The sequence below is a fragment of the Hirundo rustica genome, chromosome 24, assembly GCF_015227805.2.
Source record: "Hirundo rustica isolate bHirRus1 chromosome 24, bHirRus1.pri.v3, whole genome shotgun sequence".
Classification (NCBI taxonomy): domain Eukaryota; kingdom Metazoa; phylum Chordata; class Aves; order Passeriformes; family Hirundinidae; genus Hirundo; species Hirundo rustica.
In genome coordinates, this window is record NC_053473.1 from 5,516,677 (window position 1) to 5,629,131 (window position 112,455).

The 112,455-nt window shown below is 52.5% G+C and overlaps 4 protein-coding genes across 15 annotated transcripts; 2 read left to right on the plus strand and 2 right to left on the minus strand.

The window, feature by feature from the left end:
- Window positions 1-1,232: 1,232 nt before the first annotated feature.
- CR1 (complement C3b/C4b receptor 1 (Knops blood group)) lies at window positions 1,233-68,151 on the minus strand. Its single transcript, XM_058423520.1, is given in 80 exon segments — window positions 1,233-1,434; window positions 1,829-1,977; window positions 12,147-12,213; window positions 12,895-12,921; window positions 13,225-13,416; window positions 13,542-13,730; window positions 14,253-14,435; window positions 14,976-15,182; window positions 15,541-15,626; window positions 16,254-16,350; window positions 16,539-16,730; window positions 17,583-17,996; window positions 19,821-19,900; window positions 20,157-20,232; window positions 20,378-20,407; window positions 20,760-20,939; window positions 21,157-21,339; window positions 21,613-21,795; window positions 22,011-22,058; window positions 22,479-22,658; window positions 23,417-23,502; window positions 24,020-24,119; window positions 24,366-24,557; window positions 24,772-24,954; window positions 25,466-25,657; window positions 26,439-26,621; window positions 26,714-26,896; window positions 27,031-27,213; window positions 27,853-28,035; window positions 28,512-28,706; window positions 29,219-29,304; window positions 29,440-29,539; window positions 29,941-30,132; window positions 30,227-30,406; window positions 30,765-30,959; window positions 31,874-31,959; window positions 32,306-32,405; window positions 32,651-32,705; window positions 32,707-32,858; window positions 33,225-33,443; window positions 33,703-33,885; window positions 34,018-34,197; window positions 34,372-34,554; window positions 35,054-35,236; window positions 35,369-35,548; window positions 35,723-35,905; window positions 37,034-37,213; window positions 41,002-41,213; window positions 42,092-42,187; window positions 42,449-42,544; window positions 42,782-42,973; window positions 43,202-43,312; window positions 43,474-43,537; window positions 43,637-43,663; window positions 43,763-43,822; window positions 44,786-44,980; window positions 45,227-45,312; window positions 45,468-45,564; window positions 45,769-45,960; window positions 46,442-46,633; window positions 47,783-47,914; window positions 51,460-51,585; window positions 52,376-52,482; window positions 54,611-54,710; window positions 55,757-55,948; window positions 57,135-57,317; window positions 59,713-59,863; window positions 60,132-60,301; window positions 60,401-60,580; window positions 61,323-61,511; window positions 61,887-62,069; window positions 62,693-62,890; window positions 63,277-63,465; window positions 64,031-64,213; window positions 64,644-64,856; window positions 65,240-65,325; window positions 65,804-65,903; window positions 66,478-66,669; window positions 67,153-67,372; window positions 67,987-68,151. Coding segments are annotated over 79 exon segments (11,775 nt in total). The 5' UTR covers window positions 67,247-67,372; window positions 67,987-68,151; the 3' UTR covers window positions 1,233-1,327.
- Window positions 68,152-68,788: 637 nt separating this feature from the next.
- PFKFB2 (6-phosphofructo-2-kinase/fructose-2,6-biphosphatase 2) lies at window positions 68,789-83,044 on the minus strand. Of its 12 annotated transcripts, none has more exons than XM_058423529.1 (16): window positions 82,905-83,044; window positions 82,155-82,280; window positions 81,979-82,075; window positions 81,566-81,632; window positions 81,351-81,425; window positions 81,169-81,225; window positions 80,594-80,718; window positions 79,924-80,131; window positions 78,300-78,446; window positions 77,617-77,721; window positions 76,857-76,986; window positions 75,872-75,934; window positions 74,797-74,870; window positions 73,345-73,551; window positions 72,736-72,846; window positions 68,789-71,948 (listed from the first exon to the last, which is right to left on the minus strand). In XM_058423529.1, exons 1-15 carry the CDS (start codon window positions 82,966-82,968, stop codon window positions 72,778-72,780), a joined length of 1,614 nt encoding a protein of 537 aa, XP_058279512.1. In that variant the 5' UTR covers window positions 82,969-83,044; the 3' UTR covers window positions 68,789-71,948; window positions 72,736-72,777. The 12 variants fall into 12 exon arrangements, with proteins under 12 accessions (XP_058279512.1, XP_039941748.1, XP_058279511.1 ...); XM_040085814.2 differs by having other exon boundaries at window positions 72,736-72,804; window positions 73,333-73,551; XM_058423528.1 differs by having other exon boundaries at window positions 73,345-73,574; window positions 74,796-74,870; window positions 78,300-78,461.
- Window positions 83,045-83,477: 433 nt separating this feature from the next.
- On the plus strand, window positions 83,478-86,340 carry YOD1 (YOD1 deubiquitinase). The gene is made up of 2 exons (XM_040085818.1): window positions 83,478-83,685; window positions 84,251-86,340. Exons 1-2 carry the CDS (start codon window positions 83,478-83,480, stop codon window positions 84,955-84,957), a joined length of 915 nt encoding a protein of 304 aa, XP_039941752.1. The 3' UTR covers window positions 84,958-86,340.
- Window positions 86,341-93,913: 7,573 nt separating this feature from the next.
- On the plus strand, window positions 93,914-97,833 carry C24H1orf116 (chromosome 24 C1orf116 homolog). Its single transcript, XM_040085817.2, has 3 exons — window positions 93,914-94,037; window positions 95,829-95,991; window positions 96,247-97,833. The coding sequence occupies exons 1-3, from the start codon at window positions 93,951-93,953 to the stop codon at window positions 97,377-97,379; spliced, it is 1,383 nt and encodes a 460-aa protein (XP_039941751.2). The 5' UTR covers window positions 93,914-93,950; the 3' UTR covers window positions 97,380-97,833.
- Window positions 97,834-112,455: the final 14,622 nt, after the last annotated feature.

Genomic DNA, 112,455 nt, shown 5'->3' on the forward strand with positions numbered 1-112,455 from the left:
CAGGGTGGTGTTTCAGGGATGGAATGATGGAAATCCTGGGAGCAGGGACAGACCAGCAGCTCGTGTGTGCAGGGGGGAATCAGCCAGGAGTGTCTGGTCAGTGCTTTTCTCCAGCTGTTTTGCCAGGTGTTTGTACTGCAGGTAGTTTTAAACCAAAGGCTTGTTTTCAGACGTCTGGTTTTAAAGCAGGTTATACTTCAGTGAACATCTGGCCGGGTTTGTTTTCTTATGCTCCTCCCTGGCACAGGACATTCTTTTGTCTCTTGAATGACACAAAAGAAAAATATGGCTTCCCTTGCCATTACCTGGAGGAGCTGGAGCGGTGGTGTTGGGGGAACACCATGTTCCTGAACTGACTGTACAAATCACAACAATCATCTCCCTGTGAGAGCTTTCGAGCCCTGCAATCAGTACTTTACATTCTAAAGTGATGCTTAGGTACAGGAGTTAGGAATAGAAAATGGCCTTTCTGCTTGCAGCTGCTTAGGTGGATCATTTGTTTGAGTGGAGGGAGTTTTGCAATGTGCCGCTCACTCAGGCTGTGTAGGGCTAAATTTGATGAGTTTTCATTCTTACTGCCCTTCCCTGACCTCAGGCATGAAAGTGCAGTGCTTTTCTTCCCCTGGGTGAGTTTGCCAAGTTTCATCCCACTGTTCTCTGTTGAACCCGGAATGCTCCACAGCATCCAGGGGTTCAGCAGCTCCTGCGCCCTCCAAACAGGCTGGGGGTTAGCCCAGGAACTCTCCTGAGAGCAAAGCTGGAGGAAAACTGGATGACTCCAGGCAAGTCAAAGCGATTTCAGATGAGCTGGGGGGGGATCACAAGATGGGGAACTCCAGCAGTAATATCTAAGCACAGCTCTAGCGGTCACCAAGCTAAAACGAACACTGCAGAGAGCTCTGGCAGATTCCCCTCAACAGGAATTGAAATCAGTGACTTAAAGGAAGCAGGCTTGAGTGTCCCATGGCTCACAGTTAAAAGGGACACAAAGCTCCACAGGCTTTTACCCCCATCCTGTCCCAGTGCTCAGCCTGCCTTGGGGTTTTGGGGGGTTTCAGACACCGTGTCTGGCTTTTAACTCCATGTGTACTGCAGTTGTAAGAGCAGGACTGCAAGGGTAGGACTAAAGGAACAGGCTACATTCAATTCAGGATTGTAATGCGGAGCTTTTATTGTGGTCTCAATAAAGGAAAAAAAGTATCTCCCTTATGCTTTAAACTCTTGAAGGAAGTTTTTGCTGCCCGTAAGAGCAGCGGCATCTCCAGAGCCATCTCCTAGGCACAGATACAGATTTTCCTACGCAGTGCAGCCCCTGCCCTGCCTCCCCTCAGCCCAGGCCGGTGCTGCCGACACACCGAGTGTTCCAAGCTGAGGAGTGGCTCCCAGTGCAAGTCAGAGCACATCTGTCCACAGCTGACCCACGCAGCACCAGACCTGCACAACAAAGAGATGCAGTTACAGGCTCCCCACGCCGAGGAGGCTTCTTTTGAAACCTTAGACGTTCACTCATTTCCATTTCCCTTACAGGTCACCACTTGTACTGTCACACCCCTTGTCCTGCACCTGGCCTTGGGCTGATTCATTCCTTCACTGGGAGGATGATGCATCAAAGCTCACATTCTCAGCATGTAAACCAGGGATTATTTTCACCAGGGGAGACCAGAGCCTGACGCACCACGAGTTTCACCCCGGTGATGTGAAAATGGAGGAAAAAAAAGAATTTATGATGCACACTGAGATCTGTTTTGCTTTCTGTAAAAGCCCCAGAACCGCCTTTCTAAAGAAGGTGTAGGTTGTGAGAAATCAGGTCTGTGACATCCAGGCTTGCCTTGTTCCTGCAGACTGAAGGCCTCAGGGTAGAGAGGAAGTTCCCTTTCACAGGGAAGGCAGGGATTCCCTTTCTGTCTTTGTCTCCTATGGAATCTATAAAGCACCGTGAAGTCCATGAAAGGCTTTGAGTTGCTCCCCTGAAAGAAACTACAGAACAGCACTGCCACTAAAACATCTGAAAAGAGGAAAACCACAGAATGATATCGTACTTTCCCTACTATTATTTACTGGAAAGTCCAGACCAGCGTGACAAAGCCAAGGACAGGTGACAGCATTTGCTGGACTCCACACAGCAAATGTTTGGGACCAGCACTGCTTCATGTTCTTCCCTGTGAGGGTGAGGAGGGGCTGGGATGGAATTCCCAGAGAAGCTGTGCTGGTCCTGCTGTCCCAGCCCTGGCAGTGCCCAAGGCCAGGCTGGACACCCTGGGACAGTGGAAGGTGTCCCTGCCCATGGCACTGGGTGAGCTTTAAGGTCCCTTCCAACCCAAACCATCCTGTGCTCCTGTTTTCCTGCCCATGTGCACATTCCCAGCGGGCTGCTGTGGCTCACAGCATCCCAGAGTGCTCCTTCCTCCTGCCCAGTCACTCTGGGAGCCTTGGAAAGGAGAGCACAGACAGATGAACCCTTCCCAAAACGTGCACCTGCACCTTGCCAAGAAGGGCTGACACCTTCTGGGGAGCTTGTGAAGGCAACAGGACAAACTCCAGGTAGCCTGGAGGAGGGGCAGCAGCATCTTAATTATGCTGAAGTGAAACCTGGTTTTATCAAAACTATAAATAATAAATGAGCCATTGGTCTTCATCTGCTGCACGATATTTCTGGAAAGGTTGGTCTCCTGTGCAGAGGTGTTCAGTCCTTCTAAGTCTCATACTTTGACACAAGTTCCCACTCTCAGCAGAGCAAAATTAACATTTCCTCTATTTTTCAAAACCCTAATGAAGGTTTCTTTGTAATGCTTACTACTGAGGCAAAGAAAAAAACAAACCAAAGCAAACCTCGCTGTGAGCCTGTTTCTCAGAGATGCTGCTGTGATTCCCTGATCTGTGCTGCACCTGCCTCTGCTCAGCAGCAACTCTTGGTGCAGCTTTTCAGGAGTAAATCTCACCTGATAATAGCGGGTGCCTCATAAATAACTGTGCCAGCACGGCAGGCACTGGGGAGGGAACCTGCTTTCCACTCGTCTTTCACCCTGTTGCCCCAGATAATGGATTTAGAAACGACAGTAAATATCCAGACACAGGAATCTAGTCCAGTTATTCCCCCTTCCTCCATCCCTCTTTCTTGGAAGGACAAGCTCCTGTCTCTGAGCTTTCCCTCTGCTGCCTGGGAGCCTGCATTAGGATGGAGGCACTGGAGCAGATTTTTGGATGTGGAATACACAGAGTTGCCAAAAAACCGAGGGCACCAATAAGTGAAACTGCTGCCTCCAGTTGTGCTTTGTTCCATTTCAGGTCGGCCTCTGCTCCAGCACAGGTCAGACACTTATCCAAGGGTTGATAGCTCCTGAATTATGCATGTGTGGAGCAGCTCCACACCCCCTCTATTCCCTCTGCTCTGAGCCCCGGACACTGCAGGTTAAGTGCACTGCTCAGCCCTGCTGCAGTTCCAGGAACCATCAGCCACTCATTTTCACACTCTCCTTCCTCGACAACTTCCATTGAACCATTTACAGTTCAATTTATGTGCGCTCCCTTTTTGTTCTGACCCACACTCAAAGTACTTTCAGGCCAATTTATTTTCATTCCGCCGGCGGGATTTAAAAGTTGTCTCACAAAAATCTGCAAGTCCTTGCTTATTTAAAGCACGGGGACTGCTGATAGAGGAAGTTCCATCAGGACACTCACATTTCCTTTTCCTGTCACAAAAAGCACCTGATCTGTCCTGTAATCTCTGACAGAAAGGCAGAACTCTCTCTGTCTTGGACAGAATGAGGTTTATAGCCTGGTTTCATCCGCAGAAAAATGGAAAAAAATGTTCCTGTACCACACAAACTTCCCACACTCTCCCCATCAGCACCCTGCTCTGCGCTAGCAAGAAATAAAACCTTGAGCATCACTTGCTGGGAAGAACTTGAGTGCATTCCACCTGGCTGGGGCAGGAAACAACACTCGCTGCCAGGCTGGGGGCTTTCCTCGCCACATATTTAATTCCTCCCACACCCGCCTCAACCATCCGCAAGATGCCACAAAAAGAAAGAAGTGTATCCATCAAGTAGCTAAGCCCAAGGTAACTGTCTTGCTGTCTAATAAAATTAAATACATGAATTTTTCTCCAGGTACGGTGGAGATGAAGGATTTTCTCCCTCAGCCTGCAGCCATGCACAAGATGTGTCTTCCTCTGGAAGCTGGTTTCACATGGTGGCTTAGATTTTCCCACTTTGTATCTAGCACCATTTGAAATCAGTGTTCTAGGAGCAAGAATTACAGCGTGGGAGGAGACCAAGCACCTGCTCACTTCAACAACATCCTCTGCTCCACAAATCAGCCCCTTTTCCAAAGGCTTTTTTTTTTTTTTTTTTTTTTTTTTTTTTGCCAGCCATCCACTTTGTAACATCATCTGATTTTTAAACACCTCTCCAACCACTGTATGCACCCTCCCAAGCCAGGGCCACATCAGCACAGCCTCCTGCTCGTGTACTTCTGCTTAATAAACAATGGATATGAGTTCAAGTTGTCCAGAGTAAAGTGATCCACAAAGTGCATGAAAATCAACGTTTGGTACAACGTGCTAGCTCTTGTACCTCGACAGGCAGAGTATGTTTGATACCCAAAAACCTAGGATCTAACATCTAATTTACTGCCTCAGAGCAAAAGGATTTCCAGCCTCTGCCTGGGGACTCTACCATCACAGGATTCTCATTCCACAGCTCTGCAAACACAGAAATTCCCTCTGAGAGTTTACCCTCAGCAGTCAAACACAGCGGTGCCTTCAGCAACCCCAGAATCCCAGACTGGTTTGGGCTGGAAGGGACCTTAAAGATCATCCTGTTCCAACCCCTGCCATGGGCATCGTGAAGACGCCACACAGCACAAGCAGAACCCACTCCTTTCTCCAGAATCATTCTCCAGCACACGCAGAACCCACGCCTTTTTTCCAGAATCGTTTTCCAGTTTGCTGCTGGTACCTCCTAGCAATATTTCACTTCTCCAGCCCTGCATGCCAACCTCTCAAACGAAGCTGAACTCTTTTCTGCCCTCGGAAAAGCCGATCCCTGTGCGGATGAAGGTTTGATCAGAGCACTGAGTAGTCGTCTCTAAAGAACGCATAGCTGTCATCTACAAGAGGATCCTTCTCTGGGCCAGGAAAACGTCTCTTACACAGGCTGACCGATTTCTCTTGGTGTTCAGAGTCTCAGTTTTTGTCTAGCACCATTTGAAATCGGTTATGATGTAGGGGGAAAAGCAACAGTAATGGGAAACTTCCTTCCCTCAGCCCCCAAGTCACAAACAAACACCATCCAGAGCACGACCTGGCCTCCCAAACACTTCTGCTTTGGTGCTCTCTGAAGTTCCCCCCACAGGCCGAGCATCCTGCACAAAAGGAGGACACTCAGCATCCCCTTCAAGTGAGGAGGGGATGCTTCCAGACACAGAGAAGCATCTCTCTTCAAACATAACTCGGCTTCTTCAACTCGAGCGAGCCAGGGCCTGGGTGTGTCAACACAGCCACCCAATCTTCCAACTTTTGCTCCATGTGCTGTTTGTTTGCCTTAACCTGTTCTTTACACAGATTTTTTTTTTTTTTTTTTCTTTTAAATAAAATTGTGTGCTCTATGCTCCTGGGCTCTGTCTCAGGGAGAGAGATCACCTGATTCCCTGTTGGACAACACCCAAGTGCTGCAAGTCTCTTCATTTCAGCCCCCAGCTCCATTTTCACCACCCTCAGAAGCATTCAGGGAATCAGAATGGTTTGGCTTGGAAGGGACATTAAAATCATCCAGCTCCGACTCCTGCCATGGGCAGGCTTGAATTAAACACTGATTTGAAGTGTGACACTGAGAACCCACCAACCACGGTCACTTCACATTATTTAACCCTAAACCAGGTAACTCTGGACCTGTTTTGTTACTCCCACTGCCCCTGCTACCAGCAGATGGCAACAACACATTTTTATTCCACACAGCCTTTCCCTCAGCACAGAGCTCTTTAATCATCAGCTCCAGACTCCAAAATGAAATAATTCATGCAGCACTGAGTTTTAGGAAAAAAACAGCACAGGGCTCACGACAATTAGGCCAAATTAATTTGTAGGGCTGAAGTCAGATTCATAGAATCCCAGAATGGTTTGGGTTGGAAGGGACCTTAAAGATCATCCCATTCCATGCCCACAGGCAGGGACACCTTTCCTCTAGAAACTCTGCTTATCCCATCAATGCTCACTGCAAACCCAAATCCACAGTGTAAAGTCGTGCAGCCTGCCATCATTTCCACACCAACTCGCTTCTGAGTATCACAACAACCACAAACTGCAAAAGAAATACAGCCAATAACCAATATGAGGTTATTTTTTTCTATTCAACCCTCTGAAGGGCTTCACTCTATCAGGCAGCTGACTCCACACAGGGCTTTGCCACAGAAGTTCAGTACATTTCAAGCGTGAAACTCACACAATTCCTAAATCCACTCTCCCTCACAGGTCACCTAAACCCACCAGAGCTCTATTCCCTAAGGATTGCATTTGTCACACACTGGACAAAAGGGCCAAAATGCCCTCTGGGCTTTGCCCCAAGTGTTCCACCAGAACAGCCCCAAGAGAAACTTCCTCTCCTCCATCAACTTTTCACAGATTTTTTCCCAGGAGTCAACACTGTAAAATTTTGGAGGTTCTGGGAAATTCTCTGCAATTCGAAAAGGAAGCCCCAATAGATGCTCAGCAAATTAAAACCCATCCCCTACACTGCTGCTGGGTAACTGTGCACAAACTGCAAACTCCAGTCTCAGCAGTTTCCACCTGATGTTTGGGACACTTAAAATCACCTGGATGACAATGGGAACAGAGCTGCTCAGCACAGTGACGAATGAAAGACAAACACTTACTGCTAATATAATTTAACATTTTTATTTGGAGTATTACAAATCATCGCTAATCTTTACATCCAGAAAGAAGAGTAAAAATACGGCCACTTTTTACAGTGATTTCACTTCCCAATTAAGTACAATCCAGTGTATTTCAGCACATTGCAGAGGCCACACAGAGCAAGCTGAGCTCCTGACCACCACCACACTCAGCCCCACTCACACACTCCAGTGTTTACAAACAACTCCCAAAGTGAGATATCAGCCAGGCCACGAACAGCAAATCCTTCTGCAGAGCCAAAGCCCCTTTCTAATATCCACAGCCTATTATGAACTCTAACAATGAGACTGCTGGGATTGTCCCAAAAAGCCCCATAAAGCCCTGAACAGTTCTGTGCCACTCCAGCAGTCTGCTGATGACAGGGAGAGCGGTGCCAAGCAGCCACAGAGCAGTCAGAGCAGTTTCAACGCTGCCTCAGGCATCTGAAGCGAGGCTATTTGGGTTTTCTGGGAAAATCAGAAGCTGCCTGTGTGCTGACAGAGAGATTCACGAAGCTCAAACCCGTCCTAGTTAAGATTTGGGGTTTGCTGAGGAATTAGAAGTAGCAGTGAGTCTCAGCTACTGGCAAGCACCGTGGTGGGAGCTCCTGGAGTCAGAATCTGGACTAAAAGATTTGAGGGACAAGCAGCAGACGAGAGACCAACACATCTACCAGCACTCACACAACTGAACTGCTTTGGTTTGCCCTTACCATGGAAAGTGAGTGACAGGGAAAAGCTTCTAAACAGGAATCTGATGCTAAATCCAGTTTTTCAGAGCTTGATTTAACATCCCAGTCTGCAGCCAGAGGTTAGAAATGTGGAATATGTGACTTCAAGGAAAAAAACAAGCAAGGAAGGTGGATCACACAGCACCAGTATCTACCCTTGAGAGCAACAGAAGATCTCCAGAAATGACATCAAGGCTCACGAAAATCAAGCACCCTAAGGAACTTCCACTGTGCTCATGACAGGACACGGCCACCACTGAGCTCTCAGCAGCTCCTTTGATCAGAGACCTCCTGTCAACAGGCAGGGGTTGCCTTTGCTACAGAATCCTTCAGTTTTCTGTTCCAACAAATCCACTGCAGTCTTTGGGGGATTATAGCGAAGAATCAGAAATATACATGGCTTTTTTTCCTTCTTAAAAGCAAAGGAAAAGCTATAAAACTCTGATTTCAAGGCACGCTTTAATTCATTATATATATATATATATATATATATATACAGCAACCAGCTTTGGCAGACAAAGAGGTAGAGTATATAAGATCTTAATTGTGATAGTTTAATTGTGATAGTTTCCAAAAGACACTGCCTTCAACGGCACCAGACTCAAGGACTGAGCAACACATTTCAGAGTACAAAGAAAACAACAGAACCATGTACACCACCTCAACTGCAAGAAAAAAAAAAAAAAGGGAAGGGAAGGACAAGCGGGTCTGAGTGAGCAGAGCCCTGCAGGAGAGAGGAGAATATTTGGGCATCTTCTGTAAGCAAAGAGGCGGCACTGAGGGCAGCAGGCAGCAGCAGCTGGCACTGGGACAGTGACATTCCAGCACTCCCACAGGCTCTGGCATGCCACAGGTATTGCCTTTCCCCCAGCTGATGCGCACAGGAGGGCAGGGAGGGGCCCGGAAGGCAAAGCAGGATCTATCTGTGTTATCTTTATGCACACACGCTTTCTATCCTATCAAGCATCCCCTCCTCCAGCTCATCAGCACAGCAAGACACAGCACAAGGAACTCACAGACAGCAGCTCACTGAGAGGGCAATCAATCAATCAATCAATCAATTAATCATTTTGCAGCTCTGACAGGGATATTCCACTGCAAAGTCCCTCCCACCCCCCCGAAAAGGTCAGTCATGCTTTACACATCTTATATTCGGCAGAACTGGGAGTGCTGTCACGTTTCCTACAAACAAAAAAACAAGTCAAATCAGAGGGTTTTACATTGCAAGAGGTTTTTACATTTACACTGAAAGCACATCCTTAGTTTCATCATTAAAGCCACGGGTAAAGTCACAAACTGGGTCGTTCTTTAGCCTCCCTTCACCAAGCAACTGCTGGAATGAGGAGATTTTAGCTTCATTCAGCTCCTGAACTGTCAGGAATGACCCAAGGAGTAGCAGAGCCTTTGATCCAAAGGGATCATTTCAAGTGATGACTGATATCACCAAAAACTAACACCAGAACACTTAAGAGGATTCCCATAACTCCGCCACTGCACCCTGAAATTAATTTTAATTACAGTGTGTTGTCTAGTACATATTTTCTACCCAGAAATGAAATATCAGTTTGTGTGGATCTTGATTCTGCAGTCCACTAACAGCAACTTGCCAATACTCAAACGTGCAAGAATTAAAATTCACAATGACACTGTTATAAATGTCCCGAGTTCTGCTCTGCTTTAACAAAACTCCCACCCCATACCTAACCCCAGTGCTATGACTCCAAGTCTCTAAGGAGTTCCACATTCCAGAAGAAAACCTCCAGAATTACCAGTGTTTTCACACACCAGGCAAACAATTTCTCTTATCATGTGTAAAGATAAGTTTGGAATGAAGAATTCTATTCTATCTCCTGATTCTTTTTTACTCTCCAAAAATAAGCCAAATTAACCCAGAAAACAGATCCTATCTTAATTAAAAACACCTTTCTTCACAGTGAAGATGATATTCCTTCAGCTGTACATTACTTTGGAATAAACCTCAAGCTTAATCTTCATACAAAAACTCACCAAAAATACTGAAAATTCACTTGTCCTTTACAAGTCAACAAAATCAAGACCATGCACGTGAAAAGACCTTTGCATTAAGCTGGAGTAAGAAGAGGACCCATCACCTCCTCAGAATTTGTGCAATGGAGAAAAGAAACGTAAAAAAAAGAAGAAGCTGGTTTAAAAAATATCTGTAGCTCCAGCTCTGTTGAGACAGCAACGACAAATGCTGGCAAGGAACAGTCGAACTGAGCTGTCCTGTCTGCAAAGTGCTCTGCCCAAACAAGGTTTGAAGAGGCAGATTTTGGAAGACAAAAGCAGGAGGAACCCCAGCTCTCACCACATGCATCTCACTGGACTGAGCATTAGGTTAAACTACAGGAGAGGACATGAGCTGCAAACAAACAACTGTATTTTGATCCTTTTCAGGGCTACAGGACCCTGAATTTGAAACAAAAGTCACCTTTTTGTAAGAAGATATCAAAAGATCTTGTTAGACCATTCAATCTCTTCTAGAAAGCAAAAATGCAGACGAATCAGTATTTGTGAGAGATGTGATCTGGTTTTCCCTGAAGGGCTGGACAACTGCTTTTAGAGTTTCAGTGCTCAAAGGTGGTTTCCAGCTTCCAATTCCAGGGAATTAAACGTTTAGCTAAGGAAAGTAACTCACCACTGGGATGGGTGCAGACATTCTGCCGAGTATTGTAGGCATTATGCTACTCATTCTTCAAACACAACACCAAGAAACGTGATTTACAATCATTGGAAGCTCTTACTGACACTGCTAAATGAGAATTCTTTATACATTATATCCTGTTCTCCCAAAATGAACGAAAGGTTAGGATATTCTTTCCTACAGGAAGCCAAGATTCCCAGCTAGACGGATTCCACACTCCTGAAATTCCAAGCAAACCACAAGAAAAAAGACACTTAACGCTGCATTGCAAGAAGTCCAAATGAAGTGGAAAGTTGTGTACCTTTTCATTAATTCATTTGTGCGGTTTCTTCCATCTCAGCTGGGACATTAGTTTTTAAAATACAAGTTTCCTTGCAACTCTCATCAACTGTGTACGAGCTGAACAGCAGAAGGGGAGAAAGGTCTGATTGAATGTCCCATCCAAGTGCATTTTAAACACACAAGAAAGAGAGGCCAAGGAAAGATCTGCTGTCATTTGGAGGCTACGAACCAGCAAGGATCAGGGGCTGGAAGCACAACAGCTCACAAAGGCTCAGCCGCATCAGGAGCTCAGGACACTCAACAGGGAGATGGAGGCCTTAATTAAAAGGAGATTAGATCAGGGTTTTCAGACAAGAAAGAGCTTTAACAGTCAGATGCTCACAGAGAGGAAGATGAAGGGAAGCACTGGGCACAATAAGGCTTTTCATGCTGTCAGATACTCAGGAATGTCACATTCTTTTAATTTTTGATGCTGCTGCTTTGGATCCCTGCTGCTTTCTACACCCTGAGAAGTCTCTCCACAAATGAAGGCAGCAAGTGCTGCCCTGAACTGCCAGGAGCTCTTCTCTGGCCCATCCAGGCTGCAGAATATCCCAGCACTGAACAAAAACTGTGGCCCAAAAGCACCAAATTCCTCAGCAGCAGACTCCAGCCCTTGGATTGACATTGCATTGCCTATTTAAAAGACACTAAGGCAAAACCTCACTGGTTATAAACCACCTTCAGGGCTCTCCTAAGTCCTCTGTGTGTACCTCATTACAAATATGAACCACAGGAATATTCCCTCTGGTTTGCTTCATTTAAAGCATCCCTTCGTTTCATGTACTCCAGATAAATCCCAACGGATTCTGGAAAAAGACAACACGGTTTCGATGAGATGCTTATCCTGACATTCCCTGTGTACCACCTAACCTGCTCTGGACTGTCAGTGTTTTGCATTTTACAAAATATTTGTCTGACAAAAAAGGTTTTTTCCAGAAGATAAAATCAGACATCGCAGCAAAAAGCAATGCACAAAGAGGAATTTAAATCTCCTGCCCCTCCGTGAAAAACCACGCACAGACCCCGGTTGTTTTGAAGTTTAAAACACCCTGCATGCCTCATTAAAAACAGAACAGGAATTGCTTATGCACAAATCTAATAGCTTACAGTTGATTTTGCAAGTCTTGAACATAGGGACACCCAACATTGGGGCTGAGGAGAAGAAAAACCTGAAAACCTTCTGGCAGCACCAGCCCACAACCAAGACTCCCCTGGCTTTGGGAGATAAATTGACATGTTTGAAGCAGATGGACAAAAATGCTTTCCCTGGCAAGTGGACACCGCCAAACACAAGCTTAAGAACAGCGTTTTTCCTTCCTTGAAATTAGTGCAAGCGTTAGTTAGCAGCTTAGCTGAACAGCAGACCCAAAAACAAAGTCATGGTTAGGCTGTAGCTTCCATCAGCTGCTGGGAGGAGCTCGCACAAAATCAGACATTCGAAAAAGAAAGGGCACACAAAGCTCAAGAAATGTAAACATCAGCACAGCTTCGGCTCAGTCATTTGGAAATCTGCAGTATTGATAAAAAGGAGGCTTACTCACCCGTTCTGTGAGAAGAATTTCTTGTAGATCCAGAAGGCTGCCAGGAGCAGCACAACTACCACAATCACTTTAGGAAGGATTAAAATGAAAAAAAACACATCACAACGCAAACCCTTAGTGATAAAGATAATCTTCAGCTCACAAAAAAGCATCAAAATTTTTGCAGAAATAGCCTTGTTCTCATCTACAGGTTTATCCCACCTTTAACGCTCCCCTCAAAAAACCCACAACCCAACTTATTTATGGAATGAGCCATGTCAATTAAATATTTGATTCTTTACTCAAAAACTCTGCGAGATAGTTCAGCTCAGAACCAGTGACCACCAAGATGGGAAAACCCCACCAGCTCAGGAACACTAAAAGGGGAACGACAGGGCCCTAATGTTACTTTTTACAAGTTTATACAAATCTGGATAACAAAAGCAAGGACAGAGGATGGACTGAACACTTCTGTTCACTGGCAGAGTTATTTACTCACACCCCCAAGCTCTGAAATTGATCAAAGTTTGCCAAGCTGTTGCAAACTGCCTTTGAAACGTGACCTCACCACATGAGAAATTTCACATTTCACACTAAATTAAACTGTAATAGCTAAACAATCTTTTTTTTTTTTTTTGAATCATGCAGCTCTAACCAAAACTCCAAAATCATCCTGCTGCCCTCCCAGGTGACTGGAATCAAAAATGGATTTCCACATAAAAAATATTAACTTGCACTGTATTTTTTTAAGGTTTTAGAAAATACTTACCACAGATGATGGCTATAATATATCCACCTAAAAACAGAAGGAATCAGAATCACAAGAGGAACACAGGCGCTTCTTACTCAAAAATTATTAAAATATTCACCGAGCTATTTCAAGTCAAATACTTCTATCAACACAACCTTTGAAGCGGGCTAATTTAAACAATAATATTTACTTAACTTAGAACACGAATGCTTTAATTACTTTCATCAAACCCTACTTTTCACCTCAAAACAAAGAAGGAGGCTGCACGGAACCGTTTGAACGTGAAAGGCCTGCTCTCTTTGCTCTCTTAGGCGTGTTTTCAGCCCGGTTTTTGCAGTCCACACTTACTGAGCTGGCAGGTCGGCACCGCAGGCGCCCACTGGTTGTTCCCAATGTACCGGATCTGAGCCTCCCCGTGCAAGGTGTACCCCGGGTAACACTCAATGGTAATTAAATCCCCCACGGAGTAGGAGGGTTTTTGTCCAGCTGTCACTCTCCCATAACTTATGACTGGTGTGGAACCAGAACCTTCAGGCTCACCTGGAAAGAGAAAGGGGTGGCGGGCGGGGGGTGAGGGTAAAAAAAAAAAAAAAAAAAATCATTAAAAATGTATTACCACATTTAAAACTCGTCAGTCTGCTCACGATTTTAGGGATTTTACTCACAGGCACAGTGCTGTAAAGCACCCCAGGAACTCTGTTCTTGACAGGTGACTGTCACCTCTGCAGAGCCATCAGGGAAGGAGCAGCCAGGATTGCACCTGATCTGGACAGACTCCCCTCTTCCATAGACACGTCTGTCTGGAACCAGGACCCCGTTGGGGATCTTCGGGGCAGGACACTCAGCTGCACTAACTGACAGAGGAATTTAAAACAAGTTTCATGAGAATAAAGTTTGTTTCATAACTCAGTAACTCATTCCACAAACACAAGTTGCCTTCATGTAAGAAAAACAGCTCAGCACACGTCAGAAGTTTAACTTTACCCCAATTTTAAGTAAAAATATTCCCTTTACAAAACTTAAACGTCACTGTAGGTACTCATTAAAGTAACACAACCCCATGATGTGGCAGCTCAGAAATCCATACTGGTTTATTATTTCTCTGAGCTCTAGAATAATTTCTACAAAGCAGGAGCTGAAGAGCTGCATTAAAAAAAAAACACACAAAGACTTCAACTACTCTAGAAGGATTCTACAGCTTTCCTCACTGGGCAACCTCCTGATTCTCTGTATCAAATATTTTCTCCTGTATTCCACACCTTTTCTCCTGTATTCCACACCTTTTCTCCTGCATTCACCCATGAAATCACTAGCTCTATTTTAGCTAAAGCAATTTCAACACGCAAGAGAAATTGTAATCTTGCAGAAAATCTTACTTTTCTTGCAGGTTGGTATTGGAGGGACCCAGGCGTTATTTTCTCCACAGCTAATTACGTCTGCTCCAATCATGACGTAGCCTGGATCACACTGAAACACAACTGAGTCCTTGTACCTGTAGGGAAATCCAAATCCAGACGTTTTTCTCCCATTTTCAACCTTGGGGTCTTCACATTTGACCACTGAAAGAGGAGAAAAAATTGTTAACAGAAACATTTGCTAACATTTGCTAACAGACAAAAACAAAGCCTGGAAACATTTGTTAACACAAACACTGCACCAATCATAACATCCTTTCCCTACGCGCCAATTTCCTCAAGTTGTTTTGGAGAAACTTTGTAAAAACATCGATTCCCGCACTTCTACGGGGGCTGTGTATTTTAGGAAAAGGATTCTCCCTTAGCTTTTTACAGTTCCTAATCCAGCCCCCACATCCTTGCCCTGGGCACAATTTTTCTGCAGGATTTACGGCCTCCCAGTTCCTTCACTTCGGCCTCGTCGCTTCTACCAACAAGACACTCACACTGGTATTTTTCAAGCTTTAACTTCAATTTCAGCCACATTCTGTGCCCCAACCCATCAATATCCACCACGCTGATCTCCACTGGAACCGTACCAAACTTTGTACCCCAGCATTCTTCCTCGAGGCAAAGTCCCTTCTCCCCACCCCGCTTCCAAAGAAAGGGACAGGCACCGTAACAAAGAATGAAAAAGCCAACAACCTCGGCATTCCGGAGGCGGTGCACTCCAAACCCCGTTCGAGTGAGCGTCAGACGTGCAGTAAATGGTGCTTGTGCCAATGAGGAAGAAGGGATCGCTGCCCCTGGGAACATCCCGACACCTGTAGGTCACTGAGCTCTGGTACTCGTAGCTGGCTCTTTCCTCGTACTCCCCATTGGCTATTTTGGGAGGCGGCTCACAAGGAATTTCTGCAAACGAAGCACAAAGATTGGTTTTGCTGCGTTCGCCGGTTCAGCTCAAAGAGCCAGCCTTGACTCTCGAGGCATTTCGCTGCAAATCTGACACAGCTACTCCCAAGCCACGCTACAGAACCTGAATTTCATCAAGAGGTTGATTTTAATGTGAGATGATTTCCGTCAAAACTGACATTTTTCAGTGGTCATTCCTCAGGCACAACCTGAGTAGTTAAGGAAAAAAAAAAATCATCCCTGTTTTGCCATCGTTTTTTTGCACTGGAAAGTTGGTGGCACAGCTCTTTGTAAATTTCATTAGTAAATAAACTAAACCCCTCTGAACAGAAAATAAACACAGCAGAAATTTACTTACTTTCACAGTACGGTAGAGTTCCACTCCACCCAACGCCTCCACCCTTGATGTTACAGGAAATCTCTTCATTACCCCGTAATCTGTATCTAGACAGGTAAAAATTTTGAAGAAGTGAAATTTCAATTTCTCATTTCTCCAACAAGCACTAAAAATTTTGTTTTCGTAATTAATTCCGTTCTGTCATTATGGGGATGTAACACACCAAGGTCTTGTTGTAGTAATGAGAACAGAATCTTGTTTATTTTGCTGACACTCTCGCTTTGAAAGCAAAACAGAAAAAAAAAAAAGAGACATCACTAAGGAACTGTGGAAATCTCCCCATTTTCAGAAATACCCTCTAATATTAAAGTTCTAAAATTACTAATACTCAAGGAAAAGGAGAAGAAACCTCCTTAGTGTTTTTGACTTAATTATTCAATAATGAAGGATGATGAATATATATTTACTCCCTCTGCCACAGGAGCATTAAAAGAAGTCACTAGAGGTAACACTCCAGTTCTGCAGAATCTCACCAAAAACGCTTAAGGTTGATGCAAAGAGTAATTAAACCAAGGAAGCAAATTTAATTTAGCTGTAATTTCATTTGCTACAGGTAGAATTCAGATTTCAGGTCAGAACTGGAATAGAAAATTTGGGTTTGGCTCAAATCTGGTGTAAACATAAAAAAAAAAAAAAAAAGAAAAAGGATTCATTAACTTCATCAAAACACTTACCCTTCATTACAAGCAAATGTCAATTTTGAACCAAATGTAAGATCTCCTGGATTAAAGTAACCATTTTCCAAGTCTCCTGGGTACTCACACCTTCTCTCTGGAGGAAAAAAAAAAAAAAAAAAATTAAAAAAAAATCTACATTTTTGTAGTTATATACAAAGACAAAATCTTTAGCACTAATTGCTAAATTCCAATCCTCATTTAAAACACGGCAAAACCTGAATTCCCACCGAAACCGTCAAACAACATCGGGGGAAAAAAAGGAGGACAAAAAAATAAAATTACCTTTACAGAACACGTCCGTGGGTGACCACTGCAAGTCAGCGCCACACGTCCGGGTCAGTGCCACCCCTGGGGCTCTCACGTATCCCGGCCGGCAGGTGAAGGAGATTTCGGTCCCAACTGGAAAATCCTTCATTTCCCTGAAGGGCTGGTCGAGCTCTGCGTACTGCAACCGCTCGGGAACCGGACACGTGCCTGGGAGAGGAAGGAAAAAGCAGCACAGCACCTTAGCAACAAGAAGAGAAACACGCCGAGGTGTAACAGCACGGCAGACAGAATAATTCAAGAGCTTTTGAGGATGCGTTTAAGCAGTTTCCAATTTTTTTTTTTAATTTAGGTTTTAACTGCATCCAGCTCTGCCCGTCTATAGGGCACGTTACTCACTGTTTTCTCAAGTTTTTTTGGTCATTCTACCCAGACAATGCATTTCCTTCCAGATCCTAGTTTTTGTCTGTTTGTCTTTTTTTTAAGCACACGACTTGACTCACCGTACACCCATTTCGCCTGCTGCATGAAAAACAAACAAGCCAGCCCCACTCACAGAGCTCATTGTGCTTTCTCGAGGAAAAAGGAAAGCGGGTCTCAGGGGCGGAAAGCGGAGTTTGAAATCAGCTCCAAGGCCAGGCTGGACAGCGGTTACAGCAACGCGGTCCAGCGGCAGGTGTCCCTGACAATAGCAGGGCTGGAACGGGATGGGTTTTGAGGTCCCTCCCAACCCAAACAGCCCCACGGGTCCGTGACTCAAAGCCGCCCGCAGCCGCCCAAACCCCTCGTGGTTCCACCACCGCCCTAAAGCCATTTCCTTCCTGCCTCCCCCTCGCCCCCCCGGGCAGGCCCCGAGGGCACCCTCAGCACCGCGGGGACCGGAGCGGGGAGCAGGGCCCGGGCCCGATCGCGATCCCCATCCCCATCCCGATCCCGATCGCGATCCCCGCTCCCGATCGCGATCCCCGCGGGGGCTCCGCGCCGCGCCCGCCGCTCCGAGCGCCCCTTCCCCACCGGCACCGCCCGCCCGCGGCAGCAAAGAGCGAGCGGCCGCTGACTCACCCTGAGCCTGGGCTCCGCCGAGCTGCCACAGCACCAGCACGGGCGGCAGCAGCAGCACCGAGCGCGGCAGCGGCGCCGAGCGCTGCCCCATCCCCGCAGCGGGGCCGCGGCTGCGGCCGCTCCGCTCCGCTCGCTCCCGGCGGCGGCGGCGGAGACGCAGCGCGGGCCCGGCTGCGCATGCGCGCCCCGCCCGGCCCGGCCCGGCCCGGCCCGCCCTCAGCGCCGCGCTGCCATGGCCGGGCCCGGCCGCCGCGGCCCTCAGCGGAGCGGGGACAGCTCGGGCGGCTCGGCACCCCCGGGACTGCCGGTATTGCACGGAGCGTGCTGCTCCCCGAGCCGGGCTCACACACGGGAGCGCGGGGTTAGCTCGGGTCGCGGGCAGAGCCGCTCTGTTGTCATGAGTTAATTTCCACGCTAATGACGCAGGCCCCGGCTCGGTTCAACGCATGCTCAGGGAAGGCTCTGTTTGTCTCGAAAGTGTAAATTTTAGCAGGGTAATAATCATTGTTCAGCTGGAGAATACGGGGACCTTGAGTATTTTGCCAAATAAATTACATCAACACCTTGATTTATTTCATCCTTAGAGCTGGTTCGTTCGGAGATGCTCTTGACTAAGGGATGCTCCTGCCTGCTCCACTCATCGTTTCTCCTTTTTTATGGATTAGGGTTGAAAATGTACAAAGATCTTCCACCAAAGAATGCCCCCATTTAGAGTAATCTTGACATACTCCAAATTTTGCAACGGCCTCAGCGAATTACAGTCCTGGGTGTGAGGAGATCAAACCCTTTCCTGGGCGGCTCAAGGAAAGAGGAAAAAAATCGAAGTGTATTTAATTGTGTAGCTGCCGTGCTTGAATACCAGCAGTGATTAATTAAAAATAACAGAGAGCTCAGGATGGACACCCCTGTGCAGGGCTGCTCGCCTTTGGAAGTTAGATCCCGTGTGTGGCAGAGCATTAAAATACAACAGCCAAAAAAAAGAAAAACCAAAACAAAACAGAAAAGACTTAAGTTCTAGGTAGACCTAAAAGAAGACACAGAATTGTCATCATCAGCTTTTATTAGGTTAAGCATTGATAGAGGAACATTGCACATAAGCATTGCTGGAAGGAAATAAAGGTGTAAATACAGCTGTAATTAAGACATTAATTAACACACTCCCACCCTTGCACAGGTATGCTTTGGTGGGCACAGAGAGACAGAGAATGGGGGTTATGGCCAACTCATTATTCATTGTTTCTCCCTACCAAAGCTTGGGCTTATCCACTTGGTTATCCAGCTTTTTGGAGATAAAGGAAATATTCTTCATCAGGAGCAGCGCACAGAATTCCCTCCAAGGCAGCACCCGCGCTGTGTGCGGTCTGAGCCTCATTAGATCCTCACAGTAACTACTGAGAGCAGAAGAACATTAAGGATTTACAGTAAAATGTCCCTTTTTCGCCACAGGATTCCAGTCTCCACATGAGCAGTGCTTCCTCGCTGCAGGGAATGAGCCCGGTGCCTGGTTGGCAGCAGCACGGATGCCCAGCCTAGGAAAGAGATATCCTGGTGTTGAGATTGGAGCCTTCCTGTTTTCCTACTGATGTGTAGAGATTCCATCGCCACCCGGAGAGGGAGGAGGGAGTTTCTGGGAAATGCTTTGTTTCAAAGAAATCACCCAAAACAACCCCAAACTGATGTTGTTTACATGTCCCGCTTTGTAGGTGAAGTGCTGCTAGCTGTGAAAATTCACTGTTGGCTGCAATCGATCCACCATAGAGAGCAGATTCACTTGTGAGTAAAAATACCATTGTAGCAGTTGTGAAAGCAATAAAAAAACCCCGGAAACCAAATTCAGTGTCCTTTTCTTACTCTACTACGGCTGAGGCAGTTTTTCAGTTTCTTCGTAATCTGTACAAATTAAAATCAGCTTTAAGTCAGAAGCAAGGACTGGCCTGGCAGTCAGACCTGTGCCCACAAACTCTCCAGGATGCAGAAACGGAAAGACACACTTTGAGGGTGGTGTCAGAAAGCAAAATAAGATGTTTTAAACCCACAATATTTTTAAAACATCATCTATTCAGCAAAAGAAAATATTCTATCAGAAGATGAAAGGGAAAGAGGTTCCTACTTGAGTGATTGCATTAGGAAAATAGTAATTCAAGGAGACAATGCAGTCAGCAATATAAACAAATGACAGGATAGTTGTTGCAGCTCTAACTGATATTTTGTGCTGAGGAATATAAACCCATACCTCCTATGGCAGACACGAGCCTTTGTGTTCAGTATCTGGGTTCAGGGGGGTTCTGTAATTATAGTTTTCATATGTACGATAATAGCTATGTGAAAAAGAAGAAAACAATGAATTGTCTCATAAAAAAACACTCGGTTTGATTTTCTTTAAGAGAGAGAGGCTTGAAATAAAATGACATAAGCACGCCACGGATTCCAGGTTGTATCATTTGCATGTCTGAGCTGAAGGTACAAATTTACCAGGCCTGGACACACTGAGGCCAATATTTCAAGTGTATTGAGTGTATGAAGCTTGGGAACTTGGCACCGAGGGGCAGGAATGAACAGCCAGAGCTGCCTTACCCTTCCTTCTGCTTGGAAATTATTTTCCAGACAACGCCTGCCCCCAGGAGTACCAGAACTGCCGCAGCTGCCACTCCTGAGGGAGAAGAACCCGAATTATTCTCACTGTGTGTTGTAAAATACACGAAATGCACAACAGAGTGTATCTGCCAAGTAAACAGAGGGAGGCTGTGCCACCGAGGCCGCTGAGCTGGGGACAAAAATGTTTGTAAGCTGCTTACCTAGGCCTACTGACCCGGACTTGGGGGACGCTGGAGGGAAGGAAGAAAAAGGAAAATCAGCAAACTGTTCTAGAAAAATACAGCATTTCTCAACTGTCCTTAATCAATACCGATAAACCTTTTGGAATCATAGGATGGTTTGGATTGAAGGGATCTTAAAGCTCATCCAATTCCACCTCCCTGCCATGGACAGGGACACCTCCCACTGTCCCAGGCTGCTCCAAGCCCCAGTGTCCAACCCGGCCTTGGGATCCAGGGGCAGCCACGGCTTCCCCATGCCAGTGTCTCACTAAGACCTACACCAGATTCCTTCAAACCACACCCATGTGATTGTTTAAAATGCCTTTGCATTTGATCTTTGCTTGGTTTACATTCCACTCACTCAGTTTACAGGCGGGCACGGGAGGGTCCCAGCTGAAATCCTCTTGGCACTGGGTGTGACTGATGCCTTCCAGCACGTAACCATCGTCACATTCAAGGGTGATGTTAGTCCCAGAGCGATAAGTATTTCCTTTAATGGCTTTTTTAACACCTTGGACATCCGGGAATTCACATCTGATCTCTGAAATTGGAAGCAGTAAAAAGAGGACACTTAGAGAGAAAACAAAATATGAGAAACACAGCTGTGGGTTATTTCGGACGTTGCTCTTGAATTCGTTGAGTGTAGCCAGGAGTTAATTCTCATTCCGCGGGGTAATTCCTTTCTTTGCGGCTGCAGAACCGGGAAAGTGCCTCAGTCCCACATGGGATTCCAAAGAGCGGAGGAAGCACGGAGTCACCTTTGCAACGCGGGAGGGGCTGGCTCCAGGCTCCCGACGCCGTGCAGTTGATGAAAGCGTTCCCGACCAGCGAGTAACCGGGATTGCAGCTGTAGGACACCGCGGCTCCGGAGGGAAAGGCGGCAGAGGCGTTGCCTTTGAGCCTCCCGTTGGTGATGTTTGGAGGCTGCAGACACTTCGCGGCTGGAAAGGCAGGGAGAGACAAACAGCAGGGTGCTGAAGGGTGGCCAGGGAGTGACTGAGGCACTGTCCCTCTGCGGCCTCGACTGTTCCCTTTGAATTTCTTCCCCTGGATTCAGCACCCTGTAACTCCAGCAGGCTTCCGAAGGCTAAAAAACTTGAGCTTGTTCTTATCACACATTCTGTGCTCAGATTTAGACTTTCTACAAACCTTCCCCTAAGGCAAGACTCGTTAAATGTCCTTTGTTCTTCTCTCTCTGCAGCCGGAACACACACCTTGACAGACGGGAGGAGGATGGCTCCAGGCTCCGGATGCTGTGCAATAAATGGATGCTGTTCCCAGGAGAGAGAAGCCAGGCTCACAGATGTAGTTTACAGATGTTCCCGGGGTAAAAACTGTTTTTCCTGGGCCGCGGAAAGACCCGTGGGTGATATCCGCGGGCTTGGAGCAGTGCAGCCCTGAAAACAGAGATGTGCAGATCAAAACAGAGCTCAGAGAGGCAAGAGGGAAAACTTCTGAGCAGCTGGGGAAGGCTGAACTCTCCCTCCCACAGCACTGACTCCAACAGCCCTGCCCAACCCTCTGCAAAGTTCCCTCAAAAAAGCAGGACAGGTTGGGAGGAGAAGTTAGTGATTAGTAAATCGAATTTTACCTCTTCAGGTAAGAGCCCTACCTGGCTTTGTTGTGGTTTCAGGGTGGTGATAACGTTCTGCCGCTCCATCTAAATGCAGCATTAAGAGTTTAAAAACGTGGTTGAGCAAATAAAATGCACAAAATTACCTTCATTTCCCATCACCCTGCTGTTACATTTCCAGAAAAAAAAATAAATTCACTGCTCTCTGATAATCAGTGTCCTCTGGCTACCAAATTCCTCACTTCCAGAGAATGAAGAGAATGTGAATTATGGATTGCAACAAGCAGTGTGAGAAAGTGCAAATCACGCCAATACTTACGGCATTACCCAAACCCTGGCTCACCTCCTGTGTGTGAAGAGAGGCATAAATGAAAGCAAAAATTTCTGGGTTCTCCTTAAAGTAGTTGGAGCAGACAGAGAAAATAAAACCAACTTTGGCTTCAGTGAGCAGGCAGGAGAAATCAGGAGGAATGTGCAATCCCGACAAGGCCAAGAGCTGATTCTTACCCCGCTCACAGACAGGCACGGGTGGGTGCCACCTCCTGTCCCCTTGGCACTGGGACGTGGGGTGGCCTCGCAGGGTGAAGCCTCTGCGGCACTTAAAGGTGACAGAGTCCCTGTAGGTGTAGCGGGGCTTGGGGACAGCCACCCTCCCGTTCGGGACCTGTGGGGCTGGGCACACCACCCCTGAAAGAGAAATTCCTCTTCAGGGATACGAAGCCGTGTGTGTGCTGTGATGAACACATCCTAAGGTCCGCTCTCGGTGTGCTCCGAGGAGTTTCACAGGCAGGACTTAGAGACTCAGGTAAAAATAATTGCAAGATCTGAGGGCTTTTAGTTCTTTTAGGTACCTTAAGGGTACCACAATATTTATATATATATATATAAAAACACAGATTTTTGCCCATAAACGGAGTAGTGTGAATATATTCTAAAATAAATATGTGAAATAGGGTAGAAATCTGTCAGTACTGCCACTCTCATGGATGCTTTACTATCCCAGCCTCGTGCCTTCCAAAGCAATTCCATCTGAAGAAAAGACTAATTGCAATGATCAACCCCTGCAAAACGTCCTTATGCTTTGGATAGCAGTACAGGATTTGGAAAATTCCATTTCAATCCTACTCAAAATACCACTCTTCTACTACAAAACACATTTTTTTCCTTGATTTCTTATTTATGGTTGTGAAACAAAAGGGACAAGTCCCTGCAGGCATCTCACAGCTCTTCAGTCCGCATTACTGCGACAGATCAAAAGCTTACATCTGGAAGACTTTTAGAAGAAACCAAACATGCAAGCATAAGAAAAGAAAACAACTATCCCAGAGGAATATTATGCTTTAACAGTCTTATTCCTTTAATTCTATTTGTTTAAAGGAAATGCTTTTTAATTTTAAGGACTCAATATGGCAATTCTGGCCCTGATCTAGTGGTGATCTACTTACTCTGACAGATGGGAGGCAGACCAGTCCAGCCAACATCTCGGCCCAGAATCTCACATCTCCTCTGGGGTTGTCCAACCAGTCTGTACCTGGGGGTACAGGGAGAGAAATACCAGCTCATGCCAAGTCCTTCAGCCTGGATTTCACCCTCCCCAGAGGTTTCCTTCTGCAGCCTCCTGATTCCAGCTGATCGCCAAGGTCTCTCTGCAAGTTTGACACGTGGGAATGAAGGACACCAAGTTCCTTCTTCCCAAATCCAAGAGGAGCAACACTGACCCCAAAAACTCTGGGTTAGGTTGGTCAGGAGCTAAATCAGGACCCAGCTGATTTCCAGAGGGCTGGAGCCTCCTTGCAGCATGGGCTTGCTCCCACTCTCAGCTCCTGCTCGAGGCCATCTGAGAAGGAAAACTGAAACTGGTTTGCAAATGAATCTATTGAGCACAGGAGGGAAAAACGAGACAATTCCCCCTTTCCAGAGCAAGCAACTGCGGCGAAATTGGAACCAAAATTCTGGTCTGCTGTGGGAGAGCAGCTGTGCAGAGAAGTGGGCTCTGATCCTTTGGCCAACACCAAACTCAGAGTCAGCAAAGGCAGCGTGGGACTCACCCTTCGTCACACGTGTAGTTCACGGTTGACCCAAAAAGGAGATCTGTCAGAACAACAACTCTGCCATTCCTGGGGGGTTCTGGGTGCTTACACTGCTTCCCTGGGAAAGAACAAGGCTGAGTTTAAACTCCCCTCTCGAGGCTGTGGGACACTCTGTGAGAAGGTATCTTGAGGCTCTGTCCAAGCTCTGACACCAATAAAGACGTGATTTTGAAAAGGCCCAAAGCGGCCCAGACCATGTGACTAGTAAAGCCATGTACCAATCTTTCCTTCAAAAAACTCCTCTAAGAAACCCACAGAACAGACAATTTCCAACAACCAACAGCAAAGGGACGGAGCTATTCACTTTTACAGAACTCTAGGGCTTCAGACCACGTGTGGTTTTGGAGGCAAGTGAGAGTTTGGGGCACTCCGGGGCGCCTCGAGTGTCCCGGCCGGCAGCTGTAACGCACAGTGTCCCCGGCAACAAATTCCGTCCGATTTCTGTATTCCCTGGTTAGCTCAGCAAAGGTGAGGTTTGGAGGTACACCACAGCCACCTAACAGGGGAGAAAAAATAGGGAGAAATGGTCAGGTCAACCACAAAATTTGTTTTAAAATGTATTTTGAGTACGTACAGCTTAAAATCGTTGTGCGAAATGGGTAAAAAGAGGGGAGGGTGAAGGATTCAGAATTTTGGGAAGGGTGAGGATGAGTCCTACGGGCAGACACTCCCAGGCTATCCATAACTCCAAGCTGAGAACCGCAGTGTACCTGCACACTGAGGGAGAGGCAGGCTCCAGTTGCCAGAGTCGGTGCAGTAGATGGAAGCCTCTCCCAGCAGGCTGTAGCCAGGGTCACAGCTGTAGTTCACAACCATCCCGGTGGGAAAAACCTCCAAGTCCTGGCTGTTGTGCTTTCCTTTGTCAATATTTGGAGGTGAAGGGCATTGCAGCACTAAGGAGAGAAGACAAAACAAAACTGAGAAAAGGGCAGGGCCATGATGCTGGGACGAGCTGGGGGAGTTGGGGGTGTTCAGCCTGAAGAAAAGGCTCCAGGGGGACCTTAGAGCCTCTTCTGGTGCCAAAAGGGGCTCCAAGAGAGCTGAAGAGGAACTTGGGACAAGGGATGGAGTGACAGGAATGGTTTCCCAGTGCCAGAGTGCAGGGTTGGATGGGATATTAGGAAGGAATTCCTCCCTGGGAGGGTGGGCAGGGGCTGGCACAGGGTGCCCAGAGCAGCTGTGGCTGCCCCTGGATCCCTGGAAGTGTCCAAGGCCAGGCTGGATGGGGCTTGGAGCAAGCTGGGATACTGGAAGGTGTCCCTGCTCATGGCAGGGGTTGAGATGAGCTGATTTTAAGCTGCTTTAATTCAGTGTCATAGGAAAAGAATCACTATTTTCAGGAGTCTGCCCAAACCCCCCAAAGGAGGGAGCAGTAAAGGAGAAATTACAAGCTGCAAAACTTACTTTTGCAAAACTCCTGGGCTTCAGACCATGTTAGATTTTCAAGACATGTGATAATTGGTGATATCTGTGGCTGTTCCACATATCCAGGCCGACAAGTGTAGTTCACAGTCATCCCAACAGGAAACTCAGTCTGATTTTCATATTCCTCGCTTAGCTCAGCAAATAGCAACGGTGTCGGTGTGCCACAGCCGGCTGCCAAGAAACAAAATGGGCATGAGAAATATGTCCTTGGCTGTGAAATGCAGCTAAAGAGAAACAGGTGCATTGAAAGGCACTGTTAAACCCCAAGTTATTAATTCATCTTCTATGTAGCCTGACATTTGTCTGTATCAAATAACATTCAACATGTAAGGACATGGGCACCTAATTTATATGCTCTTTAAAATATATATATATATATATATATATGTATGTATGTATGTATGTATGTATGTATGTATGTATGTATGTATGTAAAACAATGCCCAAAAAATAGTTTGACCAGTGTGGTGCCTTCTGATGACTCTGAGCTGTAGAGTGCAGAAATCATTCATTTCAATATTTAGAACATTCAAGCCTGTCTCCTTTTGGGAAACTTGAGCAATGCCACCTGCTTACTCCCAGTGCCACCAAAGTGAGCACAGCCCCTGCGTGTGGTTCCCCCTATACCGCGCCATCCTGCAGGTTGGCAGGTTTGCTTGATCCAGGGTGAGCCTGGCACGGGAAGGATGCTGAGCCTGGCACGGGATGGATTCTAAGTCTGGCATGGATGGATTCTAAGTCTGGCATGGGATGGGTGGTGAGCCTGGCATGGATGGATGCTGAGCCTGGCACGGGATGGATCCTGAGCCTGGCATGAGATGGATGCTGAGCCTGGCATGGATGAATGCTGAGCATGGAACAGGATGGATTCTAAGTCTGGCATGGATGGATGCTGAGCCTGGCACAGATGGATGCTGAGCCCGGCACAGGATGGATGCTGAGCCAGCCCCACCTGCACAGCGTGGGTAGGGAAGGCTCCAGTTGCCCCAGGCCGTGCACAGGAGCGCGGGGTCCCCGAGCAGGGAGAAGCCGGGCTGGCAGCTGTAGCTCACGGAGGTGCCGCTGGTGAAGTTCACCCCCGGCTCGGTGCTGAGCGTGGCGTGGGCGATGACGGGGGGCGGAGGGCAGAGCACCACTGCCGGGGCAGGACAGAGAGCAGAGGTTTAGGGGTTTTACCCAGAGGTGGAGCGCCGGTACCGCAGCAAAGCCCCATCACAGCTGGCTCACCTGGCTGGCAGGTGGGGACAGCAGGCACCCAGCGGCTGTCGGGCTGGCACTTGGCCCCACGGCTGCCCCTCAGCACGAAGCCTGGGTGGCACTGGAAGGTGACGTTGTCCCCGGGGTGGTACACAGCCCTCTGGCCTTCAGCCACCTCCCCGTCCTTGATGCTGGGGCTGCTGCAGGTGATCACTGGGAGGGAAAAGCAGCAGAGCTCGGGCTGGGGGAGCGGCTGCCAGAGCTGAGGGCTCCTCCTCTGGTTTTGGGAGGCTGTGTGAGCACAGCGCTCTCCCTTTCCGCTGTGGGTGACAGCGTTTCCAGCTCACCTTCGCACCGGGGGTAAGGGATGCTCCAGACTCCCGATGGCAAGCAGGAAACCATGGTTTTCCCGGTGAGGACGTACCCCGGGTCGCAGTAGTACTTCACTGACATGCCAGGGATGAACTCCACCACACCCTTGCTGTCGTGCTGGCCATTTCTGATAATGGGAGGGGAGGGACACGGCGGCACTGCAAGGAGGGGAAGAAGTCTCAGCTAGCCAAGAGCTGGTACCACAAACGTCCCCCTCTGCACAGGCTCAGAAATCAGCTACCATGCTGCTCCTCACTGGCACTTACACTTCTCACAGGTGGGGACAGGAGGGTGCCACTTGCCCCCAAACTGGCACTGAGACTCTTGAGAGCCCTTCAAGGCATAACCTAAGTTGCACTCGAAGAAAATGATGTCCTCCAGCCTGTAGGTGGTCTCCGACCCAGCCACTTTTCCATTCTCGATCTCCGGCCTGGTGCAGCCAATTGCTGGAAGGGAAGAGCACGAGGATGTGAAGAGCTGGGGATGTGAAATCCCTCCTGGCTGTGGAGGGGCACTGGGCAGGGACAGCACCTGCTGCGGGGCCTTGCCATCCCTGGCACAGGCATTTCAACTTTACTGACTCTTGTTCTTACACAAAATATCATTATTCAGCTGTTCCTGAGCGTTTGTACTCAGTGGGAACAGAAAGGGAAACCCACAGGAGCACATGGGGCTCCTCCTGCCCGTGGCACCTCCGCTCTCTGCCACTCCCTGGGGATTTGGCTGCAGTGATTAAACCAAGAGCCAAGAAGGAGGAAGGAGCGCAGGGACCGGCAGAGGAAGGCTCACAAACACACCTTGGCAGCGGGGCTGGGGCCGGCTCCAGGTTCCCTTGGCAGTGCAGTGGATGGAGGCGTTCCCCACCAGGGCGTAGCCCTCGGCGCAGGAGTACAGCACCGCCGAGCCCAGGCCGTGCCTGGCCCCGGGGCTGGCGCTGTGCTGCCCGTTGGCAATGTTCGGGGGGGCAGGACACCTCACCTCTGCCAGGGACAAGGAAAGGCAGGTGAGAAATAGCGACAGGGCAAGAAAACCACCGAAAATCCAACCTTCTGAAAGCAAAGGAGAGAGGCAACACGAGTGCAGTTAGTCAGGACGAGGTGATACGGAGCTTTCCCAGGAGATTTCCTTAGCTCTTTTCTCCATCAGAGACCAACATACTGTTTTTTAGAGCTTTTTTAGAAGCGATACGTCAAATTAAGCCATAATGAAAACTGAAGCAATAATAGTCCTTCCCCGTCGGTAACAAAAATAAAAAGCTGCTACTCAAGCGAGCATTTTATGCGCAGAAAAATTATCTTAAAAAACCTAAATTCCCTGAGTTGTTTTGAGCACTGGCATTAACTGCAGCGAATAAATCAAGCCAGTGCTGTGAGGTGCCTCCCCGCGGGCGGGGGCCGTGGTTGTCCCCTGTGCCAGGGACAGCCAGAGCTGGCTGCGGGCGCACCCCGAGCTGTACCTTGGCACCGTGGCACTGCCCCGCTCCACGTGCCGTGCTCCCCGTCCGCAGAGGTGCAGGACAGGGAGGCGTCCCCAAGCAGGGCCAGCCCCGAGGCGCAGCTGTAGGTGACCACGTCGCCGAAGGAGAAGGTGTCCCTGGAGCCCCCGGTGTGTGTCCCCTGGGGGATGGCCGGAGGGGCAGCACAGCTGATTCCTGCGGGCAGGACAAGGGGACGGTCGGCGCTGCTGCGGGGCACACGCGCTGCCCAGGAAGGGTGCGGATGGAGAGGAAACCACCTCAGCAGTGACTCAAGGACCTGAGTTCTCCAGGAACAAACTTTGCATGGGGAAAAAAATATCACATGTGGGAAGGAAAATCTGTCCCCTCCTGTGAGTCACTTCCTTGCTGCTCTTGTCTGGAGGTGCTGGGACAATTCTTTTCTCCCTTTCCATAACCATTGGTGACACAGAGAGAGACTGGGCAGTGAGAAATACTTACCCACTAACAGAGGGTTTAAAATATTAATGATCCTTCCCATCTTGGACCAAAACAAAAACCTTTGAAACCTTTTCAGAAGCATATCCAAAACAAAATGGAAAGAAAAAGGAAATATTTTACACATTCAGTGACCTGAGAAGTCTTTTGCAACAAAACCTTGGGCTTGAAGGAAGTTGCAGCTTATCTTGTGAACCATCTCCAGGGGCCTGTTGGGGTGATCTACTTACGCTGGCAGGCAGGAGGATCCCCACTCCACGAGACACGTGTGCCAGAGAGCTCACAAATTCTCTGGGAGTCTCCAACCAGCTTGTACCTGGACCACACAGAAGGATTAATTAACAGTGAGATTTCTTTACAGCCCTTGCAAGTGGCAGCCAAGCGTCCTGACTTGGGAACTGGGTTGTGTAAAGCTGAAAATCCACTTCACCCTCAGCAGGGCGAGACTCACCCTTTGTCACAAGTGTAATTAATTTTGGAGCCGAAGAGGAGATCTGTCAGGACAACAGCTCTGCCATTCGCTGGGTTCCCTGGGCTGGGACACTGCTTCCCTGGAAGGGAATGCCAGCCTCCCTCAGCCCCCAGCTGTGCTCACAGCCCAGCCAGGGATGTCACCAGAGAGAGCAGGCAGAGAAACCCACAAAGCTGGGAAAAACGTGGGAAAAACGTGGGAAAAACGTGGGAAAAACGTGGGAAAAACGTGGGAAAAACGTGGGGAAAACGTGGGAAAAACGTGGGAAAAACGTGGGAAAAATGTGGGAAAAATGTGAGAAAAATGTGGGAAAAATGTGAGAAAAATGTGGGAAAAACGTGGGAAAAGCGTGGGAAAAACGTGGGGAAAATGTGGGAAAAACGTGGGAAAAACGTGGGGAAAACGTGGGAAAAACATGGGAAAAACGCGCAAAACCGGCCAAGCCTCACACGCGAGGTTTTCAGCGCTTGTAGGACGTACTCTGACAGAACTCCAGCGCTGCAGACCACGTCTGGTTCCTGAGGCAGGTGATGGCTGGTGACACCCCTGGGAGCTGGGTGTAGCCGGGCAGGCACACGTATTCCACCCTGCTGCCCTCGGGAAACACCGTCCGGATCCTGTAGGGCTCCTTCAGCTCGGCAAAGCCCAGCCTGGCAGGGGCTCTGCAGCCAGCTGCCGGGAGAGAGAACCAGCCCGGGTGTTCAAGAGCCGGGAAAGGTGGATTTGGGAGAGCAGGGGAAGGTTAACGCCCTGTTGGGACACTTGCCCTGCTCGCAGGCTGGCACAGGCGGCTCCCAGGTGTTGTTTGGTTGGCACTGGACCTCTGTGTGGCCACGAACGGCGTAGCCTGGGTCGCATTCGAAGGTCACGGTGTCCCCGTGTGTGTAGGCAGACCTGAGAGCCACGATCCTCCCATTCTGGATCTGTGGGACAGGACAGCTCGCCACTGGAAAAAAAAAACAAAAAAAACAAAGAGGTGCAGGTGCTCAAAGCAGGCCATGAGGCAGAGCTCCGCAGCTGTGAAGCCACCGAGGGTTGCAATTTTAAGACACGAGGCTGAAAATCATTTTCCCAGAGATGACGTTGTGCCTGCATCCTGCAATATCAAACACCTCCAAGGGCAAAGGGCATCCGGGGGCAGCGGGGTGCCCTGCAGCCTCCCCTGCTCTGCCTGGCCTCAGCTGCACCTCCGCCCCTGAGAACGCCGGGGCGAGAATCCCAGCCGGCTGGAGCTTCCCAACACGGAGCAGCAGCGCTGCGAGGGTTTCTGGGGGTCCCTGCACCCTCACCCAGCCCAGCCCCACCTCCACAGGCCGGCAGGGGCTCGCTCCACACGCCGTTTGTGCCGTCGCGGGTGGTGCAGTGGATGGAGGGCTCCCCGTGCAGAGGGAAGCCGGGGTTGCAGGTGTAGGTGACGGCCGTGCCGTAGTGGAACTCGCTCAGCAGCCGGCCCGTGTGCCGCCCGTTGGGGATGTCCGGAGGGGGCTCGCAGGGGATGCCTGCAGAGGTGCAGAACGAGGCTTCTCAGTGCGACAGCAGCACCAAAGCGCCTGAAATCCCTCCCTCTGTGGGGCACAAACACTCGTTCTAAAGATGGAATGAAGCGAGCTCCCACGTGAGGGCTTGTTGGCAGCAGGTTCCCAGCTCCCTGGCAGGTAGAAAACACGGAAATAATCAAGGCTCTGTGGAGGAAACACCTGCATCCTTTGCATTTTGTACTTTTTAAGAAATAAGAAATCAAATAGTTATTTTGCATCGCTTGTGTAAAATCCTGGTGCCAAGCTGGGCAACAGGCACAGTCTGTGTGTCACCCTTGGTTCACACCTACCTGAAGAATCTGGGAAATGCTTTAAAACCTCAGAATGTACCAGCAAATGTTTCTTTCTTCGTATGAAACTGTGACCTGATCAGCCAAACTGCTTGATCAGCAGAGAAACCCGCAGGTGGAATTGCTGAGGAGCAGCACAGCAGCTCTTGGACACTCACCAGTGCTTGGAGAGAGGGAGCAAACCCACGGTCTGGGATTTTGGGAGTCACTGCTGGCCCTGGCTCAATGCTCCGTCTCTCCTTAGGACTGACCCTTGGTCTCTCTGGGTCTGACAAAACAACCCCAAAGCTGAACGTGTTTTCCCTGCCTCTCCTGCAATGGGCTCGTGGTGTCAGTCAGCAGCAGGACACTCAAGCACTGCTGGAAGAGCTCCAGCTGAGGTGTTGCTTTCCATAATCCCTTAAGCTCTGGGATCTTGTACTTTTTCCCAGACTGCTTTCTTATGACTTCCAAACCTTCTGATCATTTTCCTGCCCACAGAGCAGAGAAATTGCCTGTGAAAGCTTTGATTGGAAAGATGTGGAGTTCTCCGCTGGAAGATATTTCCCAGATCCATGCAAACCCCCAGAGCCACGAGCTACTTACGCTGACAGAGAGGAACGTCACCACTCCAGGCAACATGTCCCCCATGGATCTCACAGCTCCTGCTGGAACGTCCAATTAACCTGTGCCTGGTGTTAAAAGGGTTGGTCATTCATCCCGAGCCATCCCAGCTGGAGTTATTGCTCCTTCCCTCCACCTGGGATGTGGGATCAGCCCTGCTGGCAGCAGAGCGGTGGCCCTCGAGGGGAGGTTCCTTCCGTGCTCTGCCTGACCCATTTCCCACTATTTATAGGGGATATATATAAACATCTACACACAGTATGGTGTATAGGCACAACAGTGAGCACCTCGTGTGCTCCATAGGTACAGAACCTGCTACAGGGGCTATTCTACACAGAATCCATTTACTGGGAGTGGATGAACGGGGTTAAAAAGGGGGGCACTCACCTAATCCACCTCCCAGCCAGGACTTACCCTTCCTCACAGCCATAAACCACTGTAGACCCAAACTGGAGGTCTGTCAAGGAAATGATCTTGCCATTCACAGGCTCACCAGGGTGACTGCACTGCTTCCCTGGGGAAGGAAAACACCCGCATTTTACGCTCCCGTCTCTCTACACTGCAGTACAAAAAATGCGATTACTCCTCCAGTCCCCTGCCCACATTCCCGGTTCTCCCCAACACGGGTTTCCGATTTCAAAGAGTCACATGGCTTTACTAGTCACATATTCAGAATAACGTCAAGGTTTTGGCAGCATGGACAGAACCTGGGACCTGCTCCTCCAGCAACAGCGGACACCAAATCAAGGATCTATTCACTTTTACAGAACTCTACTTCTTCTGACCACACTCCGCTCTCAAGGCATGTCATAATGACAGGGTGACATTCCTGGGACTTTAGCATATCCAGGGCGGCAAGTCTTGCCACCTGGATATTGCACAGTCTTCCCAACAGAAAAATCAATGGCATTTCTATGCTCCTCATTTAGCTCAGCAAACTGTAACCGTGTGGGAGCAGCACAAGCACCTATTGAGAGAGAAAAGAGAAGTGAGAACCAGGCAGGACAGGCACATCGGGGGCAAGCACACAAAGAGCGCTGTTAGGAGGAAAGGGGTTTGGTTTGCCTTGCAAAAATGTTTGTTTCGATTTAAATAGCCATCAGTAAATATATAATAAATAAATAGAGCCATTTTCCCAAAGGGTTGCAGAGGATTAGTAAATATAAGTATACAATAAATAAACACAGCCATTTTCCCGAAGGGTCGCAGAGGATTAGGTTCTTATTCCCAGGCTAGGCTTAGATCCTCCCCTCAAAGTGTTTAACAACATATTTTTAGACAGGGTTAGGGGACATAAAATAGCAGTGTACCCCGAGGCAATTTTGTCATGTACCTGAAGAGCTGTTGAAGGAGTTCTGGTGAGGCAGTGCTCTGTCACACACAGGAGCAGGGGGCTGCCAGCTGCCATCCTCCTGGCAGGACACGCTGGCACTGCCCTGCAGGCTGTAACCATCGTGGCACCGAAATGTCACCGTTTGCCCGGGTGCAGAGAGAGGTCCGTGGCCACCAAGTTGCCTTCCATTGGCTACGGTTGGATTGATGCAGACAGTCACTGGAATTGAGGGTGTGCAGGAGGGGTCGGGGCAAAAGAAAGCACAAAACCAGAAGCTGTTAATGCTGCAACGACAAAATCAGCGCAATGTCCACACAAACCTCCCCAGCCATAGTAAGGGCTGATGTTAATTGATTCCATGATGCACTTTACATGGAATTAACCCTCCTGGAGGATCTGTTCGTACTGGTGAGGGTGTCCCCGGTGCTCAGAGCTACCCTGAGAGTTTGTCCCCAGAGGGAACAGAGCCCGGCCTCACCTTCACAGCGAGGGCGGGGCTGGCTCCAGGTCCCCGATACTCTGCAGGTCACGGCGGCGTTTCCAACCAGGTAATAGCCGGGATTGCAGGTGTACCTTACAGACATTCCAAACGTAAAAAACGCTTTGTCCTGGCCGTTGTGATTTCCATTGGCCACCTCCGGAGGCATCGGGCACGGCCGGACTGCGAGAGGGAGATGGGGAATTTCACTCAGCGAGAGAGCGGGGAGCAAGGGCAAGGCAGGCAGAGCGATGCTGCACGGAAGGGTTAAATCCCTGCCTGCACCCCCTGTTCCTGAGCAGGACCCACACTCACCCCTCTGGCACACGAGCAGCGGCGGGTCCCAGGCGCCCCCGGGCTGGCACCGAGCCTCATCGGAGCCCTCCGCTGCATACCCGGGGTGACAGTCAAAGTGCAGAGTCTCTCCAGCTGCGTAGGCGCTCCGCACGTTGTGAACCTTCCCGTTCTGCACCTCGGGTGCCTGACAGCCGATCGCTGTGGGGACAGTGACAGCGTCCTTTGAACTCCCCTGCATGAGCTGGGAACTCCCCTGCGCGCACAGAGCCCTCCCGTGCCCTCTCCTCGCTGCCACCACCCCGCCCGCTGTGATCCCACGGGACACCCGGCACCCTTCAGCCACCCCACGCCCGGAGTGAGGCATCCACGCACCTTCACAGCGGGGCAGGGGCCGGCTCCACAGCCCGGAGTCCGAGCAGGTGGTGGACACATTCCCGAGCAGCTGGAAGCCCTCCTTGCAGCTGTAGGACACGGTCACTCCCCGGGGAAACCTGGCCGAGGCCTGGCCGCTGTGCAGCCCGTTGGCGATGTTGGGTGGCCGAGGACATGTCACCTCTGCAGAGGGAGGGGAAAACCTCGTGAGGGTTTGGGAGAGGTGATTTTGGAGAGCCAGCTCAGCCCCACGCTCCCAAAGCATGTCAGACTTTGGGAGGACAGAGGGTTCAAACCCCAGGTACTGCCAGCTGCATCCTGACAGCAGCCTTTGTGTGTGCTGTGTCTCCTCTGATATTTTTGGACAAATAATGTTGAAATGATTCATTTAAACGCAGCTGGTCTCCCCCAAAAAGCTGTGTCCCCCCAGGCCCATGCCTGGTCTCAGCACTGTCACCATCCCCGGATATGCTGGAGCCAGGCTGTGACGAGCACAGGGAGGAGGGTGCTGGCTCTGGATTCGTGCATCTTAGCTTCTTCTTTACATGTTATAAACCCAAATATTTCATTAAAATGCAATTTAGTGTGTCACTGAAGGTCTCGGTGGATTTGGTGAGGGTGTCCCCGGTGCTCAGAGCCACCCTGAGAGTTTGTCCCCAGAGGGAACAGAGCCCGGCCTCACCTTCACAGCGAGGGTGGGGCTGGCTCCAGGTCCCCGATACTCTGCAGGTCACGGCGGCGTTTCCAACCAGGTAATAGCCGGGATTGCAGGTGTACCTTACAGACATCCCCATGGTGAAACCTGCTTTGTCCTGGCCGTTGTGATTTCCATTGGCCACCTCCGGAGGCGTCGGGCACGGCCGGACTGCGAGAGGGAGATGGGGAATTTCACTCAGCGAGAGAGCGGGGAGCAAGGGCAAGGCAGGCAGAGCGATGCTGCACGGAAGGGTTAAATCCCTGCCTGCACCCCCTGTTCCTGAGCAGGACCCACACTCACCCCTCTGGCACACGAGCAGCGGCGGGTCCCAGGCGCCCCCGGGCTGGCACCGAGCCTCATCGGAGCCCTCCGCTGCATACCCGGGGTGACAGTCAAAGTGCAGAGTCTCTCCAGCTGCGTAGGCGCTCCGCACGTTGTGAACCTTCCCGTTCCGCACCTCGGGTGCCTGACAGCCGATCGCTGTGGGGACAGTGACAGCGTCCTTTGAACTCCCCCGCATGAGCTGGGAACTCCCCTGCGCGCACAGAGCCCTCCCGTGCCCTCTCCTCGCTGCCACCACCCCGCCCGCTGTGGTCCCACGGGACACCCGGCACCCTTCAGCCACCCCACGCCCGGAGCGAGGCATCCACGCACCTTCACAGCGGGGCAGGGGCCGGCTCCACAGCCCGGAGTCCGAGCAGGTGGTGGACACATTCCCGAGCAGCTGGAAGCCCTCCTTGCAGCTGTAGGACACGGTCACTCCCCGGGGAAACCTGGCCGAGGACTGGCCGCTGTGCAGCCCGTTGGCGATGTTGGGTGGCCGAGGACATGTCACCTCTGCAGAGGGAGGAAAGCGTCCTGTGGCTCTGCTCTGTGCTGCTTTGTGTGCTGCTAGGACAGCTCGGGTGTTATCCTGAATTCTGCTCTGTGCTCCTCAAGGCTTTAGTTCGCTAAAGGTGCAGCTGCACCTGGAAAGTTACTGACAATAATGACGGTCCCGACAGGACTACAGACACATCACAGGGTTTGGCAGGGGTCCACACTGACATGGAAGCAGCAAGAGCAGTGAGCTGTGATTACTTTCCGTTCCACAGAGAAGGTAAAAATACCCCACATCTGCTCAGAACCAATGTCAGGAATCCCCGGGACTCAGATCCTGCCATCCCTCGGGGTTCAGATCCTGCCATCCCTCAGGGTTCAGTTCCTGCCATCCCCGGGGTTCAGATCCTGCCATCCCTCGGGGTTCAGATCCTGCCATCCCCGGGGTTCAGATCCTGCCATCCCTCGGGGTTCAGATCCTGCCATCCCCGGGGTTCAGATCCTGCCATCCCTCGGGGTTCAGATCCTGCCATCCTCGGGGTTCAGATCCTGCCATCCTCGGGGTTCAGATCCTGCCATCCCTCGGGGTTCAGATCCTGCCATCCCCGGGGTTCAGATCCTGCCATCCCGGGGTTCAGATCCTGCCATCCTCGGGGTTCAGATCCTGCCATCCCCGGGGTTCAGATCCTGCCATCCCGCGGGGTTCAGTTCCTGCCATCCCCGGGGTTCAGATCCTGCCATCCCCGGGGTTCAGTACCTGCCATCCCTCGGGGTTCAGATCCTGCCATCCCGCGGGGTTCAGATCCTGCCATCCCCGGGGTTCAGATCCTGCCATCCCCAGTGTTCAGTTCCTGCCATCCTCGGGGTTCAGATCCTGCCATCCCCGGGGTTCAGATCCTGCCATCCCGCGGGGTTCCCTTCTCCCCATCCCTCTCGGAGCCCCAGGCAGGGCACAGCCATCCCCATGTCCCACCCCAGCGTGTTCCACCGGAGCTGTTTCTGTCTCTGCCAGCCGAGCTGGCAGCTCTGCTCGGGAAGGGAAGCCAGGACAGCTCCATCCCGGCTTTGCCTTTCCGCTGAACTCGCGAGGACACAAGAGGGAGCTTTCCCCGCGGCCGGCGCTGCTCTCGGGGCTGGCACACTCACCCTTTTTGCACTCTGGCAGAGGGGGGTTCCACCTGGAGCCAGACTCGCAGGTGCTGCTGCTGGGGCCCCGCAGGGTGTACCCCGGGTGGCAGGTGAAGGTCACGGTGTCCAGTATCCTGTAGTAGTAGCGAAAAGGGGACACGGTCCCATGCTGGATGCCTGGGAACCGGCACTGGGCACCTGGAAAACGGAGAGAAAGGAAACGTTTGCCTGCACAGCTCCCAGGGTTCCTGGGATGGAAGGTGTCCGTGCAGCCTGGCGGCCGTGAGCAGTGTGTGCACTGGAGGCTGCAGCCGAGGTGGGGGTCCCTGCGGCAGCAGGACCCTCCCTGTGCTCCTGGGGGACCCTGCTGCTACGGCAGCTGACAAATTCTGGGTGTCTGGGGCTTTGTGTCAACCACCCAGCGAGGTCAAGAGCCTTTGGTGACCTTTCTGAAGCCCCTCCTGAGGGCCCAATCCGACCCAGGAAAACACTGACAGGGCAGTCCAGGACTGACACAGCACCCCAGGGATCTGTGCTGCCGGGAGCTGGGTGCCAGGGGCTGGCTGGGGGTGCCCAGCCTGGGCTGGGGGTGCCAGCTGTGGCTCTGATGCTGTGCCAGCTGTGGCTCTGATGCTGTGCCAGAGGGTCTCTGCCATCAGCACAGGAGCTCGGACGCACTCTGATGCCAAGGTCCACCTGGGAGCAGTGCAGGGCTCCCATTTCCACCGGGATCAGCGAGGAGAGGAGCAGCCATGAGGAAGAGGAGGGACGTGGGAGGGAGGCCCCAGAGGAGCAGAGCTGCTGCTCTGCCTTACCTTGAGCCCCGGGCGTGGTGCTGAGGAGCAGAGCGGAGCTGCCCAGCAGGCAGAGGGTGAAGGTGAGCACCATCCCCGGCACAGACTGCGGCTCACCGGGGGCACGGGGCAGATATGGACACCCCAGTTCCCCCCACTGGCCCCGTGGGAGGAAGGAGATGCTTCTGGGGGACTTTCCAGGGCTGTGGGACAGGAACCTCTGGGCTCCCCAGCACATGCAGGCACAGCCAGCACCTCCCCAAGGGGGCTGCAGGTGCCTCACGTTGCTGCTGCTGCCGGTTTTGGCGGGGCAGGGGTGGAAAGAGGGGTGAACAAGGGCTGGGTGCAGGCAGAGGTGCTGTGCCCACGGTGCAAAGGGCAGGGTGCAAATGGCAGGGTGTGGAAAGAGGGGTGAAAAAGGGCTGGGTGCAGGCAGAGGTGCTGTATCCCCCTCAGGGGAAGTGGCCCAGGCTCTGTCCCAGAGCCCCAGGTGATGGTGGTGGCACCTAAGGGACATGGCACAACTCACCTGCCCATGGGCAGAGTGGGGCATTCCCTCCTCCCATAAAAATGGGACCAGCTGTGGACACAAATCCTCCTGACCCGACCCTGGGCTGACCCCTCACCACTGGCAGGAAGAACAAACCCCCCAGACAGGACTTTTTTTGATGGAGGAGCAGCCCCAGCAGCTCCAGCTCCCCACCTCACACAGGTGACACTTTCTGAGCCTAAAACCGGCAGCAAGACATGAACTGCTCAAGTCCTTTTGTCTCTTTTATTGACAGAGAGCTTCCAATACTTACAAATCCAACATTCACACTTCAGAATTGCACTTGGGTCATTTGCACACAGATTATAAAGAAAAATTATGTACAATTGATTACAAATACAGTAAATAAACCCTCTCCGATGGTAAATTTTGGTGACCACACCTGTCAACAATGTTTCAGCGTTCACAATTCCTTTCATTTGATTGTGGGGAGATAATTCCAAGCTGATCCCCAAATCACTTGTTAAATCTTTTGATTAAAAAAAAAAAAAAAATCACTTTGGACTATGCAGTAGGAATAAATGTGCTGGGATTCAAACAGCAAAACCAAACACAACCCGGAGCTGCGAGGCTTTAGGTTGTATTTTCTCCATTTAGTCACTCACGTGGTTTACAGTAAGAGAGAAATAAAAATAACCAGCAATGTGCAAATGCTTGTTCTGCAAGGCTGAGAAAACAGGACCTGCAGTGACAGCTGGACAGGGCCGTGCTCTGCTGGGAAGGGAGAACTTGGGGGTCTGGTTGGAACAAGGCTGATGTGTGCATGGAAATGGTTATTTGTGGGCTTCCTTCTTATTAGAGGCGCGTTCCTGCTAGCAGGAAGGCACCGGGGGAAATGGAGAAACCAAAGGGCTGTGGTAGACACGTTTTGGATGGTTCCTGTTCCCAAGTGTGCATCGTGAGAAGCTCCCAGATGGGTGATTTACCTCTGCAGCGGGCAAAACCCCAAACCTCAACATTCTGCTTTACCAGCAGCTAAAGGTCTGGGTTTCTCAGGCTTAGCCAGCCAAAACTCCACCACAGTGGTGTTTCCCTACTAAACAGGAAATCTTCCAATCCCAACTCCATTTTATGACACCTCTTCAGCTTATCCAGTGATCCTTTATCCAGGCTGAGTCACAGCCAGGAAAGGGCACCAACACCTCAGCGTGGCCTTTCCATCAGCCAGGCAAATCCAGGGCATTTTCCTCCCTCACCTCTCTCCACACTCACACACCGTCCTCAGCACAGTGAAAGGTCAGGCAGGATGAGAACAAAGAGCCCAAAAGCTGCGGGGTTGGTGCCCTGTTCCCCACGGAGGATTTGCCTCCGTGTCCATCTGCACCTAGTCGAGATCAGAGCGAGAGCTCTCCCCCAGCCCTGGCGTGAGCGGAGCAAGAGCCCGAAAACTTTCTGGGCAAGGTGGTGCTCGGTCAAAGGCTGCACTCAGTGATCTTGGGGTCTTTGCCAGCCCTGAGGACTGTGTGGTTTTCTTGGGGTCTTTGCCAGCCTTGAGGACTCTGTGGTTTTCGGTGCTGTCAGTACTCAGAGGTGATGCCGGACTCACACGTCCTCCTTGGGCCAAACCAGGTAAGCACAGATCACTCTCAGGAGGACATTTCCCGCTGATCCTCTCAGCAGGAGCTGCACTTTCCACCTCAGGACCCTTCAGAGCCCCCCGAATCCCCACCAGGTCCAGCGCGCCCTCGGTGGTGCTGAGGAACCCAACACGTGGGGACCCCGAAGCGCAGGAATTTCTCGAGCCTCCTCTCTTGCAGCGGGGAGGTTTTTGGCACCTCCGTGACTTCCCAGAGGGATAGCTGCCCTTGCTTTCTGAGCTGCATTCCAGGTGGCAGGGAGCTTCCAAAGCCCTCCAGCCCCGCACAGCGGTGCGAGCGTTTCCTGGCCGCTTTCTCAGGAGGGAAAAGCAGAGCACTGCCCCAGCTCCCTCATCACAATTCCCAGGAAAAGCCAGGCACAGCACACCAGTGCAACAACAGCAATTAACTGAGCAGAATCCGTTAATGAACTTGATTACATCCAGCAAAGAATGAGACTGCAAAATTATTTAAGCCGCTCAATGGGAAGGATTGATTAGTAAATATGAAATAAACCCCAGAGTCAGGATTCCTTATTTTACATTCCTTTTATTTACAGAACAGTCTTACTATAAATACTGTAAATTTTGCACTTTTATCTGCACACTAGGAAAAGAACCTCGGTTTTATAAAAGAAGTATTTTAAGAAATACAAATAAATCTTGTAAGATTGTGCAAGGAGGGAATTCTTTTCCTAGTGCAATGAAACGTTTACTGACTTTTTAAAGTCTCGCTTTAAGAGCTGCAAAAATACTTTGCTCATACAAAAATAAACGCAAAAGTGGGCATTAAACCAACACAGAGGTGGATTTGAAGTATGTTTGGGGTTTTTTTTTTGCTTCTCTGCCAGGTCAGGTGAAGTCAGAGCCTCGACTTCAGGTCACTTTATTGCACTAAGAACTGAATCCCTGCCAGGGGTGTCGGAGCTCCCCTCCTCAGCTCCGGGATTTACCCTGCAACGGGAAACAAGCGGGAATCAGGGGGAGCCCCTCGGCCTGGGGAGGGTTTGTGGAGCCCTGTCCCCCTCCCCAGGGGCCCCGGGGGGTTTTGGGGTGCAGCTCCTACCATCGGGTGCCAGGCGCTGGGGCTGGCACAGGTGAGCGTGGCTGGGCGCCGAGCACACGGGGCAGACGTGGCAGCCGGGGCTGTGCAGAGGGGCCAGGTGTGCCGGGGTCCCCTCCCCGGCCAGGGGACACACGGGGCTGCTGGCTGTGTCCCCCTGGACCAGGGACAGCAGCTGCCGGTCCAAGCAGGGAGGGCAGACGGAGCCGGGTGGGCTGTGGGGACAGAGGTGAGGGTGAGTCCCAGCGGGATGGTGACAGCGCCTGCCCCTCTCCAAAGCGCCCTGCACAGGCTCCAGCACCCACAAAAGCTGCTTTCCTTCACAATTTCCCTTTTTGAACTCAAAGAAGCAGTGATTGGAGAATGCAGGACGGGAACGGCTCCCCCAGGGCTGGGGCTCACGGCCAGTGGAACAGGCACTCACAGGATTAAATGGAAAAACCCCAAAACAAGTGCAGCAGCAAGGAGTTCCCTCTTCCCAGAGCCAAAGCAAGCAGATGCACATGTCAAATCACATTCGCTTGTTTTCTCCTAAGAACTTCCTAAGAAAGGTTCCCAAGGATCTGTCAATGGTGGCTCTGTTAAGGAAGCTTTGTTGGCCTGAGAGCACCAGACTTGCACAGGTGAGTGTCAGAAGATAAATAAATAAACTGAGCCAACAGCTTCACCCTCTCACTGCTCTGGCCCAAAACCTGACGTGGCCAGAAGCAAATGAACCGCACCCACAGGTGGGAAAAGCACCGGGCAGTGGTGAAAAGAGGCTCCCACTGCAGGCTCTCACCTGGGCTTTTGCTGCTTAACCAAAACCAGAGCTCCAAGGAACACGAGGCTGAGCCAGGTGAGCACGGCTGAGGAGCACAGGCTGCTTCAGAGACACCCACAGAACCCCCACAAGCATCATCTGAACAAACCTCACCCAGTTTCACGCCTTGAGCCGGGCACCACCATTTACCCTGACACAACCAACATTCACACACTGCCACCGATTTTTTTTTTTAAGTTAAGCGGCGAACGCTCACTTTGGAGGGCACTGAGCACACGCTGCAGGGTGGAGAGGAGCTGGACAGGAGCTGCCTGCCCTGGCCACACTCACCCCTTGTCCTGCCACTCCGCCGGTGTCACAGCACTGCTGTCACCCTGGCCAGTGTGGGCACGGAGCCAGCTCTCACAGATGGGGCAGATGTGGTCACTGTGGAGAAGAACCATTGAAGAGCGCACTGAGAGCGTGGATCTGCCTTCCAGGCCACGTTTGTGGGGCTTGGAACACCCTGGGATAGTGGAAGGTGTCCTTGCCTATGGCAGGGGGTGGGAATGAGATGAGCTTTAAGTCTCTTCCAACCCAAACCAGTCTGGGATTCTCTGATAGACACAGTTCTACTCCATTCTGAAATTCGCTGATTTTTGTCCAGGCCCACCGTGGCATCTGGGTGTTTTTAGGTGGAAGACTGACCTTTGGTGGTCCATGGGCTGCTCTGCCTCACTCCACCCTGGAGCAGCTTCTCCTGTGCCATTTCCCCTCAGCACATCCACAGCTTCGGCAGGAGAGCTGAACACACACACAGAGAGAGAGAGACAACCTCAGCCTGTGACTCCCCAAAAACACCTTCTGCCCGACAGAGCCACTGCTTCCTAAATATGAAATCCTTGCTCCCGCTACAACAAGAACCACGCGAATTCCAGCTGCAAAACTCACTTTATCCACATAAAGATGCTTCCTCCCCCTTTTCCCCTTGCTCTGCTTCCCGTGGGCCCGTGCCAGGGGAGCAGCTGCTGGATGCTGTACCTGCTGCCTGCTGGGCTCCAGCTGTCCCCATCACCGACGCTGGGCACCGAGTAGGTGCGGGGTCTTTGGGGCTGGGAGCTCAGCCAGTCCTGGCAGGAGGCGCAGCCGTGGCGTGTGGGCTCCGAGAGAGGGGCCAGGTCACCGTGGAGCTGCTCCTCACAGCTGGTACACACGTGGCAGTTCCCTTTGTGGCTGTTGGTGAGAGAGATGAGGGAAATCCATGCAGAGAGCAGCCAGCAAACCCTAAACCTTCCTGAGAAGCAGCCGGTGCCCTTCGGACAGCAGGGAGTTCATCACAGCATTTGGAAGTCAAAAACTGCTCAAAGATCTGCACAGGCGAGCTCAGCACCAGTGAGACCCCTGGTTATAGTCAGAAGCCTGGCACATAAATTTTTTGGGCAGGTAAACAAGCAAACCTACCAAAAATAGGAATTCCAGAGCTTGAGCTGCTTCTTCTCCTCTGTAACCCACGGGTGCATCACTGCCTCCCTTCCCTTCATCTCGTGCTTTTGAAAATTCACGTTGTAAGAGCTGAAGAGACGGGAAGGAGAAAACTTGTAGAATAAAAGGAAATGCGGCAACGTGGAAAAATCGTGCTAGCCATGCAAATATGCTGAAGGGATAGGGAATGAAAGGAAAAATCCTCTTATTCCCAGGGAAAGTTACAATTTGCGAGGGGCACTGTCGCTTACTGCTTTTCACTCTCCTTCCGCCTCATGATGATCCCAGCCAGAATTCCAAGGACTACTGGGGGAACTAACAAAGAGGAGAAAGGGAAATCAACCATTGGCTCCAGGCTTTTAACAGCAAACAGCTTCGGGGTAGGAAAATATATTTCAATTTCAAGCTACTTACCAATGCAGCTCGGAATGAGGATGCTCGCTGGGGAGGAAAATAGTGAAATGGATGTTAGAAACACAAAGCCCAAAATGTGGTGCAATTACAGCAATTAACAGGACTTCTAAGAAATTGAGCTCTTACCCAGCCAGTAAGGGTTCTCTTCTGAGGGGTTGGTTTGGTTTGTCTCTGCTGTGGTTTTAACTGGGGAGAGACAAAGGGAAAACACTCAAAATGTTATTTTTTATGGTGCTCCACTTGTACATAATATATAAAATAGTTCAGAGAGGAGTAAAGATCACATGGACAGGTGACTTGTGCATCTCAGGCTGTGGCAGGGGCCTCTTGTGCCACTCCAGGGATTTATGGGCAGAGGGGATTCTGCTGTTCCACCTGGCTTTATTGCCTGGGTGCTGAGACACGAGACATAAATCCCTCCTAAGTTCCCTCCACCAGCTTTGCGGTCACTGATAATTTCACAGAATTGTTCATTACATTTCTGCCTGTTCCTCTTGGAGGGAAAATGTGACCCCATGTCTGGTTCTGCTCCTGGTGTTCCTCAGCAGAGCCTGGCACCTGAAGCAGAACAAACCCTCCAGGATGCCCAGTGCAGGCGGGATGCAATGAGGAGCAAACTGCAGGGGAAGGGGAGGATTGAGAGGAGGCGTGTAAAAATGCACCCCACACCCCAGCAGGAGCTTCCACACAGGAAAAGGTTTAAGACTCACTCCTTGCTGTGCTAATAAGGTAAAAAGGACCCAGAAGTTTCTTTGCTGTCCTGGCAATAATTGTCTCAACGCCGAGACAAAAACACTGTCGGTCTCTTTAGCTGTTCCTCAGAGATGCAGCTGCTCTCTGTTGGGCTGTTTGCCAAAAAAAAAACCCCAAATCCTTCAATACTTGAGCACAAGGCTCCTCAGCATTCTCGGGGTGTTGTAGCAGGTGTGTGGGGCCCATCCCTACACTGGGAGCAGCTTTGTTTTTGCATTATTTTCTCCTTTTATTAAAACCTTTTTGCTTTTTCAAGACACACACGACCATGCTGTCTCGCTGGTTATTTGAGCCATTTTCTGTGAGGTGCTGGACACCCTCAGAGGTATTGCACCCTCACAGAGCTGATCACACCTGGCCCCTCGAGAAATTCGAAAGAAGAGGACGAGTGCTCACCCCGGCAGGAGGGAGGGGCCCCGCTCCAGGTGCCGTTGTCGCCGCTGTCCGTGGTGCAGAGCAGGGTGTCCTCTCCCACCAGCTCCAGCCCCGGCTCGCACGTGTAGGCTGCGACGGAGCCGAACACAAACGCCCCCGAGCTGTTCCCACTGTGCTGCCCGTGGGGAATGGCTGGAGGAGGGGGGCAGGAAATCACTGTGGGAGAGAGAGAGGAGAACTCAGGAGGTGACCCCTGGGACGCTCTCCTCAGCAGCCCTCACGAGGGGACAGTCACTGCCAGAAGGAAGCAGTGATGCTCCTGGGGAGTCCCTGCTTTGTGACAGCAGCTCTGCCCTTGCAGAGTTACTGACCTGAGTTCACTTAGGGAATAAACCAAAAATTCAGCATTTCTGAGTTGGAATATTTGGTTTTTCCAGTCAAGCACTGGATGGTTTCACTCACCCTGACAAGCTGGAAGAGGACTCCAGACAGCTTTGTTTCCCTGTAGGATGCACCTGATGGAAGGTGATTCTCCCTTTAATCTGTACCTGCGGGGACAAACGGCACATCCCAAAATCAGCTTCTTGTCACCAACCAAGAATGCGCTGGGGACTCTCTGTGGGCATTGCCCCTTGTCCCAGTTTGCACCCCAGTGACTCTGGCCAGGCAACTGGGATGCAGTGGGGAGCGGCTTCACACTCACCCACGGTCACAGACCACTTTGGCTGTTGCACCCAGATGGTGATCTTTTATGGTGACTTGGCCATGTTCTGGGTTGGCTGGAGCACCACAAGATTTCTCTAAGAAAGAGCAAGATTAAAATCAGGACACATTGAGGCTGGGAAAAAACCCACAGGCTTCATTTCACGGTGGTATGGCAATGTCAAATCAGGCAGATAATGGCATTTCGTGTTAAGCGTCATTAGAAAAGAGAAATTTTAAAACACAGGTGTGGCACTTGGAACACAGCATTGGAGAAAAAGAAATGACGTGGAGACACTCACTCTGACACAGTTTAGGAACTTCTGTCCACGTTAAGTCGTCCAAACAGGTGCTGGTGGGGGGCTGGTCTGTGGTGTTTTCAAAACCTTGGCGACAGATGTACCTCACTGTGGTGTTAACGGCATAAAAATTCTGCTGTTGATCTTGTGGTGAGATGGCAGCAAACGGCGTGGATGGCGGTCTGGGACAGCTGCCTGCCCCCCACAGAGGGAACCGAAATGTCCGGTTACACAGCACAAATAACAACATTTTGCTTTCAACTGGAAACAAATCCAAGTGATAACGCAGGAGCCTCACTAAGAGCATGGATACCCCAAATAGTGCCCTCCTCCCTGGCCACTTCCACCAGGGAGATGTCTGAGGTGGGAAAGTGCAGCCAGCTTTCACTGGAGAAGTTTCCAAATCCCCAAAGCCAAACCTGCTCTGGTCGCTCAGTGCTCTGCCCCTGCAGTCCTTCCCCTTTTCCGAGCGCTTCCCAAGCTGCTCCTCTCTTTTTATTAACACACAAGCGTCAAGGGCCTCGGTGGAGTGTAAGGAAAAGGGGCAGCAAGAGAAGCGGCCAAACCACTTCATCCTGTGTGATGAGGAAACCCCTGAGGCAGCGATTGCCAAAGCCGTGAGCGCTTCCACCAGCAGCCTGCGCCCTCCTGGTGCCGGGGAAAGGGAAACACTCACGGCCACAGAAGTCGGGCGGGCTGGACCAGCGGGAGTTGGGCAGGCACTGGATGGTGTCGGAGAGAAAGGGGCGCCTGGTGTACCCCGGGACGCAGCCGAAGGTCACTGTGGAGCCCACGCTGAAGCTCTGCTGGTGTTTGATGTCCCCCCGGGGCTCGGCGTGGCTGATGTTTGGCAGCGGCCCGCAGTCCCCTGCGGGAAAATGGACCGGGATTTAGAGGGGCTCCTGCGGATTTTGTACCCCGTGCAGGGCACACGCAGAGACTGTGGGAAAGGGTGGCACAGGGAGCAGGGCACACGGAGCACACAGGGATAGGGATGTGGGAGAGCACAGGGACAGGGATATGGGAGAGCACAGGGATATGGGAGAGCACAGGGATAGGGATATGGGAGAGCACAGGGATATGGGAGAGCACAGAGAGACAGGGATATGGGAGAGCACAGGGACAGGGATATGGGAGAGCACAGGGATATGGGAGAGCACAGGGACAGGGATATGGGAGAGCACAGGGATATGGGGGAGCACAGAGAGACAGAGACATGGGAGAGCACAGGGATATGGGAGAGCACAGAGACAGGGATATGGGAGAGCACAGGGATATGGGGGAGCACAGAGAGACAGAGACATGGGAGAGCACAGGGATATGGGAGAGCACAGAGACAGGGATATGGGAGAGCACAGGGACAGGGATATGGGAGAGCACAGGGATATGGGAGAACACAGAGAGACAGGGATATGGAGCACACACACAGGGATATGGGGCACACAAACCCACAAAAGGAACACACAGCACACGACGAGCACAAACACAGACGGAGCACATGGAGCACACACACAGAGGGAGCACAAACACACAGGGAACACACGGATCACCGTCACATGGATAAGACATGGATAACACACATAACATGCATCACACACACTGCCATGGATAACACACGGGGCACACAGACACTCACACAGAGCTTACACACTCATGGATGACACACGGAGCACACCCTCCCACGGATAACTCACATCCTCATGGATAACACACAGAGCACACCCTCCCATGGATAACTCACATCCCCATGGATAACCCACTCCCACGGATAACTCACATTCCCGTGGATAATAGACATTCCTGTGGATAACACACTCCCATGGATAATTCACGCTCCCATGGATAACACACGGAGCACACACTCCCATGGATAACCCACACTCCCACGGATAACTCACATTCCCATGGATAACACACGGAGCACACACTCGCACACCCGAGCGCACTCCCGCACCCACGGGACGCCCACCCCGGGGTGCCGGGCTCCCCGCACACCGCACCCCTCCCCAGGGCTCACCCCACGCCGCGGGCAGCACCACCAGCACCACCAGCACCACCAGCATCACCAGCAGGAGCGAGCAGCGGCGGCCGGAGCCCATCGCGGGTCCCCCGGCAGTGCCCCGAGTCACTCCCGCGGGGCCGGTCCGAGCTGCGCGGAGCCGCCGCCCGCCCCTCCCGGCCAGCTGAGCTCAGCTGAGCTCCGGGAAGGCTCTGACGAAAGCCCCGAGTGCGGTGGGGAGCGGGGCTGGGTGTGGAACGCGCGGTGCCCGCTCCGCCTGGCACGTCTGGCGCCCCGAGGAGCGGCTCCCCGGATCCCGCTGCCTCAGGATCTCCTTCTCAGCGTCTCTCCGCACCTTCCCGGAAAACCCCACCTCCCTCCAAAGCTGCCCAGTGCCAAAGGAAGCGAAAAGACCCGAACCGAAAAGGGCAGGAAGGGGAATGCGTCCTCCCAGTCCGAGGAAAGGGCAGCCAGCAGCAGCCGGCCTGCACTTTCCTGCTTCCCTCTGTTCTCCAGGAAACAGCCATGTTTCCACTGAGAAGCTCAATTTTACCTCTCTTGCTTTATTTTCTTTTCAATTCCCACTTTATTTTCCTTTCCGATACAATTTAAGCTCCATGTAACAAAGGCATCTGCAATGAGAGGCAGAGGTGTTTTTCCCTAAGGGAGGAATCCAGCACCTTGGATAACGTATTCCTGTAAACAGTTCCCTGTAAACACTGGCAAATTCCACGGAGACACCTTGGCTGCGTTCTTACATCTCACTGGCCTCACTGGATGGGGACTGTGGCTGCATAAACCAAAAGGAATCCGCTAACGGGAAAATAAAAACCACCTTTAAATTCTGGGGAATTCTCCTGCATTATCTCAGGGCGCGGGGCAGGAAGGCGCTGAAAATTCTTTGGCAAAAGACTCGGAGCGGCGCCGAGCCCCGCACGGAGCGGCTGCGGCTTGAGCTGGGTGAAACGCGCTCGCTCCCAGGCTCAACCCTTGAGCCAGGCTGGTTTCTGCTCGAGGAGGGAACGGGACACTTCTGTGCCCCCCGCCCGGGCACCGGGCTCAGCCCTGCCCCTCCGCACCCACGTTTGCCGCCCGGTTTTGCCCCGGGAAGCGAAGGAGCGGCAGCTGAGCCCCGCGATAGCGGCTCGGTGCCTGCCCCAGGGCCGCTGGCTTTATCTGGCGCTGCCATCCCTCCCTGCGGAGCGGGATCAGCCCGAGCAGCTGCTGCTGGCACAGGGACACGCACAGCGACCGGCGCGGCCCCAGCGGCTGCGGGGCTGGGGCTGCCAGAGGCGTCCGGCCAAACCCGCCAGCAAAAACAGCGCTGGAACCGCCGGAGCCGCTCCAGGATCCCACGGGAGCCGCTCCAGGATCCCACGGGAGCCGCTCCAGGATCCCACGGGAGCCGCTCCAGGATCCCACGGGAGCCGCTCCAGGATCCCACGGGAGCTCCGCCTCAGCTCCCAAACCCTTGCGGGGCCGAGCCCTGGGTCTGCCCGGGCTGAGCCGCAGCTCGGGGGATGCGGGGCTCGGTCCTGGGAGGGCCGGGTGGGATTAAGGGAGGTGTAACTGCAGCTGCCTTTTCCCGAGCGCTTCCCAAAAACGCGTTCCCACACATTCCTGCCTGGATTTGCTTTCCTCCTTCACTACGTTTTTTTTTAATAAATATAACCGAGCTTGACTTGCCATGGATGGCATTTAGGAAAGAAATAAAAATAAGTAAAAAGAGAGATAGAAAAGGGTGATAAAGAGCTGACTGAACATCGAATCTGAGCATTGCCAGGACATACCTTAAAGCTGATTCCCTTGTGAAAAAGAGAATAAAATACGATGAGAAAACAGCGGGCAGTTGAATTCACAGACTGTCTTTTACAAACAATTACCATTTATTACTAAATAGAACTTTAAAAACCCAGAAAGTCTTTGGGAGTTTTAGGTCTTTACAGGACAAAATTGGAGCGGGCAGCCAAAAGAACGCGCGTGACTTTTCCAGTCCCTCTGTGCAGGGTGACAACCCTGGGGAGGGGATTTAGGGGTTGATTTCTGCGTCTGTGTGTGGTTGATGTGCTCACAGCGGGGCTGAGCTGCCTCCCTCCCTCTGGAAAGCAGAAGTGGCTCCTTTAGGTTACGAGATCAGAGATGCCCAGCCCGCAGGCGGCTTCATCTTCCTGTGGCAGAAATAAAAACAGCAAGGAACCTTGGGCTGATACACGGAGGAGCTTTTGCTAAAGGAAGGGCTTAAACCTCCAGAGATATAAAGATCAAACCATGTGATATCCGAAGTACTGTGGTTTCCTAAAATAAATGAGTTAAAACTCTGCAGGACAGGGAATTCCATGCTTTGCTTTTCAGCCCCGCTGCTGATTCCTGCAGCCAGGAATTCCTGGGAAGTCCAGGGAGCTCCCCAGGGAGGCTGGGGCTGTGTTTAGCGTTTGTTGTGGCGTTGCCAGCGAGCAGAAAACCTGCTGTGGAAATACAGCGTCAGGCTGGGCGTGACACCGCCGGGCTCCGCAGGAACTTCTGCAGGAGCGCTGCGGGGACGAAACCTCTGAAACGCCGGCGGGATCAGCAGGGATCACAGCTGGAGCCGGGGCGCTGGAAGGCAATCCCTGAAAGGAAAACTCGGATGGGAGGAGCAAATATGGAAATCTGCCAACGCTTGGAGGAATAACTTTCCATCGATTTCTTGGAATGCTAAAACATCATCATTAAAAAATGACATCTTGTAGGTGGGGCAGACCCGATTTACGTCATCCTTTGTCTTAAAGCAAGGAGTAGGAGTCCTAATAAGTGCCACCATTGCGTGGGGCACTTTTGGAACAGGTCAGGAGCCGTAAAAGATTTTCTGGTTTTGACCCAAAAGACAAAAACTCGGGGATGGACAAACTCAGCTTGGCCCTGACACCGGAGGAGCACTTTTCACCATCCCCCAGCGGGTGTTGTGTCTTCCCCACCTACGCTGACACAATTCCAGCTCCCAGCACTTCCCACAAAGCCAACACTCACCCTTTTTCAGGGATAAAATTATCCTTTGCAGCGGGTGGGGAATTTGGAGGGCCAGAATTTCCACCATGTCCAGCTTCTCCTGGCTGTGCACGACCTCGCTGTGTGGAGCAAGGTTGGCATCAGCACCTCGGAGCCCTGGCACTCTCAGGGCTACGTGGTTCAAAGTTCCCTCTTGCTTTTCAAGATGCCCAAAAGAACAGGTTAAAAAAAAATAAATAAATCTATAATAACGTGAGGGCAAGGAAATAATCGGTAAGTTAAAACGTATTTCAGACAAAGCAAAGCTTTTCATGAGAATAGGAGGTCGGTGCGGTCAAAGCTGAGCTGTGAACCAGCACAAAATAAATTAAAAATAAATAAATAAAAATATATCAATTATACAGAGAAAACTTACAGATGAAAACCCCACTCACTTCCACAAAATGATGCAAATTTGGACCGTTTCAACTTCTGAAAGCAGCCAGGTGGGGGAAGGATCCCCAGGGACTTCGGAGGACACATGGATCCTTTGCTGGTCCCAGAATAAGATTTTGGGGATTTGTACAAAGGCAGAACAGATCTGAACTTTGAAGCAGCCCAGTTCCTGCTCACTGAAGAGAAATACAGGGGGAAAAAAATGAAAAGTCCCGGTTTTAGGGATGGGAGTGACCAGGAAGTCCCAGTGGTGTCGTCATCCCTCCAGGACTGACCTGGTTTCCTGAAGAAAGAGGAAGATTGGGAGGAGATGGTGTTTTGCAGCGCCTTTTTATAGAGGCTGAGCTTCATCTCCCACCTGAGGCCCTTCTTGGAGAGCTGCATCCCACTTCCCTGAGGACCTGAGGAAATGAAATTCCCGGGGTGAAATCCATGGGGCGGCCTTTCGTAGAAAGGCAATAAGGGAGGGAAACAAAAGGGACCGGATTCAATGCTGAAATGTTTCGACTCCCTTTCGGGAGGAGCTCTCCTCTCCGTGTCCTTTGCTCCAAGGCTGACAGCCGAGCTTCTCTCTGGGGGACAAAGGGTGAGCACTGCTGGGAGCACTCTGCCCTCCTGGCAGACACTGCTCAGTCCTGGCTCCAGCACTGCTTTTTCCCCTTTAAAATTCCCTTACGGCCTGCATTTGACCCCTCCTGCACTTCGTACCCCCAATATTTTAAGCTGGTACCTCCTAAACACCGAACTCAAGAAATATTAAATATTAAATGCTAAATATCAAATAATAAATATTAAATGTTAAATAATAAATAAATAAAAATAACAATTAATAAACCCAATTATTAATAATCAATTAATAATAAACAATTGATGAGATACATATAAATAATCAATAATGAATCATGAAGGGGTGATAAAAAATAAAAATAAGAACAAAAACAAAAATAGAAATAAAAATAAAAACAAAAATAAAAATATAAAATTAAAAATTAAAAAATAAATAGTAAATAGTAAATAGTAAATAATAAATAATGAATAATGAATAATAAATAATAAATAATAAATAATAAATAATAAATAATAAATAATAAATAATAAATAATAATGTCAGGTACTGAACTCAGATGAAACCACCTTTGCACTCGGGCGTGGCTCCGCTCCAGACCCCGCTGGTTTTGTCCCTGCTCCTACACTGGATGCTCCCGTTCCCAACCAGCTGGAAGTTGGGGTCACAGCTGTAGGTCACCGTGGCGTTAAAAGCAAAAGTTTCAACGCCTTCCCCATCGTGCTTCCCGTGGCTGATTGGAGGAGGTGGAGAGCAGGTAATTACTGCAGGAGAGAAGGGAAATGCGTTTGCTAAAGGCTTCGGTTTTAATTTAAAAATACAAATATTTGAGTCTACGGAAGTTTCCTGAAGATGAACTTTGGACAGTGAAGGTGGGTGAAGCTCTGCTGCCTGTCCCAGTTGTGTCTCGTTTGTTCCCGAAGTGTTTCTCTTCTCACGCCTTTCTCCCTCTCACAGCGGAGGAACAGCAGCTTGCCGTGCTCAGGGCTCCTGGAAATCTCACCCCACCACCCTCGGTCATGGCAAAAATGCTGATTTTGTGGGAACAAAGCTGCTGAAATAGCATCAGCAGCAGAACGGGCATTTCTCAGCTGTGCTGTTGGGGACAGATCAACCACAGAGTAATCAACAAAAACAATCCAAAGCGAGGTTTGGACTGGGCATCTGCTGGAGTGAAGTGAAAAGCTTTAATCTCACAATTGAAGGTGAATCTCACATTCACAAGTTGGAAGTTTGCTCCATTCAGCATCGTTTCCTTTCAGCTGGCACCAGATGAAATTATTCCCGACTAATCTGTACCTAAAATACACGAGAGGAAATCAGTGTAACTACCCAAAACCTGAGAGTATTCCCCACCCACTCCGGAATGAGAACGCTCAGGAGCGTAGGAAGGGCAGTTTTAAACAAGCAGTGGTGCTGACACTGCTGGTTAACAGCAGAACTCCTGCCAGGATCTCTGCTCGTCTATTTTAGGTGGTTCTCTGCTCTGACTCTGCATTTTCCATGGCAGGGAAGGGAGGATTTGGAGCTGGGGCTGGCAGAGCTCTCTGGGAATGCCAGGCAGGGCTGAGCTGAGGGGTGGATCAGGGGCTCCATCCCTGCCTGCTGCTGGCCCCCAGCAGCGCTGGGATTGATTCTGTCACCATCCAGGGCCTGTCCCAGGCTGCTGTCACCTCAGGGATGGGGCGACGAGGGAGGAGCTCCCTGCTGGGCACACACAGCACCTCCAAAGGCTGTGCTCACTGAGCCCCTCGGTGCTGGCGGGGTCCCCGGCGTCCCCCAGTGCCACCTCCTGCCCGGTGCCTGGTTTGGGGTGTCAGGTGCAGCAGTTTCGCTGAAGTTTTGCCAGAAAACCAGATGCCAGCACATTGCTGGGGCACCTCAGCTGATAAGAGGCTTTCCCCAGAGACCTTGTGGACTTCTCATCCCTGGCAGCATCCAAGGCCAGGCTGGATGGGGCCTGGAGCAGCCTGGGACAGTGGAAGGTGTCCCGGTGCAGGGCAGGGGGTGGCACTGGGTGAGGTTTGAGGTCTCTTCCAACCCAATCCAGTCCGGGACTCTGGGATTCAGACAGATCCTCCGTGTACAGCAGGGACCAGTGAGGGGCAGCAGGGGTCGATCCACATTTAATTCAAGTGGCTCCTGCCCTGGTTCTCTGGAAGCTCACGGATCTTGTTCTGACACCTTCCCCATCCTGAATTACCCTCCTGTGCACAAACCCTCAGCATCTGGACATGACAGATGATGTCTGATCTAACTTCCACGAGCAACATTATCCCTCCACCCTGATGTGGATTTCCAAAGCTGAGCTCAACCCCAGCAGGGTGGGACACGCTGTCGTTTCCTCCATCACATCCCAAGGGAGAGACAAAACCCCTCTGTTCAACTTGGAGCTGGGCAGCACGGGCCAGATGATGCCAGCTGCTCCCTGCCGGGAGGGAGGAACACCGGCTGGAGTGGCAAGAGCTTAAAATTCCAGGGATGTCCACTGCATTTGGGCCCTGATTGAAAGCAGGCAGCAGCCATGAGTCAGCTCCTGACTGTGGAAATTGTGCTTCACTGCGCTTTTCCAGCCGAGCTTGACTGGATTTTAAAAATTCCAGCGTAACCCCTTTTTATTCAACATATCTCAGCTATCTTAAGCTGAAATATTCGAAATAACTTGTATTGAAGTCTGGAGTTATCAACTGAGAGTACAACCGACTGCTCCTGTCGGGGATGGAGGCTTGGAGCTCCTCTGGGTGGCACTTGAAGGAAGGGGTGGCCCTGAATCCTGGCCCTGGTGCCCTCCCTCCAGCGGCGTGCCACTCTGGAGCCGTGTCCCAGCCCAGCCCCGCCGTGGGCAGTGCCCCGGCACTCACCCATCCTCACAGAACACATCCACTCGTGCTCCCAGCTGCAGATCCGTCAGCGGCCCCGTCCTGCCCCCGGGCAGCGCTGCCGGGGCGCTGCAGGACCTCCCTGGGGACACAAAAACGCGGAGTGAGGCACGAGGCACGGGCTTGGAGGGGCATTCCCAAAAGTCCCAGAGAGTTCCGCTCCATGGGCGTCACAGCCCGAGCCAGACTCGGCTGCAGGGGAAGGAGGGGATCCCCAAATGCTCCACACTCACTGAGGGGTTTCTGTAAAGGTTTTGGCTTCTTTTCTTCTCTGCCAAGGTCAGGATGAATAGTACTCAGGAAACACCAAGCTCGAGTTCAGACTTGGAATGCTCATTATACTTTATCTACATGCAGTATTTACAGGCTCACGCACCCTGAGCTCTTAGAGAATGAAGGTAAAATGGAGCTGGTTCTAGCTCTTTCCCAGATTATTTAAGTGATAATCCCCCAATAACGAGATGACACCTCTATTATTTATACTTTTGACCCAACAATGACCACCCAAGTCCTGCAATGGGAACCTTTTCCACCCAGTTACAGAAAACCACCCAAACCCACGAAGAAGAAGGAAGAAGAAGGTGAAGAAGAAGGACTTAGACAACGCCCAAAATCCTCCATCTCGACTCACATGTTACTATTCACCAAAACCCCAAATTCTAAGTTTTTAGGATTCCAACAGGTTTTCATCTCAGTGGATTAGGAATGAGGTACTCGACTGTGAAAAGAGCACTCCTGTCACATCAGCAGTGTTAATATTCCATGGGTGTCACCAGGAGAATGCTTTGCCTTCATGATGAAGTTCAGAGCTAGAACATCAAATTGGGATTTGTCTGTGTCCCAGTGAAAGCACTTTAGGACCATAAAAAGGTTGGGAAAGACCTCTAAGATCATTGAGTCCAACCAAACTTTCCCTAGCATGAAAATCAAACCAGACCTGTTTATGCCAGCAGAAAAAAAACCCAAAAAGAACATCACTGACACTTCTGCTCTTCAAGCTTAAATAGGAGTGACAAGGAAAATCCACCCAAATTCGTGTTAATGACAACGACCAGGCTGCATTTTGGGATGCAGGTTGGGAGCAGCAAGGGCTGCTTTTTGGGGTGTGGGGGCAGCAGAAATACTCACTCCTGCACAGCTCGGCGGGCTGTGACCACGTCAGGTTCTCGAGGCAAGTGCTGGAGGGGGAACTCTCCGAGGTGTTCTCGTAGCCGAGCCGGCACACGTAGCTCACGTTGATGCCAACGGGGAAGAAATTCCTCATCTCATCCTTCTTGGACAGGGCAGCAAACCTCAGCCTGGTCGGGGCAGCGCAGCTCCCTGGCAGCCAAGGAAAGCCGGTCTGACAGAGCTGCCCGCGGGGAGCGGGCCAAACACTCCCTGGGACCACGGGAATGCTTCTGGAGAGCTCCTGGCAGGTTAATTCCGGTTCCTTGCCAGCTGCCGACCTGCTGCGGGCACCAGAGCGGGGATGGAGGGGCATCAGGAGCTCGGGAAGGGATTAGCAGGACGTGCACAGGCTGGGGGACACAGGAGTCCCCAGCCCCTGAGTGACCCCTGTCCCTGAGTGACCCCTGTGCCAGCCCCTGAGTGACCACTGTCCCTGTCCCTGAGTGACCATTGTCCCAGCCCCTGAGTGACCCCTGTGCCAGCCCCTGAGTGACCACTGTCCCAGCCCCTGAGTGACCCCTGTGCCAGCCCCTGAGTGACCACTGTCCCTGTCCCTGAGTGACCCCTGTGCCAGCCCCTGAGTGACCACTGTGCCAGCCCCTGAGTGACCACTGTGCCAGCCCCTGAGTGACCACTGTCCCTGTCCCTGAGTGACCACTGTCCCTGTCCCTGAGTGACCCCTGTGCCAGTCCCTGAGTGACCACTGTCCCTGTCCCTGAGTGACCACTGTCCCTGTCCCTGAGTGACCCCTGTGCCAGTCCCTGAGTGACCACTGTCCCTGTCCTTGAGTGACCACTGTCCCTGTCCCTGAGTGACCACTGTCCCAGCCCCTGAGTGACCACTGTCCCTGTCCCTGAGTGACCACTGTCCCTGTCCCTGAGTGACCCCTGTGCCAGTCCCTGAGTGACCACTGTCCCTGTCCCTGACTGACCACTGTCCCTGTCCCTGAGTGACCACTGTGCCAGCCCCTGAGTGACCACTGTCCCTGTCCCTGAGTGACCACTGTCCCAGCACCTGTGGCCACCAGCAGCTCCGAGGGGAGCAGCGTAGGGCAGCAGGTTTATCCCCTGGGATGGGGACAGTGACAGTGACAGTGACAGTGACAGTGACAGGGACAGTGACAGTGGGTTTGTCCCAGGCTGGTTTGTCCCCTGTGACAGGGACAGTGACAGTGGGTTTGTCCCAGGCTGTTTTGTCCCCTGTGACAGGGACAGTGACAGTGGCTTTGTCCCAGGCTGGTTTGTCCCCTGGGTCGGTGCCAGCGCAGCGCAGGCACCCGGAGGGGCAGGGATGGTGACCGGGGCTGTGTTTCGGATAAAAAAAGGAGAGTATTTACGGCCGCAGGGCTCGGGCAGTCTGGACCAGATGTCTCCGGGCAGGCATTCCATGGTGTCGGGCAGCCCCGGGATCCTGCGGGCGCCCTCCGCGCAGGTGAAGGTCACCCTGGATCCCACCGGGAAGCTGCTGGAGCTGCTGGAGGGCCTGGAGTGGGTCATGGCAGGAGGGGGCCCGCAGTCACCTGTGGCAGGAGAACCCCTCCTCAGGTGGGGAGCCCCTTCCCGGCCCCTCCCCGCCCCAGGAGCGGGCTTGGAGTGGCTCAGGGTTCCCCTGGGGGAAAGGCACCAGCCAGGGCTGGATCTGCGACAGCATCGAGCCACGGGCGAGTCCCCAAGCTTGGGGGGTGGCATCGCCCAGCCCAGCCCCTGAGCAGCCGAGGGGGCTCCGGGCAGGTGTCTCCGGTCCTTCCCACGGCCCCGTACTCACCTCGAGCCGCGGGAGCGCTGAGGAGCCCCAGCAGGGCCAGGAGCAGCGCGGGGTGCCCAGAGACCCCCCCACAGCCCGGGCGGTGAGGGTGTCCCCCGCATGCTGCTGCTCCAGCCTTCATTGCAGCCAGCCCTGCGCTCCTCTGCCGAGCCCCGCTGCCTCCAAGGGCTGCGCGCAGGGCTGGGAGGGGATGCGCTGCGGGCTCCACCAAACCTCCGGAGCCGTGGAAACCTTCCCCGGACACCCACGGAGCTGGAATCCCCGGCAGGAGCACGGAGAGCAGCCAGGGTGGGGACAAGTGTCACGCAGAGGCTCGGGGAGAGCCCCCCGCCCCTCCTGCCCCGTCAGGCTCCTTGTTTGCGCTGAGGCTGGCAGGGAGCACCGGCCGACACAGTTTTTCCAAAACTACGTTCCCAGAGAAGAAACGAGCCCGTTCCAGCCCCGAGCTGTGCTCAGGGAAGGAAAACACCTCCTCAGTTATTTGCTGGCAGGTGATGCACCACAGCCCTGCTGTCGGCAGAGTCAGTGAGGCGAATTAAAGCATTTTCTTTTGCTGTTCTTTTTTTTTTTTATGGATTGCCTGACTCACTGGTAATGAGGAACGGGTGTGAGCAGCTGCATCTGCATCCTCATTAACCCTGTGACACGCGTGACATCAGCCAGCGCTGCTCAGACACCCTCTCACACGCACACACCCAGATTTTGGTCACACTCGTGGGTGTCGAGCCCCGCAGAGGGAGATGAAACCCTGCCTGCAGTCCCAGGTGAGCTCAAGGAGGGGACGGAGCTGTCACTGGGGAGGGTGCAGCCCTGCTCTCCCTGCTCTCATGGCTCAGCTCCTCACCGGGAGGCGGAAAAAGCACAGGATGCATCCCAAAGAACCTTTCTGTGCAAAGTCAGAGACGTCACCTCCTCCCTGGCTGTTGGTTAGGCTCTGGTGATAAATAGAGCCATTTGAATCCCTCCTGAGAGCACAAATCCGGCAGTGATGCTGGTGCAGGAGGTGAAGGCTCCTTCTTCTCCCACCCATGGGCTGATGCAGCTCCCCAGGGCCCACGCAGCTGCCAGGGCTCAGCTTTCCCCAGAACCACCGCTGGATCCCGCTGGAATCCTGCCCAGCGTGACAGATCCCAATTCCTCTGCCCCCAGAGCCCGCCAGGGGAGGGGAAGCAGCGGTGGGAAGCTGGGGACAGGCCAGGCACCAGTGACACCACCCCCAGCCCAGGGGAGGCTGCTCTGGCCACAGAAGGGATGGAGGTGTTTCGTGGGTTTTCTTATTTTCCAGAGTTCCAGCAGCTCAAACGCCTCTGCAGCAGTGGAAACACCTCCCCACACCCCTGCACCCACGGGACAGCACCTCGTGGAGCTGTTTGTTTACATGCACTAGAAATAAACCTGCTGATTATACACACTTCGTGTAGCTTCATACGCATCATACAAATAAATCTTTTTGTTAGAGATAGGACAGATTATTAAAACCCAGGCAGAGCTGTCATTTCCATTTGCAGGTTTATTATAATCCCATCACAAGACACAGCGCTTCCCCTTCACTGGACCTTGCAGGAAAAAAAAAAACAAACAAACCCAAACAATTTAAAAACCATCCCTTTCTTCCTGCACTGCCACGGACCCGTCCGTCCTGCTCGGGGAGGAACGCCGGCGCTTTTTGCTTTGCTAGGACAGAGGCTTCGAGGGTTTTTTGGTCACAAGGAAAGAAATTAGGCAGTGAAGGGGCTGTTCCCACTAATGAGTGCAGCGTGGGTGAGCTGGGACAGACTGGGGAGGGGCAGCAGCCGGGGCTGAGTGGCTCTCATGAGTGGCTCTCACCACGTTCACGCCCGTTTGTGCCACCAAAATTCACTTTCCCCTCGGTTCCTTCCTGACTGCGCACTGCCAGCGTGGCAAACAGATCTAAACGTGAAGCTTTAAAAGGCATGAAGTGATTCACAAACTGAGCCTGCTGAGCCCTAAAAATTCACTCACAAGTCACTTCGGCTCCTCGCATGACCAAATCTGTGGACCATTGTTAAATTTCGCCCTGGCTACTTCAGCATTAGCACAGATTACAAAGTCATTAAAAAAATCCTCAGTCAGCATCACAATCCAGCACACAGAGGATGGTTCTTACAATCCCAGTGGCACCAGTCAGCTGTAGGTGGTGGTTTTTAGCTCCTTTTCGAGTTTCTGGATCTCCAGGTAGAGTTTCTGGACTTCCAGCAGGGTTTTCAGGTCTGACAGAGGAATTCCACACTGGAAAGCTGCTTTGTTTCGAAGAGCCCTCTCACACACATCAGGCTTCTTCTTTAAAAGAGCCAAAACAAAGGCAGAGTGAGACTCCAGTGCGGGGTGACAAAGCAACCGCCCTGGTGAGGCTGGAGCAAAGCTATTCCAGGCTATAAATGGGGCAAGAAATGGGAAAAATGGGGCGGGAAATGGGAAAAATGGGGTGGGAAATGGGAAAAATGGGGTGGGAAATGGGAAAAATGAGGCAGGAAATGGGAAAAATGGGGTGGGAAAGAGGAAAAATGGGGAAGGAAATGGGAAAAATGGGGCAGCTGGTGGTACTTACACACATGGGAGGTGGTGTCCAGGTGCCATCAGCCGAGCAGGTGGTTTTGGAGGCTGTCCCTGAGAACCCATCACGTTTGCAGCGGAAGAGCACCGTCTCATTCACCTCGTACCACAGCTTGTTGAAGTGAACCACAACGTCCTCCTGCGTCGGGGACTTGGGGCAGCGAACTGAAGGGGAAAATGCAAATAATGGGAGGGAATGGAGGAGAAAACAGCCTGAAACACCCCCCCCGTGAGGCAGCAGAGCAGGGCAGGGCTGGCACTCACCTGGCTGGCAGGTGGGCACGGGCGGGTCCCAGGTGCCATCAGCCTGGCATTGGCTCTGGGCAGCGCCGCTCAGCCCAAAGCCTTCGTCACAGGAGAAGCGCAGGAGCAGCCCGTAGGGAAAGGTGAACCGCTGTGGGCTCACCCTGCCCCTCTGCACCACGGGCTTGGGGCACCGAACCGCTGCGGGACAGAGAGAGCTGGGAACGGGACCTGGGGACAGCAGAGCTGGGAACGGGACCTGGGGACAGCAGAGCTGGGAACGGGACCTGGGGACAGCAGAGCTGGGGACAGCAGAGCTGGGAACGGGACCTGGGGACAGCAGAGCTGGGAACGGGACCTGGGGACAGCAGAGCTGGGGACACCAGAGCTGGGGACAGGACCTGGGGACAGCAGAGCTGGGGACAGCAGAGCTGGGGACAGGACCTGGGGACAGCAGAGCTGGGGACAGCAGAGCTGGGGACAGGACCTGGGGACAGCAGAGCTGGGGACAGCAGAGCTGGGAACGGGACCTGGGGACAGCAGAGCTGGGGACAGCAGAGCTGGGGACAGCAAAGCTGGGAACGGGACCTGGGGACAGCAGAGCTGGGGACAGCAGAGCTGGGGACAGGGCAAAGTTGCTCCTCCCAACTCCCTGATGGCCCCCAGTTAGTGCTAACACTGCCCCCATAACACAGGGCCTGGCTCAGCCTGATCCCATACCCTGTTCCTGTACCCTGTTCCCATACCCTGATCCCATAACCCTGTTCCCATACCCTGTTCCCATACCCTGATCCCATACCCTGTTCCCCTACCCTGTTCCCATATACCCTGATCCCATAACCCTGATCCCATAACCCTGTTCCTGTACCCCGATCCCATAACCCTGTTCCCCTACCCTGTTCCCATAACCCTGATCCCACAACCCTGACCCCAAACCACTCACCCCTGCACTCCGGGGCAGGTCCGCTCCACTCCAGGCTCTCCCCATCCTCGGAGGTGCAGTAGAGGGACTCGTCCCCGATGAGGGACAGACCCTCTGCACATTTGTAGGTCACCTTGGTGCCGTAAGGGAACTCCCTGCCCCCTCTGCCAGAGTGCTGCCCAAAGGGGATTTGTGGAGGGGGCCCACAGACTGTGGAATAAAGGGAATTGGTGACGAGAGACGCGCAGTTATCGCCTTCAGGTGAGAATCAGAAACATTTCTGTGAAATCAGCACGAAGTTCACTCCGTGCTTGGGGTGAGGCAGACGCACAAGAAGCTGCTGCCTGGGTTCTGGCCTCTCACACCAGCTCAGGGCTCCAGGAATGTCGGGATATTTCCAGTGGTGGCCTCCCCACTCCTGGAAGGCACCGGGGGCCACGGTGGGACTCAGTCAAAGCCTGGGCCTGATGGTGTTGGAGGCATTTTCCTCCCAGTTATCCTAATTCCAGCTGCGGGGAGGGGACGCCTGGCTCAGCTCGTGTCCCCGGGTGGCAGGAGATCTCCTGTCCCCTGTGTCACACGTACCTTTGTCACAGAAGGGCAGCGCGGGCTCCCAGCTCAGATCAGCCCCACAGGTGATGGACTCGGAGCCCTGGAGGCCAAAGCCCTCCTCACACTCCAGCCTCACCCGCGCCCCCACCGTGTAGTCACTCCTGCCTTTATCCACCTCTTTTCCATGGGGGATGTCTGGCTCTGGGCAATGAGGTTCTAGAAATAATGGGAAATAAAGGATGTTGTGTATTCCCAGAAAGAACTCCAGCCGTGCTTTCTGCGGAGGAGAGTTACCAACAAACCTGACCCCTGGGCAGAAAAGTGACCATCCCCTGGAGCAGGTGTCAGGCTGTCACCCTGAAGGGTCAGCACAGGGAATTGTCCAGCCTCTAAATGCTGGCTGCCCTGGGAGGAGGAGCAGGCTTTTCCCTCCCGGCGAGGTTTTCCTGAGCTTTTCTGGGAATTGCTCTGGCGCTGGGTCAGGAGCTGGGGCAGCGTCAGTTATTTACGTTCATTTTTCTCCTGACAAGGGAAATGCCTTGGGAACATCCCCTGCTCCCTTGTGTCAGCAAAGCAGCCCCAAACACAAACCACATCCCCTTCCAGCTGGGCAAACGTCTCCCAGGGCTTCTCAGGGTTTCTCTGGAAGCTTCCAGCACACCACCCTCGCACCCCTGCAGACACCAGCTCAGCCCTGCCCTTCCTCCACGGAGCCCATCTGGGATCTTTTGCTGCCTGCACGTTCCACCTGAACCCAGGAGAAGTAGCTCTGGGACCACCTGGAGCCGGGGGAAACCCTCCACAGCTCCCATCACGCTCCTCCCTCGGCTCTGTCCCACCTGGGATGCACTCGGGCACTGCTGGATCCCAGGCACCCTCGCTGCCGCAGCGCAGGGTGATGCTGCTGGCGCGGCTTTCGAAAGCAAATCCTTTGGTGCACACCACTTCCAGCCTGTCTCCGTACTCATAATCCTCTTTCACTTGCCACGGGTAAACGGGTTTTCCATTTGGGATGTGTGGGTCCGGGCAAGGAATTCCTGGGAAAGGCCAAACATCAGCAAGGGTGAAACCGTGGCACGGGAGATTCGTTGTGAAGACAAGGATGGGACGTCTTGGAGGACACGGACACGTGGTGACATTAAATCTGCCCCAGAAGCATCCCTGGGCTTTCCTGGGGGGGTGGAATGTTTGTGCTGCACCCTCAAGAGCACGAGGGATGTTTTCCAGAGGTTCGAGGCGCGGGAAGGCAGAGCTGGCAAACAAAGCAAAGCAAACTCTGCAGCTGGGGAATAAATCAAAGGAATTCCAGAGCCGGCAAAGACCCAGCGGGGCTCTGGGGAATCCCCCTGTGCCTGGGCAGTCCCCACCCTGCTGCAGCTCCTCCACAGCTCCTGGCAACCAGCAGCAAGCCCCAGGCACTCACTTTCACACGGAGGTGGGTGCTCACTCCACACGAAATCCTGCAGGCAGCTGATGTTCCAGGTGGCTTTCCCCACGCTGAAGCGGTGGCCCTGCTGGCACTCGTAGGTGACCACGGTGTCCACGGGGAACAGGTTCCCGGCCAGCCTGGCTTTCACAGCGTTCCTCACGTCTGGGGGGTCATCGCAGCTGCCTGGGGGGCAGACACCAGCTTAGGGAGTGCGGTGCATCAGGGGGATGGAGAGAATCCGGGTAAAAACCACGGGCTTGCATCGCTCCTTCTGCGGCATTGGCTCACCCAGGTTCGGGAGGGTAGAGAGGGAATGCAAAGGAGACAAATCAAGATACACAAATATTTTTTTTTTTTTTTTTTTCCCCTGGACAGAGTTTTTTCACAAGAGTGACAGGGCGAGAGGGAAGGGCTTTAAGATGAAGGAGATTGGGTTTCAATCAGAGATTGGGAAGAAATTCTTCCCTGTGAGGGTGAAGCTCAGAGCAGCTGTGGCTGCCCCAACCCTGGAAGTGTCCAAGGAGAGGTTGGACAGGGCTTGGAGCACCTGGGACAGCGGAAGATGTCCCAGCCCATGGCAGGGGTGGGTGGGATGAGCTTTAAGGTCTCTCCCAACCCAAACCATCCCAGGACTCCATGATTTTGGACTGCACGGCAATTTTCACTGTTACAACAACCCATCATTTCCCATCCAGTGGATACTCCCTGAGCAGGGGGGGTCCCGGGGGGGCTGTCCCTGCACACTCACTGCGCTGGCACAGGGGCAGGGGGGGCTCCCAGAGGTCGCTGTCCCTGCAGGTGGAGGCCCCGGTGCCGCTGAGGCTGTAGCGAAAGTCACACTCGAACACCACGGTGTCCCCAAAGGTGTAGAGGGGCCGGTACCCGCCCAGCAGCTTCCCGTGCTCCACTCTGGGCTGCTCACAGGTCACCACTGTGCCGGGGGAAGCACGCAGGCAATCAGCACTCAGGCTCCAGAGGCGAGGAGAGGGGTTTGGAAAAAAATCCCCATCGCCTTTTGCCACCGAAAAGGGCCAGGACAGCCAGCGGTGGGTTTGTGCATCTTGCCCCGTGTTGCAGCCGGGGTTTTTAAGGCAAAGCATAAAGAGAGGGCAGGGGAGCAGGTCTGGGGGTTTCTTTGCAGCTGTTCCGTTTTACAGCAGGAGAGAGGGATCAGCTGCCCTGTGAGCACAGTAAAATCCCACCCCCACATCCCTGCTGACACGGTGACCCTAAAGAGGTGAGGGGAGACCCCAGTTCCCATCCCAGCTGCCGAACACAGGCTGCCATCCTCAAGGGGGGAAGGAGAGGAGGCTCCAATGCAGCAGAGCAGGAGCAGGCAGCAGTGCAGGGGCTGGGCTCACCTTTGCATTCCGGAGCTGGGCTGCTCCACACGCCGTTCAGGCTGTCCCTGGTTGTGCAGAAAATCGAGGCCTCTCCCACCAGGGAGAAAGGTCTCTGTCCCCTCCTGGGGCTGTGGCAGCGGTAGGTGACAGAATCCCCGTACTCGAAGTGCTCCTTGTCCATCCCACTGTGCTGCCCGTTCGCTATTTCCGGAGGGGGTGCGCAGGGAATCGCTGTGGGAGGAGGGGAAGATCATCATGAGAACGAGGAAAAAGAGAAAAAAAAATAAAATTAATTCGTCTTAAAGCAAAGATCTGGCCAGAAAAAGGTGGAAACAGGAGGTGGCAGAAGGGTGAGAAGTCAAAGGCGGGTCTTGAGGAGCTGCACCAGCCCCGAGCGGGTTTGGGAAATCCCAGGCTCAAATGCAGCTGCATCACTCCCAGAGAGTGAATGAACATTCCTGCAGGAAGGGAAACACAGGTTAAAAATGTCTTTCCAGGCTCCACCGTGCTCTGAGATGTCAAAATCCTCAGCAGAGCAGCACAACAGCTTCTTTATCCAGCCCCAGGCACATCCCAGATAATTAAAGAGTAGATAATTAGGGAACTCTGCTTACCCTGGCAGATGGGAATATCCTTGTTCCACCTAAGAACCTCATTTCTAACCACACATTCAATCTCAGAGTGTCCAATCAGTCTGTACCTGTGTGAGACCAGAGAGAATTAAAGCACAAACTCAGTCCTGACGTGTTCCCCACACCACACCAGGAAGGTTCGGGCTCCTTTGTCAGAATTCCAGCAAATTGGTCACGGGTGTCATTTTCTCAGGGACACACTGGCTTTTGACAAAAGCGTTTTTTAAATTTAAAAAATGACACGTTTCTAAGGAACAGCGCATACTTCACCAACTACTTACAGCTGCGAGCATTCACACCTCTCCTTCAAAAAGACGCTGAAACACCGGGAACAGTTTGGAAAGAGCCAGGAGGGTGAACATGAGTTTGGGAAGAGCTGCCTCAAAGCAGGAGCTTAAGACGCTCACGGTCAGTGTTAAACTCCCAAAGGAAAGTCCTGATCTGCAATTCCCTACCTGGGGGAGGCTCTGACAGCAGAAGGGGGGAAAGCTTTGGAAGCCTGGCTGGGGAGGAAGAAGCCCTGTGGCGCAGGTGCTCCTGGCTTACCCAGTGTCGCAGGTGAAGTTGACTGTGGAGCCGAAGGTGAAGGCTGCAGGCATGACCAGTCTGCCGTGGTCCGGCTCCCCGGGGTAGGTGCACGACTTGGCTGGGGACAACAGGGCTGCAGTCAGCTCCCAGCTCGGCTTCTTGGCAGGAAAGCCAAAGAGTCGCCCAGTTCTGAGCCAGGGGATGGATCAGAGGCCTCCAGATCTCCCCTGCAACCCGAGGTCATCCCGTGATGCACGATGCTGGCCGGACCTGCCCGGGGAGCTGTTGCCTCTGGGGTTTGCAGTGACCTGTGGCAGCATCTCTTCCCAGCTAAAGGATTCTCCCTCTGCAGCTCAAACGCTTTTCTAGACACCAGAGTTCAAAACGCCTGAGCAGAAGGACATCCTTGGGGTCAGCAGCGAGGCACAGCCAGCACCAGAGCTGATTTCAGCTCCTGCCGTCGCTGCCGGCACCCAGAGGAACGAAACCGGCGCCTTCCTTCAGTGCCGCCATCCCCAGGGCTCCCTTTGGACACTGCTCCAACGGGAGGAGCTGGCAGTGCCAGCAAGCAGAAACAAAAACCATGGAATCACAGGAGGGTTTGGGCTGGGGGGGACCCTGAAGATGACCCTGTGCCGCCCCAAGGGCAGGGACAGCCTCCACGAGAGCGGGGACACCCAGAACACACTCACGTATGCAGAAGTCGCCGGTTCCGCGCCACATCCCGTTCCCTCCACAGATGAGGACGTTGGAAGCATAAGCCTTTCTCCCAAAGCCCGGCCGGCACACGAACTCCATCCTGTATCCAGGGGGGAACACCTCCGAGCCCTCCAGCTGCTCCCTGGGCTCTGCCGACGGCAGCCGCGGCGGAGCAGCGCAGCGACCTGCAGACACGGACCCCGTCACAAACGGGCTGGAGGGAAAAGCACGGCGGGTTCAGGCTGGATCACCCGCCAGGAGCTCCAGGGGAGGAACCCTGAGCGCCCCAAAAACTCCTGAAAGCCAGAAGCGAGGAGGAGTGCAGCCCGTGGCTGGCAGGGATCTGGAGGAGCTTCACCCCTCCAGTCCCGCTCCTCACGCCTCGCCCAGCAGATTGAGCAGCTGGACACAAAAGTCCAGGTGAAGCATTTCTTCACCCCGTTTAGTATAAATCGTTGCAGTCTTTCAGCTAAAATAGTTTTGTATCTGGGCAAAAAAAAAAAAAAAAAAAAAAAAAAGGCAGAGGAAGGTGGATTCTGTTCACAAGGATTTACAGCGCCCTCGAAAGGCAAAGGCAACGAGGAAAACAGGATCCGGGTCTTGCCAAACCCAGGAGGAGGTTTTCCTTCAGAGGAGCTCAATTTACCCTGATGGACTCTGTCACTTACTGTGGACAGTCACGATGAGAGCAGCAGTGAGGAGCGACCCAAGGACAGCAGCGCAGTTCCTCGGCCTCCCCAGCTCCAAGGCTGACATGTTCATTCCTGCCCGGAGGTCCCACAGATGTTAGCACATTCCCTTCCTGGGCCAGCGTCCGTGAAGCAGCACAGGGGTGTTTAGGGGTGTTTATCCTCAGCTGTCTGCACAGGTCTGATTTCTGAGCAGTTCCTACAGCAGGGGAGCAGAGGGAGCAGGAGCTGAATTTCTTTTTTTTAAATTTGTGGGTAGAACACTTTATTTGTAGCAATAAATCTCTCGGAAGTTAATTCCTAGTCAGATGAAATCCTGCTGGAGTCAGCAGTTCAGTCCCCTAACAATGAATTCCCCTCAGGGACAGACAGAAGTATCTAAGCAAAAACTTCCTTCAGTTCTGTGCAAATATCATCTGAGTCAAGCTGTAAAGCTCACAAGTCAATCACACCAAACTGCTCTACAAACCGGAATTCAAGGGCAGTTTGCACCCACCTGGCACCCCGAGGGATCTGTAAGAGCCCTCTCTGTGTCACCCAGGGTCACTCATGAGCCTGAACCCTCCCAAAATTCCATAAGCTCCCAGCGCCTGCTCTCCTCCTGGAGTTGAGGGTCCCCCTCACTGCCCCCTGCCCTAAACCCAACACTTCCCGTGCCTGTTTCGCTCCTCTGCCCTTCCTTCAATCCTTGCCCCACCTCCTGCTTTAATCTGATTTCATCTCCTGACCTCGGTGCCTGCTGGAGCTGCACAGAAGCTCCAGCCCGGTTCCCAGGAGCAGCACTTGGAGCTGCCTGGCTGGGAATTGTCTTACCTGGAGGGGTGAAGGCAGGAGATGGAGAGCCCTGGAGTGTTCAGCACTTGCAGGATGAAATGGGGACTGCTCTCCTCCAGCCCCCCGGGCTCCAGCCCCAGGCAAAGGAGGAGTTTTATAAGGTCCACATGCTCAGATCTGGCCCCACCGAGAGAAACTTCAACTCTGCAGAAACCAGAACTGGCCTGTTACCCATAAATCATTAGGGAAAGAGTTTATTCCACCCCCAGAGCAAAAACACTACAAAAACCGAATGCAACCCAGATGTTGAAATTGTTTGGTTTTTGTGCGTGGGGGTGCCAAGACTTTGCAATAATCCTCGCTGAGCTGCTCCACCGGGACCTCGGACACGCTGCGGGGTGAGAGATGGAGAGCTGCTTCCCCCCACCCCGGGCTCATCCCCTCTCACCCCGGAAAGCCACGGCCAGCATTCCTAAAGGGATTTCTTCTTTCCCCCCCAGCCCCGTGACAGCAGCACCGGCACAGGACCCCGAGCATCGCGCCGAGAATTCCAGGATGGATTGGTTGGAAAGGACCTCGGGGCTCAGTTCCATGGAAGCCCTGAGATTCTGAACCCCAGTAAAAACGCCCTCAGAACTGAGAAGGGGAACAGCAGCAGGGTTTAAGAGTCCCCATTTTCAAGCCAAACTCCCAAACCAGAGGACGGCTGCCCACCCCTGCAGCCCCTCTTCCCCCAAACACACCCCAGTGACTCCCTGAGCTCCTCACCTCCCCAGAAAAGCAGCGCCCAGCGCAGGGTTAGAGCAAACAATGGAAAAAAACCAGAGGAAACGATCTGTGGTTTGTTTTCCTAAGCCCCTTTATTGTAAATAAACGCTGACAGATATTTATGCTCAAGCGCACAGAGCACACAACACGCGGCACGAGCTGACGGACGCTGCAGCGTTTTAAACCTAAAAACCAAAACAACTTAGAAGGCAGCAGAGCAGGGAACAAGCAGCTGGGTAAGATCCCTCTCACCAAACACTCCAGACTGAGCTGCAGCTGCAAACAGAGCCCGGGAGTAGGGGGCAGCGAGGGGACAGCGAGGGGGCAGCGAGGGTGGCACTGGCACCGCTCACCCACAGCCCCTCAGAGGGGCACCAGGTGACGTTTGGGGACATCCCCCAGGGCAGGTGGCTCTGGCCATGCGGGTGCTGCTGCCTCTCCTCCCTTGGCAGCCGCGCCAGGCTCCTCCCTGGCACCCACCCCAGCTGCCGGGAAGGGGACGCCTGGCAGAGGTGACAGCTGGGAGGTCACAGCCAGTGTACACAGATCAAGCAGCCAGGCTGCCTTTCACTCTTTTCCCCTGTTTTTCCGTGGGTTGTTTTTTTTTTTTTTTCCCAAAGATGGAGCAGTTTTGGCCCAAGTGCTCCTTTTTCTCTGCGGTGACACACAGGTCCTGCTGAAGGTGACAGCAGCCACCACCACCTTCTGCTGCTTGAAACAAGAGGCACAGAAAGCCAGGGGGGCACAGAACCCCACCCCCAGTGCCGGGGAAAAGCTCAGGGAGGTGCCAGGCTCACACCCACACCTCCAAATCCACCTCAGCACCTCCAAATCCACCCCCAGCTCCACCTGCCCAGCCCAGGACACTGCTGCCAGCTGCTGCCGAGCTGTTCCAGCAAAAACATCTCAAAAAGCCCCCTGTTGTGCAACGTTTGTTTATTCTGGGGTGTTTGCACGCCCGGTGCCAAGGAAATCAGGTGGTTTCGAGGAAATCCCTGGCACAGGGAGCTGCCAGGAGATGCCCACTGGCATCAGCCCAGCCCTGCACCCCTGTGAGGGCTCAGCAGGACCCTCAGGGCAATGATCTGCTCCCAAACTGCTGCTGCTCTGCTCCAGAAGCGTTTGCTTTAAACCTTTCCGAGGCCAAAACGCAGGAGGAATGAGCTTTAATTAAAGCACTGAGGCACAAACGCTGCAGAGGGTGAAATCCCATCCCACAGCCCCCAAAGGGACCCCCCCCCAGCCACTGATCCAAACTGCAAAAACACCTGATTTTCAACAAGGGTTTAAAAAAAAAAACCAAGTCACCACCACCAACGCATCAACAGCGACATTCACGAGTCCCAGCAGGTAAAAAATACAGATTTTTGTCTCCTTACAATCATCAGTGACATGAACACAGCGAACTCTCCAGCAAGTTATCCCAGTTTTTGTGCGTAAACATCCCAGAGTGCGTTCTCCACTCCTCTTCCCGCAGAGCAGGAGGGGTTTGGTCGGAGCAGCCAGCCTGGCAAGGACGGGTTTGTGCGTTCAGAGCATTTTGGAGTGTGAGGATTTCCATGGACGGGCTCTAAAGCTCTTCCTTCAACATTTAATATTCTTTTTTTTTTTTTTTTTTTTTTGAAAAGTTTATTTCTAAGCACAAAAACATTTAAAACAAGACCTGGAGGGGTGAAACCCTGAGGAGTAAAACGAATCAAAATTCAGTTTTTCACCGCTGAATTTCACCCCTCTGTGGCACAACAGCTTTGGATGAACACATTGCTCCGCTCCTCAGAAATCCTGAGGGGTCCAGATTAGTGCCTTGGTCCTCTCGATCCCAGTTTCATCAAATTACAGCTCTTGGGAGTGTTTAAAACAACCAATTTGGAGCTCAAAATGCCCAAGCGAGCCTCAAGCCCTGGGGCTGCTCAGCTCCTCCACAGCCAGGGCACATTCTCCCCGCTGTGGGTATATCCAGCATTTATTGACACATTTAAAATAAGCAACTTCTGGGGCTCAGAACTGCTCAGGTAAATCCTGGAGTCACCTGGGAGCAGCAGGTCCAGCACAGGCTCCTGCTCTGCACCCAAAAGTTCCTTTCTTCACCCAGCCTGAGGGTCCTGCCCTTATTGCAAAAACAGCCGGGGTCAGGGCTTGTGGGAGAGAACTGAAAATTTGGGGTTTGGTGGGGATTTAAGGAAAGGGTTTAAGTTAAGAGCTGCACCACCTGTGCTCTGAAACTCTACAGCAGCTTAGAACTATGAAAGGCAGCACTGGGGACATTCACAGCTTATTCATAGGCAAGTTAAAAGCTTGTCGTGAGCCTAAAATTTGGTGTATTCTAAAGAAAACCGGTAAAAAACCTTGTGCTTCCTGCAAACCCTGCCCAGGGGCCCTGCTGGTCCCAGCTGTGCTCACATTTTTGGGGTTGAATGGATAAAACATCCCTGAAATGCAGGGAAAACGAGCGAGAGGATGAAGTTTAGGTTGGGATGAGAAGATAAAATAGCTAAAAGGGGGTTTGAGGTGGGATTGAAAGCACTGGGAGCTGTGCTGCTTCCAGAGAGGGGCAGGAGGGTTCGATGCCATCCGTCCCTCCCAGGAGCAGCCCCTGGGATGGATGTGCTGACCTGGCTGTCACATCCCAGCAAAAACACTCCCAGGGCAAAGGAACTGGCTCAGACCGGGGGATTCACACCAGCACCAACGGAGGGAATCAAACCCCACCTGGAACTCCCTGGATGGCTGAACAACAGGAAAAAAAAAAAAAAAAAATCGAGTTTGAACTGAGTTTGAACTTGGATGTAACTTGGAAATAACTCGGAAATGGCAAGGCAGAAATAAAAGCTGGGGGGTTTGGCCTGGAAGTGCCTCTTCCAAAGAAGAGCTGCCTCACTGAGTAAAAACGTGATTATTTTGTCCTCCCACTGTGGTGAATTTCGGCAGCTGGCCAGGAGGGAGAGACGTGGGGCACTATTTCACCACCTTGCGTTGGCTCACGAGCGTTGAAGGCGGCTTGGGAAAATCTCCAGCACCAATCTTCTCCAGCCCCGTGGACAGACGTGCCAGCATTTGGAAAGAAAAGACACAGACAGGCTCTAAAATCACAGTTGGAGGCGAGCACTGGCCAGGGTGGCTCGTGGCTCCAGGGATGCTCCAGTCCCAGGCCCGGCTCCTCCTCCTGGCCCCGGAATTCCCAGCTGGATCCAAGGTGAAAGCAGGAGCCCCTACACTGCCAAAGCTGCCATTCTCTGCAGGGAAAAGAGAAACAGCAGAGGTCACAGCAAGGAAGGCAGGAGGGGGTGAGGCAGGAGACAGCTCAGCACCGGAGAGGTGAGTCCAGCTCCAGGGAGCTGCTGCCCACGGCAGGAACCGCCCGAGGATTTACTTCATCCCTTCCATCCAAGCACACAGAGACCTGCCTCACTCTCATACCTCACCCTTCACCCTCCTGCCAAGCCCCCCTGAGGGGTTTTCCCACGGCAGCCTGAGCCCACAGGAGCTCAGAGCGCTGGAGAAGCTCAGGAGTGACGAGGCAGGCGGGTCACTCAGGGCTGCTCACTTTTATTCACCTCCTCCATGGGGAATCACGCTTCCAGAACCACCCAAGAACCACCACAGCGGCCATCTGGCACACTAACCACAGGAAACACTTGGAGCTTCGATAAAACTCCCTCCTCTGCCTCACTCAGGGCCCAACAGACACCAGGAACGCACTCAGGGAGTGAAAGCCATCGATATATCCCCGATCCAGTGACTCCTGCAAACTCCCCGAGAGCAGCAAGGCCACCACACCCTGTCCTGGGCACAGGGCGGGCACAGCTGGGACCCTGCCCTGCTCCCACGTCCTGATCCAGGGACGGAGCAAGCCGGGGCTTCAAACACAACCCACAGCAGCCAGCACAAAACACAAACACCAGCAAGGCCAGCTGGAGCCCCTGGATCAGCCCCCGTTTCATCCTGCACAGGATTCCTGCCGCTCGTCTTTGCCCACGGAGCGCTTTCCACGCAACACGAATCAAGAGAAATGCCACTTACTAAAGCCCAAAGAGAGCACACCCAAGCTGCTTGCAGCGGTACTCAGAGGCAAGCATTTCCCTCGGGAGGCTGCAAAGGAAACAGAGAAGCACAGCAGGGCTCAAGGAGCATCTGAAAGGAGACTGACATAGGAGCAGCGGCAAAGCGAACGAGGGGAGGAGCGCAGCAGCCCCAGAATCTCGTGCCAGGCCAGGGCAGGAGGTGACAGAAGGCAGGGACATCGTCTGGCTGCAGTCAAAAACTGGGACAAAGAGGGCTTTTGTAACTTCTCCAATCAGGTTTTAGCCCAGAAGCAAAATCCTACCCAGAATTAACCCCTCCCTGCCAAAAGCCCTGATGGAAACCTGCCTGCGTGGGGCCTGATTCTGGAAGACTGGCACCAGAATTCCAGGTGGATGGATGGGGTGTGGTGTGGGGGGGATTTTTATGCTTTGGGGTTGGTTTTGAGGCATTTTTTCAGTCGTTCTTTTTCCCCCCTTAATGCAATCCAGGCTGGATGATTTCCATGCAGAAACAGAGACCCTGCCGAGGATCCCGGGGAGGGTCTGGGTTTCAGAGAGGTGACGGCGGGGAGGGGCAGCAGGGGGAAGGTACCACCTGGACAGTGACCTCCAGCTGTGGCTGCTCAGCCCCTTCTCCAGCTTCCAGGGATGGGAAAGGCCCTCGAGCTTCCAGGGATGGGAGAGGCCCCAGCAGATGCAGGGGTTTGCTGCCCAGGCTGTGGTGCCGCGGGCGCTTTACGGTGTCGGCGCTGGCCCGCGGGGTAAAGCTGTTCCTCCTCATCCTCACAGGGCTCTGCCTGCTGGGGAGGTGGTGCTGATCCCACACAGAGGGAATGGCCAGGAATGAAAAGGGGGAACCAGAGTTTAAAGCCACGTCGCCGACCTCCAGCAGCCCACCCTGAATCTCCCGGTGACCCCGCGCCGGGCTGCGCCTTCCCCAGCCTGGGAAACGACTTCATCCGCCTTGGAGACAACTGGAAAGTGATCTTTCAGCAGTTCTGCTTCCCTTTGGGACTTTTGTTTTGCTTAGGTGGCTCTGTTTGGATTTGGTTTAGGGTTTGTTTTGTTTTGTTTTGTTTTTTCTCTCAATTCAGGGGGGAAAAGGAATAAGCAAATAGAAAACTCTCCCTTCTCCCTGTTTCTTCTACCCCAAAGCAGTTCCCCAAGCAAAGCAAAAAAGAGAAACAGCCTCCAAGAGGGCAGCAATGATTTCCATGCAGGGAGAGCTGGAAAAGTGACAAATCCCAGGGTGGGCTGGGTTGGAAGAACCTTTAAACATCCCTTAATCCGTGCCATGAGCAGGGATGTGCTGGAAACCAGGAGGATCCACACAAACCATGCCCAACGTCCTCAGTTTGGCATTTGACAGCTCCACAAACCCTCCAGCCACTGCTGCAGGTTCCCAATTTCCCCAGTCCCTCGGCACAAAAGAACAACCAGATCCCAGCCCGAGAGCTCTTCGTAAAATACCAACAAAAAGCCTAAAACCTACCAAAACCACCTAAAATCAGATGTATTCGGATTTCCTGCCAGCCAGCAGAGCAGAGCTGGCTTGTGCTCTCTAATTGGGGGAGTTAATTAGAGGCAATCACTGAGGCTTTCCCTGAGAGTCCCTTTGGAAAACGGGGTTTGCAAAATCCGGGAGCTCAGAGATCGGCAGGTTTAGGACGTGGTTACAAGGTGGATGCTCAGCAGTCATTTAGAGAGGACTTCAGAAAGAGAAAACTCATCAAGACAAGGAAAAAAACCCACTTTAACCCTCTTGCCAACTCTTTTTGAAATTACCAACAAGCATCAGCAACCAACGCCGCACTGGGAACTGAGAACGAGACCCGGGGTTTGAAATCTGCGCCCCAAATTTCTCCATTCTGCTCCCTGCAGCAGCTCTGGAAAATATTCCCTGCCCTGGCCTGGGAAGCACTAACGCAGCCTACAATTCACCCTGCTTCTGGGGTTATTTCTGGAGAGAATCCTCCTGCTTCACTGAAAGCCACCAGGCAGCTCTAGCCAGGGACTCATTTTGGAAAAGGTGGAGCCAGAGGGGCGCAGCAGAACTTACTGAGTTCAGGGAGGGCTTGTCCCGGTGGGTGTTCACTGCTTCCACGTTCAGGGTGATGGTCTCCACTTTGCAGCCTTCCCCCAAGAGAAAGAGAGGTTTATGTATTTAGAAATATTTATATGTATTTATTATATTTATTCAAAAAAAAAAAACCAAACAAAACCAAAAACAGCAGGGAAAGCGAACGGGAATAAATTTCTGATTTATAAAAAACCAGCACAGCTCATGAACCCACAGCTCACCCCACGGACAGGATTTTACACTCCACTTTGGGGGTTTTAAGTGTGAAGAGCACGGCCCTGCGTTATCTGGGCTGCACAGAAAAGCCAGTTTTAACTGACTGCAGCCTTCCCCACCCACAGGGAAAATCCAATTGTTTAAAAGAGAGGCCGGGGGAGAAGACCCTGAACCTCCACATCTGCTCCCCCAAGCCCCCAGAACCCTTTTCTAGGTTAATTTCTGTATGCTAACCAGAATTTCTGTATGCTAACCAGAATTTCTGTACATTAACCAGAATTTCTGTACACTAACCAGAATTTCTGTATGTTAACCAGAATTTCTGTATGCTAACCAGAATTTCTGTACGCTAACCAGAATTTCTGTACGCTAACCAGAATTTCTGTACGTTAACCAGAATTTCTCTATGCTAACCAGAATTTCTCTATGCTAACCAGAATTTCTGTACGTTAACCAGAATTTCTCTATGCTAACCAGAATTTCTCTATGCTAACCAGAATTTCTGTACGTTAACCAGAATTTCTGTACGCTAACCAGAATTTCTGTATGCTAACCAGAATTTCTGTACATTAACCAGAATTTCTGTATGCTAGCCAGAATTTCTGTATGCTAACCAGAATTTCTGTATGCTAACCAGAATTTCTGTACATTAACCATAATTTCTGTATGCTAACCAGAATTTCTGTATGCTAACCAGAATTTTTGCATGTATCACCAGAAGCTTCTAGAGCACGGCCAGGTGCTGCCACACACGGACACAAACCTGCCCAAAACATCCCCGTGCACAAACCAGGGGGGGAATTCAAACTAAAAAGTTTAAAATGAAGCAGTTATTTACCATAGGCAACAGGGGTGAGCTTGAGGATGGTGTGGAGGGGGCAGCGCAGGTAGGGCAGCTCATCTAGGACAGAGAAAGGTGTGATGGGGTCACCTGGGATGCCACAGCCCCCCTGTCCCCTCTCCCATCACACGGGGGTCAGACTGAACCCTTTTAAGGGTCCCTTCGACCCAAACCATTCTAGGATGGAGTGGGAATTATCCTGGGAGTAAGAGCCTGTGGATGGCACCCAGACATTCACCCCACAGCACTGGGACAGAAAATGGAAACAGAGCAGCTGGAAGTGAGAGCGGAGCCCAGGCTGCCTCAGGGCTGGGTTTAGGGTTGGGCTCAACCCTCCCAAAAGGGTTTTTCCAACCCAAGCAATTCCATCCTTCCACTTCCAGTGCTCGGGGCCAGCCAGGGAAAACCTCTCCAGGGGCTGGGACAGCACCGCAGCAACAGCTGCCAGGGGCCCACTGGAGATTCGTTCAGAGCTGGATTTAGAAGGTGATGAAGCTCTTTCGAAGTTCATTAACTTCATTAAAAGGTTTATGAAGCTCCAGTGCCACTGGCCGGGGCTTGCAGCAGGCTGGAACCTTCCAGGTGTGCATGCTGTGCAAGAAATCAGCATTGCCCTGGGATGGAGCACCCCTGCCAATTTTTTCATCAGAAAAAGAGATTTCTTTACATTAAAAACCAGTCCCCTACACATTCTGCAAGCGCTGGTGCTGAACACAGCTCCAGGAACAACACCCAAGCGGAAATAGAGCAGCACATCCCCATGGGGAGCTCCTTGCACTGCTGCAGTGCAAGGGTTAAAGCACTGCTGAAACATTTCCCTTCCTCCTTTCTTAAACAGCTCTTCCCTCCTTAAAAAAACAACAACAACAAAAAAAAAAAACCAAAAAAACCCAAGAAAAAAAAATCCACCCTCCCAAAAAACCCCGAGAGGGGAAGCAGAGGAGAGGAGCCAGCCCCCAGCATCAGCCCTTTATTTTTGTACCTGCACTCTTGTCAAGAAAATAAGCCAGGAGGCACCTCATAACTGCCTGGTGGGAGATAACCAGGACGTTGCCCTGCCTCTCCAGCTCCATAATTACCGGCTCCAGGCGCTGCACCAAGTCCTGGTAGGACTGGAAAACCAAACAGGAACCGGTCAAGGGGTTGTGTAAACACAGGGTTAAAGCAGAGGTGGCAATTAACGGCGTCAGTTCAGGGAAATATCAGTTGAAGCAGCAAAAGGAGGAGGTTACGGGTGATGCGGTAAAAATAGCGAATAAACCAACCCTCTCCAAAATAAAAAAAAAACAACAACAGAAAGTGAAATTCAGGGTCAGAGCCCTCAGACCGTGGGAGGGCTCAGATTACTGGTAACTCAGTGAGTGCAGCCAGGAAAAAACCCAGAGAAAATAGAATTCATTTAAACAGGTTGTGAAGGACAGCCAGAAATGGGTTTATTTCCGAGCCGCACCCACGGTGATTTTGTTTCCCAATCCAGGCCTGGGATGCAGAACTCCCTGGGTGTCTGAGGGCAGCATCCAGCAAGTGGCCAAATGGATGGACCGAAAAGCATCAGCTGCACACCCCCAGGAGGGAAATCAAGAAACATTTCCCCCAAAAGAGAATTGGGGAATCCTAATGTTCTCAGTCTGCGTGCAAATATGGGCAGAATAACCTAAAACTGAGCGAGCTTTAACCCCAACCCCACACACCGGTGTTTGTCTCACTCCAGTGCATTGCTGTTGTTTCTTTAGGCTCCTCACCTCCCCTCCAGGATAACGATAAAGATATTTCTCCTGATCCCTCATGGCAAACTCCTCCGGGTACTTGGCTTCGATTTCTGCATAGGTCATTTCTTCACAGACCCCCTGAGGGAAGGGAAAAACTGGTCAAAAACCCTCATTTCATCAGAGGGCCAACGACACAACGGGGAGGGGAGGAAAAGCACAGGCTGAGATCAGGGGCTCCCTTCACGGCATGGAAATTTTAGGTGTTTATCTGACCCAGCCCTGCCCTCAGCGTGGTGGTTTGAAGAGGCTGGGCTTTGGTTTTATCTCAAAACCACAAAAAAAAAAATAAAAGGATGACATCCCTGGTGTTTGCCAGGGATGAAAAACGAGCCCTCGCTTCCCCAGCAACCACCCTGCGATTTCCTGAGAGAAGCAGAGTGGGAGCAGCAACCTTTGCCCAGGCAGGAGGGTGTGACAGATGTCTGGGAAGTTCGGTGTTATTTTCCTCCTCCACACCAGCCGGAACGTCCCCAGCACGACCTGGCAGCTCAGAACACTCTCAGCCCTGCACCAAACCAGCCCAAACCTCGTCCTGGATGGCTGAGGTGCCTGACACAACAACAGAAAGCAGCTGGGTTCAGGGTGATTCATTCTGCTTCAAACATTTATTCCCCACCTAGGGAAAGCTGAGGGTTTTCAAGCAGCCTCTCACTCACAGCATCGATCTCGTTGAGGATCTTCCACTGCTCGTACAGCACCCCCAGGGATTCGGCCGTCTGGATTGTCCTCTTCAGCTGGCTCGTCCACACCTTCAGGTCCACGATCTCCTGCTCCTCAATGAACTTCTTCAGCGCCTGGGAAAACTGGGGAGAAAAGCTCTGGGGGGGTTAGGAGGTGATGCCTCCTTGGGCTCCCTCAAAACAGAGGCCAGACAGAATTAAGAGGATAAAAAGCAGTTTGTTTATATTTATTGAAGGGCTTTCAGGTACATTGAGGGCAGACAAAGCCCCCCAGAAATGGACAATGGTCAGGGGTTTTCACACTTTTATAAATTTGGTCCATTTGCAAATTGGGGGTCAATCTTCCAATTAAGAGTTTCAGCTAATGAAGTCATTCACCCCAAGTCTGCTGCCCCCAACTCACTTTAGTTTAAATTTCTCAGGGCCTGAGGCAGTGAGGTGTCCTCGATTCCAGACCTGGAGAGGAATTGTTGTGTCAAAGTGGGAGAACAGCAGCTGACACCGTGTGTGGAGTTCGGAGTCACACACAAAAGAACTGCAGGATTACAAATAGATGGGAAACATAAAAGCAAAAATCCTGAGGCATCAAGGGGGCAGGGGAGCTGCTCAGAGCATCACTGGGGGCTGCAGTGGTGCTGAGGCTGCGGGGACACTGCCCTGATCATATTTTAACCTTTCTAATTTCCAAATCTTGCACTGCATTAGTGCCTGAATCTGAACTCCATATAAAGTGTTAACTGCTTGATAATGTCCAACTACTTTATACTATTTTATATTGTCTAATTACTTTATACTGTCCAACTACTTTAAAATGTCATAACTACTTTATACTGTCTAACCACTTTATAATGTCTTAACTATTTTATACTGTCTATTTTATATTGCCTAACCACTTTATACTGTCTAACTACTTTATAATGCCTTTACTATTTTATACTAACTACTTTAAAATATCTTTATTTTATACTGTCTAACCACTTTATACTATTTTACTACTTTATACTGTCTAACTACTTTATATTGTCTAACTACTTTATACTGTCTAACTATTTTATACTGTCTGACTATTTTATATTGTCTAACTGCTTCATACTGTCTCCACACTTTCTGCAGACAGAACAATCCCTCTGGGCCCAGAACCCCAGGACACCCTCCAGCCTCAGAAAGTCCAAATGAAAGTGAATCACGGGGGAGCCAACTGGGGGAACGTGACTTCATTACCCGAAGCTGGAATTGGAGCATCAAGCCCTGATATACAAATGGGCCAAACTTATTTCTGCCCGAAGAACTCGTGACCATTGTCCATCTCGGGTGCGGCCTCTGACTGCCCAAGGTGAGCCTGTTGAAGGCCTTTAATAAACACCTGCTTTTACTCTCTTATTCTCTGTTCCAGGCAGCTACTCCAAGGCATCAACCCCAGCTCCCAGGGCACAGCCACAGCCCCTGGCACCTGCTTCCCTCGGGGTGACAGGCCAGGGCACAGCCACAGCCCCTGGCACCTGCTTCCCTCGGGGTGGTGACAGGCCAGGGCACAGCCACAGCCCCTCGTACCTGCTTCCCTCGGGGTGACAGACCAGGGCACAGCCACAGCCCCTCGTACCTGCTTCCCTCGGGGTGACAGGCCAGAGTCGCCCCCAATCTTGCCAAGGAGGTTGTACTCGCTCTCGCCGTGCCGGCAGAGGTAGATGGTGCGGGGCTGGACGTGGATGTTCATCAGGTAATAGACAATTTTACTCTGGATGTAATCCTGGACTCGGTTGACCAGGAAGCGCTGGCCCACGTTGATCACTTTAATGAAGGAAAGATCTCTGGAGTCGACATAAAATGAGAACGCCCACAGGGCTGGGTTTAAAAACGAGGCACGAGCACACGCGGGTGGCACTCTAGGAAAGGCAGGGCAGGCTCTGGACTGCTGTGCTTCAAAATCCCTCCCTGCCAGGGTGGGGAGGCCCTGGCACAGGGTGGCTGCCCCTGGATCCCTGGAAGGGACCAAGGCCAGGCTGGACGGGGCTTGGAGCAGCCTGGGATAGTGGAAGGTGTTCCAGCCCATGGCTTTTAGAGATGGGCTTTGAGATCCCTTCCAACCCAAACCGTCCTGTGATTCTGCAGCACACAGAGAAAAATCCCTTCAAAAATCTCACTTGGGACCTGTGATTCACCTGCACAGAGTCACACCTGGGGAGGGCAGAGGTGTTGGAGCATCCTGAGCCCCGGACAGCAAAGCAGCTCATGTGCCCAAGGACAAAAGCGAACCCCAGGGATTTGCTTACTTGTCATTAGCATCCGGGTCCAGAGGCTGGTAGGTGACCTGATAGCACTCGATCCTCTTGAGGAAATCGTCCATCACATTCTCCCGGTGCCTCTCCGGGTAGTCAGGGCTGGAAACTTTCACCTCCTGCCCAACAGACAGCGTGAGTTAAGCAAACTCAAGAGGGAACAAAAGCACTGATGAATGGCATTATTCCTCCCTTTTGAAACAAATCCACGTTGTTTGACGCAGCCCTGAGGAAAAACCTGCTCCTGGCTGGGAAACAAAGGGCGACTCTCAAGGCACTGAAGGCTCTTGGCCCTGACAGACACTGCTGGCTCCGAGCTCTGCCCTCCCTCCCTCCCTCCCTCTCCAGGACAGCGCTCCAAGGTCACCCCTCGCCCGGCTCCGCCTGATTTCCACATTCTCACATAACGGCATCTCTGGCTTTTAATAAACCTGCAAATCCCAGCTGCTTATTCCGCAGGTGAAACGTGAGAGGGGAGGCGTTGGCAGGGATCCCCATGAGCTCCCCGTGACCTTGAACCGAGAGCCCGAATTCCCACGGCAGCCGAGCCCGGGAAGGGCAGCACGCACCAGGATATTGGCAGCGATGACCTCGGGATCATCACACACAGACTCCACGAAAAACACCTCGGGAGAAGGCAAGGAAGCACATTTCAGGGTCAAACCTCCAGAGCTCCTGCTCCTGACTCCAGAGCTCCTGGAGCCACAATGTCCCTCGGCCCAGTGACTTAAACAGACAATTACAGCACTACCTTGAAAGCATTTTCCTTGGCAAAATTTAAGATCAGATCCCGTCGCTCCCGAGTCGTGTTGGTGGCATCAAACACCTGGCAGAAAATGAGGGAGGAGCACTGAGCAAGTTCATCTTGAGACTTTTAAACCCCAGCCCCAAATCGGGTCCCCCAACACTCCAGGCAGCTTTTGAACCACCCTGAGGTAAAACTATTTTTAGTGCAGAGGATCTTACAGCTATCTGCCCGCACTCCTCCAGGAGATAAGACTTCACATCCTCCAGAGCCACCAGGGCACAGCGTCTGCAGGACAGAAATAGGGATGGTCACAGCTGATGGAAAGCATTCCCACAGCAAAGCTGAGCCAGCAGGGAGGGACTCAAACACCTCCCTCCCACCCCTGCACCGCCCTAAGAGCCCCAGAGATCTCAGGGCACCTCCATTTGTGACCTGACCCTCGCTGCCCCCCCCCGTGCCAGCCCCAAACTCCCCCGCCCATCCCTGGCAGGATCCCTGCACAGGCTGTGCCGTTCCTTCTCCCTTCCTCGGGCACTCAGGGTTATTTTCTGCTCCTCAGACACACAGCCTGCCAAGGCTCCGGCGTCCCCAGCCCCGCACGGACCCATCCAGCCCGCGACAAGGGACTCACTTGCGGATTTCCATGGCCTCCTTGTTGTCGTGCCTGAAGAAGTCGTAGGACTTGTAGGACTTCACGGCCTCGCGGCGGTACACCCCTAAATTAAACACTTCACAGGCCAGAGAGGGGAGCGTGAGGGCGTTTCAGGGGCAGGGGTCCCAGCACGGGGCAGGGATGTCCCCACACACCTTTGGTGGGCACCCCGATCCAGTTGAGGTAGCGGGTGAGCTTTTTGGACATGTAGGTCTTGCCCCGCGCGGGCAGCCCGATCATCACGATCAGCGTCGGGGAGTTGGTCATGTAGGATGCCCATGCTGCAAAAACAACCGAACAAAAAAAAAAAACCCAACCAAAACCGCCCCAAAACAGCATCAGCGGCGCTGCAGAGCACAAAGTGAGACCCGGCGTCATCCCATCTCCCGGCGGATAAAGCATCCCCGTGCATCCCAGGACGGGTTCGCGCTGTGTCCTTGCCGTTAATGAGCCGCTCCGTGGTCTCCTAGGTGTTTGCTAATGAGGCGGAGCGGCAGCACCACTGGTAATGGGGCTTTTAGTGTTAAAAGCATTTACCGCCCGGGCAGGAGCCGTCAAGGGCGAAGGAAAGATGTTTTTAACAAAACGGTCACGTTCTCTCAGCAAACAGCCCGAGCAAGCTCCGAAAGCGCCCTTGGAGAGGCAGATCTGGGACGAAAAGCACGGGATGGGGATGGATGCAGCACCGGGGAGGTTGGGGGCGAGCGGGACAGGCAGGGACGGGGAGCGGGACGGGGATCCGCGCACGGAGCGCGTCCCACGCGGGATGGATGCGGGACTCGGGGCAAACGCTTCTCCCCGCGCAGCCTTATCCCCCCCGCCGCTATTTATTTCATTTCTTCGCGGACACGGAGCGCGCATCCTCCCGCGTACCACCCCGCCGCCCCGGGGCCGGGGTTACTCACAGCACTGCTTCTCGCCGGCCCTGCCCCGCGGGGCCCCGGCGCAGCCCCGCGGCACCGCCGACATCGCTCCGCGCCGCTGCCGCTCGCATGCAAATCGCACGCAAATGAGCGGCGGAGCGCGCAGCCGGCGGAGCGGGGACGGGAACCGGGATGCGGGAACGGCACGCGCGGGAAAAGGGGAGCGGCGGGGCGGGAAAAGCGGCGCGCGTCACGCGCGCGGGGGCGCGCGCTGGATGCAAATGAGACCGGGAGGTCGCTGGGCGGGGAGCTCGCGCCTCTATGCAAATTCAGGCGGGCTACGCAAATCAAAGGGGAGGTGATCCACGGGGAAGGGAGGACGGAAGGAGCTCCGGGCAACACCTCGCGTTACGCAGATGACACGGCGGGCGGCGCCCGGTTGCACGCGAATTAAGCGGGCGGCGCGACTCTATGCAAACGAGCCACGCGCTATGCAAATAACCGCCCTCTGATTGGCCGCCCGCTGGGGGCGGGTGGGGCGCCGCGTGCTCTCGCGAGAGCGGGCGCGGGCCGGAAGCGGAAGCGGCGGCGGCCGGTGCGGCGGCGGCCCCGAGGATGCTGCGGCTGCGCTGCAAGGCCCGGAGCGGCTCGCACGCGCTGCCGGGGCTGTCGCCGCACTCCCGCCTCCGCGACATGCAGGCCGCGCTGGCCGCGCTCACCGGAGTGCCCGCGCCCGCCCAGCGCCTCCTGCACGGCTTCCCGCCGCGCAGCCTCGACCTCAGCGACGGCGAGCGCCGGCTCGGCGAGCTCGGCATCCACTCGGGTGAGGAGGGCGGGGGGGCGGCGCTTTGCGAGCTCTGCTGCTTGTCCGGCCGCAATTAGGTTAATTAAAGAGGCCGTGGTGCTCACGCCCCTCATCAGCCGGCGGTCGGGCCGGTTCCTGCTCCCCGGGGGAGGTGTCGGCACCCGGCTCGGCGGCGCTTGCTGCTCGCTGGAGGTGCCGGTGCTGCTTTGGCTGCGTCCCGTGGGGTCCGCAGGGAGAAGAGCGCGGGGCTGGAGGGGACGGGGACCGGGCCACGCCAGGTGAGTCCCGCGGGGGCCGTTGTGGTGCCAGCGGTTGTTGGTTGAGGCTGTTTCCCAGCAGCATCCCGAGCTGGGGGAAACGGGCGGAGGTGGCCGAGGAGCAGCCTGGGCTCGTGGAAGGTGTCCTTGTCCTTGGCATGACTGGGACTGGGTGGTGTTTAAAACCCCAAAGCGTTCCATGATTCCATCATTCCCTTCTGCGATCCTCAGCAGTGACAGCATAGCCGTGTGGTTGTGTTTGGGGAGCAGCAGCTTTAAGTCACCCTTTTACGTCCCTCTCACCTGTCCCTCCTCCTGTCTGGCAGGCGACACTCTCATAGTAGAAGAGGACACCTCCAAACCCGAGCCTGACTCTCCCGTGATCGCCAAAAAAGCCATGTCCCAGCCCGTGAGGGAAGCCGTGCCTGTGCTGGCCAGGAGGGTGGTGCCGGCAGACAATTCCTGCCTGTTCACCAGCGTCTCCTACGTGGTGGAGGGCGGCGTCTACGACCCCGGCTGCGCCCCGGAGATGCGCAACCTCATCGCCCAGATCGTGGCCAGCGACCCCGAGTCGTACTGCGAGGCCGTGCTGGGCAAAACCAACCGGGAATACTGTGACTGGATCCGCAGGGAGGAGACGTGGGGAGGAGCCATCGAGGTGTCCATCCTGTCCAAGTTCTACCAGTGCGAGATCTGCGTGGTGGACACGCAGACCGTGCGCATCGACCGCTTCGGCGAGGACGCGGGCTACAGCAAGCGCGTGCTGCTGATCTACGACGGGATCCACTACGACCCCCTGGAGCGCCGCGTGCCCGGCTCGGACCTTCCCCCCCAGACCATTTTCCCCAGCAGCGACGACGTGGTGCTGGCGCAAGCCCTGGAGCTGGCGGACGAAGCCCGGAGGAAGAGGCAGTTCACGGATGTGAATCGCTTCGCCCTGCGCTGCATGGTGTGCCAGAAGGGACTGACGGGGCAGCTGGAGGCCAGGGAGCACGCCAAGGAGACCGGGCACGCCAACTTTGGGGAGGTGTGAGCTCGAGCGTGACCAGGGTGCCGTTTTCACTACCTCACCGCTCCGGAATCGAATTCTGGAGGTCCCCAGATAAGCTGTTTGTAATCATAAAATTCCGTTCGGCAGAGCTTGAGAAGCGAATTAACTTAATGGTGTGGCCAACGCGCAGGTTTGGGAATAAGGGGTTGGGAATAGGGGATGGAACTTGGGCAGGTGGTGGACAGTGGCAGCCACACCTTGATTTCCTCACCTTGTGTGTGCGTGCGTGTGGTCTGAGCTGACAGACACAACCAACGCTGGTGTAAAATCCACCTCTGAGGTGCTGAATGTACATTGGCAGGGTAACTCGACGAATCCGTGGCTTTGGGAAGCACACGTATCACACTGGGAATCGGGCAGCTCTCAGAGGGCAAACTGCTCGTGTGCTGCGTGATTTGTGGTGGAAGTATCAAGTACAACAGTGTCGAAATACAATTTGTAGTGGAAAGAGGATCTCTGAGCTGCCCTTCACCTAATCAGGAATAGACTGTGTAGTTTGTGTGCAGAGAACTTTAGGGAAAGCAATGGCCTCTAAGCTTTAAGGTAGCCTTTAAATTAATGAGTAGATGGGTAAGTGTTGAATAAAACTTATTAATCCTCCGTAGGTAGTTTTTAGTCGCTTGAAAAATAACTCTCAACCCCCTGGTGTTTACACTGCATCAGAGCATAAGCATGTTTCCTGGAATACTTGGGATTCTTCTTCATAATAGCATTGGAAATTCCTACAAGAGGGAAGTGACTCAATTTGCATCTGTTGAATACATTGAATATTTTACTTGAGTAGGGCCAGTCATGGCCATGGTGTTATTAAGCTGTTCCAGTTTCCAAATACTGTAAATGAGCACTTTAAGGTTGAGTTCTCGCTCTTTGCTGGTAAAAAAGTTTTGCCCTCTGAAGGCCAGAGCCAGAGGGGATGCTCAAAATTCCATCTGCTTTCTGCCTTAAGGTGTTTGTTTTGTCAGCGAGACTTTCATTGTGATAATGAAGGGTGCAGCTGAATATTCAGAGCAAAATAAGCTGGGAAAAAAAAGTGCCCCACTCCTTGGACTGTTCAGAATCAGGGAAGGTGAAACTGGTTTAATTGGAACATCTTACCTCACAAGTGGGGTTGTGAAGCTTAACAGCAAATGCTTTTGAAGGCTTTTCAAAGGTGCTGTAAAGGTGCATATTACTGAAGGGGATTTATGTTGTTTTTTTGGGTTTTTTTTTTTCTTTGAAATGCCTGCAACACATCCTTGTTTCTTGAATTTTAAAATATCCTTTGCCTGCCATCGTTCTGTTTTGAGTGGCCTTCCTTGCACTTTTAGACTGGGGAACAAGAACGTGCCTCTCCGGGCTGAGGCAGAAATAAACCCACTTTCCACGTAGAACCTAAACCCCAGTTTGAAAGGCCTCTGTTCCCTCGGGCACCTGACCAAACTGGTGCAGCAACACTGCTTTTTGCAAAAAAAAAAATCGTATTTCAAGTTCTCAGCAGAGGCTCCCGGTTGGGTCTTGAAATACAGGAGATTTTTACTGAAGAAAGAAGGTAATTACATAAGTGCTTTGCTGAATTAAAGCATGAATAATTAAACAGCCTAGAATCACCCAGAGCTCTATGGACCAGGTTTGTTTTTAATTCAGTATTAAAACACGCATTAGCACTGTTGGGAGTTCCCTATAGAAAGCCACTTTAGCTTCCAGTGTTAAACCCCGCTCTGCTCTTAGCCTGTCATTAGGAAAGGAAGATAAAAACCCAACATTAAACCCAGCCCTGTAGAAGCTGACGCTTAAAAAACCTCCAGAAATACCTGACAGTTCAAAGGAACTTGAAGATTACACTGTGTTATAACTACTTGAGCTGAAATAGTGGCTAGGAAGGAGCCGCAGGTGTGCTCTCAGCTTTCCCAGGGAAGCAGGGCCGTGCCTGGGACGAGGAGCTGATCCTCCCCTGTGCCATCTGTCACATGGACACAATACCTACCTCAGAGAGGTGCGCCAGGTGTCTTTGAAACACAAGTGGAAGATCCATATTTATTGTCTGCCTTGACTTTGGGGAGCAACCCTTAGATTTTTAGCTTTGTGTCCCGAATGGATTTCTCCGAGTGTGTAAAACATTTTATTTTATTTTATTTTTTTCTTTCCGGTATTTCTCAGTTGCAGTGTTTGAAAAATGAGCTTTATTTAATCCGGAGTGTTGAGCTTTGCTAGATCATGTTTGCTAACAGAGGATCAGTTCTGTTGGAGGGAGACGTGTCACACGTGTCACTATCACTGCTTGGATGTTCTCTTTCGTTGCCTAGAAAATAAAATCTCTTTGGTTAAAAAAAAAAATAAAATAAAAATACCTGTAATTCGTGGTTGTAAAAGTTGATACCTTTAAAGGCTGACAAAGAACAATCCTTGGCACTGACTGCAAGAAAAATTTCTCCTTACGCTCCTAAACTTTCTCAAACAGAAATTATCTCCATTATTTAAAATGTGAAATCTGGAGAGATTTAAAGTACAACTCCTATTCTTTTTTAAAAAAATATTATTAGGTTGTTTTTTAGTACTTTTTAATTAGGATTTTCCTGTCCTTAATGACACAGTTGGGGAATTATCCCAAAAATGGATGCTTCTAGTGGTGGGATGAACTCTGAATGTCAGAATGGGATGCGATGAGCTTCAAGGTCCTTTCCACTCTGGGATTCTATTAAATATGATACCTGAGATACCAGGACTCAGCTGAGTCCCTCCAGAATCTTTTATGCATTGCAATACATAAATTACGAAGTAGACTTCACAAATGTTTGTGCCCAGTATTACACAGATCTATTCTGTGGCTGCACTGGGCTGAAAGAGCAGTCTGGGGAGAAAATCAGCCGTAACTGGAATTTCTGAAGGACAAACCTAATTCCGAAGTTCTGAGTAAACTCCTGTCAAAAGAGCAGCTTCTGGGGAGAGCGCTGAGAGAAGGAACATCTCGTTCTGTGGTACATCTCAAACCAGCACCTTCCCCTGAGCACAGGCACCGCAGGGGACACGGTGACAGTTTGGGGACAATCTCCTGCAGCCATCCTGCTCTCCTGGAGAACATCCCAGCTCTGGAGCTGGGAGCTGCCCCCATGAGACCAAAACCTCCCTGACCCCACAGAGGGGTTTTGTGTTTGCCCTCCTCCTCTTGGGAGGGGATGGGGCTGAAGGAGGAGGGAGCAGAAGTTCCCTGCTGTGCCTGGAGCTGGGGGAGGTTCTGAGAAATCAGACTGACACACGAGTGCTGAATCATCTGTGTTTGGCTGATTTCACTGCAGAACCCACCCATGGGCCAGCCCTGGGAGCCCCTCCCTGCCCAGGAAACTCTCCAGAAGAGGAACTAAAAGTTGTCAGCTTGCTGTTTGGAAAATTGCCGCTGCCATGCAATTAAAGGTCTGCCTGCATTTTAAAATCAAACTTTGCATCCAGCCCTAAAACTGCCATCAGGTTTGCTCCAAATGGAATTCCTTCAAACTGGCTGAAATCCCTCCTGCTGTTTCAGCTGTCTGAGCTCCAAATGCTCCCTGAAACCGGAATACAACAGCGGAGTTAACAAAATCAGGTTATCCAAGATCGCAGTGCCCTTGTCTGTTATTTTTAATTTAAAATGTTGGGGAACTGTTAAAGCCTGAGAGCTGCCTTCTCTCTTTTGGTGTTAATGGTAAGCAAGCTATGGGCACACCTCACCTCCCTTCTCCAGCTCTTCTCTGTAAAACAGAGATAATAAACAGAGCTCCCTGGCCATGTGGAGGTTTGGTAAATGCCGTGTGACACGGGGCATTAGCTACGTGCTGCTTTCCAAAACCGATTTGTCAGCACGCAGGTTGTGCCTGCAATTTGGGCAAAGGAGAGTGCCCAAGAGTCCCCAGAGAGTCAAATAAACGTCCTTACCTCGACAGGAATCTTATCAGTGACGCCGTGTGGATGCTTTTCCTTCAGGGCCAGGCCTGAGTCACTTGTGCCCTCGTGTTTAGGAACAGGGTGAGGCTCAGCAGGGCTCTGGAGCTGCCAAAGTCCTTCCAGGGCACTGAGAAGTTTTCTCTGCATCACTTGACTCCTCTCATATCCTTCATGCCATCTGCGTGAAATCACGCCTTATTTCGGGCTGGAGCTATTTATATTTGTTGGGGGGAGAGGAATGTGGAAAAAGAACAGGTTCTTTCTGGGTTCCTGGTTCAAGAGGAGCTCGAGATTTCTCCTGCTGGATCGTGGCACTTTCCTGACCCGCACAGGCAGCCAGCTCTGCCTGTTCGACTGCCCACGCTGGAGTCCTGCTGCTGTCAGGACACCCCTGCCCGCTGCTGCTGCTCACTCACACCCTGCTGGCAGAGCGAGAACAAAATTAACCCCGGCTCTGATTTCCTGCCTCTCTCCAAGCAGCCTCAGCACCGGGCACAACTCGACAAAACCCGTGCAGCTCTAAAGCTCCCGCTTAAAATTAAAATTAAAATTAAAATCACTTCATTTAAAATCAAACCCACTTCATTCATTAAGATCACATTTAAACTCTGTCGATGCTGTGCCATCCAGCGCAGCTCCTGCAGCACTGGCACCGATCCTGCCCTCAGTCCCCGGCTGTCACAACGCTCCGGCTGCTCCCGACGTGCTGCATCCCCATCCCTCACCTGCTGCAGGCCAGGAGGGAGGGCAGGACGGGCTGGGGCTGTCAGAGGCTGTCAGCAGCCTCTGCTTTGTTGATTTGCTCTCCAGCACACGTTCCCTTCTGGAGCAGCGCTTGGCTGGGTTCAGCATTGCCAGTGGGAGCTTCTGGCTCATCTGTTTTCTCTCCGTCTTCCCGTGGCTTTAATGAGCTGATGTTTCCACTTCCCCCTTCCGTGGAGCGGGGAACGTGTGTGGCAACAGAGACTTCTGCTACAAATACAAATTAAAAGGAAGGGGAAAAAAAAAAAAAAAAATCATTGGAGCGTGGAAATGTGAATGAATCCGGCAGCTGCGTCAGCCCTGGAAATTTCCTGCAGGGTGTTTGCACATCTGCAGCGAGCAGCACCTGCTCAGGCAGGTACAAGTCCACGCTGTGTGTGGGGGATGAATGGCCAAAGCCTCGTTTATCAGCAGGAAAAGCTCCAGTTTTAACAACAGAGCCCAAAGTCAGGGTGAGAAGGAGGCTCTGCTGTTCTCTGCCTGCCCCTGCAGCGCCGCCCGGGCTGGGGCTCGGTGTCACCCTGCCCAGGGTTGGGGACACCTGGGCCCCTCTGTGGGGGAGGCAGCAGAGGTGGCTGTGGCACCCAGGGGCTCAGAGCAGCAGCTGCTGCTGGAGAAATGCCCCAGTGGAGTTTCTGAGAGGCTGTCAGTGTCAGGATGAGTCTGGAGGACACCTTGGGGGTCTTTGGCCTTCACCCGAGCTGCAGGATCTGAGCTCAGGCTGCCTGGGGAAGGAGCCCCAGCGCCGGGAAGGAGCCTGCAGAGGGTTTCTGTGCCCGCAGGGAACGGTGCCAAGTGGGGCACAAGCAGCTGCAGGTCGGGACAGGCAGAAGGAGCCTCGGAGCTGGGCACGTAAATAAATCCGTGCTCGAAGCTGCCCTTCCAAAACCCTTTCTGCCTGTCTTTACAACCTCCTTCCTTCGCAGGCAGCAAACTTTTGGCCTCTGGGAAGCTGCGGTGAGACGCGAGTACCAACGTGCCCCAGCTCAGGCTGTTTCCAGAGCCGAGCAGGAAGCAGCTCCTACCCCGAGCTGCGGCATCCCTGCACAAATCACCCGAGAGGAGAATCCTGCAGCGGGTGACGCGTCCCTGGGTGCGAACGCCCAGCCGGGGACGGTAATTATTGTGTGCGCGGCTCGGCTCAGGGCTCAGCCCGGCGCTCCGCTCTCAGCGAGCAGCTATGCGGCAGAACAGGATGTCGGATTAAGGAGTCTCCGGCCAAAGCCGTGCCCAGGACAGCAGGGGACAGCAGGGAAGTGAAGGAGCTGGGTGGTACCGAGCAGAGCTTGCCCGCAGCTCCCGGGCACCGCCAGCTCACACCCAGCGCTCTGGGGCACGGCACGGACGGGGTTTAGGGGCTCAGCCACGCCGGGACACAGCCCGAAGCTGCAGGAAAGCTGCTTTTTTTGCGGGGCTGCGGGATGAATTTCGCTCGCCCTGGCTGCAGGTGAGGGGCCAGGGATCACCTGTCAGGACGTACCCGGCCAGCGCAGCCTTATCTGCAGCGGGGAGCAGGGTTAATGTGTAACCCGGCTGTGTTTGGTTAGCCCAGAAAAGCAAAGAAGTCCTGGGATAGGCACGGCCGGGACGAGGAATTGGGCAGCACGGAACGACGGACGGCCTGGTAAAACGACAAAAAGAGATTAATAATCACTTCTGCTCCTGCTTGTCCTCTGCTCTCTGTGCTTTTCCTGCTGGATGGGCTGCGGGCGAGGGGCTGGGGGGCTTTGGGTACCTGCAGGGCTCTGCTTTGGGAGGGTGAAATGTGCTGGGGGATTCAGCAGAGAAGCTGGAAGAGGTGGTTTGAAGGTGGTGGTGGTGGTGGGAGGAAAGCTGGAGAAACCTGTGCTCGGGACAGCAAAGAGCTCAGGCAGCTGCTGGGTGCTTCATGTTCCTGTTGAGATAGGAGAAAATCCAGATCTGCCCCCGATCCCTCTCCCCTGAGCTGGGATCCATCCCCCAGCGCTGCTCAGAGCTGGGACGGTGCCTGCAAAGGGGGGTTTGCTTCGGGCTGTGTTTGGGGCAGGAGGGGTCTGGCTGCTCTGTCCCAGACAGCAAAACCGAGGTCTGCTAACCCGGGATGGAGAGGTTGGAGTGGTGCTGGCTGAAAGAAAGTAGCCTCTTCTCTAAAGCAATTAGCATTAATTGCTACCCGGCACCTCTTTGATGGCTCCATGGGCTTTTAAAGGACAGTTATGGCAACGGCCACGAGAGCTGAGGGACCTGGCCTTTGGATTTCGATAAAAAACAGCCTCTTCCAAATGTGTTTGTATCCGGGGAAGAGGGCCACACCACCGAAACCCAGCCATAAAACTGCTTTTGCAGTACCGTGTCTTTTAAACCAAACGCTCGGTCGCGTTTTTAGATTGTGGCTGTTACTCACCGCAAAGAGGGAACTAAAATCCTTCTGAATCATTAAAACTGGGGGTTTCAACACTGATTTTTTCCCCTTTCCTGAGCTGGATGAGTGTGCTGGAGCCATAATCACATCAGAGAGCTAATGGGCAGGAAAAGGAACTTCTTGTTTCGGTGCAGATCCTCCGCAGCGCCCGGCGGGCTCGGGCTGAACTTTGCCTCCCGTGAGCTGGGGCTCGGTGGGTGCCAAAACCTCGGCAGCTGCTTTAGGTCACTGCAAATGCTGTTTGAATGAGAGAAGAGGATTTCTTTGATGAGCTGGTGGGGATCCTCATGGAGAAAACACCTCCCTGCTGGCCCCAGCCAGCTGCACACTCAAGTTCCAGCAAGGCTCTCACTTCCCCTGGAGGGTTTTGCTGTCGGAAATTTGGGAGGGAGGCAGCCAGGAGCAGCACAACAACCACGCTCAAGCCTCTTGCCACTTAGGAGTCGATGTGAATCTATAAATGAACACCTCTAGTTTTGATATAAATCTAAATTTCACGTTGTGGGTGTTCCAGTCGCACGGCAAAACCCTGCAAAGGCCCAAAGTCCCCCGAGCTCAGCTCTGCTTCCCGACAGCTCAAATCCCTGGCTCTGAAGAGATGTGAATTCAAAGAATCCGGGGAGCTGCTGTTCCAAAGCCACCACTTAGTGCAACGTCACTTAAGCAGTAAATAATGCAAAGCTGAGACTGAAATATTAAACTCCTCCTGCGTGGAAGGATTAGATCTGTCAGGGCGTGGGCGCTGAAATCTGATTTTTGCGGCGTATTCCAATTACAAAGGAATTCTTTCAGGGTCTAAGGCTCTGAACAAGCAGCCAGTTCTGCTCACTTATCGCTGGATCTAATGCCCTGATCCTGCTACAAGGGGAAAAAAAAAAAAGGCAGCAGTGTGTTCCTGCCTGCAGGTCACAGCACAAAGGGCTCCTCTGTCTCCCGAGGAGCAAATCCCCTCGCGTGGGTCCGTGTGTCTCGCGGGGGTGTTGGTGTTTGTTTTGCTGCTCCCTCTCGCCCCCACAGCCCAGCTCCCTCCCCAGGATCGGGGTGGTGCCTGTGGAGGAGACGAATCGCCAGGAGATTTTGGAAGTGCCTTGCGTGCGTGGGTGATGACACCTTCTGTGGGTGCTCAGCAGAGCCCTGTGCAGGGATGACTGTCCCCTGCGCCAACCCTGCCCCTGTCCCAGGGCTGGAAACCCAAATCCAGGGTGTTTGTCAGGCAGCTGGGGTCCCGATGGTGATGGGAGGTCCTGCTGTGAGCAGAGGGGACATTGGGGTGCTGCCTGAACCCCCCTGGGCACAGCCCCAGCCTGCCCTGCTCCCCACCAACTGCGCCAGCCGTGTCCCCAAACACGCCCAAAGGCCTGGGGACACCTCCCTGGGGACACCTCCCTGGGGACACCTCCCCGGGGTCCCCGAGGAAGGGTGGCAGAGGCAGCTCCTCGGCAGGAGGAAGCTCCTGACAGAGCGAGGATGTGAGTAAGCAGCAGCACTTGGGGCCAGCGCGCTCGCCAGTTCAAGCTGCAGGGCTGGCACAGGGTGTGGCAGAGGGAAGAGGCCCCATGAGCGGGGCTGGGGCTGGTGCTGGGATTCCTGAGCTGAACTTACAGCTTTGTTCCTTTTCCACCCCTGTGAGGGGATCAGAGAGCCACCGACACGAGCTGGCTGTGCAGAGATGAGCCCGCTTCCAATTATTTTGAGGAAAAACTCAAGGGTGATTTTTAAAAGCCCAGCTGTGCCTCTTCCTGGAGACAGCAGTGCTGAGATGGAGCACAATCCCTCTGTCCAGCATCTTCAGAACCTGCCTGTCCTCCCTCCCAGCGCGCTTCAGTCACCCCTGGTGGAATCACAACTTAACGCTTCTCCTTTCTCCTGCTCCAGCTGGGATATTCCCCCCGTGCCAGCCTCCAGGGCAGCCCGTGCTATGCCTAGGAAGGAGCTGGGGATGGCTGGCTGCAACTCTGGCAGCTGTGACAGCATGGCCAGCACGGCCTCCAACCACTCGCAGCGGGTGAGTAACCCCGGGGTGCCCAGCCCAACTCGCCCCTCTGGGCTGAGGAAGGATTTGGGGCAGATCTCAGCTCAAAGCCGCTCTCCCTCGGTGCTTTGGAGGCAGCTGGAAGCCCTGAGACAGCACCAGGAGCAGATGATTCCTGCCCCAGAGCACTCCCAGCCTTCCCATCCTGCCACGTGTGTGCGACAGCCGGGAGCTCTGGCTGCTGCAGGGGCTGCTCTGCGACAGGACAGGATCTCTGGAGAGGGGATTCTCTGCCTGGAGAGGGGATTCTCTGCCTGGAGAGGGGATTCTCTCCCTGGAGAGGCTCCTGTGCTGCCAGGGGTGCAGGATCAGAGCAGTTGGGTACCTGGCTCCAAGCAGAGTGACTTCACCCGGAGGAGGCAGCGAGCCGAGCTCCTCCTGCCTGGCACGAGATCAATCCCGGGCTAAGGCAGGGCTGAGTTGGGACCATGGGTGTAGATGTGTCATTTCTCACTATCAGTCCATTAAAGCTTGTTTGTCTCCCAACACCGATCCCAAGGCTGATGGGCTAATTACATCCTGCCTGACTCGGAGCATAATTGATACGTGCGAGGGCAGCGCTCAGCCCTGGCAGCTTTTCCATTCGGTGCAGCGCAAACCAGAACCAAACCCTCCGAGTTTAATAGGGATGGAAGAACTGGTTGTGATACTGCAAGGTAAAAGATTTGGATAAGGTGCCTCTGCAAAACAACTCCGCCTGGGATAATTCCTGCCCCGTGCTTGTTGATCTGATGCACATTCCGTCCTGTGCCTCCTTTTGTTCGTGACAGATTGCAGGAGTCGCCTTCATATCTGATATTGCAGAAACACATCTCCCGGTGCTCAAAATGCAACAAAAAATTAAACAACTCTTGCTCGGGCATGAGTGGGAGAACGAGGAGAGTTCATCACCTGCACAGGAACCTTCAGTATTTACGGTGTTTTCTAAGATTCAGCATAGCTGAGCAGTACAGGTGTTTGTAGCTATCGATTTGTTACCCATCTGCTCACATTTCAATTTAAAGAACTAAAAATTAGAGGCCAAGTTCCCAAGTTCAGAATAATCCACCTTCTGACCCACAGAGTCGGATAATATAAAAAAGGCTTTAAGTGTATATATATATATATATTTCATATTTTTGGAGGAGGTTGTCTAGTTTTCTGGAGCTGTAAATACTCATTATTGAACAGCCAGTGGCCAAGCAGCTGTCACAGGCTCCCTAAACTACCTGGATGTTAAATATAAATATAAATATAAATATAAATATAAATATAAATATAAATATAAATATATTTAAATAATATTAATCTATTTATATATAATATTAATATAGAAGTATATATTATTAATATATAAAAAGTTATATACAAAGTTATATATCTATGAAAATTATATAAAGTTATATATATGAAAGTTATGTGAAGTTCTAGATATGTAGTATAAAGTAAACCTCTCATATATTTATGAAAAATATACATGAAATATATATATAGTACAAAGTAAACCTCTCTTTATAATATATATATGAAATATATATATAGTATAAGGTAAGCCTCTCTTTCTTATATATTTATGAAAAATATATTTATATTTATATTTATATTTATATTTATATTTATATTTATATTTATATTTATATTTATATTTAGTACAAAGTAAACCTCTCTTTTTTATATATTTAGGAAAAAATATATGAAAAATATATATTTATTTACATTTATATATATATAGTATAAGGTAAACCTCTCTTTCTTACCAGCTCTGCCTTACCTTCTTTTTCCCAGAGTGACAACAGCTATGACTATTTATCTGTGGAAGAGAAGGAGTGCTTGATGTTCCTGGAGGAAACCATCGGCTCCCTGGATGCCGAGGGGGACAGCGGGGTGTCCACGGACGACACCGACTACGGGGAGCCCTCCAAGCCCAGGAGAGGCCCTGTGCCCCGGGGTGAGCTGGAAACCTCACAATTTAATATTACAATGAATATTACGACATTTATTTACGAGAAGTGTCTTGCAATAAATATTTATTGCCATAAGTATCTGGTGTCGGCGATCGCACCGGCTCTGTCGGGGTCCCGTTCCCCCAGCAGTGAGGGTCGGGGGAGCCCTGGCGCCTGTCCTGAGCCCTGCCCGTGCTGGCCCAGAAGGGGCGAGGGGTGTTCTGTGTGCATCGTGTGACTTCAGCTCCCTCTCTTCCCAGATTTGGGGAGTGGAACTCCCCCTCCAAGCAGAGATCAGCAGCGTGGGGCTGAACAGAGGAGCGGTAAAAGCGTCTCTGCCTCCTGCAGCCCGGCAGCTGCTCCGAGCCCAGGGAATTCCAGCCTCCCGAGGAGCATCCCTGCAGAAAACGGAGCTTCTGGCAGCAAGGGAAGCGTCCACACGGCGCCAGCAGGAAAACCTGCACAGGAGGTGCCCGAGGAGGGCAGGCTGGACCAAGCCAGCTCAGGAAGCCACACCAAGTCCATGATTATCCAGCCTCCAGACCCTTTCCAGGAGGACCTGGAGTGGTCACGGAGCCATCGCTCAGATGCCAAGGAGACCAAGATTCGGACTTCGTGGGGCCACCCGGAGAAATCCACGCTGGAAGAGCCCCCTCAGGACCCCGACGCCAGGCGCGGGCCTCCAACTGCCCCCAAACCGCGGAGATTGCCACCAAACATCATCCTGAAAACCAGCAGGAGCAGCCCAGTGCCGCCGGCCACGGAGCACAACCAGAAGGTGAGGGCAGCACCTCCATCCTCAGCCACCTCTCACGCCAGCCCTGCCAGCGACAGCACCGCTGAGAAGGGGAGTTCGGGCCACCTCGACCCCAAGGAGAAGGAGAAAGCCCGAAGGGAGGCCCTGGAGAAGCTGGGACTGTCCCAGGACAGGAGGGAGCCCAGCGCCCACCTCCATCCCCACCCCAGGGAGACGCCGCTCCCCGTCCCGGGGCAGCCCAGGGAGGGCTCCGTGCCGGGGATGCGGCAGATGGCCTTCAAATCCAACACCCTGGAGCGCTCCGGGGTGGGGCTGGGCAGCTCCATCAGCAGCGCCAAGGAGCAGAACGCCAGGAGCAGCAGCAGCTCCCTGGGCAAGATGTCCTTCATCGAGCGCCTGGCGCCCAGCTTCCTGCGCAGCAGCCGCCCCCGGCCCGCCTCCCTCGGGGCAGGGAAGGACTTTGCGGGCCTGAAGGAGCAGGAGGAGCAGGACAAGAGCAGCAAGAGGAGATCCCACCCTCTGCCCGGCTTCTCCAGGCCGCCGCGCTCCGCCGTGAGCGTGAAGATCTCCCCGAAGGGCGCGGCCGACGAGAACCGGCGCGAGGCGCTCAAGAAGCTGGGGCTGCTGAAGGAATAGCTGGCGGGGCCGGTGGGAAAAGGGGGTTTTTCACCCCAAATCCAGCGGCCTGCACTGCCTGGGACCTCGGGCACAAGCGCCTGGTGCCATCTCCTGCGCCGGCGCCTCGGGAGAGGCGTTGGGAGCTTCACACCAAATAGAGGAACGCGGGGTGTGCAGGGTATTTTGTACATAGCGGATGCGCGTGAGCTATTTATACAAAGCGTCTCTCAGCACGGACGAGGTGTGTTCTCCTGCAAGGGCTTTAACGCATCTGGGGATTCATCGAAACAGGGAAGCCACGGAATTAGGGCTTTGGCTTATTTTCAAAGGGGTTGCCTGCGGATGAAGCGTCTCTGGGAAGAACTGCCGGACTTTGCTGCTCCTTTAGGACTTTTTGGGGGTTTTTTTTTTATTAATTTTATCACAGCCTCTGAGGCCTGAGCACTCACCTGCCACGTGGAAGTGCCTCCCAAAGCCACCGCTGCCTGCTGTGGGGGGCTGGAGGGTTGCACAGACATCCCACTGCCTCCCCTGCCACGCTCAGCTCTCCCACCCAGCCCTGACCACCTGGATGCAGCTCCTGGAAGAGGCTGGAACTGCAGGAAGCGAGGCCAGAGGCTGTGCTGGTGGCAGATCCAGAAATGAGGCGGGTGCAAGGCTGGGACAGCTCCAACTCATCCCTTCCGAGCTGTGCTGGCACCTCTCAGGCCCAGCTGATTCTGCCAACACCTTGCTGCTGACCTCGGGGAGCAGAGGTGTGTGTTAAATAAACCTGTGTGTGATCAGAAAAGCGCCCTGTGGTACAGATCTATGGCTCTGTCGGGTGAATTGAAACGGTGGGGTTTGAAACCAGGTGTTCTGAGACAAAGGATGAGCCAGGTCAGGTCTGTCCCACCTATAAAACGGAATTATTTCATCAGCACAGGCAAAGTCTTCCATGGAGCAACCTGGGAGAGTGGAAGGTGGCCCTGGCTGTGAGGAGGGGAGGAGCAAGGAGAGCTTTAGGGTCCCTTCCAACCCAAGCTGTTCCATGATTCTGTGATTCCCGGCTCTCGCTGCGAGCACCAAGAGGGGCTGTGGAGCTGCCGGTGCTCCCGTGTGTGCTGGCAGGCTGGAACCAGCCCGATGTGCAGCCAGGCAGCGGCAGAGGTTCCACCCGGCCCTGGGCTGCTCGGCCTGGGGACTCTCAAGTGCAAGTTTAAAGGCAGGAAGAGCACCGTGCAGAGAGGAGGGGGAGATGCCAGGTTAAAGCCGAGTAAAAGTTCAGCCAAGCTCCTGCCTGGGGTAGAGCTGCGTTTTCATCTCTGTGCTCCTCTCCTCTGCCCGTTCTGTCTCACCCAGGGCTGATTCCAGTTATTTAATGCTCTGACTGAGTGCTCAGCACCTGCAGGATTCAAGTCCCAAGGGAAATCTCACCTTGTTTATCTAATGAGAAAGAAGGAGAGGATTAAGGACCCTCACAAAGCATTTTTTGCCCCAAAACAGAACCTAAACATTTCTTAAAACCAGATTGTTTTGGAAACAAAAGGTTTCTCTTCCAACCCTTGGCTTTAGTCAGAACCATTGTGTGCTGGTGTTATGAAAGCTGAGTTTTGTTCAGATTTCCAAGGGGAAATCTCACTCCCAAAGATCCCTTATCAATCTGTGACGTGGCGATGCTGACAAACAGGAGCTGGAATGAAATGGAAACAAAAGAGAATAAATTCAAACCACAGCCACAGAGCAGCAGGGTCATTCCTCTGGGAATTAACTCCACATTTCTGTGCCTCTCCTGGAGCTGCCAGACGCTCTGGGCTGGATCTCTCACCGCAGGCAAGCCCCTCTCCACGAGCAGGCGTCACTGTTTAATCCTGCGAGGGGAATATGGAATTTTACCTGCTGGATCTGTTTGTAGCCCTCGGAAACGGAGCTGTTTATGCCCAAGGGCTGGGAGCTTATGCAAGAGCCGGCCCATGACTGTGCCTGGTGCCACGCAGAGCCGAGCCCTGCTGCTGGCAGAGGGATCCTGATCTGCTCCTGCTCCTGATCTGCTCCTGCTGCTGATGATCCTACTGCTCCTGCTCCTGATCTGCTCCTGCTGCTCCTGCTCCTGATCTGCTCCTGCTGATGATGATCCTACTGCTCCTGCTCCTGATCTGCTCCTGCTGCTCCTGCTCCTGCTCCTGCTCCTGCTCCTCCTTGCTCCTGATCTGCTGCTGCTGATGATGATCCTACTGCTCCTGCTCCTGATCTGCTCCTGCTGCTCCTGCTCCTGCTCCTGCTCCTGCTGCTGCTCCTGCTCCTCCTTGCTCCTGCTCCTGCTCCTGCTGCTGATCTGCTCCTGCTGCTGATCCTGCTGCTGATCCTGCTGCTGATCCTGCTCCTCCTGCTCCTGATCTACTGCTGCTGCTGCTCCTGCTTGTGCTCCTGCTCGTGCTCGTGCTCCTGCTCCTGCTCCTGCTCCTGATCCCGATCCCGATCCTGATCCTACTCCTGATCCTGATCCTACTCCTGATCCTGATCCTGATCCCGATCCCGATCCCGATCCTGATCCTACTCCTGATCCTTATCCTGCTCCTCCTGCTCCATCTGATCTGCTCCTGCTGCTGCTCCAGCTCCTGCAGGAGCCGCTGAGGAACCTCAGCTCCACCAGGAGCACCTGCAAGTGCCCTCCTGCAACCCAGCTGCTCCTTCTGCCTCCTGCTGCTGGAGACTTTTCTCCTCCTGATGTTTGCACCAGGCTGGCCAGCCCCGGGATACTTCGATGAATTGCTCAGCTACCAACCAGCATCTCCCTGCTTGTTTCCCTGCTTGTTTCCCTCGCATTCCTCGGATTCTTTGCACACCTTCGGCGCGGGGCAGCGGTGTTCAGGGAGGGGTTGAAAGCCTGGCTGAGGATTGTGTCCAGCCCGAGCCTGTTTGGTATTCACAGACTGTCTTGGAAAGGCGCTGCTGCTGCAAGGTCAGGGATGGAAAGGACTGAGTGCAGCTTAGCGCCGCCAGCAGTTAATTAACATCAGCAAATTGTTCAGTGCAATTACCTCCAAGGGTCAGCCCTTCTCTCTAAAGAAAGCCTGCATTAGTTTGGGAATTAAATTGCCCGTAAGGAACAAAGGCTCTCACTTTGTCATCATCATAAAACCATGGAATGGTTTGGGTTGGAGGGGACCTTAAGCTCATGCAGTTTCCGCCCCCCTTGCACTGTCCCAGCTTGCTCCAAGTCTGGGTGGGGACAAAGCAGCACAAAATCTACCCCCAGGTTGAGCAGAGCCCAGCAGAACTCCCGGCTTCTTGTCTGGGGACCCCTGAAATCAAAATCAGAATTCACACTCTGGCAGGGGGTGGAATGAGATGAGCTTTAAGGTCCCTTCCAAGCCAAACTATTCCATGATTCTGTGACTCTGATTCTGGGTATATTTACCTTGATTTGTGCCCAGAAGGCAAAATCCCAGCAGAGCCCAGACACAAAACAGCCACGAAGAGAGATCACAGCCTTGCAGAAGCAGCAAGTCTCGGAAGAGTTGGTAAATGTACCCTCAGTGTCTTCATGCAGATTATCCAGACTGAGTTTATGTGTTAACAATGTTAAAAACAACAAAGAAAACACCCAGCTTTGCATTTTGCACGGAATATTCATCTAATTCCTAACTATCGGTCCCAGCCTGGCTCAGACGTGTCATTTCCATGTCTACGTGAGCCCGTCAAGACCTCCTGTCTCAATTAAAAACATCCTTGTGCACATCTCTCATTACAGAGATCAGATTCAGGAGCCGGTGGGATCCTGGCAGTGTCAGGGAACATCAGCTGCACCAGGCCACAGCAGGAATAATTTGTTTTAATAACAGCTCTCGTGCTTCCAGGGCGGCGTCGGGGGAACCTTGGGGCTGAGAGGTGGGGAAGGAGGTTTGGGTGCTGCTGAACCAAGCTGGGGAACACCAAACCTGGGCTCCAGGATGGAGCCGGGCTCACTCCAGCTCTCTGGGAGGTGCTGCAGATGTCTGAGGCTTTTTTATCCACGTTCCAGCATGGTTTGGGCAACAACCAGGAGCGTGGCTCTGCCCTTTCCCTGCTCACAAGGGGACAAGGACCCTCTCCAGCCCCACTGCGCCTCTCTCCATTATGTATTTTTTTTATTTTTTGCCCCTGCTCTTTGTTCCTAATGAAATGAAAACGAAAAAATGCCCAGCCCCGTCCCTGCAGCTCCCACCCGTGCCGTGCTTGGCCCCGCAGAGCCAACGACCTGCAAAGAGGAGCCCAGCAGGGGCATTGCAGCCTCCGGCCGCCGTGTGAGAGCATCCAGGGCTCACTGCCTGGGGTTTAGCTCGCCTCTGTTCGGCAGTGACGCGAATTTACCTGATAATATCGGAAAGAAGAGCCGGTGTTTCTCGTTCCTGCTCCTCGGATGTTTCTCGTTCCTGCTCTCTAATCCCGGCGGGTTTGGGGATGAGGATCTCCGCCTCCCGGAGGTCTCAGCTCTTTTCTTCCGATCGCTCTTGGGTTTGGAAGTCCAGGAGGAGACAGACAGGGGCAGTGTTGCTCCTTGCAGAGGGGTTTGTGTGCGGCAGAACCACCCCTGGCTGGTTCCGAGCAGGAGTTTGATCATTAACCCGGCGCCGTGGAGCAGCCAGGGGTTGTTATCATTTATTAATTGCAGCTCTGAGCACAGGCAGACATCTGCACAGGGATGGAGCTCGTGGGATGGAGCCTCTGCCTGTCCTGGTGCTGCTCCCAGGGAGAAGATTCCTCCTGCAGTTAGTCAGAGGAGGGAAGAGGAATTTCCTTTACAAGCGCAGCCCAGAAGAATAAATTCTAAAACATTTAACTCTCCTTTAGCAGTGGAGGTGCAAGGCAACGGTCCTGCCCCAGGACAGTTTCCTGTAATAATTCCATGATTTTATGATTCCCTAAAATAACACTGAGTGTTTCCAGGGGGTTCCCACCATCACTCGTGTCCCGTTTTATTGCTCACACAAAGCCAATCCTGGTGCTTTGCTGCTCTCCTGGCAATAAATGCCCTCAGGCAGGGCAGTGCTGCTGGAGCCCAGCCAAGAGTGGGGCGATTTGTGGCACAGGTTTGGTACAAAACACAACAATCACTGCAATAAAAGAAATCATGCCGCAATTAAGAGCTCAAAACTGCCCGGCGGAGGTTTACCCCCAGCCAGGGAGATTCCAAAGTGCTCCAAGGATTGTCTTACACAGAAAACAATCTGCTCTTCACACCCTGTCTGACCCCAGAGGGGAAGATCAAGGTCCTGGACTCCACAGGGCTGGAGAACAAAGTGGTTCCTCTGATGCCTTGAGGCTGAGCTCTCGTGTATTCCATGTTCTGTGCTGCCCAGGTGCAGCTCTGAGCTCACACTCAGGGTCACTCAGCTCTCTGCACACAGCAGCGACACAAAACAAATCCTGCTCCTGCTGCACACCAAGGACAGCTTTCAGCCCAAAAGCACAAACAGCGGTGGCTGAGGAGAGGAACAAGGATGGGAGTTCATAACCTGGAGCTGGAATTGGACAATTAAACCCCAATACGCAAATGGACCAAATCTTATAAAAGTGTGAGACCTCGTGACCGTTTGCCCATTTTGTGACAATTTTGCGCCCATTTTGTGTCCACCTTGGGTGCAGCCCTGGCCAGGCTCTTGTCCTGCCAGACACTTGGGTCCTGCCCTGACCTTTTAATAAATATCTACTTTATTCTCTTAGCTCTGTCCAGCCTGTGTTCCAGCTCAGCCTTCCCAAGGCGTCACCTCTAAACCTCCCTCTGAACCCCCCCACTCCTGACGCAGAGAATGCTGCCCTGCAGGTCCTGGGCACTCCTCAGAGGTGCCCCAGGTGAGTTTTTGTCTGCAGCCAACCCTTCCTAAAGGAAGGCAAAGCAACCCAAAATCCCCAGCCATGACCGAAATGCCTCCACAGGTTTGGAGCTGTCAGCGCCTCCAAACTCCTCTCAGTGGTTTGGTTCATGCAAAAGAGGAATTGTGTTTGTGGCCAGGAGCAAACTGCCCTGAGTTCCGTCTGAACCCGCCTCGTTCACATTTAGGACAAAAACTTGAAGCAGAACCCATCTTTCTGACCCCAAAACAGGATGAAAGCACAGATGTGTGAGCTCAGCCAAGGTCCAGCCAAGCCACAGGTGTCTGAGGAACCTTTCACAAAGTTCTCCATGCGAAGTTCTGCCTGGAAGTGGCTCACAGCAAGCACCATTCACTGCTGCGTGTTCTTATTAAAGCACAAAGCCTGGAGAGCAGGGGAACTCCTCTCAAACTCTGCAATTTCTGCTCCTGGCCTCTTCACCCTTTTTTTTTTTTTCTTTCCTCCCCCTTCCATGATGTCATCAAGCTAAAAAAGAACATTTTTGGGTCTTTTTGATGACATCTCTGCTACTCCTCTGGGCATTTTGTCCGTCTCCACTCAGCTCACCGATGCACCTCAAGACCTCCGAAGATTTTTAGTGCACCCATTTTAAAAACAACGCATCAACATACAAAAAAAAAAAAAAAAAACAAACCAAAAAAAACCAAATTAAACATCAAGAGAAAAGCCAAGACTGACTGAGCTGCAAGCTGCAAAAACAACTTTATTAAACAAAATCTGAGCTGGAGGTGGAGGAAATTTCCAGCACCAGAAGCATCAAAATCTAAGGTAAGTGAGCCCCAATTTGCCCTTAAAATAGTGGTTTTTGGAGAACAGTGCTGTTGTAGAGTGATTATAGGAGAGAGATGTCACCAACAGTCTGTGACAGTTCTGAAATTCAACATAATTATTTCTATAAAGATAAAGGTAGTGACTTATGGTGATTTTTTTTTTTTCCTTCCCCTCTGTGCCTTTAATTTTTTAGTATTTTTAAAGCTATAAATTAAATTACTTTTTGGCCAAGAACACCCCCCCAAAAAATTGAAATGGATGAGGTAAAATGCATCCCAGTTCTGGATGGTGGCAGGATAATGGTTTAATTGGACACCAAAAATGGGTCCTATAGACATTTACACTACATAAGACTGAAATAAAGAGAGGGAAAACCCAACCACACATGATTTACCCCCGGGATTTCTCTAGCTATTTCTTGTCTCTTTCTGCTTTATCTTTATTCAGCTATTTGTGGGTTAGCGTTAAAAAACAGCTCCTTGCCTAAAAATTAACATTAAATGAGATTAAAATGAAGCTGAGGATTCTGTCCTGCAGACCAGAAATGAGGAAAAGAGGGAGTGCACTGGTGGACATCAGAAAAGATTAAATAAGCATAGAAATCACATTTTTCCTGATTTTTTGATTAAAAAAACCTCGTCCAGCTCTTTACAGGGCTTTTTTTTTTAGCTCTTCATTGCTTCAAGTCCTCCAGTCTGGCGGGAGTTGTGACTTTGAGGGAAAATCCCCATTTTTCACCTGTTCTGTCTCTGTCAGCTGCAGTGAGGGAAGGGCTGGGGCTCTGCTGAGCCCCGAGTGAGCAGAGCTGGGGGGACTCGAGCGGTGCCCAGTGCCCCAAAACCAGCAAAACCCCGGGGGGAAATGTCCAGGGAGGATCCTGGAGCCCCCGAGGGGAAGGGGACATTTCTGCAGCGCCGTGCCACACTTCCCTCAGCCCAGGGGACGTGCAGGATGTCCCCAGTACACAGCGTGCCAGGGACTGGTGGTGCTGGTTTGGGCTGAGCCTGGTGCCAGGCTGAGCCTGGTTTGGGCTGAGCTGGGGTTGGACTGAGCCTGGTTTGCGCTGAGCCTGGTGCCGGGTTGAGCCTGGTTTGGGGTGAGCCTGGTGCCAGGTTGAGTCTCGCTTGGGCTGAGGCTGGTTTGGGCTGAGCCCGGTTTGGGGTGAGCCTGGTTTGGGCTGAGCCCGGTTTGGGCTGAGCCCGGTTTGGGGTGAGCCTGGTTTGGGCTGAGCCCGGTTTGGGCTGAGCCCGGTTTGGGGTGAGCCTGGTTTGGGCTGAGCCCGGTTTGGGCTGACCCCGGTTTGGGCTGAGCCCAGTTTGGGCTGAGCCTGGTTTGGGCTGAGCCTGGTTTGGGCTGAGCCTGATTTGGGCTGAGCCTGATTTGGGCTGAGCCCGGTTTGTGCTGAGCCCGGTTTGTGTTGAGCCTGGTTTGTGTTGAGCCTGGTTTGTGTTGAGCCGGGTGCCAGGTTGAGCCTGGTTTGGGCTGAGCCCAGTTTGGGGTGACCCCAGTTTGGGCTGAGCTCGTGTCCCACCTCTGCACTCAGGTGCAGGGGACCAGCAGTGGGGTTTGTGGGCAGGACTCAGCCCAGCAGGAATAAAACTGATTACGGCTTTGGGAGTTTCCTTCTCCACGTTTCCGAGGGATTTGAGGAGCTCCCAGTGCGTGAACAAGGGTGGAAGGATTTGCACTCTCCGAGGTTTGAACAGCGCTGGGGGTGAGGCAAAGCTCACACAGAGGATTTCAGGTGAAAGGCTGCAGCAACCCGAAGGTTTCAACTCGAACAAGGAAATCGTCCCCGTCTCAAACAGGGGCACACAGGCACTGCCTGCGGGCGGTGTGCAGAGGGGCAGCAACAAGCTGGGGAAGAACAAATGGCAGGGAATAAAAATAAAATTTAAAAAAATTATAACTATAACTATAACTATAACTATAACTATAACTATAGAAATAGAAATAGAAATAGAAATAGAAATAGAAATAGAAATAGAAATAGAAATAGAAATAGAAATAGAAATAATAATAAAATTTAAAATAATAAAATAACCATAACCAAAAAATAAAAAATATTAAAATTTTTTAAAAGTAAAAATAAAAATAAAAATAAAATAAAAATAAAAATAATAATAATAATAATAATAATAATAATAAAAATAAAGTAAATGATTGGGGGGGTGACGGGAGATGTTTGAGGATGCTGGCACCTTTGAGATCTGCAGCTTCTGCTGTTGCTTCTTGAGATGAAAAAACAAGAAGAGAACAGAAAGGGCAAAGGGAGAAGAGAGAAGGGGAAAGGGAAAAGGGAAGAAGGAAAAGGGAAAGGGAAAAAGGGAGAAGAGAGAAGGGACAGGGGAAGGTTTGATGCCCCAGCAGCGCCACAGCAGGTCCCTCCCACATTTTGGGCTGTGGCTGACCCCCCACTCCCAGCAATGCCTCCCCCATCCCCACAGCGCAGGGCTCAAAGCAGAGCGGGAGATCTGCACAGCACCACTGGCACCTTTTATCCTCTAAAAATTCCCTTCTTTTTGGCCTGGGACAGGTCAGAGGCTCGGAGCCAGCAGCAGCCGTCAGAGCATTCCGGGGGTTGCTGTTACCCTGGTTTTTCTGAGTTTCTTTATTAGCCTTTTGATTTTCATAAATGGAGTCAGATCTTTTAGTTACTGTACAATATTAAGAGCAGTTTTCTACCTTTCCCACAGAAGTAATATGAACAAATCCTTTGTTTTTCATTCTCTGTCCTTTGTTTGCATATTTCTAACCTGAAAACAATTGTAACTGACAATTCGTCTGGCCACTGAGGCTGAGGGGTGAAAACCCCAAAAAGCCAATCTTCTGCTGGACCCACAAATGTATAAAAAGTAAAAAAATAAACAAAGGGGTCTCTTCTCTCCGCTCTCTCAGCTGGGAGCTGGATCAGAAGAACCTCTGCGAAAATCTCTTGTCTGCGCGTGATTTCTTTGTGTGTCTCGGTGACAGGTTGCCACCACCTCTCTCTTTTTGGTGATTGCACAAAGCAGCAAAACCCCGTCCCCACGGCGCGGTTTGCGAGGATTTGAGCGCTCGTGGCCATGGCGCTTCTCTTCCTTTTAGCGGCTCTGCTGCACGGTGAGTCAGCCACACAGCGAGTCCCCAGCCCCGGGGAGAGCAGGGGAAGCTGGAAGCGGGGACAAGGCTGAATGCTCCCCGGGACACCAAACACCTCCACCCGCGGTGTGGAAACCAGTCTGACCACCCAGAGCCAGCAAAGCGTGCTGAGGGCTGGAGGAGAACCCCGGCTCCCCTGCAGCATCCACGGGGAGAGGGATGTCGCCAGGACGGGCAGTTTGCAAATGCCAGAGGGATTTTCCATGAATTTCTGCCCTTCACCTTTAACTGTGAGGGGTTTTGAGGGTCTCCCCATCCGTGCCAGTGGCTCTGTGGCACCAGGGGCACTCAGGGAGGGGAAGCATCACATCCAAATTTTTAGAGATTTTTGGAGCCAGGCGCCCCTCAGAACCACAGCCCTGCCTGGAAGGAGCCGTGCTGGCTTCTGCTGTGTGCCTGGGAGTAACCCACCCCCTGTTTCTGTCCCCCAAGAGCCCGTCTCCAGCAGCCTGTACGGCTCCAGGTTCTTGGCAGGACGGCTCGGAGGATCCATCACCCACCAGTGCTTCTACTCCACCATCCCGGCCAACAAATACGAGAGGAAATATTGGTGCAAAGTGGCAGAGAACGGGGTCTGCTACGCCATCATCTCCTCCAGCAGCTCCCCCTCGGGCGAGTACAGGGGCAGGGTGGCCCTGAGGGACGTCCCCCAGAACGGCACCCTCACGGTGACAATGACAGGGCTGAGGAGCAGCGACTCGGGCACCTACAGGTGTGGCATTGGCGGCTCCAGCCAAGGGCTCTACGTCAGCCTCAACCTGACGGTTTTGGCAGGTAGGATTTTTATTTTTGTTTTTTTTTCCTCTCGGTTCCTGGGAGAGGTTTGGGATCAGGTGCCTCTCAGCTTTTTTCCGTTTGCCAGACAGTTAGAATTTTGGGGTATAAAAGCACCCGGGTTTGGTTAAATCAGCTGTTCAGAAATGTGGAAGGAAATCCTCTTCCGCCTGCTGGAAATGCAGGTTTGGAGATTCCGGGGCAGGGCACAGGGGAAGTGTCCGAGTGAACGGGTTTTGGGGAAGTAAAGGAAACAACTGAGGTGTGAACTGCGTGTGTGGATATTTCTGAGTTGTTATCAGCTAAAAAGATGAGTATTTGTTATCCTAGAGCAGAGCTCGGGGGCACGGGCTGAGATAACTCGTGGAGCCAAAAGGACGGGGCAGGTTTTGGGGGCTCTGTGTGCTGACAGCCCCTGTCCTGCTCACTCCCTGCAGATGCCACGGCACCAAGGCCAACCCAGCTCATCCGAGGGGAGCTCCACGGCTCTGTCACAGTCCTGTGCCCCTCTGGGGACACCCAAAGTGACCAGAAGAGGTTCTGGTGCAAAGTGGGCAGAAGGAGCTGCGCTCTCATGGCCAGCTCCGATGGCTACGTGGGCAGGAGTTACCAAGGGCGGATCGTTATCACTCCTCAGGACAGCTCTGGAGCTTTCAGAGTCCTGATAAATGACCTGAGGAAGGAAGATTCGGGGCTCTATCTGTGCGGGACACAAGGACCGAGGGCTCAGGACAGCCCACAGGAGGTGGTTCTGCAGGTGGCCACAGGTAGGGCAGGGCACGGTGGGGCTCAGCGCCGGGTGAGGGGCACCAAATGCTCATTCTGTGCCCTCCCCTGCAGCCTCCGCCCTTCCCAGGAGACCCAAATTCCTCAGCGGCGCGGTGGGGGGCTCGCTGTCCTTCCAGTGCCACCACGACCCCAAGGGGACCTACGAGCAGAAATACCTGTGCAGGTGGAAGGCAGGGAGCTGCCCGGTGCTGCTGGACCACCAGGGCTTCGTGCTGGAGTCCTACCGAGGGCGGCTGCGGGTGTCCGGCAGCGACCCCGAGCGCGGGAGCTTCACGGTGCTGCTGAGGCAGCTGAGGGAGGAGGACGAAGGCTGGTACTGGTGTGGGGCCAGGAGCGGCCAGTCCGAGCTCACGGCCTCGCTGAAGCTGCTCATCCACAAGGGTAGGTGGTGGCACGGCCTGGAGGGTCCCCAAACCACTCCACACCCCCAGAAACAGCTGCTCTCCTTTTTCCTTTCCTTATTAGCGAGCGCCTGAGGTGACGGTGGAGGTTTTCAGGGGTGAGGGAGCTGAGCTTTCTTTCAGCTTTAAAAACCTCAGAATGAATTTTTTTAAATTTCTTTCCGGCGATATTTGCTGAGTTTGGATGATGTTGTTGATTATTTAGGATGCAAACCCCCAGGATGTGACATCCTGGCACGTGCAGCACGGGGAGGTGTTTGGCTCTGAAGATAAGCTGAAGGTTATCTTTCACAGTTTGAGGAGCTGCAGGGTGTAAATAGATCCACAGGACTGCTCCTCTGGCAGAGGCAGGAAGAGTGGGATTGAAGCAGGAATGTTTGCCAGGCGTTCAGGTTTCCATCAGTGCTTTCTGCAGCACCCCAAGGAGAGCAGGAATGCCTGAGTCTGGTGTTTTTTCACACGAGAAGCGAGGTGAAAAATGTAAACCTTTGGTAAATCTGACAAACACCTCTGCCAAAGGGCGGGTGTTAAAGCCTCAAAATCATGTTCTCTGCAGGGACCTGCTCCTCACGGGACCCAGGAACAGCCACTCCCCTGAGAGCCACGGCACCGAGCCCTGCTGCCCACAGCACAGCCAGGCACGGGAGCACGGCGGACGTGATGGGCGCTGTCCCCAGGGGCACCAAAATGGGCACTGCCGCCTATGGCGTCACCATGGGTGCTGTCCCCAGGGACACCACCATTGTCACTGTCCCCAGGGACACCACCATTGTCACTGTCACCCAGGGCAGCAGCTCCCTGCTGCCCACTGCCACCTCTGCCACCCCTGGCGCCTCCGCGACCGCCGCAGGTGAAACCTTTCAGGAGAGGTGAGTCCACGGCCACGTCCTCGGCGTTTCACACCCTGTCTGCCCCCGCTCCCCGGGGCCCTGGGGAAGCTGTGCCCAGGTGAGAGCACCTCCAGAGACACGAGAAGGGAGAGAAGGAGGCGAGGTCGCCTCATGTCCGTGCGCGCTTTGAGCTTGTCCCTGACCCTCCTGGGGCTGGCTGCCCCCGTGGAGCAGATGCCAGAGTCAACAGCCGTGCTCCTGCCTGTTTCCCTGGGCTCAGGACAGACACAGGACCTTGGGGAATGTGGCTGAGGTTTGAGCAATAGCCCTGGTGAACCCCTGGGAGCCCCTTCCCCGAGCCCTGCAGCAGCCAGGAGCCCACGGGCAGTGCTGGGAGCTCGCTGTTGGACCAGGAGTGAGCTTTGGGCAAGGTTCATCCAAAGGCTGGCAGTGTTTGGGGCAGGAATTATTCCCCTGGTCCTTCTCCACACCGGTTCCTGTGTCTCACCCCAGTGCAAGAGGCTTCCCTGTGGATTTGCCTGCTGTGCTCCCCGTGAGCAGCTCCAAGTCCTCCCCCAGCCGTGGCCACCAGCCAGCCCTGCTGAAGGGATCTGGTGCAGAGGCAGCAGGAGTTGAACTGCAGGGTCAGCCAGAACCCAGCTGGGCAAAGTCCACAAATCCAGCTCCATGCCGAGATGGGCACCCTGGATTCACCCCATCCTCCCCATCCCCAGCTCCCCCCAAACCGCGACAGAAAGAGGGGAGACACCTTCCAAAAACGTGAGGGTTGTAGCGTCTCACCAAAAGGATGCGTTATTTGTGAATTTGTGCTGTGCAAACAGCTCGTTCTCCCTTCGGAGGGGCTAATTCAGCTGGCAGCACAAACCCCACACAGCGGCTGAGGAAATCACCTCCTCATAAGCCAAACTCCAGATCAAACGATTGCAACTCTCCTTGACTCTTGGTGGCTTTTCTTTGATCCAGTCAGAGTTTACAACTCCTTGGTACCCTTTAGCGTGAGAACAACCGCCTGCCTGAAGCAGGACGGTGACTCCAAACCCGATTTAATGCCGGTGGTTCATCTCCCCAGCTCCTCCGGTGAACCACGGCTGCTCCCGGTGGTGATACCAGCCCTGCTTTTGCTGATTTTCATCACCATCACCGCCCTCACCCTGGCCAAAATCAAGCTCCAAAAGCAGGCAGGTAAATTGGCCAGGCAACACCTTCTGGGGCTGCGGCGGTTGTGTTGCAAGGGCTCTGCTTGTGGTGTCCAAGGGCTGGAGTCTGACACGTGGAATTTCTCCATCTGCCAGGCACGTGTCCGTTCTGCAGCCCCAGGACGCGGCTGGGGCTGCAAGCAGAGTCCTTGAGGAGTTGTTTGGTTTTGTTTCAAATGTGCTCGAACGCAAAGCAAATGAAGGAAAGGGAAATCCTGAAGCCCTGCTGAAAGCAAGGCTGAGTTTTCGTGTGTACGGAGGATTTGTGGCTCCGCAGGTGATAGAAAATCCTGGAGGGAGGGACCGGTGTGCTGTGAGTGGCTTCACTCCGGGCAGCTTCTGGGGCCAAATCCGGCTCATTCCGTGCAAAGACAGGCCCAAAAAATCCCTCCTAATAACTGATTTGCAAAGATACTCGCATCTATCTCAATCCAGACCGTGTTATATCCATAGAAATGAATTTAGGGACGGAAAAACCTTCGGTGATGACAGCGGTGAGGGGAAATGCGTTATTCACAAGGAGGAAACTCTGAAATAATGGCCTAATTTGGTGTCTGGAATATTTAAAGAGGTGCTGGTGGGGGTGTTCCCTGCAGTGCATCCGTGTGTTTTGTTTTAAAGGAGAGGAAAGGAGCACCACGAGGAACCTGGAGCCAGCTTTGGGCCACGCCGGGCTGAGCCCTGGAAGGGAGGAAAGGATGGAGGAGAGCCCGAGCGCAGGAGAGGAGCAGGAATTCAGGATGGGCTCTGGCAAATGTAGGTGGGTGCTTGCTGAAACTGGCACTGCAGGTGCATTCCCCTCGGTGGATGAGAATAAACCAAATTTTAAGCAGGGGATTTGTGGCTCAGTAAGGAAAACACCTCCGCAGGAGAGGCACCGGGTTTGCAGTCCAGGAATTACAATGCACAGTCCAAAAATCACATTCTGCTGCCAAACTCTCACCTTTATGACTTACCAAGAAACGTCGAGCCGTGGATTTCATAAGCCTTGGATTAAATCCTACATAAATTTTATATATTTATTGTAGGGTCGATTATAATTTTTGATTGCAAGCAGTAAAGCTGTTATCGCTCTTCCTGCCTCTTTCAGTAAATTTTGATTCCTTATCACCTTTCTCAGCATTGCACAAAAGTAACTATTGTTCCACCGTGTTGCAACCATGTCATTATTTTTTGTTCTGTTGCGCAGGACAGTCTCTGGAATCCTTGGAAATATCAGGATGAGCAGCTTCTACGTAAGAGATTGTTGATGCTTTTTAGAGAAAAGCTCCTGTAAAAATCGTCTGAGCAAATATTTTAAAGTGTGCTCAATCTG

What these genes read in the sequence shown, in the direction of transcription:
- PFKFB2 (XM_058423523.1), bottom strand. Translation starts at nt 82,401, where the DNA reads ATGCTTTATCCGCCGGGAGATGGGATGACGCCGGGTCTCACTTTGTGC. An exon ending in GAGGCCATGGAAATCCGCAA is followed by an intron (nt 81,633 to 81,978) that starts GTGAGTCCCTTG and finishes TCTGTCCTGCAG; the next exon opens with ACGCTGTGCCCTGGTGGCTC. An exon ending in CAAGCCCTCCCTGAACTCAG is followed by an intron (nt 73,575 to 74,795) that starts TAAGTTCTGCTG and finishes TTTCATTCCTGG; the next exon opens with CCATTCCCTCTGTGTGGGAT.
- YOD1 (XM_040085818.1), top strand. Translation starts at nt 83,478, where the DNA reads ATGCTGCGGCTGCGCTGCAAGGCCCGGAGCGGCTCGCACGCGCTGCCG. An exon ending in CGAGCTCGGCATCCACTCGG is followed by an intron (nt 83,686 to 84,250) that starts GTGAGGAGGGCG and finishes CCTGTCTGGCAG; the next exon opens with GCGACACTCTCATAGTAGAA.
- C24H1orf116 (XM_040085817.2), top strand. Translation starts at nt 93,951, where the DNA reads ATGCCTAGGAAGGAGCTGGGGATGGCTGGCTGCAACTCTGGCAGCTGT. An exon ending in CCTCCAACCACTCGCAGCGG is followed by an intron (nt 94,038 to 95,828) that starts GTGAGTAACCCC and finishes TCTTTTTCCCAG; the next exon opens with AGTGACAACAGCTATGACTA. An exon ending in GAGAGGCCCTGTGCCCCGGG is followed by an intron (nt 95,992 to 96,246) that starts GTGAGCTGGAAA and finishes CTCTCTTCCCAG; the next exon opens with ATTTGGGGAGTGGAACTCCC.